The sequence below is a fragment of the Hyperolius riggenbachi genome, chromosome 5, assembly GCF_040937935.1.
Source record: "Hyperolius riggenbachi isolate aHypRig1 chromosome 5, aHypRig1.pri, whole genome shotgun sequence".
Taxonomy (NCBI): Eukaryota; Metazoa; Chordata; class Amphibia; order Anura; family Hyperoliidae; genus Hyperolius; species Hyperolius riggenbachi.
The window spans coordinates 250,336,283-250,480,461 of record NC_090650.1 but is presented as its reverse complement, the minus strand read 5'-3'; the positions used below and the strand labels follow the sequence as shown (position 1 = coordinate 250,480,461).

At 45.3% G+C, this 144,179-nt stretch overlaps 1 protein-coding gene across 1 annotated transcript; it reads right to left on the bottom strand.

Annotated features, from left to right (window-relative positions):
• Positions 1-56,057: 56,057 nt before the first annotated feature.
• ZCCHC2 (zinc finger CCHC-type containing 2) lies at positions 56,058-134,994 on the bottom strand. Its single transcript, XM_068236761.1, is given in 16 exon segments — positions 56,058-61,810; positions 68,013-68,141; positions 73,336-73,421; positions 75,170-75,222; positions 80,146-80,197; positions 80,199-80,261; positions 86,617-86,631; positions 87,679-87,733; positions 89,045-89,101; positions 90,104-90,114; positions 91,475-91,570; positions 94,076-94,185; positions 98,303-98,374; positions 103,194-103,270; positions 107,171-107,276; positions 134,271-134,994. Coding segments are annotated over 16 exon segments (3,090 nt in total). The 5' UTR covers positions 134,868-134,994; the 3' UTR covers positions 56,058-60,299.
• Positions 134,995-144,179: the final 9,185 nt, after the last annotated feature.

The window sequence follows — 144,179 nt, the reverse complement described above, 5'->3', positions numbered from 1 at the left end:
CCTGCTGCTGCTGTTGTATTTATCCTCCTGCTGTCAATGGTCCCACCGCCAGGGTCCACACTATGCATTGCCTGCTGCCAGTGCCACATGTCACTCCTTCTCCTACTGCTGCTGTTGTATTTATCCTGCTGCTGTCAGTGGTCCCACCGCCGGGGTCCACACTATGCATTGCCTGCTGCCAGTGCCACATGTCACTCCTCCTCCTTCTGCTGCTGTTGTATTTATCCTGCTGCTGTCAGTGGTCCCACCGCCGGGGTCCACACTATGCATTGCCTGCTGCCAGTGCCACATGTCACTCCTCCTCCTACTGCTGCTGTTGTATTTATCCTGCTGCTGTCAGTGGTCCCACCGCCAGGGTCCACACTATGCATTGCCTGCTGCCAGTGCCACACGTCACTCCTCCTCCTACTGCTGCTGTATTTATCCTCCTGCTGTCAGTGGTCCCACCGCCAGGGTCCACACTATGCATTGCCTGCTACCAGTGCCACACGTCACTTCTCCTCCTGTTGCTGCTGCTGTATTTATCCTCCTGCTGCTGTATTTATCCTCCTGCTGTCAGTGGTCCCACCGCCAGGGTCCACACAATGCATTGCCTGCTGCCAGTGCCACACGTCACGTTTTTAGTTTTTTTTTTTTAAGTACACCTATTTCAATGTGAATTCCCTTTAAAAAAAAACACACACAAAAAAACCCGAATTCGCGAACATGAATTTTTACCGAATTTTGAGGCGTAACCCCGGACCGAATATGAATTCGAACCGAATTTCGTGGTCGAAGGCGAATTCAAATGTCATGCGGAGGGAGCTTGCGCAGTACGCCCTGGAGGTATTGTCTTGCCCCCCTTCCAGCGTGCTGTCTGAGAGGTGCTTCAGTGCGGCCAGAGGCGTGGTCACCGAGAAGCGCTCTCGTCTGTCCACAGAGGGCGTGGACAGACTGACTGACATTTTTGAAGATTAACCAGGCCTGGATAGAAGGCACGTTCCTGGCACCTGTTGTCGGCGAAAGGAGGACATGAGGTGCCTGCCTGGGAATTACAATACATTGCCTGCTGCCTGCCATACGTGACGACTCCTCCTCCTCGCCTGCTGCATTGATTTACCTATGAATTTATTTATGTATTTATTGTATTTCTACCTGACTCCTCCTGCTGCTGCTGGCCTGCTGCATTGATTTACCTATGAATTTATTTATGTATTTATTGTATTTCTACCTGACTCCTCCTGCTTCTGCTGGCCTGCTGCATTGATTTACCTATGAATTTATTTATGTATTTATTGTATTTCTACCTGACTCGTGCTGCTGCTGGCCTGCTGCATTGATTTACCTATGAATTTATTTATGTATTTATTGTATTTCTACCTGACTCCTCCTGCTGCTGCTGGCCTGCTGCATTGATTTACCTATGAATTTATTTATGTATTTATTGTATTTCTACCTGACTCCTGCTGCTGCTGGCCTGCTGCATTGATTTGCCTATGAATTTTTTTATGTATTTATTGTATTTCTACCTAACTCCTCCTGCTGCTGCTGGCCTGCTGCATTGATTTACCTATGAATTTATTTATGTATTTATTGTATTTCTACCTGACTCCCCCTGCTGCTGCTGGCCTGCTGCATTGATTTACCTATGAATTTATTTATGCATTTATTGTATTTCTACCTGACTCCTCCTGCTGGTGCTGGCCTGCTGCATTGATTTATTTATGAATTTATGAATTGATTTATGTATTTATTGTATTTATAAAGCGGCAACATATTACACCGCGCTCATTTTCATCCTGCTGCTGTCAGTGGTCCCACCGCCAGGGTCCACACTTTGCATTGCCTGCTGCCAGTGCCACATGTCACTCCCCCTCCTACTGCTGCTTTTGTATTTATCCTCTTGCTGTCAGTGGTCCCACCGCCAGGGTCCACACTATGCATTGCCTGCTGCCAGTGCCACATGTCACTCCTCCTCCTCCTGCTGCTGTTGTATTTATCTTGCTGCTGTCAGTGGTCCCACCGCCAGGGTCCACACTATGCATTGCCTGCTGCCAGTGCCACATGTCACTCCTCCTCCTACTGCTGCTGTTGTATTTATCCTGCTGCTGTCAGTGGTCCCACCGCCAGGGTCCACACTATGCATTGCCTGCTGCCAGTGCCACACGTCACTCCTCCTCCTGCTGCTGCTGTTGTATTTATCCTCCTGCTGTCAGTGGTCCCACCGCCAGGGTCCACACTATGCATTGCCTGCTGCCAGTGCCACATGTCACTCCTCCTCCTGCTGCTGCTGTTGTATTTATCCTGCTGCTGTCAGTGGTCCCACCACCAGGGTCCACACTATACATTGCTTGCTGCCAGTGCCACACGTCACTCCTCCTCCTGCTGCTGTTGTATTTATCCTCCTGCTGTCAGTGGTCCCACCGCCAGGGTCCACACTATGCATTGCCTGCTGCCAGTGCCACACGTCACTCCTCCTCCTGCTGCTGCTGTTGTATTTATCCTGCTGCTGTCATTGGTCCCACCGCCAGGGTCCACACTATACATTGCCTGCTGCCAGTGCCACACGTCACTCCACCTCCTCCTCCTGCTGCTGTTGTATTTATCCTGCTGCTGTCAGTGGTCCCACCGCCACGGTCCACACTATGCATTGCCTGTGGCCAGTGCCACAAGTCACTCCACCTTCTCCTGCTGCTGCTGTTGTATTTATCCTCCTGCTGTCAGTGGTCCCACCGCCAGGGTCCACACTATGCATTGCCTGCTGCCAGTGCCACACGTCACTCCTCCTCCTCCTCCTGCTGCAGCTGTTGTATTTATTCTCCTGCTGCTGTCAGTGGTCCCACCACCAGGGTCCACACTTTGCATTGCCTGCTGCCAGTGCCACATGTCACTCCTCTTCCTGCTGCTGCTGTTGTATTTATCCTCCTGCTGTCAGTGGTCCCACCGCCAGGGTCCACACTATACATTGCCTGGTGACAGTGCCACACGTCACTCCTCCTGCTGCTGCTGCTGTTGTATTTATCCTCCTGCTGTCAGTGGTCCCACCGCCAGGGTCCACACTATGCATTGCCTGCTGCCAGTGCCACATGTCACTCCTTCTCCTGCTGCTGCTGTTGTATTTATCCTGCTGCTGTCAGTGGTCCCACCGCCAGGGTCCACACTATGCATTGCCTGCTGCCAGTGCCACATGTCACTCCTCTTCCTGCTACTGCTGTTGTATTTATCCTGCTGCTGTCAGTGGTCCCACCGCCAGGGTCCACACTATGCATTGCCTGCTACCAGTGCCACAAGTCACTCCACCTCTTCCTGCTGCTGCTGTTGTATTTATCCTGCTGCTGTCAGTGGTCCCACCACCAGGGTCCACACTATGCATTGCCTGCTGCCAGTGCCACACGTCACTCCTCCTCCTCCTCCTGCTGCTGCATTTATCCTGCTGCTGTCAGTGGTCCCACCGCCAGGGTCCACACTTTGCATTGCCTGCTGCCACTGCCACATGTCACTCCTCCTCCTACTGCTGCTGTTGTATTTATCCTCCTGCTGTCAGTGGTCCCACCGCCAGGGTCCACACTATACATTGCCTGCTGCCAGTGCCACACGTCACTCCTCCTCCTCCTCCTGCTGCTGCTGTTGTATTTATCCTCCTGCTGTCAGTGGTCCCACCGCCAGGGTCCACACTATGCATTGCCTGCTGCCAGTGCCACATGTCACTCCTCCTCCTGCTGCTGCTGTTGTATTTATCCTGCTGCTGTCAGTGGTCCCTGTTAGAATTTAAGTAGGCCTCAGTTACTTGGCCTGAGGTTTATGTAAAAGGCTTGTCCGCAGTGTATGTCTTTAAAATAGAATTTCTTGTGATGCAGGCCTAAGCATCTCAGTGTCTGCTTGTTATTCATGTTGTCTCAAGCAGATACTGAGAACATGTTCCTAAAAGAAGGCCATCGGCCTACTCTGACCTCAACACGTACACCACAGGAACAGTAAACATCAGCCGTATTTACTAGGGCTGCACGGTTTTTCGGTTTAAAACCGAAACCGCGGTTCATGGCAAGACGATCTGCTGATCGTCAGTACCATCGTTTTTTTCGGTCTTTTGTTTAATACTTTGCTTCTGGCCCCGCTGTGCGCGGATTGGCCAGAAGCAGTGAATATGTATGAGAGTTAATGAGCGGGGGGGGCGGATCCACTCCAGCGAGCGGCCGGGCACATACAGCATTACCAATCACTGGCTAGCATGGAATGACGGCAGCGGTAGGCGGAGCTGTATGCTCTGTACAGCTCCGCCTACCACTGCCGTCATTCCATCGCTAGCCAGTGATAGGTAATGCTGTATGATGTGCCTGGCCGCTCGCTCTAGTGGATCCGCCCCCCGCTCATTAACGCTCATACATATTCACTGCTTCTGGCCCCGCTGTGCGCGCATTGGCCAGAAGCAGTGAATATGTATGAGTGTTAATGAGCGGGGGCGGATCCACTAGAGCGAGGGGCCAGGCACATCATACAGCATTACCTATCACTGGCTAGCGATGGAATGACGGCAGTGGTAGGCGGAGCTGTACAGAGCATACAGCTCCGCCTACCGCTGCCGTCATTTAATCGCTAGCCAGTGATTGGTAATGCTGCATGTGCCCGGCCGCTTGCTGGAGTGGATCCGCCCCCCCTTCCCCGCTCATTAACTCTCATGCATATTTACTGCTTCTGGCCAATCCGCGCACAGCGGGGCCAGAAGCAAAGTATTGCGGACAGGACCGGGCAGTGCGGACCAACCTCTTCCCCCCCCAGCATTTGAAAAAAAAATCGGGGAAAAATCGAAATTGCAATTTCTGAGAGAAAAATCGCAATTTCGATTTTTCCCTAAAATCGTGCAGCCCTAGTATTTACTAAATATCCACATTCCAGTAAGTAAAGGAAAGGTGACATTAAATATTAATCGAGTGGGTGGGTATTATGACACCACGATAGGGCTCATCCAATAGTCTGGTCTAGGGGATGGCGAATATGATGTCACGTTTAACTCTTTCCTAGTCGGTATTAAACATCTAGGGGGGCGCTCAGAGCTCACTCTGCTTCATACTTTCATGCCCTCCATCTCTGACTTCTACTGGCTGGAACCCAATTATTTCTCTAAGTATGTTCATTCCTCTCTGTAATCTGATATGATGTATGCTGTACATAGGTAGTCTAGTGTAACATAGAGTAGATATAAGAATACCTGACTAACCACCACAGGGGGTTAGGCAAGAGCGGTAACGCCAAGAAACATGAAGATCTGCTTTGCTTGCTAGGATAAGATGAACTGTATCTATCTGTATATCTGTTTTCTGAATAAACTCCGTAAACATTGAAGAAGCCTGAGAAAAGTCTATCTCCTGCTTGCTGTGTGAGGAGTCATGTTTGCAAACTCCTGCTGATGAGTTTGCTGGTGCCGGAGCAAAAGGTGGTTATTACAATTGGTGCCGTGAACCCAGCTGCGCTGTCTAGCAGAAAAGGCAGGCAAGGACCGGGCCAGATGTCAGTCTGTTATCTAGTTTTCAAGATATTCCACAGCGACACAAGCAGAGTTGACGCGGACTAGAAAGGAAGCTTATCAAGAGGATAAGTGGTGTGTGGGAGGCCGCTAGAGAGGCCAACACACGGACTGCAATCCGAGTGATGATCAACGGCGAGTCATGGACCTGTTTTACTTGGATTGTGATGTACACGCAATCTAGCCGAACAAAGGATTCCATGGTGAGGTATCCCAGGCAGAGGTTTTGAGCAAGTTACCTTCGGGACCGGAGAATCCGCTGAGAGAACGCTCAGTAAACGCTCACCGAGGTCCATCGACTCGTGGAAAGAACTTGCCGTCAGCTGATCGGATTGGAAGTCGGTACAAGTCTGTAGAGCCAGGCAAGTATAGCGTTTCGTTTATTTATTTGATTTTGTAGCAGTGTTTGGGGTCTGTTATATATTGACAGTGTTTTTTTTTCTACAGCTGTGTGTTATTTTTCTGTGTTATGCTGGTAGCAGCGTACATAGTTTCGGTTTCTCTCTTTGCAGTTCTGGGCGGGGAGAGAGGCCAGCGATGTTTATTTTTCTCCCATGCTCTGTAGAGCAGATGGTGGATAGTGAGGAGAGCAGTTAGGGGGAGAAATAGGGAGGACACGTTGGTGGGAGTGCCCAGAATAGTGGGAATACTGGTTCCAGTCAATGCTATTAGTTAGTTAGTGCTATGTAATGTTTCTGTAATCTCAGCATGATTCAGTGTCATGGGTTTTATTGTTTTTTTCTTGCGGATCGCAGAGCGTAGGTTTAGTGGGACGGGGGGCCAATGCAGTGCATCCTCCCACCCCCCTCTCTACAGATTGGGGGAAGCACGGTTAAGGTTTGTGTCCGCGGATATCTGCTAACAGCTGGAAGAGTTGTTCAGTTTCTGTCACTCCGCATTCCAGGCAAAGGTTTATGATATGAGTAAAGTTTCGGTGTAGTTGTGGAGAATTCCTTCTGTTCAGGATGTTTTTTTCAGCCGTCATAAGATCAGGGTTCAGTGGGTGCATGGTTTTTTTTTTCCTCCATCTACATGTCCAAGATGATTTGCGTTTTTTTTTCTGGGAAGGAGATAGGAAATTTCACACGCTGCTGTGTCTGTTTTGCAGGTATCCGAGAAATATATATGCTGAAATGTTTAGTGTGCATACTATGCATTGTATATTCTAACAGTTTTTTTCTCCTAATTTGTATAGGATTAAGAGGTTGCTACGGGAGATTGATAGCAGCCATCTTGGCTGGCATGCCATGACTCAACAGGGCGTCGGGTTTCTGAGAAAGCCACTCCCATCTGCATGATGTATCAGGAGGGGAGGGGGCGGAAAGCGCCCTCTGATAGGCACGCCCCGATGGCAGGGGGGAGGATGTGCTGGGGGGATCCCACGTCCCATGTCACAGCTGTGCACAAGGCGCCGTGCACGGAAACAGCTGGTGGGAGGGGGGTCCAGAGTGGGGACAGTAGAGAGATTCTACTGAGTTTCTTGGCTTCCAGATGATTTCCTCAGAAGAAGTCTGGACACAGGGAGTGTCCGCATATGTGAGCCAAGCAAGTTGCAGGCTCACGGATAGGAAGTGTTTCCCAGCTAGGAAAACACGTATAAGTCAGATAGTCCCCAGGGAGTGATTTGCAAGTGCTGCGCAGATCAGGGAAGTATCTGTACTGGGTTGCTTATGGGATTATTCCTTTAAGTGAGGCACCTTAAAGTGCGGTGCAGCATGTGTTCCCCATAGAGACAGTGCATAGTTGGAGAGGGGGAAAGGAAAAGAGAGAAAGAAAGGAGTTGACCAATCCAGGTGTACTCGCGGCGACTGCAAAGTGTTTGTTTCTGGGTTTTTTTTGTATCAGGGACAGGACCAGAGATTGACAAAGATGTCATTGCTGGGCTGTTAGCGTGTTTTTCCTCGCCCACCGATTGGTCATAAATATATATATTTATATTTTTTTTCTTTCTCTTCTTTTCTCCAGCTCTGATTCAGTTTAGCACGGAACAGAACTGGAAGCAGGTCAAGGGGCACTTATAGGGATGCAGCAATTGCCATTTACAGAGTGACGGTGTATCAGTACAGTGTTTGCCATTTGACTACCTACCAAGTGGGCATTCAGGGATCTGCATACAGGCATGTGACGCTGGTATGCTTAGCCCTGCACCCTGTGTAGTTTAAGTGCAAAGTGCTCCTTCCTACAGGGAGGCAGCCATTTTTTGTAAAGTCTGGGGGTAGTGGCACGGCAAACATTGGTCAGAGGGTACAACACACAGAACTTCTAGCAGAGCTGGTATCGCGATGAAGTTCTAGATAAGTAAATGCGAAAATGAGTAAGAGCATTGCAGGCTCACCTGCAAAGCAACAACAGGTGTGGCATCCGTAATCTGTGCATGCGACGGCCGCGCATGGACAGATAGGGGGGGATGTGGAAGGAGCTGCAATGAGGTGAGAGCTTCCAAAGGTGAAGTCCGCGGGAGCATATTTTAAACAGGTAAGTACTGAGGATAGTACTGAGGTAGGGGGGTGAAGTTTAACTCCAATCTACCAAAAAGAGTAAATAGAGTTCATGAGAAACATAAAGCAACGAGATCAATTACGATATATATTGATCAATTTAAAGTGTACAGAGTACAAGCCGCAGGGCGAATCCCAAATCATTAATAAGAATTGATTTGTTTGTATTTTGATTTCAGGAGTTGGGCAATATGGAATTGAGACAGCTGCAGTGCTGGCAGCAAAGATGGAGATGTCAGTCGGATAAGCGAAAGGTTCCAGATGCCAATCTAAGTTTGGAGAAACACGAGATTCCTGAAATTGGAAAGAGACTAAAACACGAGATTCCTGAAATTGGAAAGAGACTAAAACACGAGATTTCGGAGATCGGAGAGAGACTAACAAAACTGTCTGAGCAAAGCATAATGCAAAGTGCTAATGTTTTTCTTTCCCAAGGTGGTGCTTTTATAATGAAGAGTACCGTGCTGATGGTGATCCTAGGTTGCCATTTCGTCCTAGGAGAACGAAGCGAGGACATTCTCATGTATAATAAGGGGTTAATGAGAATGCAAGGCCCAAGCATGTTAATGTTTGGTGACAAAGGTACTAATCCTTTCACACCTCCCTCCGCTTGGCACAGACGGACCATGCAGGGACGGAGGAAAAGAGCACTTGTGCCAGGAGAAATCAAATTTCATGGCACAATGTGGGTGAAAGGTCTGAAGGGTCAGGTGTGCGGGCAGTGGGAATTGAATGGCAGTGTAAATCTGCTATTGAATACCACACTCCCAGAATCGATGCACCGATCCAAAGAGTTGTTAAAAGGTACATTGCAGTACAATGGGTACATGCAAAAGGTGGAGTGTGTGATTCAGGGGTACCTTGTCTTGGTTATGCAGAGTGAGATGGTTCCAGATTGGAGAGGAACGAGCAGGAGGCGTCAATTCTCCTGCCGGAGAGACGCGGGGGACAACATCACACTCTGGAACTACCAACAGAGAGTGCCTCTCAACCAACTATACACACGTAAAGGCTGGAAAGCCTAGGGGTGGTGGTTCTCGAAACAAGAAGTAAAAATCGAGAACGAGCCACATTTCCAGGTGATAAAGAGGGTGGGGAGAGCGGTCCCGGGGGAGGGAAAGCCAACCCAGGGAACCCCATTCACATTACACGGGTCACAACAGGGGACGATATTACACAGTCCATATGCAGCCGCTTATCCTCATGCTAGTTGGGTAAGTGAAGAGGTACTCTTAATTGAAAGATTGCAGAGAGTACAGTCTTCCCAACCTCAGGTACATATTGTGCCTCAGGACATAAGTGGGGAAGAGGTCCAATCAGGACAGTTGGGGACATATTTTGTCAGGGAGATGCTTAAAGATCCTGTGCAACTGAGATTGGACAAGGGGAGGAATATTAATTTTTCTGGAGAAGGATCTTTTGCATGGCAGCTTCGAGATGTTTGGGTGAACAAATGGAAACGGTGCAACATTCCTTTAGGCACCGCCACTTCCTTAGTTCCCACCTCAACCCGTGTCTTACACCAGGACCTGAGAGGTCAACCTTTTTTGGTGCTAGACGGGGAGGTGAAACAAGTAGAGTTGTCCTCATGCGGGCAATTCTTGCAGAAGTACCTGCGTTGGCCGGGGCAAGTCAAATTTAGTGAAGAAGCCTGCGGGCTCAATAACGCAGAAGGCGAGGCTACCATTCAAAAGATCCACCCTGAAGCCCAACCGATAGTTCCGGTGGCTGAAGGAAAGGTTTGGTTTTTTAACATAAGGTCTAATGATACATTCAAGGTATATTCTCATAATTGTTCCGATAAGGGGGAGTTTCCAAGGGGAACATATTGGGTGAGCGGAGATCCCATATGGATCCAGTCATCCAGGTTTGATGACGTTGTTTCTCAAATTGTTAAGAGAACTCTAAAGTTCAAAGTTTCACGTGAAGTTCCCAGCATGAAAGATAACAAGACATGGGACAAAGGGGAACAGGTTTTGACCCAAGACGACCACATTGTGTTACAAAGGTTAAACAAAAAGTACACTAAGTTAGAGGTAAGATTTCACCATGATCCAGGTGATCTTAACGAGGTAGAACACAAAAATAAGCAGGTGAGTTCCAGTCTGACCTGGTGGAAAAGGTTTCCGGTGATGTTCCAGGGACACTCGGACTGGACCTCTGCAGTTCACAAGTTCTTCCTACACCCACTGGTCGTCTGGATGGGGATGACAACTTTAGGCATCATTATCCAGGTTAGTTTGCGTGTTAAAATTATGTAAAACAAATTAACCTGGTCCAGAGATTGGTGCCTCATAAACAATCTCATGAACCCATATTTTTAAATTAAGGGATATACAGGGTTACGGGTATAGGTTTAGTAGTACCGGTGATGGAGCTGATTGTATAAAGGCACTTTTTTAGAAGGCACTTGGCACTGCTCCATTGAGTAACAAACAAATGAGTTTCACTTTTCTGTGGTCATGCAAGTTTGTGAGTGATACGCAAGTGACGCAAATGCTGAGCATGTGGTATAGAGGGACTTAGAAGTAGGGCCTCCCCAGAGAGCCTGGTTACAGGAAGACCAAGAGGTCTTGCTCTCTCTCTTCCAGGGATAACCGCCTAGAGCAGAGAAGTTGTGTGAGCACGAACATCGAAAAGTGCAACATAAAGAAACAAAACCAGGTACTGTGGGGTTCAGAAGTGGGGATCTGCGGATCAAGCCATTTTAGGGGGGATTGTTAGAATTTAAGTAGGCCTCAGTTACTTGGCCTGAGGTTTATGTAAAAGGCTTGTCCGCAGTGTATGTCTTTAAAATAGAATTTCTTGTGATGCAGGCCTAAGCATCTCAGTGTCTGCTTGTTATTCATTTTGTCTCAAGCAGATACTGAGAACATGTTCCTAAAAGAAGGCCATCGGCCTACTCTGACCTCAACATGCACACCACAGGAACAGTAAACATCAGCCGTATTTACTAAATATCCACATTCCAGTAAGTAAAGGAAAGGTGACATTAAATATTAATCGAGTGGGTGGGTATTATGACACCACGATAGGGCTCATCCAATAGTCTGGTCTAGGGGATGGCGAATATGATGTCACGTTTAACTCTTTCCTAGTCGGTATTAAACATCTAGGGGGGCGCTCAGAGCTCACTCTGCTTCATTCTTTCATGCCCTCCATCTCTGACTTCTACTGGCTGGAACCCAATTATTTCTCTAAGTATGTTCATTCCTCTCTGTAATCTGATATGATGTATGCTGTACATAGGTAGTCTAGTGTAACATAGAGTAGATATAAGAATACCTGACTAACCACCACAGGGGGTTAGGAAAGAGCGGTAACGCCAAGAAACATGAAGATCTGCTTTGCTTGCTAGGATAAGATGAACTGTATCTATCTGTATATCTGTTTTCTGAATAAACTCCGTAAACATTGAAGAAGCCTGAGAAAAGTCTATCTCCTGCTTGCTGTGTGAGGAGTCATGTTTGCAAACTCCTGCTGATGAGTTTGCTGGTGCCGGAGCAAAAGGTGGTTATTACAGTCCCACCGCCAGGGTCCACACTATACATTGCCTGCTGCCAGTGCCACACGTCACTCCACCTCCTGCTGCTGTTGTATTTATCCTGCTGCTGTCAGTGGTCCCACCGCCAGGGTCCACACTATGCATTGCCTGCTACCAGTGCCACAAGTCACTCCACCTCCTCCTGCTGCTGCTGTTGTATTTATCCTGCTGCTGTCAGTGGACCCACCGCCAGGGTCCACACTATACATTGCCTGCTGTCACTCAGTGCCACACGTCACTCCACCTCCTCCTACTGCTGCTGTTGTATTTATCCTGCTGCTGTCAGTGGTTCCACCGCCAGGGTCCACACTATGCATTGCCTGCTGCCAGTGCCACACGTCACTCCTCCTCCTACTGCTGCTGTATTTATCCTCCTGCTGTCAGTGGTCCCACCGCCAGGGTCCACACTATGCATTGCCTGCTGCCAGTGCCACACGTCACTCCTCCTCCTGTTGCTGCTGCTGTATTTATCCTCGCGAACACGAATTTTTACCGAATTTTGAGGCGTAACCCCAAACCGAATATGAATTCGAACCGAATTTCGTGGTCGAAGGCGAATTCGAATGTCATGCGGACCCGAATACGAATGTACCCGAACCCAATTTCGGTACATCTGAGCATGCTTGCGTCTGATAAAGCCCTGCATCCATAATTGATGCGCTGCATCCAAATTTAACAGTATGTGCCAGCATTAGTGGCATACCAGCACCCAAATTTCCTTACGTATTTTTTTTTCTTTCCTGACTCCTGCTGTAAGACAGCAGGAGCCCTGAATGCCTTAAAGTGAACCTCCAGACTAAAAATCTACTCAGCAGTACTGAAAAGGCTTGGTGTTTAAGTTTCACAGCATCAGAAAGAGATGGCTGCCCCCGTGAAATCACAAACATTTGCCTGTTCTTTTAAAACCGGGTGGGTAAAAGATTATATTAACTATATATTTTAATTAACATAACTAATGTAACTTAATGACAATATGTTTGTTTAGGCTGAAGCTCAGGCCACATGCCAGGGAAAAATGGCGATGCATTTTACACCACCACAAAACCTGGTATGTGGTGACCTCTTGATCCTTCACAAAGCGAAAGATCCCCTAGGCTTCTCCTCCCTCTGAACAAGATTTAAGAGGGTTGAGGAGCCCTTGTCAGAAGCTCAGGGAGGCTTGGACCCTCTCACGCCTAAAGGTATGAGAGGGCCCCCCTGCCCCAGTTGTTATCAACTGGATTCATAAAACTAATGGTGCCCATACACGATACAATAAAAACGTTTGACTTAAATGATCGAATCGAATGAAAGTTAATAAAAACCCTTTCCCCCGTGCTGCGCTGACTATATATTATATATATTTACAGGCTTCCCCCTCTTTGTCCCCGGTGCTGCCGCCTCTAACACACCTTAGATCGGCAGCAGCGGCAGCAGAAGAAGATAGGAACCAGTCACACCAGCGCATGACAGCCGCACGGGGGACTTTACGTGCTGGACGTGACCGATGATGTCACGTCCTCCATTCAAATTCACCGCGCGGCTGCCATGCGCCGGTGTGACTGGCTCCGAGTCCGATCTCCTGCCCGCCGCTGCTGATCTGAGGTGAGTTACAGGCGGCAGCATGGGGGACAACGAGGGAGGGGGCGTCCTGGCCAATCTGAATTCACGGGTGGTTTCCCATGAAATATTACACTGAGCAGCCTGTTCATTTTTACTGACCGCCCGCTGCTTCTGCTGGTAACGTTGTGCTGTGTCTGGGGAGTGGTGACGTCACACGGGCAGATCATTGCAGTGGAGTCGAGGAAACACGTTGATAACGGCCGCGGAAAGATGTAAAAATGATCTGCGGGCAATCTGACTGCATTTTGTTGGCACATCTGCGGGCAATCTGGGTGCATTTTGTGGGCACAACTGCGGCCAATATGAGTGCATTTTGTGGGCACAACTGCGGCCAATCTGAGTGCATTTTGTGGGCACATTTGCGGGCAATCTGAGTGCATTTTGTGGGCACAACTGCGGGCAATCTGAGTGCATTTTGTGGGCACATTTGCGGGCAATCTGAGTGCATTTTGTGGGCACATCTGCGGGCAATCTGAATGCATTTTGTGGGCACAACTGCGGCCAATCTGAGTGCATTTTGTGGGCACATCTGCGGCCAATCTGACTGCATTTTGTGGGCAAATATGCAGCCAATCTGAATGTATTTTGTGGGTAAATTTGCAGCCAATCTGTGTATTTTGTGGGTAAATCTGCAGCCAATCTTTGTATTTTGTGGGTAAATCTGCAGCCAATCTGAATGTATTTTGTGGGTAAATCTGCACCCAATCTGTGTATTTTGTGGGTAAATCTGCAGCCAATCTGTGTATTTTGTGGGTAAATCTGCAGCCATTCTGATTGCAGTTTGTGGGCAGGGCAAATCTGCAGCCAATCTGTGTATTTTGTGGGTAAATCTGCAGCCAATCTGTGTATTTTGTGGGTAAATCTGCAGCCAATATGTGTATTTTGTGGGTAAATCTGCAGCCAATCTAAATGTATTTTGTGGAAAAATCTGCAGCCAATCTGAATGTATTTTGTGGGTAAATCTGCAGCCAATCTGTGTATTTTGTGGGTAAATCTGCAGCGAATCTTTGTGTATTTTGTGGGTAAATCTGCAGCCAATCTGAATGTGTTTTGTGGGTAAATCTGCAGCCAATCTGTGTATTGTGTGGGTAAATCTGCAGCCAATCTTTGTGTATTTTGTGGGTAAATCTGCAGCCAATCTGAATGTATTTTGTGGGTAAATCTGCAGCCAATCTGTGTATTTTGTGGGTAAATCTGCAGCCAATCTGTGTATTTTGTGGGTAAATCTGCAGCCAATCTGATTGCAGTTTGGGGGCAAATCTGCGGCCAACCTGAGTGCATTTTGCGGAGAATCTGCTGCCAATCTGGTTGTACTTTGTGGGGAATCTGCTATCATTCCAATAGCATTTTGTGGGGAAATCTGCTGATCTGCGGCTAGATTTTTTTTTCGGGGGGGTCTGCCGGCCCTTCACCATGTGGTCTGAAAAAAAACCGGCCCTCCATGCCCGCGAAGTTGGACAGCGCTGCCATAGAGCTATATCAATCCCTGAAGACCAAAAGTCTGAAACAGGCTGTTTACATGTGGGATTGATGTGGCTCTGTAAAATTTAAAGCTATAGGAATGCTATACACCATTCTGGATGCAAGCCTGGCTTCAGGGGCATAAAGAGATTTGCATACTCAGTAGCGGTGCATTGTGGGTAAAAACAGATGTTCACTTAAAGCTGAATTATCGCAAGTACCGTCTTAAGAAGGAAAATCACACCATGTATTTTTTTTTTTTTTTAGTAGGAAGGCTTTTCGGTCTCTAAGTCCCCTATACATTCCTAGTGGTGTGGGTCACCTCGGGCTGCTTGGATACTCTGCATAAGATCACATGCACAGTAGAACGTTGCTGCCCATGGAACTTTATTGCTGGATACAGCCGATTTGTTGCAATCCCAAATTATTGGTTTGGAGCTCTAATATTGTACCATTATTAAAGGGACTCCGAGCAGTGCAGAAACTATGGAAAGATGAATACCATTTTGAAGCTCTCTTTCTCCTCTTTCCAACGACACATTAACCGCCGCCCTACACCTTTTAGTTTTTGCTATTTTTGTGATCGAAATCACCGCCGCGATTTCGATCGCGAAAATATCGAATCCTAAAAGGCGTAGGGCGGCGGTTTATGTTTATGTGTCGTTGGAAAGAGGAGAAAGAGAGCTTCAAAATGGTATGCATCTTTCCATAGTTACTTGTATTACACAGGACAACTTTTCCCCAAAGTCGGCAGCTCCATTCAGCTGTTGACTTTGGGGAAAAGTCGTCCTGTGTAATACAAGCAACTATGGAAAGATGCATACCATTTTGAAGCTCTCTTTCTCCTCTTTCCAACGACACATAAACCACTGCCCTACGCCTTTTAGGTTTCAATATTTTCGCGATCGAAATTGCGGCGGTGATTTAGAGCGCAAAAATAGCGAAAACTAAAAGGCGTAGGGCGGCGGTTTATATATCGTTGGAAAGAGGAGAAAGAGAGCTTCAAAATGGTATGCATTTTTCCATAGATTCTGCACTGCTCGGAGTCCCTTTAATGATCCTTCATTGATTAACCTGGATGCTTCCTGATAACGCCTAGTATTAGCCGTATAAGAAAGCTGGGCGTAGAGGCCTGCGCTGGTCCAATTTTTCATACCCGCACCCGCAGACCCACTACCTGCACCCGTCCCGCAACCCGCTTTCAGGTGAATTTGATACCCACACCCAACCCGCAGCCCGCTTTTTCCTATTTTCTTCTAAAGTACACATTTAAAGCAACATTGGGGAGCTGTAAAGTAAATGAAACCTTTTAGTTATACACAAACCAAAGCCAAAGAAGTGTTTTAAAGATTTTGTTACCCTTATTCAAATCAATAAAAACCTAGAAGTAACAGTACTGCTCAAGCAACAAATAGAGCACCCACATCCCTGTCCCTGTATGCTGCTCCCCATCTACACTACATCTAGTGGAAGTGTCCTGCCACCCTGGCCACTGCAATGCACTGGGAGCCGTAGTACATTAATGTAATCACAGGAGATGTAGGCACATTAATGTACTACATCTCCCAGCATGCATTGTGGTGGCCAGGGTGACACTTCCACCGCTGCAGCTATGAGTTGCAAGGAATAGACACTGTGTCTAGGCTCATATAAATAATTTCAGATTTAAGGCATGCATATACACACACACACAATCTTGATCCTCCATGTAGTATGAGGGCCAATCAAAATTGTGTGTGAGTGCACCCAAAGTGCAGTCACTTCTGTTAGAATCTTTATTTGTTAATGATGAGCTACTACTGAATGAAGGTGCTTGGCAGATCTACCTGTGCAAAAACGTGTAGGCTTGAGAAGAAATATTGTTGTGTGCCAAAACTAACTTGTCTTGTAACGACGTGTCCAATTAGGTGGACTAGGCTTTGCGTCCTGCGGCTGTTACGACGATGAGCAAATTGAGTAGGTAATCTCTCATACTACATGAGAGATGTAAAATTGGGAGATGATTGGCCAATCCAAATTGGATGTGTATATATATACACTGTAAATTATCTTCATTACAGTAGCTCAACAGAAAAATAAACGGTAATTCATTAAGAAAATCAGGATTGCATAAGAGTACACATAGCCGGCCTTTGACCTGTGCGACCAGAGCGGTCGCACAGGGCGCCGGCTTCCAAGGGGGCGCCTAATAGCTGGTTGTCAGGAACCGGCCCGCGGCACGCCTGCGTATACGGTTCCCGACTGCGGGTTTGACCAGATTAAGCGGGGAACAGCCTTATTTAAGCTACAAACAAGGCTGCAACCCCTCAAACACTTCCCACTGCCACCACTAGCATTGCTAGACACGTCCCCTCAGCTGTCGAGGGCTCAACACGCAATCTGCGTTTTCGTATTTGGGTCAGCTTCGCGCTTAGGCCGAATACGAGAACGTCACGCACCCACACACACAGTACAGTTGTACAGTAACACAGCACAATCAGACAATGATTTGTAATGCAAGTTACACTGTCGTGCAGCAAAACCACTAACAGTCGTTCCGAACGATACTGTTAGACTTCCCACTCGGCTGTCGAGCGCAGAAGTGCCACACACACACAATGCAATTGCGATTTCATATGGTAGTGTTGCTCAAGCATACAATTAGGCACGGACTTATACACAGCTACACTGCAGTCTGTTCTAGGCTATGAGTGTTAGTTTAGTACCGCAGAAGTCAAGCTTATTAAATAATAATTTAATATTCCAGGAAAAAGTGGAACAATGCAGAACAGAATATATACAAAGATTACAAAAAACAAAGTAAAAAAGTTACCAAATTAAGAGTTACAAAGATACACACAAAAGCGATTTGCTTACCAAATACAGGAATCCAGATAGAAGAATCTTGGACTTTTGTGGACGGACACAGTTCTGGCTATGACCAGGAGCCCCTTAGCTTGGGCCGGGAGTCCAGCTGCCGCTACCGTCAGAAGAGAACTGATTTGAGGTAGCTGTCCCCTGGTTTTTATAACGAAATATTCGCCTCGAGGCTGTAAGCCTGTGTGGACGGGGGGGAGCTAGATTTAATAACATCCTCAGTCATAATTGGATTTCCAGAGATCTAACATCCACATACATGAAAAGATTTCCCTAGTCCAAGTTACAGGTGACAACCCCATTGTTGACCGTATTCCCTAGCTGATCAAAGTTAAGGATATAGTTTGCACCTCCACCAATAATTTAATTTCCTCACAATGAAATAATGTTTCTTCACCAAAAGTTGACGTGTGTTAGTCTCTTCCTGACTAGTCTTGCTTTGTGTATTGAGACAATGGGCCGTTTCCTGAGTTCAAAAAGCCTGGCAGATGATCCCATTAGCAGGACACCACTTTCAGAGGAACTGCATACAGAAACTCAAAGTACTTCATATGTCAAGACAATACCCACTTCCTTGCCCCAAGCAAAGGCAACAGCTCCCTTCTAGCAGACCTACATGGAACACAGGCAGAAAAATGAAAGAATATGTTCCTGTTATCCTTATATCATAAGCACCCCAGTATATTCCTGACACGCCCCCTCTTCCAGACGGCGCCGCCAGATGATTCTAACGAATCGTCCTGCCAAAGCCGACACTGACAGCCGGGCCTGGGGGGGTAACTCCTTAGCTCCAAGCTACAGGACTGGAAAGCTAGGTCAGGTTGCTGCAATGTGTCGTTGCCCCTGGCAACCGGACGTAACCAACCAGGGGAGTGAGGGTCAGTGACGACCGTGAATTCGCAACCATAGAGACCATGCTGCAGCTGGGGAAGGGTTCCAACAGTCGCTACACGCACTTTCTGTATAGTGGCAGGAGCTATCTCTCGGTCCCTTTGGGGAACGATTATCTGCCGGGCTGCCTTCTCCACTTCGGACAGCTCCGAGGGAATAACTTCCCAGAACCCTCTCAGCCCGCCCCTCCCAGCTGGTGACCTGCTGGCTAGCCCCCTGAGCTCTTCCAGGCTGCTGTCAAATCGCACAGCCCCAGAGAGCTCGGTGCTGCCTGTCACACATTCCAGGAAGGCTGCAGACGGAGAGGATCCTGGGCCCTCCGGGCCAGGTTCAGAACTGGATGTTGCTGACCCAGCAACATTTTCCACTTCAGTGGACAGTCCCTCTGCTGTAGACCCGCTAGCGCTGCGGGTTACCACTGCAGCTGAGGAAGCGTCCACATTACACATATCATAAACCACATCACCTTTGGTCTTAAAAACATCGGAAGGGGGAAGACCTGGCCTGGTGCCGTCTGCCCCTTCAGTGGGCAATCCATCTGCTGTAGCCCAGCGAGCCCTGCTGGTTACTCCTGCAGCCGACGGAGTGTCCACCTGACACACAGCATTATGTAGCACAACACATATGACATCAGCATTATCCGCCTTACACATATTGTCATTTGGGACATCACATAAAACATCCACCTTATCTGTATCATTACACACATTGCTACTCAGCACTTCACAAGTAGCATCAACAGTTCTTTCATCGATCGCCTCGATAGTCTGTGCGTCAAAGGACATCATCAGTTTCTGCATTCTCCGGATCAACATGTCCCACTCCAGGCCTAGGCACTGGAGAATCACTAGGGCTGGCTCCTAGCACACAGTCCATAGCCCCTGGGGGCCCACTAGCACTCCCCACTTGCACAGCATTATTAAACAGCACCTGGCAAGAGTCCTGAACTTCTGCTGGGGAACTGGGCTCCACGGGGGTTGGATTAGGCTCATACCGGGCCACTAACCGTCCCAGGTCAGTACCCAGCAAAACGTTGGTGGGGATTTTGTCAGTTACCCCAACTTCTTTCAGTCCGCTGCTGGCCCCCCAATCCAGGTGGACCAAGGCGGTGGGTATTGCTGGGGTGACACCCCCAATTCCTCTGACAGCAATCATTTTCCCGGTATGTACTGCTCTGGGTTCACAAGCTGGGGATGTATGAGAGTCACTTCTGCTCCAGTGTCTCTCAGCCCAGTGGCAACTGTACCCCCAACCGTGACAAACTGCAGATTCTCTGCATAGCCAGTGGCATTCCTGGTAGCACACAGAGCAGTTGGGACTTCACGGGGGTTTGAGGCCTCACTGGATTTTGGGGCCTCCCTCTTCCTCTCTCTGGGCAAGTCATGCTGATATGACCCACCCTGTCACATACAAAGCATTTCCGAGTGTCAGTGGTTGGTTGCCTGAATCCAGGAGACAGCGGTGCTTGCCTCCTCTGGGTGCTGGGTGACACAGGTTTAGCAATCTGTTCTCCCCTCCAGCTGGGCGTAGTAGTCCTCCGGGACTCAGGTGCTCTATGGGCCGTGTAGGAATCGGCCATTTCCGCAGCCTCATCCACTGTCTTTGGTTCTCGATCCAGCACAAACAGCCAGACCTCAACAGGACAGGTGTGTAGGAACTAGTCTTTTATCATCAGCTCATGCAGGGCATCCAAGGTTTTGACTGACAGTCCTTTTAACCATTGCTGGAAGGCAGTGCGCAGGTTGCAAGCATGATCCAGGTAACTGTCATTAGGACCTCGCTGCACTGTCCTGAAACGTTTGCGATACACCTCTGGCGTGAGGTGGTATCGCGCAATAATGGCTTTCTTAATTGCCTCAAAGTCTGTTTCTTCCTCCTGGGGGAGACTCACAAACGCCTCCAGGGCCTTGCCTCTCAGCCCTGGTGTGAGATATCTTGCCCACTGCTCACGGGGCACCCCATACTGCCGACAAGTCCTTTAAAACCCCTGTAGGAAAGTGTCTATGTCAGAGTCCTTGTCCATAGCGGGGAACTTATCCGGGGGGATTCTGTGGACTCGCTCACCTTCGCGTTCTGCGGGTCCAGCAGACCGGTTCTGCTGCTGAAGTTTAGCCAGCTCCAGCTGGTGTTGCCGTTCAGCTCTTCTCTCCTCTGCCCGGAGTCTTTCACTCTCGGCCTGGCGTCTTTCACTCTCGGCCTGGCGTCGCCGTTCAGCTCTTCCCTCCTCTGCCTGTCGGTGCAGTAGGATCAGCTTTAGGCGCAGTTCAGGATCAGCCGAGTTCAGTAGCTGTAGATCAGCTTCCAGAGATGGCATCTCCCTGCTTGGTGGATCGTCCAGGACATCGTCTCCACTCGCATTCTGTAGCGGGAGCGATTCCTCCTCTGGCGTGTCTTGAGCTGCATCCGCTGGCGTTGAAGCACGGGCTTGCTCTGCCTCATCATACTCCTCGAGCGCACGAACTAACTGCTCCTTAGTCTGGCCGCTCACCGTCTCGATGCCTTTGTGCTCACACAGGTTGAGTAGTATCTCTTTGTTTTGCCTTGCATAGCTGGATGCTTTCTGAGCCATCGTGTTGCAAAAAATAAAAAGAAAAAAGGGGGGAAGGGAAAGCAAATACCAAGTGTGTATCTTTGAACAAAAAAAAAAAACGTATATAGATTCTGCACTGAGCAGACTTCTGTAGGCTAGTTGCTTCTAGCAAGCTTCCAGCCTTTAGTACTCAGAATAGCGAGCTAAACTGTGTACTTATGTACCAAACGATCCCACCACTGCCAGCCAAATATGACAGGAACCGGCCCGCGGCACGCCTGCGTATACGGTTCCTGACTGCGGGTTTGACCAGATTAAGCGGGGAACAGCCTTATTTAAGCTACAAACAAGGCTGGAACCCCTCAAACACTTCCCACTGCCACCACTAGCGTTGCTAGACCCGTCCCCTCAGCTGTCGAGGGCTCAACACGCAATCTGCGTTTTCGTATTTGGGTCAGCTTCGCACTTAGGCCGAATACGAGAACGCCACGCACCCACACACACAGTACAGTTGTACAGTAACACAGCACAATCAGACAATGATTTGTAATGCAAGTTACACTGTCGTGCAGCAAAACCACTAACAGTCGTTCCGAACGATACTGTTAGACTTCCCACTCGGCTGTCGAGCGCAGAAGTGCCACACACACACAATGCAATTGCGATTTCATATGGTAGTGTTGCTCAAGCATACAATTAGGCACGGACTTATACACAGCTACACTGCAGTCTGTTCTAGGCTATGAGTGTTAGTTTAGTACCGCAGAAGTCAAGCTTATTAAATAATAATTTAATATTCCAGGAAAAAGTGGAACAATGCAGAACAGAATATATACAAAGATTACAAAAAACAAAGTAAAAAAAGTTACCAAATTAAGAGTTACAAAGATACACACAAAAGCGATTTGCTTACCAAATACAGGAATCCAGATAGAAGAATCTTGGACTTTTGTGGACGGACACAGTTCTGGCTATGACCAGGAGCCCCTTAGCTTGGGCCGGGAGTCCAGCTGCCGCTACCGTCAGAAGAGAACTGATTTGAGGTAGCTGTCCCCTGGTTTTTATAATGAAATATTCGCCTCGAGGCTGTAAGCCTGTGTGGTACTGGGGGCACCTATGCTTGGCAACCTATATTGAGGGCGCCTACACATGAGATCGGGGGCGTTTTTTTTTTGGGGGGGGGGCGCACTGCAGCTATAACGCGTGGTGCAAATTGTTGGTGCTGTGCTATCATTGTAAATGGGGGCGGGGGGGCAGATAACTGTCCCACTGATTGTTTTTATTGATATTCCTGAAAGGTTCTAGCCTTCATTGCTAAGTATATTCAGGATAATTCACTCTTTCCATCCATTTGTGGTTATTAATAGTATTTTTCATTATACATTACATTATACATATGTGAAGTGTCACAGAGATCTGAGCATTTGGCATGATGTGTCACAACATCAAAAAGGTTGCTAACCACTGTCCTAGGAGATATCTCAGGGGAAAAGGTGAATTGCATATAGGCCTGTGTGTGTGAGTGTGTGTGTGTGTGCGTGCATGCGTGAAGAGGGGGGCACAAAAATCAGGTTTCGCTCAGGGCGCTGTGAAACCTAAGGCCGGCACTGAGAGTACAACAAGGCTTTTAAGCAGGGAGAACAAATATACTGCATATGCACACCTACTCAGGATTTACCAATCAGAATCAAAGTTAATTGGAGCAAATTTATCACAACCAAAGGAAAATAAAAGCCAGCACACACAATTGTTTCACATTTGCAATGAATTTCCCTCCATTTTGCGTGCATTATTTTGATAAATCTGCCCCATTGTCTTGTACCTGTCTGATAATAAAATCCTGCATTTAATTATTCTTGTCATATGCAGCAAGCACATACCTGTCTGTGCTAGATGGCTGTGGATGTAGCTACACTCTGTCAGCAGATCTTGTCTTGTCACATGTAGCATGTGCTTCTCTATCTGCCATGTGCTGCTCTGCCTCCTCACTCCAGCTTTAGAGAACATGCCAGAACATTCTCTAGCTCTTGTCCTATCAAATATCCCCATTCACTAACAGACAGAGCTTTTCTATCACACCTCTTCTAACAGAGCATGCCCCAGTGATTTCTGGCCATCTATAAAAAACACATCTTAATTCTCACACTGGCATGTTCCCAGTTATATGCACCAGTATGGGGGGAGGGGAGGTCTCAGCTTGAGAGCAGGAAGGAGTCTGCTGGCAATAAAGATGCATACCTCCCAACTTTTGAAAATGCCAAAGAGGGACACTTAAGCCACGCCCCCTGTGTGGCCTTAAGCCTCACCCCTGATTTTGCAGGAGCGTGACAATGGGAGGGAGGGTGCCAGTGGGTTGGGAGAAGGGTGCCACTGGGTGGGGAGGAAGATGCCCGTGGGGGGGAGGTGGGTGCCACTGGGTGGGGAGGAGGGTGCCAGTAGGTGGGGAGGAGGGTGCCAGTAGGTGGGGAAGCAGGTGCCCGTGGATGGGGAGGAGGGTGCCATTGGGTGGAAAGGAGGGTGCCCATGGGTGGAGAGTAGGGTGTCCATGGGTGGGGAGGAGGGTGCCATTGGGAGGGAGGAAGGTGCCTGTGGGTGGAGAGTAGGGTGCACATGTCACTCCTCCTCCTGCTGCTGTTGTTGTATTTATCCTGCTGCTGTCAGTGGTCCCACCGCCAGGGTCCACACTATACATTGCCTGCTGCCAGTGCCACACGTCACTCCACCTCCTGCTGCTGTTGTATTTATCCTGCTGCTGTCAGTGCTCCCACCGCCAGGGTCCACACTATGCATTGCCTGCTACCAGTGCCACAAGTCACTCCACCTCCTCCTGCTGCTGCTGTTGTATTTATCCTGCTGCTGTCAGTGGTCCCACCACCAGGGTCCACACTATACATTGCCTGCTGTCACTCAGTGCCACACATCACTCCACCTCCTCCTGCTGCTGCTGTTGTATTTATCCTGCTGTTGTCAGTGGTCCCACCACCAGGGTCCACACTATGCATTGCCTGCTGCCAGTGCCACACGTCACTCCTCCTCCTCCTCCTGCTGCTGCATTTATCCTGCTGCTGTCAGTGGTCCCACCGCCAGGGTCCACACTATGCATTGCCTGCTGCCAGTGCCACATGTCACTCCTCCTCCTACTGCTGCTGTTGTATTTATCCTCCTGCTGTCAGTGGTCCCACCGCTAGGGTCCACACTATGCATTGCCTGCTACCAGTGCCACAAGTCACTCCACCTCCTCCTGCTGCTGCTGTTGTATTTATCCTGCTGCTGTCAGTGGTCCCACCGCCAGGGTCCACACTATACATTGCCTGCTGTCACTCAGTGCCACACGTCACTCCACCTCCTCCTGCTGCTGCTGTTGTATTTATCCTGCTGTTGTCAGTGGTCCCACCACCAGGGTCCACACTATGCATTGCCTGCTGCCTCCTCCTCCTCCTGCTGCTGCATTTATCCTGCTGCTGTCAGTGGTCCCACCGCCAGGGTCCACACTATGCATTGCCTGCTGCCAGTGCCACATGTCACTCCTCCTCCTACTGCTGCTGTTGTATTTATCCTCCTGCTGTCAGTGGTCCCATCGCCAGGGTCCACACTATGCATTGCCTGCTGCCAGTGCCACATGTCACTCCTCCTCCTACTGCTGCTGTTGTATTTATCCTGCTGCTGTCAGTGGTTCCACCGCCAGGGTCCACAGTATGCATTGCCTGCTGCCAGTGCCACATGTCACTCCTCCTCCTGCTGCTGCTGTATTTATCCTCCTGCTGTCAGTGGTCCCACCACCAGGGTCCACACTATGCATTGCCTGCTGCCAGTGCCACACGTCACTCCTCCTCCTGTTGCTGCTGCTGTATTTATCCTCGCGAACACGAATTTTTACCGAATTTTGAGGCGTAACCCCGAACCGAATATGAATTCGAACCGAATTTCGTGGTCGAAGGCGAATTCGAATGTCATGCGGACCCGAATACGAATGTACCCGAACCGAATTTTGGTACATCTGAGCATGCCTGCGTCTGATAAAGCCCTGCATCCATAATTGATGCGCTGCATCCAAATTTAACAGTATGTGCCAGCATTAGTGGCATACCAGCACCCAAATTTCCTTACGTATTTTTTTTTTCTTTCCTGACTCCTGCTGTAAGACAGCAGGAGCCCTGAACGCCTTAAAGTGAACCTCCAGACTAAAAATCTACTCAGCAGTACTGAAAAGGCTTGGTGTTTAAGTTTCCCAGCATCAGAAAGAGATGGCTGCCCCCGTGAAATCACAAACATTTGCCTGTTCTTTTAAAACCGGGTGGGTAAAAGATTATATTAACTATATATTTTAATTAACATAACTAATGTAACTTAATGACAATATGTTTGTTTAGGCTGAAGCTCAGGCCACATGCCACGAAAAAATGGCGATGCATTTTACACCACCACAAAACCTGGTATGTGGTGACCTCTGGATCCTTCACAAAGCGAAAGATCCCCTAGGCTTCTCCTCCCTCTGAACAAGATATAAGAGGGTCGAGGAGCCCTTGTCAGAAGCTCAGGGAGGCTTGGACCCTCTCACGCCTAAAGGTATGAGAGGGCCCCCCTGCCCCAGTTGTTATCAACTGGATTCATAAAACTAATGGTGCCCATACACGATACAATAAAAACGTTTGACTTAAATGATCGAATCGAATGAAAGTTAATAAAAACCCTTTCCCCCGTGCTGCGCGGACTATATATTATATATATTTACAGGCTTCCCCCTCTTTGTCCCCGGGTGCTGCCGCCTCTAACACACCTCAGATCGGCGGCGGCGGCAGCAGAAGAAGATAGGAACCAGTCACACCAGCGCATGACAGCCGCACGGGGGACTTTACGTGCTGGACGTGACCGATGATGTCACGTCCTCCATTCAACTTCACCGCGCGGCTGCCATGCGCCGGTGTGACTGGCTCCGAGTCCGATATCCTGCCCGCCGCAGCTGATCTGAGGTGAGTTACAGGCGGCAGCACGGGGGACAACGAGGGAGGGGGCGTTCTGGCCAATCTGAATTCACCGGTGGTTTCCCGTGAATTATTACACTGAGCAGCCTGTTCATTTTTACTGACCGCCCGCTGCTTCTGCTGGTAACGTTGTGCTGTGTCTGGGGAGTGGTGACGTCACACGGGCAGATCATTGCAGTGAAGTGGAGGAAACACGTTGATAACGGCCGCGGAAAGATGTAAAAATGATCTGCGGGCAATCTGACTGAATTTTGTGGGCACATCTGCGGGCAATCTGAGTGCATTTTGTGGGCACAACTGCGGCCAATCTGAGTGCATTTTGTGGGCACAACTGCGGCCAATCTGAGTGCATTTTGTGGGCACATTTGCGGGCAATCTGAGTGCATTTTGTGGGCACAACTGCAGGCAATCTGAGTGCATTTTGTGGGCACATTTGCGGGCAATCTGAGTGCATTTTGTGGGCACATCTGTGGGCAATCTGAGTGCAATTTGTGGGCACATCTGCGGGCAATCTGAATGCATTTTGTGGGCACAACTGCGGCCAATCTGAGTGCATTTTGTGGGCACATCTGCGGCCAATCTGACTGCTTTTTGTGGGCAAATCTGCAGCCAATCTGACTGCATTTTGTGGGCACATCTGCAGCCAATCTGAATGTATTTTGTGGGTAAATTTGCAGCCAATCTGTGTATTTTGTGGGTAAATCTGCAGCCAATCTTTGTATTTTGTGGGTAAATCTGCAGCCAATCTGTGTATTTTGTGGGTAAATCTTCAGCCAATCTGATTGCAGTTTGTGGGCAGGGCAAATCTGCAGCCAATCTGTGTATTTTGTGGGTAAATCTGCAGCCAATCTTTGTGTATTTTGTGGGTAAATCTGCAGCCAATCTGAATGTGTTTTGTGGGTAAATCTGCAGCCAATCTTTGTGTATTTTGTGGGTAAATCTGCAGCCAATCTTTGTGTATTTTGTGGGTAAATCTGCAGCCAATCTGAATGTATTTTGTGGGTAAATCTGCACCCAATCTGTGTATTTTGTGGGTAAATCTGCAGCCAATCTGTGTATTTTGTGGGTAAATCTGCAGCCAATCTGATTGCAGTTTGTGGGCAGGGCAAATCTGCAGCCAATCTGTGTATTTTGTGGGTAAATCTGCAGCCAATCTGTGTATTTTGTGGGTAAATCTGCAGCCAATCTGTGTATTTTGTGGGTAAATCTGCAGCCAATATGTGTATTTTGTGGGTAAATCTGCAGCCAATCTGAATGTATTTTGTGGGTAAATCTGCAGCCAATCTGAATGTATTTTGTGGGTAAATCTGCAGCCAATCTGTGTATTTTGTGGGTAAATCTGCACCCAATCTTTGTGTATTTTGTGGGTAAATCTGCAGCCAATCTGAATGTGTTTTGTGGGTAAATCTGCAGCCAATCTGTGTATTTTGTGGGTAAATCTGCAGCCAATCTTTGTGTATTTTGTGGGTAAATCTGCAGCCAATCTTTGTGTATTTTGTGGGTAAATCTGCAGCCAATCGGTGTATTTTGTGAGTAAATCTGCAGCCAATCTGATTGCAGTTTGTGGGCAAATCTGCGGCCAACCTGAGTGCATTTTGCGGAGAATCTGCTGCCAATCTGGTTGTACTTTGTGGGGAATCTGCTATCACTCCAATAGCATTTTGTGGGGAAATCTGCTGATCTGCGGCTAGATTTTTTTTTCCGGGGGGGGGGGGGGGGGGGGATTGGCGGCCAGTCCTTCACCATGTGGTCTGAAAAAAAACCGGCCCCTCCATGCCCGCGAAGTTGGACAGCACTGCCATAGAGCTATATCAATCCCTGAAGACCAAAAGTCTAAAACAGGCTGTTTACATGTGGAGTTGATGTGGCTCTGTAAAATTTAAAGCTATAGGAATGCTATACACCATTCTGGATGCAAGCCTGGCTTCAGGGGCATAAAGAGATTTGCATACTCAGTAGCAGTGCATTGTGGGTAAAAACAGATGTTCACTTAAAGCTGAATTATCGCAAGTACCTTCTTAAGAAGGAAAATCACACAATGTATTTTTTTTTTTTTTTAGTAGGAAGGCTTTTCGGTCTCTAAGTCCCCTATACATTCCTAGTGGTGTGGGTCACCTCGGGCTGCTTGGATACTCTGCATAAGATCACATGCACAGTAGAACGTTGCTGCCCATGGAACTTTATTGCTGGATACGCCGATTTGTTGCAATCCCAAATTATTGGTTTGGAGCTCACCGCCGCGATTTCGATCGCGAAAATGTCGAATCCTAAGAGGCGTAGGGCGGCGGTTTATGTGTCGTTGGAAAGAGGAGAAAGAGAGCTTCACAATGGTATGCATCTTTCCATAGTTACTTGTATTACACAGGACAACTTTTCCCTAAAGTCGGCAGCTCCATTCAGCTGTTGACTTTGGGGAAAAGTCGTCCTGTGTAATACAAGCAACTATGGAAAGATGCATACCATTTTGAAGCTCTCTTTCTCCTCTTTCCAACGACACATAAACCACTGCCCTACGCCTTTTAGGTTTCAATATTTTTGCGATCGAAATTGCGGCGGTGATTTAGAGCGCAAAAATAGCGAAAACTAAAAGGCGTAGGGCGGCGGTTTATATATCGTTGGAAAGAGGAGAAAGAGAGCTTCAAAATGGTATGCATTTTTCCATAGATTCTGCACTGCTCGGAGTCCCTTTAATGATCCTTCATTGATTAACCTGGATGCTTCCTGAGAGTGTGTTCAATATACCATAACGCCTAGTATTAGCCGTATAAGAAAGCTGGGAGTAGAGGCCTGCGCTGGTCCAATTTTTCATACCCGCACCCGCAGACCCACTACCTGCACCCGTCCCGCAACCCGCTTTCAGGTGAATTTGATACCCACACCCAACCCGCAGCCCGCTTTTTCCTATTTTCTTCTAAAGTACACATTTAAAGCAACATTGGGGAGCTGTAAAGTAAATGAAACCTTTTAGTTATACACAAACCAAAGCCAAAGAAGTGTTTTAAAGATTTTGTTACCCTTATTCAAATCAATAAAAACCTAGAAGTAACAGTACTGCTCAAGCAACAAATAGAGCACCCACATCCCTGTCCCTGTATGCTGCTCCCCATCTACACTACATCTAGTGGAAGTGTCCTGCCACCCTGGCCACTGCAATGCACTGGGAGCCGTAGTACATTAATGTAATCACAGGAGATGTAGGCACATTAATGTACTACATCTCCCAGCATGCATTGTGGTGGCCAGGGTGACACTTCCACCGCTGCAGCTATGAGTTGCAAGGAATAGACACTGTGTCTAGGCTCATATAAATAATTTCAGATTTAAGGCATGCATATACACACACACACAATCTTGATCCTCCATGTAGTATGAGGGCCAATCAAAATTGTGTGTGAGTGCACCCAAAGTGCAGTCACTTCTGTTAGAATCTTTATTTGTTAATGATGAGCTACTACTGAATGAAGGTGCTTGGCAGATCTACCTGTGCAAAAACGTGTAGGCTTGAGAAGAAATATTGTTGTGTGCCAAAACTAACTTGTCTTGTAACGACGTGTCCAATTAGGTGGACTAGGCTTTGCGTCCTGCGGCTGTTACGACGATGAGCAAATTGAGTAGGTAATCTCTCATACTACATGAGAGATGTAAAATTGGGAGATGATTGGCCAATCCAAATTGGATGTGTATATATACACTGTAAATTATCTTCATTACAGTAGCTCAACAGAAAAATAAACGGTAATTCATTAAGAAAATCAGGATTGCATAAGAGTACACATAGCCGGCCTTTGACCTGTGCGACCAGAGCGGTCGCACAGAGCGCCGGCTTCCAAGGGGGCGCCTAATAGCTGGTTGTCAGGAACCGGCCCGCGGCACGCCTGCGTATACGGTTCCCGACTGCGGGTTTGACCAGATTAAGCGGGGAACAGCCTTATTTAAGCTACAAACAAGGCTGGAACCCCTCAAACACTTCCCACTGCCACCACTAGCGTTGCTAGACACGTCCCCTCAGCTGTCGAGGGCTCAACACGCAATCTGCGTTTTCGTATTTGGGTCAGCTTCGCGCTTAGGCCGAATACGAGAACGCCACGCACCCACACACACAGTACAGTTGTACAGTAACACAGCACAATCAGACAATGATTTGTAATGCAAGTTACACTGTCGTGCAGCAAAACCACTAACAGTCGTTCCGAACGATACTGTTAGACTTCCCACTCGGCTGTCTACCGCAGAAGTGCCACACACACACAATGCAATTGCGATTTCATATGGTAGTGTTCCTCAAGCATACAATTAGGCACGGACTTATACACAGCTACACTGCAGTCTGTTCTAGGCTATGAGTGTTAGTTTAGTACCGCAGAAGTCAAGCTTATTAAATAATAATTTAATATTCCAGGAAAAAGTGGAACAATGCAGAACAGAATATATACAAAGATTACAAAAAACAAAGTAAAAAAGTTACCAAATTAAGAGTTACAAACGTACACACAAAAGCGATTTGCTTACCAAATACAGGAATCCAGATAGAAGAATCTTGGACTTTTGTGGACGGACACAGTTCTGGCTATGACCAGGAGCCCCTTAGCTTGGGCCGGGAGTCCAGCTGCCGCTACCGTCAGAAGAGAACTGATTTGAGGTAGCTGTCCCCTGGTTTTTATAATGAAATATTCGCCTCGAGGCTGTAAGCCTGGGTGGTACTGGGGGCACCTATGCTTGGCAACCTATATTGAGGGCACCTACACATGAGATCGGGGGCGTTTTTTTTTGGGGGGGTGCGCACTGCAGCTATAACGCGTGGTGCAAATTGTTGGTGCTGTGCTATCATTGTAAATGGGGGGGGGGGGGGGGGGGCAGATAACTGTCCCACTGATTGTTTTTATTGATATTCCTGAAAGGTTCTAGCCTTCATTGCTAAGTATATTCAGGATAATTCACTCTTTCCATCCATTTGTGGTTATTAATAGTATTTTTCCTATTATACATATGTGAAGTGTCACAGAGATCTGAGCATTTGGCATGATGTGTCACAACATCAAAAAGGTTGCTAACCACTGTCCTAGGAGATATCTCAGGGGAAAAGGTGAATTGCATATAGGCCTGTGTGTGTGAGTGCGTGTGTGTGTGCGTGCATGCGTGAAGGGGAGGGCACAAAAATCAGGTTTCGCTCAGGGCGCTGTGAAACCTAAGGCCGGCCCTGAGAGTACAACAAGGCTTTTAAGCAGGGAGAACAAATATACTGTATATGTACACCTACTCAGGATTTACCAATCAGAATCAAAGTTAATTGGAGCAAATTTATCACAACCAAAGGAAAATAAAAACCAGCACACACAATTGTTTCACATTTGCAATGAATTTCCCTCCATTTTGCGTGCATTATTTTGATAAATCTGCCCCATTGTCTTGTACCTGTCTGATAATAAAATCCTGCATTTAATTATTCTTGTCATATGCAGCAAGCACATACCTGTCTGTGCTAGATGGCTGTGGATGTAGCTACACTCTGTCAGCAGATCTTGTCTTGTCACATGTAGCATGTGCTTCTCTATCTGCCATGTGCTGCTCTGCCTCCTCACTCCAGCTTTAGAGAACATGCCAGAACATTCTCTAGCTCTTGTCCTATCAAATATCCCCATTCACTAACAGACAGAGCTTTTCTATCACACCTCTTCTAACAGAGCATGCCCCAGTGATTTCTGGCCATCTATAAAAAACACATCTTAATTCTCACACTGGCATGTTCCCAGTTATATGCACCAGTATGGGGGGAGGGGAGGTCTCAGCTTGAGAGCAGGAAGGAGTCTGCTGGCAATAAAGATGCATACCTCCCAACTTTTGAAAATGCCAAAGAGGGACACTTAAGCCACGCCCCCTGTGCGGCCTTAAGCCTCACCCCTGATTTTGCAGGAGCGTGACAATGGGAGGGAGGGTGCCAGTGGGTTGGGAGAAGGGTGCCACTGGGTGGGGAGGAAGGTGCCCGTGGGGGGGAGGTGGGTGCCACTGGGTGGGGAGGAGGGTGCCAGTAGGTGGGGAGGAGGGTGCCAGTAGGTGGGGAGGAAGGTGCCCGTGGATGGGGAGGAGGGTGCCATTGGGTGGAAAGGAGGGTGCCCATGGGTGGAGAGTAGGGTGTCCATGGGTGGGGAGGAGGGTGCCATTGGGTGGGAGGAAGGTGCCTGTGGGTGGAGAGTAGGGTGCACATGGGTGGGAGGAAGATGCCTGTGGGTGGAGAGTAGGGTGCACATGGGTGGGGTGGAGGGTGCCACTAGGTGGAAAATAGGGTGCCAATGGGTGGGGAGAAGGATGCATCTGGGTTGGGAGTAGGGTGCCCATGGGTGCGGAGGAGGGTGCCACTGGGTGGAGAGTAGGGTGCCACTTAAGGTGGGGAGGAGGGTGCATCTGGGTGGGGAGGAGGGTGCCACTTTGGGTGGGTAGGGTGGGGAGGAGGGTGCCACTTTGGGTGGGGAGGAGGGTGCATCTGGGTGGGGAGGAGGGTGCCACTTTGGGTGGGGAGGAGGGTGCATCTGGGTGGGGAGGAGTGTGCCACTTTGGGTGGGTAGGGTGGGGAGGAGGGTTCATCTGGGGGGGAGGAGGGTGCCACTTTGGGTGGGTAGGGTGGGGAGGAGGGTGGCACTTTGGGTGGGTAGGGTGGGGAGGAGGGTGCATCTGGGTGGGGAGGAGGGTGCCACTTTGGGTGGGGAGGAGGGTGCCACTTTGGGTGGGGAGGAGGGTGCCTGGGCAGAGATGAGGCAAAAAAAAATCGATGCTCCAGCCACGCAATGCGGGGCGTGGGGGCTGCATCATTCCCCCCTCCCTCCCTCCGGCTCTCTGAAGCTGCCTACTGTGTGTGCCCCCCCAGATGCACAGTTTGCGCAGCGGTGGTCACATACCTGTATATGCATTCGTACGGAAGCCGGCTCTTCTCTTCTAGTTCCTGTTTCCTATGATGTCATAGGAAACAGGAAGTAGAATGAAGCCGGCCTCCGTACGAGTGCATAGGTATGATGACCACCGCTGCACAAACTGTGCATCCGGGGGGGGCACACACAGTAGGCAGCTTCAGAGAGCCGGAGGGAGGGAGGGGGGAATGATGCAGCCCCCGTGCCCTGCATTGCGCGGCTGGAGGATCTATTTTTTTTCAGTCACCTCTGAGGCTCTGCCTACCCCGGGACTTCGGGGGGTGGCAACGGGATAGCGGGAGGGGCCGCTTTCATTAAATTACCTAACTTTTGCTACATTTGGCCAGAGACGGCCAGAAAACACATTAATCTTCCGAGGGAAACATTCCTTTTCTAACATTGGCCGCAGCGCAGCGGCCAGTTCGCACATTGGCCGGCCAGAACGCGAAGTGGCCACACTTCGGGTTCTGGCCGTAACATGTATAAAACTTTCATCTGTCTCAGGTTTACTTTAAATTAAACAGTAGTACTATACTCTACATATGCACACCCCACAGAGCTGCAGGGAATCCACTGAGAATGTTGTGCACATTGAACACCGAGGTGTTGCCCATCACCCATAAACCTGGTTCAGATTGTACATGAAGAATGTGTAATGGAGGAAGAATAGCCTCATTCTCCTGCTGAGTACCTGCACATCACTCTTACATGTACCCACAGTTACATTGCCTAGGGCCTGATAAATGTTCTATGTTTCTGTCTTCTACAAGTACTCTTACCAAGGACTAGTTTTAGGCCTCATTCACATGATCCCATCCATTGACCGTGAATGGGTCAGCTCTGCGCTTGAGAACAGAATGCATGCAGCAGTACGCAAGCGCATCATAGCGCATCGTACTGCTGGACAGCACATTAGATGTGAACGGCAGAAGGGCTGTCTATACCCTTCTGCCTTTCTTGCATGTTGCCATGTCATACACGCTTCCAAATGTGCACGGAAGCATGTATGATGTGAACGAGGCCCAAGTCTATGACTAAAAAGCATTAGAGGCAGAAGATTAGCTGGATTGCCAGGTAACTGGTATTGTTTTAAAGGGAATAAATATGGCAGCCTCCATGTCCCTCTCAGTTCAGTTGTCTTTTAAAATTCCTAAACATTGGCAGTTAAGAGATGCAGTTCATGTTACATGCTTTCAATCAACAAGATTGTAATATGCAAATTAGAGGAGTCAGAGTATTTTTGAACCGACTCTACAGCCCTGGTTTCTGCCCATAATTATGGTTTATAGTCCACATAAAAAAAAAACCTCCATTTTTTTTTAATAATGTGTTTTTCAAAACACTGCTGCATTTCTCAAAAACACATGTAAAACGCACATGATTATTTAAATGGAGACACAGAGGACTTCATTTTTACATGTATTGATTACATAAATATGATACTGTCTTTTATACCAGTGGTTCTCAACACGTGGTTCGCATACCCCCACAGTCGGGGGTACGCATCGCAATCAGCTGTGCTGGCTTCAGTGGCATAGGGATAGCAGGCATAGTGAGCTCGGAGCCACAAGGAAGCCTGTCAGTCCTAGCTGCATGTGTACTTTTATTTTTTGTGTAACTTTTTTTCTGAAGTGCAGCCACTAGGCTGCAATTTCCATAAGTAAAAAAAAGATTGTTATAGAGGCAGGCAGACATGTGGACGGGACTATTACACCTTCCGCCTCTCTGAGATCTGTGTACCCAGCCGATAATTAGTTTATAGTTCCAGCTGGGAACAGAATAACACTGCACAGAACATCGCTCTGCCCCATCCCCTCCACAGCAGATTCTGGATGGAATTGCAGAATGCGAAGGGGAATACAGCCAGAGAGGGAGAGTCTCATTACTGGGAGAGGCCCCTCCCCCCCAGTGCACAGCATTGGGTAGAGCTGCTGCACCAGCCCGCGTGGTTTGAATTAGCCAGGAGAGATATGTCTCTGCTCCAGAAGGTAGTATACCTCCTCCACGGACTGCAATTGTCTGCAGGTATTCTGATATCTCTCCCACATTTCTCAGTCCCTTCTGTCAGCCTGTCCCGCAGACACTGTCTTTCTCCCTCCCCTCTGTGCACACACTGTCCTGTCTCCCTCTCCCAGCACTGGGCTGAGCCTACACCAGCTGTCAGCTCTTCTCGTGTAGTTCACCCATCTCCACTCTTTTGCACACTTTTTATCCTTCGTCCCTCTTTGTATTTATAGCTTGCACTAGCAGGTTGTGCAGTTTATTGTAATCCTGGTTTATGGTGATAGCATTTGCACTCTATTTAGAATCAGAATCAGTTTTATTTCGCCAAGCATGACTGGGTCAAGCCCGGAATTGGTTTTGGCACAATGAAGCAATACATAGAAAGAAAGGCAGGAAACATTAGAATGACAGTAGTATCTCATACTCAAGTATAAGCATACACGAATATACAATCAATATACAATCAACAATTAGATATACACAGCCAAAGTCTGCCGCTCCTATGTAGGTGGTAGGGCGCTGATAGAGGGTGGTAGAATGTTAAGGGAGTTCAGGAGTAGAGTTGGGCCGAACGGTTCGCCTGCGAACGGTTCCATGCGAACTTCCGTGGTTCGCGTTTGCGTCCCGCAGGCGAACTTTTGCGGAAGTTCGGTTCGCCCCATAATGCACCATGAGGGTCAACTTTGACCCTCTACATCACAGTCAGCAGGCCCAGTGTAGCCAATTAGGCTACACTAGCCCCTGGAGCGCCACCCCCCTTATATAAGGCAGGCAGCGGCAGCCATTACGGTCACTCGTGTGCCACTGCCTGCCTGCATTAGTGAGAGTAGGGCGAGCTGCTGCACTGTCTCTCATAGGGAAAGATTAGTTAGGCTTAGCTTGTCCCTGACTGCATACCTGTTCTGTGAACCCACCACTGCATACCTGTTCTGTGAACCCACCACTGCATACCTGTTCTGTGAACCCACCACTGCATACCTGTTCTGTGAACCCACCACTGCATACCTGTACTGTGAACCCACCACTGCATACCTGTTCAGTGAACCCACCACTGCATACCTGTTCTGTGAACCCACCACTGCATACCTGTTCTGTGAACCCACCACTGCATACCTGTTCAGTGAACCTGCCACTGCATACCTGTACTGTTCAGTGAACCTGCCACTGCATACCTGTTCTGTTCAGTGAACCCGCCACTGTATACCTGTTCTGTTCAGTGAACCCGCCACTGTATACCTGTTCTGTTCAGTGAACCCGCCACTGCATACCTGTTCTGTTCAGTGAACCCGCCACTGTATACCTGTTCTGTTCAGTGAACCCGCCACTGTATACCTGTTCTGTTCAGTGAACCCGCCACTGCATACCTGTTCTGTTCAGTGAACCCGCCACTGTATACCTGTCGTGTTTAGTGAACCCACCACTGTATACCTGTTCTGTTCAGTGAACCCGCCACTGCATACCTGTTCTGTTCAGTGAACCCGCCACTGCATACCTGTTCTGTTCAGTGAACAGTTTGGTGTGTCAGTGTGAAGCAGTACCTTAATTACATTACCTGATTGATGTATACACATGCAAGATGTTTTAAAGCCCTTTAGGCCTGTCATTTAGCATTCAATATGATTTCTGCCCTTAAAACGCTGCTTTGCGTCAAATCCAGATTTTTCCCGGGGACTTTTGGCGTGTATCCCACTCCGCCATGTCCCCCTCCAGGTGTTAGACCCCTTGAAACATCTTTTCCATCACTTTTGTGGCCAGCATAATTTTTTTTTTTCAAAGTTCGCATCCCCATTGAAGTCTATTGCGGTTCGCGAACTTTAACGCGAACCGAACCTTCCGCGGAAGTTCGCGAACCCGGTTCGCGAACCTAAAATCGGAGGTTCGGCCCAACTCTATTCAGGAGGCTAACGGCCATCGGGAAGAAAGAGTTCTTATGTCTGGTGGTCTTGGTGGGGATGGCCCGAAGTCTCCGACCCAGTGGAAGTGGGGTGAAAAAACAGTGGCCTGGGTGAGAGAGGTCACTTGCAATCCTCAGTGCCCTGGCTTGCAGTCTTGTGTTATACAGGTGGTCAAGTGGGGGCAGAGGTCTCCCAATGATCCTCTCCGCCGACCTAATGATCCTCTGTAGTTTGTGCCTGTCGCTGGCGGTGGCTCCCACATACCAGACCAAGATGGCGGAGCAGAGGATCGATTCAATGGTGGCAGTGTAAAAGCATGTTAGAATCTCCTGAGCCATGCTGAACTTCCGCCGTTGGCAGAGGAAGAAGAGTCTCTGCTGGGCTTTCCGTTGGGTTGACGTAATATTGGCTCTCCAACTGAGATCGCTGGAGATGGTAGTGCCCAGCAGGCGAGCACAGGGCACTCTGGCCACCTCGGTGCCATCGATGTAGATGGGAGGTGGGGTAGGTGCCGACTTCCTAAAGTCAATTATAAGTTTGACGGTTTTGGCCGTGTTGAGCACCAGACTGTTCTCTTTCCACCAGTGGCATAGTCTTTCCACCTGCTGCTGGTACTCCCGGATGTTGTCCTTGGTGACGAGGCCAACAATGGCGGTGTCATCCACAAATTTTATGACTTTGACAGAGTCTGCCGTGGATCTGCAATCATTTGTGTAAAGGGAGAAGAGCAGCAGGGACAGGACGCAGCCCTGGGGTTCCCCTGTGTTTGTTATCTCTACCCGTGAGTAGATGTCCCCCAGCCTGACAACTTGTGATCTGTTAGAAAGAAAGTCGGTGATCCATAGCCGTAGGGTGGAGTGGACCCCCAGTGTGGTCAGGACATTCTGGAGGGTGCGTGGGCATATAGTGTTAAATGCCGAGCTGAAGTCTAGTAGCAGTACTCTGGCATAAGCATCCCTCCTGTCTAGATGGTTGTAGATGTATTCCAGACAGATTTTTAGAGCATCATCAGTGGACCTATTTGCCCTGTAGGCGAACTGGAGTGGGTCTAGTAGGGGCAAGGTGGATAGCTTGAGGGTGGATAAGACCACTCTCTCTAGGGACTTCATGATGACGGACGTCAGTGCTACAGGCCTGTAGTTGTTGAGGTCAGAGATGCAATGTTTCTTAGGGACTGGAATGATGGTGGACCTCTTGAAGCAGGCCGGGACTCTGCCCTCTGTCAGGGACCTGCTGAAGATGGCAGATAGGATGGGGGCAAGTTGCTCCGAACAGGTTTTGAGGCAGCCTGGGGACACGCTGTCAGGTCCCGAGGCTTTCCTGGCATTTAGTGTGGACAGGAGGTGCCGAATGTCTGCCTCCCTCACTTCCAGAGAGAGTGAGTCCTCACTTGGGACGCTATGCGCGGTAGAATTTGCTTAGTTCTTCAGCTAATTCGGGGCTGGGTGTAGCATGTTGCGGGGGAGGCTTGTAGTTGGTGGCAGCCTTAAGCCCTTGCCATACGGCTCGTGAGTTGTTCGAGCGCAGGTTCTGCTTCATCCTCTCAGCAAACTCCTTCTTTGCGGCTGTCAGCTCTCGCTTCAGAGCATTCCTCGCCTTCCTGAATTCCTCCTGGTTTCCAGCCTTGTGAGCCGCCTCCTTACGTTTCCGCAGTAGCCGTAGCTTGTTGGAGAACCACGGTTTGTTTTCCTGGACCAAACATGGCGGCATACCTATGGGTATAGGCTCCGCCCCCGAACCCTGATAGGACAGCTCACTAATAAAACTTTAGAACCCACCCCCTCCAGCCATTCTTTTTTTCTGTCCTCGAACGGACATGTTCACTATATTTTTTCTCTTTTTTTCTTTTATTTATTTGTTTCTTAGTTTTTTCTTTTTCTCTTAGGTATACCTTTAAAAGTACCTGTGCAGGGGTTTTTGCGGGTTCAGTCTCTCCCGCAGCGTGCAGCTCAAAGTCCTTAAATAGGACATAGGAGCGCCCTCTCTCCCAACGTGTAGCTGGAGAATCTCTCCCATGAGTCACGCCGCCGCTATCTCCATTGACCAGGCGCACCTAGGGTGTATTGACGAAGGAGAGGAAGCAGGAAGAGAAAATCTCGCGTATCGCGAGATTTCGGGCGGCAGCGCTGATTGGCCGGGGAGGACGCATCTGGTGTCATGACGTCACCAGGAAGCTAAAGGAGCGTTGGTGGACTCCATTTGCCGGCATGTGCAGCGGTGGGTAGCGTTCTATGCGCTGGGACCACTCGTTTGCTGCCAGGCAACTACTATTGGCTTGGATTTGTGGAGTACCAGTGCCAGGTGGAGCATTGACGAGGGAATCCTCTTCTGGATCAGGTATGAGATGACACCATGAGATGTTGAAGATGTCAGTATATATTGTGTGCGTGCTAATGTAGCCTATGCTTATTTCTCTTAAACAGAGATGGAAGCTAGTGGGCAAGTGGTGGAGATAGAGGAGGAGGTGGTTGAAGACAGGTAACAAGCTGCTAAATGCAGCTTTCTCTGTTCTCCTCACCTAGGGTGTATTGGTTTCCCCTGCACAGGGTTCCCCTGGTCTTTAAAAGAGTGCTGTTTTTTTCCGTCCTACTGGAACGGATATTTCTTTGAGTGGAACATATCTTACTCTTATGTCTCCACTGTCCGGGGGAAGGAGGAAGTGCTCAGATTCAGGAGCAGCGGTCCTCTTCTATCAAATCGAATGCCCGCCCAAGATCAAAGGAGAGAAGGGCTAAGTCTGCATCTAAGAGGAGAGACTCATATGAGAGAGGAGACAAGTCTGCATCTCGGAGGAGATCCTCAAGGGACTATCATCATAGAAGTCAATCCCATAGCAGAAGTCCTAGGAGGCATTATGGGGATTCAAAGAGACGATCTCCCAGACGTCAGTCTAGAAGGTCCAGATCTGCACACAGACAGGACAAGAGGAGACGTTCACCGTCTTATTATGCATATAGACATGATCCTCAGAGGGACTATTATGGTTACAGGTCCCCAAGAGGGCCTCGCAGGGTATGGACTATGTCTCCTGAGTCTGACGGAGTTACTCCGTTTCAAAGGCCTGGGCAAGCTGAATGTTGGTCATGTACAAAACCAGCATTACCAGATAAGAAGGTCTGTGAGGCATGTTTTCTGGAACTAGGCCGGGAAAAGGCGTCTGATAACCAGCAAGTGCTAGCTTTTATTCAGCAGGCGGTTCAGGAAACCTTTCAGAATATGGCCTCTCAGCTTCCAGGTTCTTCTGCAGCTGCTCAGGTTCTAGCAGCCGATGTAACTCCCCAGGCAGATGCACCACCTATTGGCTTTGATTTTTCTCTTGTTCCAGCATTTCTTACAGCCATAAAATCGGCAATAGACTGGCAGGAAGAAGACAGCGCTTCGCAAGAGCAGGATAAATATTATCCGCACTTGGATCAGAAGCCGCAGGTTTTTCCTTTAACCCTCTGGGCGATACAATAAGATCGCCCAGGAGGGGGCGCAGCAATTTTTTTTTAATTTTTAAATCATGTAGTGAGCCCTGGGCTCGCTACATGATAGCCACTGCCCAGCGGCATCCCCCCACCCACTCCGATCGCCTTCGGCGATCAGAGTAAGCAGGAAATCCCGTTCAGAACGGGATTTCCTGCTGGGCTTCTCCGGTCGCCATGGCGACCGGGCGGGATGACGTCACCGAGGTCATGGACGTCAGAGGGAGTCTCGATCCACCCCTCAGCGCTGCCTGGCACTGATTGGCCAGGCTGCGCAAGGGGTCAGGGAGGGGGGGGGGGCTGTGCGGCACGGCGGCGAGTGGCGGATCGGCGGTGAGCGGCGGCGATCGGAAGTTACACGCAGCTAGCAAAGTGCTAGCTGCGTGTAACAAAAAAAAAATTATGCAAATCGGCCCACCAGGGCCTGAGAACTCCTCCTGCGCGACATACCCCGAGCTCAGCTCGGGATTATCGCTCAGGAGGTTATTGAAGGTCATAAAAGATGTGGTGTTGAATGAATGGAGCAAGGTGGAGCAAAAACCTTCCTTAAACAATAGGTTTTCAAAGCTGTATCCGTTGGGGCAGGAAGACTTGAAGTTATTCGATTCAGCTCCCATCGTAGATGCGTCTGTTGCACGCCTAGCGAAGCATGTGACTCTGCCATTAGAGAACGCCATAGCCTTCAAGGATCCACTAGAGAGAAAGATGGACGTAGACATCAAGAAGGCCTTCCTGGCGGCAGGAGCAGCCTGTAGGCCTGCGGTGGCATTAACATCTCTAGCGAAAGCCACGAAAGTATGGGTAGAAAACATTGAGACGGCCCTGAACAACGGCACAGACAAACAGGAGATAATTAAAGCCCTAGACGAGTTAAAGTTATCTGGAGACTTTATGGGAGAGGCTGCTATTGATGTTATTAGATCATCTGCTAGAGCAATGCTGTGGAACATCACTACTAAGAGAGCTTTATGGTTGAAACCATGGGCAGCTGATCAAGCGTCTAAATCAAATTGGTGCAAGATTCCCTTTGATGGAACTCATCTCTTTGGACCTCAGATGGACTCGGCTATTTCCAAGGTGACGGGGAAAGTCGGGTCTAATCCCACAGGATAAAAGACAACCGTCTTCTAGAAGAAACTTTTCTAACAGATATCAACAAGCAAAATCTTATAGGCCAGGGAGGCAGTTTGGAAGAAACTGGAAGGGTACCCAGTCTTCCTTCCTGAAGGGGAACAAGTCCAAGATCTCTTCTGATTCCCAACAAGGCCAGAAGCGGTTTTGATGGGACATCCACTCAGGGTCATCCAGTGGGGGCCAGGCTTCAGCTCTTCTGGAGGTCTTGGGTGGAAAATATCAAAGATCCTTGGGTAATAAGGACACTAAGGAGGGTACACTTCTGGAAATTCAGCAGAAGGCCTCCACAGAACAGGTTTGTGACCACAAGAATGCCTCCAGGAAGAAACAAGTCGTCTTCTCTAATGGAGTATGTTCAGTCCCTGAGGAAGGAGCAGGCAATTATTCCAGTTCCAAGCAGGAAACGCTTCGCTGGAATTTACTCACCTCTTTTTCTGGTTCCAAAGGCGTCAGGAGGATGGAGGCCAGTCCTAGACTTAAAGTTTCTGAACAACTATATAAAGACCAGACACTTCAAAATGGAATCCCTCCAGTCTATTATACCAATGGTGGCCGTAGGCGACTGGATGTCCACTATAGACCTTTCAGATGCCTACCTGCACATACCTATAAGAGAAGATTACCAAAGGTTCCTCAGATTTTGTGTAGAAGGGAAGCATTACCAGTTCAGATGTCTGCCTTTTGGGCTGTCAACAGCACCAAGGACCTTCACAAAGGTTCTCCTACCCGCAATAGCATGGATGAGAATCCAGGGCTTACAAGTATACCACTATCTGGACGATATCCTGTTGGTACACCAGAACAAGGAGAGGTTGGTTCTACATCAGAAGCGGCTGCTGGAATTCCTACAATGCCTAGGATGCAGTAATCAACTTCAGGAAAAGTCAGCTCATACCCTCTCAGGACATGGTATTCCTGGGGGCGAGATTCCTAATCCTCAGGAACCAAGTGTGTCTGCCAGACCAGAAACTGTCATTGATACAACAGAAGGTATACAGGGCATTGTCAGCATCCCACCTATCGGCAAGAGAATGCTTGAGTCTGTTGGGAACACTATCCTCCACGATTCCAATGGTAAAGTGGGCTCATTGGCATTTGAGGGAGTTCCAGTGCTTCTTTCTGAAAAAGTGGAACAAGGTGTCCCTTCTCCAGCCATTCAGGTTGCCATCGGAAGTAAAGAGGTTACTTCTGTGGTGGACCAGAAAAGTGAAATCTTCAGATACAGCCGGAAGTTCCAGTAGTAGTCACGACCGATGCAAGTTTAGACGGTTGGGGAGCCCATTGTGGAGAATTCCAGTGTCAGAACAGATGGGATTCAAGACAAATAGGGGTACCTTCGAATCTCCTTGTGACTCAGAGCGGCTTTCCTGGCGTTAAAAGCCTTTCGGCACCTGATCTACACAAAATCGGTGTTATTGCAAATAGACAATATAACGGCATTAGCGCACATCAGGAGACAGGGGGGAACAAGAAGTTTTTCCCTGCTGAGGGAGACGGAGCGTCTGATGTTATGGGCACAGAAAAATCTAGCCAACCTGTCTGCATCTTATCTTCCAGGGGAGAAGAATGTCTTAGCGGATCGCCTAAGCAGACGTTTCGTGGATCCCCACGAATGGTCTTTGGACAAGAAGGTGTTCCTTCAAATAACCAAGAAGTGGGGCGAGCCTCAAATAGACCTATGGGCATCATTTCAGAAAAGGAAAGTGGAGAAGTTCTTCTCACGCTACCAGCATGCAGCTGCAGTGGGAATAGATTGTCTGGTTCAGAGGTGGAACTTCACCCTGGGTTATGCATTTCCACACTTTCCCCTAATTCCCAGGTTCCTCCAGAGGCTTTACAAGGAATCTTGCATGATCATCGCTATTCTGCCATACTGGCCGAGGAGATCATGGTTTGCCCTGGCAGTATTAATGAGTGTGGAAGAACCGATGACACTACCAACATCTCACAACCTCTTATCACAGGGGAATCTACTCCATCCGGGGGTAGACAAGCTGAGTTTAACGGCATGGAAACTGAAAGGGAAAGGTATTTAGCCCTAGGCTGCTCTAGCGGAGTGGTAGACACACTCCTGAAGGCAAGGAAGACTTCAACCAACTCGACCTATTATAGGATCTGGGAAAGATTCGCAGCATTTGCCTTTGAAAAAGGATTTAGCGTTTTATCTCCGGAAGTGCAGCACATATTAGACTTTCTGCATCAGGAGTGGAAAAGGGGCTAAGTGTATCGGCAATAAAAGTTCAGGTGTCAGCACTATCAGCTCTGACAGGAAATCGTTGGGCAACGCATTCTTTGGTGATACAGTTAATTCAGGCAGTATTCAAAATGAGGCCCTCAAGGAAGCCGTTCTTCCCCAAATGGGACCTGTCATTAGTGCTGGTGGTTCTCTCATCACCTCCGTTTTATCCATTGGAAAATGTCTTTTTGGAAAACCTGCTATTAACCTCCTTGCAGGTCTAAAAAATCCGGCAAGGAGGCAGCGCCGCACTTTTTTTTTTTTTTTAAATCATGTAGCGAGCCAAGGGCTCGCTACATGATAGCCGCTGAGCGGCGGCATCCCCCTACCTACTCCGATCGCCTTCGGCGATCAGAGTATGCAAGAAATCCCGTTGAGAACGGGATTTCTTGCAGGGCTTCCCCGGTCGCCATGGCGACCGGGCGGGATGACGTCACCGACGTCATGGACGTCGTGACGTCAGAGGGAACCCCGATCCGCCCCTTAGCGCTGCCTGGCACTGATTGGCCAGGCTGCGCAGGGGTCTGGGGCGGGGGGGGCGGCTCGGCGCGGCGGGTAGCGGCGAATCGGCGGCGATCGCAAGTTACAAGCAGCTAGCAAAGTGCTAGCTGCTTGTAACAAAAAAAAAATTATGCAAATCGGCCCAGCGGGGCCTGAGAAATCCTCCTGCGCAGTTACCCCGAACTGTGTTCGGGATAACCGGCAAGGAGGTTAAAAACAGTCTTCCTGACAGCAATAGCTTCCAGAAAGAGGGTCTCAGATCTACAAGCTTTGGGCTGTTCAAGCAACTTATTCGAATTTTTCCCAGACAAGAGTGGTCATCAGGCCTGTGCTGCAGTTTATTCCCAAAGTGTCTTCCTCATTTCATGTCAATCAAGAGTTGGTCTTGACTAATTTCCTTTCAGAAGGAATATGTCACCCTCTGGACGTAGGTCAATCTATCAGGGCCTTCCTAAATGCCTCTGCATCTTTCCGGAATTCAGATCGCCTGTTTATAAATTATCAGGGTCCTAGGAAAGGTAGAGAGGTGTCAGCAAGAACCATTTCCTCCTGGTTGGTTAAGATCATAAAAAAATGCTATACCTTGAAGGGTTTACCAGTGCCTAGTGAAATACATGCACAGTCGACCAGGGGCATGTCAGCCTCCTGGGCGTGTTTTTCTAAAGTGTCTGTTGAATCGATTTGTAAAGCGGCCAGTTGGTCATCTGTACATACTTTCATGAATCATTATCATGTTGATCCTGCTTCTCTAACTCCAGTTGATTTTGGGAGAGCAGTTCTTGCAGTGTAAATAAATTCTGTACTTTGCAGAAGTCCCTCCCTCTTGTGTGATTTGTTATATCCCATAGGTATGCCGCCATGTTTGGTCCAGGAAATCGGAAAATTGTATACTTACCTTCCGTAATTTTCCTTTCCTGGATCAAACGATGGCGGCATACGAATGCCTCCATCTTGTCCATTCGAGGACTGATTTTCACCAGAATGGCTGGAGGGGGTGGGTTCTAAAGTTTTATTAGTGAGCTGTCCTATCAGGGTTCGGGGGCGGAGCCTATACCCATAGGTATGCCGCCATCGTTTGATCCAGGAAAGGAAAATTACGGAAGGTAAGTATACAATTTTCCGATATTTGGGTAGACCTTGAAGGTTTTGGTTGGGACGCAGGAGGCCTCGCAGAAGCTGATGTAAGAGGTGACTTTGTCCGCCCACTCGTCCAGGTCTGGAGCTGCCAGGGATTTATGACTATAGTATGCATTTATTGTCACTCAATTGCAGTATTCCTATTAATTTAACATATCTTTCTGTTTGATCGCTGGATTACCTGCCTTGCATTTATTTATTAGATGCTCCTACATATTGCATACTCCCCCTCCCCTCATCTGCTTACCTCTCACCTCCTCTGCCTAAAGTCTGGTAAACTCCATGCAATTTCCTGTCAAATTTCATTTCTATCTATCTCTTAATAAGCACGCACTATGCTGCAGTAGTGCAGCGTAGCGTGCGCTAGTAACATACGCGCGCTCCTCTCCTTTTAACTTTCGCCCGCTACGCTCGTCCTGGGGGTACTTGGCTGGAACTGAATTGCAATGGGTGTGTCAGAATTCTAGCGGTTTTATTTATGCAGGAAAAGCTGTCATATGTATGTTTTAAGTTTTAATGTTCTATGCAAAATTTCATTGTAAACTGTAAAGTTAGAGTACTTTTTTTAAATATTGCTCGCTGACATCTCAGCATATTCCAAGCAGTGAATCTCATAATTGGATTATTCTAGTTACAAAAAGCCAGAACATTCTAGTTTGTGTTAGTGCGTGGCCTTGACATTTTGAAAAGAGGCTTTTGTGTAAAGACTGGGATCAAGTTAAACTCGCATTACTGCAGTAATTATATATGCACATTTTCTTAATTATTAAAGAGGAGCTGTTAGGTATAGGGTCTCAGAGAAAATAAACACATATATCAGTAGCTAAAGATTGGCTGTACTTACATTACATATGCATTTCACTGTCCACGTTTGGATTTCACAGAATTTGTATATAGTATATGCAGAGATAGATGCTCCTGACAGCTCATGGCAGGCTCCATGTTTGTGAAGCCAAATGTGTCGTCATGTCCTGCCTGCTTCTGATCACAGATAAGCTGGTTCTTGAACAACACGGTGTGCAGTGAATATTAATGAGCCATGTGGCTAGGAACAATAGCTGACTCCTGCAGTGAAACTCTGCCCCGAGATTTATCAGTGTTTCGCGATGGACTGATTAGAAGCTCCTGTACCGTCTCATTAGCAGCCGAGGGGAGGGCCCCAGAATGCTTTGCAGTTTAGCTGCGGCTTGCGTCTTTTATGGGTCTATAACAGACTAAGATAAGCACACATCAAAGGTAACTGAAATGTTTATCTTCACTAATGGCTTTTGAGCTTCCTTCTAAACTGTTTAACACAGGAGAATAGAGGTTTAAATTAGCTTCTGCAGCCTGACAGTTACTCTTTAAACATAGATATTAGTAATCTAAATATGAGAAATATGAATAATCAATACAGTCCTTCTAAAGAAAGAAAGTTATTGTTAAACCCTATATAATAGAATTTAATACTTTGCAGAATCCAGCTTATTAAAATATATTTCAGTGAAAGTTTCAAAATACATTAGCCGTTTTCCACAAAGTTGTTTAGACTATAATTGTTCTTTGGAATGTTAATAAGTTCCAAGGTTTTTGTATTGTCCCGTATTTAGGACAAATGATACCACCTGGCAGTTTTATAGTCTTATAAATAATATTATTAATATTGCTTGTTTATGATGAGATAGTGACATCTTGCGATTGAAATTATATATTTACTAGCTGGACGCCCGGCGTTGCCCAGGTATGTATTTGGCTAGTGTTGGCTCTGCCCACTTTTCCTGACCCTAACACACAATTACTTAATGACCAAGTATGTGAGCTTTGCGGTCTTTGGCATCAATAATTTGCAAAGAAATAAAATTAATCTGATTGGATGTGGCTCCACCCCTTTTCTGAATTTGAACCCCAATCACCCAATGGCCAACTGTACCAGGTACAGGTGATTAACAGTTCAAGAATGGCAGCAATTAAATATTCCCCTTGAAAATCAATAGGTGAATTTTGATTGGCTTTTGTAGGCTCCACCCACTTCTCTGAATATTAATCCCAGTCACCCAGTGACCAATTGTGCAAAGTTTGAGAACCCTACCATTAAAAGTGTAAGAATTGCTGCAGTTTACATTTTCTCAGTGAAATTTGCATTTGTCTCCGCCTACTGATGACCCGGCATTGCCCGATTATGTATTTTGCAGGTGCTGGCTGCGCCCACTTTTCCTAACCCTAACACACAATTAATCAATTACTCAATGACCAAGTTTGTGAGCTTTGCGGTCTTTGGCATCAATAATTTGCAAAGAAATAAAATTAATCTGATTGGATGTGGCTCCACCCCTTTTCTGAATTTGAACCCCAATCACCCAATGGCCAACTGTACCAGGTACAGGTGATTAACAGTTCAAGAATGGCAGCAATTAAATATTCCCCTTGAAAATCAATAGGTGAATTTTGATTGGCTTTTGTAGGCTCCACCCACTTCTCTGAATATTAATCCCAGTCACCCAGTGACCAATTGTGCAAAGTTTGAGAACCCTACCATTAAAAGTGTAAGAATTGCTGCAGTTTACATTTTCTCAGTGAAATTTGCATTTGTCTCCGCCTACTGATGACCCGGCATTGCCCGATTATGTATTTTGCAGGTGCTGGCTGCGCCCACTTTTCCTAACCCTAACACACAATTAATCAATTACTCAATGACCAAGTTTGTGAGCTTTGCGGTCTTTGGCATCAATAACCTGCATTAAAATGAAACAAATCATATTGGCTGTGTGGCTCCACCCTGTTTTATGAATGTAAACCCCAGTCACGCAATGATCAACTGTACCAAGTTTGAGGCTTGTGCCATTAACAGTGCAAGCATGGCAGCAATGAAATATTCCCCTGGAATATCAATAGGTAATTTTTGATTGCCTTTTCTGTGGCTCCACCCCCTTTCTGAAATTGAACCCTAGTCACCCAATGATCAACTGTACCAGGTGTGAGGCTTGTGCCATTAACAGTGCAAGAATGGCAACAATGTAAATATTCCCCTTGAAAATCAATAGGTTAATTTTGATTGGCTTTTATAGACTCCACCCACTTTTCTGAATATTAACCCCAGTCACCCAGTAACCAACTGTGCAAAGTTTGAGAACCCTACCATTAACAGTGTAAGAATGGCTGCTGTTTACATTTTCCCAGTAAAATTTGTATTTGTCTCCACCCACTTATGACCCAGCGTTGCCCACTTATGTATTTGGCTGGTGTTGGCTGTGCCCACTTTTCTAACCCTAACGCACAATTAATCAATTACCGAGTTTGTGAGCTTTGCGGTGTTTGGCATCAATAATTTGCATTGGAATGAAACAAATCTAATTGGCTGTGGCTCCACCCCCTTTCTGAAATTGAACCCTAGTCACCCAATGATCAACTGTACCAGGTTTGAGGCTTGTGCCATTAACAGTGCAAGAATGGCAGCAATGTAAATATTCCCCTTGAAAATCAATGTTAACCACTTTACCCCCGCGCGTACGGATTTCTCCGCCCCTTTTTCCATCCTTTCACCCCCAGGGACGGAGAAATCCGTACTTTGCGCACTCCCGCCGCTGTCCGCGTTCCCGCTCGTAAACACGCCGCCCGCCACTAGTAAACACGCCGCCGCCCGCTCGCCCAGAGATCAACGAACGGGAAAATCCATTCCCGTTCGTTGATCTAAGCCCCGCAATGACCTGCTGCCGCTCGGCTGAGCAGCGCGATCATTGTGAAAAAATAACAAAGTCCCAGCCTCTTTCTACTTCCTGCAAGAGTCCGGAAGGACGCTTGCAGGTAGCATGAAACAAATTTGTAATGTTGCCATCTTGTGGCCAAATAGTAAAACTACACCCTAACCATTTTCTACACACAAATAAACTTGTTTTACACAAAAAATTAACTCCTTACCTCCCACACTCCCCAATTATTATTTTTTTGTAATTAAAAAAAAAATAAAAAATTTACAATAAAAAAAAAAAACATAAATAGTTACCTTAGGGACTGAACTTTTTAAATATTTATGTCAAGAGGGTATAACACTGTTACTTTATAAACTATTGGCTTATAATTAGGGATGGACGCAAAACTGAAAAAAATGCCCCTTTATTTCCAACTAAAATATTGGCGGCAAACATTGTGATAGGGACATAATTTAAACGGTTTTATAACCGGGATAAATAGGCATATACATTTAATGGGTTTTAATTACAGTAGCATGCATTATTTAAAAACTATAAAGGGCGAAAACTGAAAAATAATAAATTTTTTCCCACATTTTTTCCTATTTTCCCATTAAAACACATTTAGAATAAAATTATTCTTGGCATAATGTCCCACCTAAAGAAAGCCTAATTGGTGGCGAAAAAAACAAGATATAGTTCATTTCATTGCGATAAGTAATGATAAAATTATAGACGAATGAATGGAAGGAGCGCTGAAAGGTGAAAATTGCTCTGGTGGTCAAGGGGTAAAACCCCTCAGTTGGGAAGTGGTTAATTTTGATTGGCTTTTATAGACTCCACCCACCTTTCTGAATATTAATCCCAGTCACCCAACGACCAACTGTGCAAAAGTTTGAGAACCTTGCCATTAACAGTGTAAGAATGGCTGCTGTTTACATTTTCCAGTGAAATTTGTATTTGACTCCGCCCCCTTTTTGGTTATGGAAATAAAAAGTATCCTATACTTTATTCCAGGTAATGTACTATGTGTGTGCCAAATTTCATTCAAATCCGTTAAGCCATTTTTGCGTGACCGAGTAACAAACATGCAAACATCCGAACTTTACCATTTATTATATTAGTAGGATTCATAAGAAAGGCAAATATATAAAACATTATTTTATATTAAAATTTAATATTATATAATTCTTAAAACAATTAATCATAAGAAATAATTGCATAAGCTTTATATTTAAATGAGTATATTAGTAGCCCTGAATACTTCAATAAGTTTTAAATTGCTGAAGGCTCTTACAGGTCTGTGTACAGTGTTATAGTGTCAACCTGACCAATCTTATGTCTGGGAAAGTACCGAGACATTCCAAAAACTAAATTAGCAGAAGGGGATATTATCAGAAATGCGTCATGAATGACATTGTTTAGTCTCAATGTCTGGGGCAGCCAGCAGACAAGATGGCTGGTGACGTCCATTTTTAATTAATTGCGTCAGAAATGACCCTATATCAAATGTCAAGCACTCCAAATGACGTTAATTCCCACAATATAAGGTCATTATTTATAAATAATATTATGACTTAGGTAATCAAAACATGATAAAGCATTGACGCACGAAGTTTTAGCCAATCAGAACCTGGGATTCAGGGAAATTCCAGATTAGGCAGCCATATTGCTTCCTATCCCTATAAAAGTAGGGGCTGATAGCTCATAGTTTGCAGAAGCCCAACAATCTCCTGAGAAGTCACAAGAGGCAGAAGCTACCTGCCCACAAGTGGTTCTAGATGCTGAAGAGATGACAGAGACGAGGTAATATGCTTAATATTCTGGTGATTTACTTTATTAATTCTTCAGCATTAAGTTTTGTTAAGATGTTAGCAAGAAGTTTTTTTTAGAATCTATTTTTTTATGCTATTTCTTTAAGAAGATTACTACAAATTTTACACAGCTATTATATACACAACTATTGATACAGATGAGACTATTTTTAATCTTATTCTACATAACACAACTGTTATATTCTTTTTTTTTTTTTTGAATGTACTTAGAAGATTGATGATCGCTTGGCTCTAAAACCTTGATGAGATGGAATACTGTTAGAAGGAAACGCTACTTGGAACTGTTCATATTTTGTATAAATGCTGTATGATAAGAAAATACAATTTTTTATATAAAGTCTTATACTGAGTGATCTGATTCATTTCAAGGTATACCGTCAATCTATAATTACTGTTACAGAGGGTTCAGACCCCACTATGCCAGATTTATATGATAGCAACGCTTTAAGGGCTGGTCCTTTACTGAGTTAGCAATCATGAAAAAGGAAAGAACCGCTCAGGTTTTTGACAGGGGGTACTTGGAACAAAAAAGTTGAGAACCCTGTTTTATACCACTGAAGGGAAACTATTAAAAAAACCGGAAATACACCAAAAATGAATGTAAAACACAAATGCATACAAAAATGTAGAAATGCAAAACGCAGAAAAACCATGGTTTCCGGTACTGCTTAGTTTTTCTAGCCTCAAAAACAAGAAATAATCACAGTGGTCACCATGTGTGTGAGTAACAATATGAAGAACTACCACCCAAACTCTGTAGAGTTACTTATTCTGCTTCTCTTTTGCACTGTAGCTGCATCTTCCACCATCCCTTAAAGAACCTGCATATAGCGATAAACAAGAAGACCTTTTGCTTACTACCCTGCAATAATAAGGGGCTGGGCAGCAGAGAGATACAACTGGAAGATAGAGATGCTGGAAGTGGAGCCACCATCACCCTCCTAATACTGCCATTCACTCCAACTTCTGCTATATTGCCGTCTAGCAACATGCTCAGCTACAACTTTTTTTTCAGCAAAATGACATCCCTCCCCACTAAGACCATGGGGCCAAGAACACATCCCTGTCAGTACAGTATGCACATAACCAGAGATGGTACAATACATGTGTTATACACAACTTTTACAAGATACTAGGTAAATCCAGTAGTGGTTTGACAAGCCTTGAGGGGTCCCCCTACTGCATTGGTGGTATAAACCAAAGTAGGAGTTTCATTCATCTCTTTCACATGAGCCTCCTTCCTTTCTCCTAAACCCTCTGCATCTACACTGTCAGCAGTGTACCTCCCTTGTACAGCACAGTCATGGTTTAGGTAAAATTATCTGCTTAGGAGCTTGCAGGCACATAGCCCAAGAGCTGCTGAGGGCTCTGCACAAGCAGGCTGACAAGGTGCCAAAATTTCTCCAGTTCCATCAAGGCAAGGTTATGTGTGAAAATCGAGACAATGGCCTCAATTCACTAAACTTATCCAACGTTTGCTAATTTACCTCATGGGTAAAATCTAATTTTGAATTCACTAAGGTGTTATAGATTTATTGAATGTTTTATTGATAAAACATTCAAGAAATATATAACACCTTAGTGAATTCAAAATTAGATTTTACCCATGAGGTAAATTATCAAACGTTTGATAAAGTGTTTGATAAAGTTTAGTGAATTGAGACCAATTTCCTGGCAGCGCTTCTCCTCAGACAACTGATATGGGTACATTGGCTGGTCCACACAATGAACCTGGTAAGTTAAAACTTCCTTGCCAACTATCAAGGTTCACAGTCATTACTGGATGTCTGGAAAGTATGCTCTCATTGTACAAGCTCTTGCATTGTGACTGCACTCCATTGATGGACAAGCTGCAACAATTACCTGAGGGCCCTTTCACACCAGAGGCTAGTTTTGGCGTTTTACAGCCAAGACCATAGTTGGCGTTTTCCAAGGTAAAATAAAAGTCTATAGACTTTCATTTTATCTTTCACACCTAAAGCAGCTTTTTTGGGCGTTGCGTTTTGAAGCTTCCCGGAGCTTTTTCAGGGCTGTTTACAGCCGAAGTTGGCTGTTGGCGTTTCAATGATAGTCAATGGAAACGCCAACTTCAGCGTTTTCAAAGCATTTTACAGCTGACTTTTTCACTTATTTTTATAGAAAAAAAAAAAAAGACGTTTTCATATGAGCTGTAGAACGCTTTGAAAACGCTATGTATTGGCATTAAGCAAAAGGCTGTTTCAGCCTTTTCTACTGCAGCCTCTAGTGTGAAATGTGTACTGTCACTTTAGGCAGGAATGCAGCTTTACATATGCTCTGTGATAACTTTCTTCATTCACAAAGGTTGGCTGTAGCTCTAGGATGTGTGAGGTTTACGCCATTTATGTCTCTTGGAGGCAGTAATACAAGTTGTCACTAGTGATCAGTTGGTGACACTATTCCTGTTGTCTGCATGCTGCACAGATGCTCATTGAGATCAGGAAGAGGAAGTAATAGGGATGGTGAATGAGATGCAAATACTGGCTTAAAATCAACAGGAAGTGCATTTTATTGCCTCCATTCATAACCTTTATCCAGATGAATTGGATTAGATAATGTTTCACTTACCTCAAAGTTCGAACACACACACACGTAAATGAGAATCAGGGGGAGCTAATGTTTTACAATGACCAATCACTAACTAAATATGTTAACTTCTAAAGTAAGATTGCATAATAAAATAAGCATTTTTATTCTGTTATATTTAGTAAAAGTTAATTTTTAAAGAAGAATGTTACTAAGTGTACCTTAATGATTAAAATGGCTTATATTTTACAATATTCATTTATAAATAATTTAGTCATTATGTGCCCATTGGAAAATCTTTCCTTACCCAGATTTACCTTCTTAAATTTATCACAGATCTCTACCACTGGCAAGAAGCAGTACTGGAAAATGTTAATTTCTTGTGTGTTTTCAAAGTCAGCGTAACACCTGTTCTCCCAAAATGCTCTGGAACAGAAGGCTGCAGAACTAAATGGCCTAGGCCGGTAAACACCATTTGAAGTGTTTCTGATCCTGAAACCAGGATAGTTCATGTAAAATTAGAACTCACCGAATAATGTCACTATGGTGCTTCTTTTAGGTGATATTTACAAGAACTGAACTTCAGCCTAAACATACTGTCATTAAGTTACATAAGTTATGTTAATTAAAATAGATAGGTAATATAATCTCTAAAGGCTCGTACACGTCTGATGAAAGGCAACGACGGGCGGATCACTCAGAAACAGCCTTATCAGTCCACCGACAGACTGTACACACGCTGTACTATCTGCTGAAAACCCACCAAGCGGGAGGTGACGACGCATCCGTCGTTGCCTTTCATCAGACGTGTGTATGAGCCTTTAGCCGCCCTGTTTTAAAAGAACAGGCAAATGTTTGATTTCATGAGGGCAGCCATCTTTTTGGTTGAAAGGAAGTGACAGGGAGCATGAGACACAGTTCCAATTGCCCTGTGTGCTGATCACCCCTCCCAGTTGCTAGGCAACGTGAACAACAGAAAATCCCATCATGCTTTGCACAGCATCAGGGAAAAAGCCCAGGCAGTTTTCTTTGATGGGTGGAGCTTAGCTAAAAATGAAGCTAAAAAGTTCTAATGCTGTGAAACTGTTAAAGAAACACCAAGCCTTTTCAGTTCTGCTGAGTAGATTTTTAGTCCAGAGGTTTACTTTAAGTTTCCTGATGTCTGGCATATTCACTAACCGCGAACTAAAGTAGTTTAGTATAGTTGTCATAGGATATGAAGGTGGGGGTGCAGCAACCAGTGTCACAAGTTGAATCTGTTATAAAAAGTACTAGAAACACTTTGGGTTGAAATATTAGCAATGGTAAAAAGGGATCTCTGAAGACATTGCGTTATTTTGCAAAAAGAAAAAAAAATCCCTTTAGGGTAATACCTTTTTTTTTTTTTTTTTTTAAAGGTGTACTATGTTACCAGGTTTACAATTTCTTGTATGGCGGTAGATAGCTGTTCCACATTAGTATTTGGCTTCTTGCTCTTTGGAATGATTTGTTTTGTTAAAGCAGGGATGTCAAACCAGTCCTTCGAGGGCTGAGGTCCTCACACATGTTTGACACAGCTCAAATGAATTGATGGGTCTGAATCAGGATAGGTGTGGTCCATCAGGTAGAACATATTCCTCTCTTTCTCAGTCCATCCTAAACACTGGCATGGATCTGGCCCTCCAGGCCTGGAGTTCGACACCTGTGTGTTAAAGAGACTGTACCAAAAAAACAAAAAAAAGCCCCTAGGGTTACTCATATTGGGGGGGGATGCTGCAAGCCTCTGGAGCCTATGGAGTCTTCCCTCATCCTCTTCCGTCCCACAGTGGTCTCGCTGCAGCCCTCGCAATGCACAGCCGATAATTTGTCAGACTGTGCAATATTTACCTTTCCCTGTTCCAGCGGGGGCATGGTTGAGACTCTCCGCTCGGAAATAGTCGATTTCAGTTGGGTCCGCTCTACTGCGAAGGAGACTTGCGCCTGCGCAGTAGAGCAGACCTAACTGGGATCAGCTATTTCCACCTATTTCCGAGCTGAGAGCTCTGCGCTGGAGCCGGGAAGGTAAGTATTTACATCCCAGCCGTTCAAGGAGCTGTATCGCCGCCACCATTGGATGGAGGAGGACGGGGGAAGCCTCAATAGGATCCAGAGGCTTACCCCTCCCAAGCTGACTTTTTATCAATATTTGTTTTATTTTCTAGTATTTTTACTTACTTTTTTTTTTAATCTCTCTCTCCCTCCCTCCCTCCCTCAGCCAGCCAGCGGGATCGGCTGTCATAGGCTTCAGCCTTTGACAGCCGATCACTGTCATGTCTCCCGGGGGGGGGGGGGGGGGGGGGGGGACAGCAGTGTCACACGGCTGTCTCCAGTACAGTGCTGCCTTAGACCGCAGTGCTGTACGGCAATAAAAGACGGCAGTTTCGTCTAACAGTCTCTGAGCAGCGAGGGCAGGGAGACTGAAGGCGGGGCGGAGCTCCACCTACCAAGCAGAGATCCTGCAAAACTTGCCCACAGGACGTTACGCCAATCGGCATTAGGCGGTCCTGGAGCTGCCGCCGCGTCCACGCCAAGCGGCGTGACGCGGTCGGCAAGTAGTTAAAGCATGTGGGGACAGGGATTTCAAGACCATATGTGGAATACGGACCCTGAGTGTGAGGAAATTGCACTTTATCATGTGATTTTATATATGTTGGCAACTTGTTAGGTTTAAAGCAAAATTTAATTTATAATTTAAGTACTCTTTAAGGTTTGCTTCAAAGCCCCATTCTAGGCAGAGATGTTTTCCTAGGTCTGTGTAGGCATTTTTAACCGTTTACAAACTCCAAGTCAAAACCTTCTAGCATAACATGACACAGATAGTTCAGCATTTGGAAATAAACAGCCAACAACATGCTTTCCTGTTTTTTTATTGCTGTTAATTCAAGGAAATAGGTTTGCATAAAATTCAGTCTTTTCTAGAAATATAAGTAACCTTTCCAGTACATAATTGAAATATCAAAGAATATGGTAAACAAAAATAAAAGGAAGGTAACATCTCACTCTCACAGTAGAGTATAGTAAAATGTGTTGTTGCTCCTTTCTGCTTTGCTGCTTACTCTAACCAAAGAGGAGGGGTCTTGTGCTACCTTCATCATGTTCAATCATATTCAAAAATACTCAGATCAAATAAAATATCTATAAGATTTTCTTCCTCTTAAATTAAAGCTTTTTTAAATGACATTTTTAAAGTCAGCCACACATTTTGCCACCCTAAAACATCATATTTGGATGCTGTATAAAAATTCTAGCTGGGGAGGACAAAAAAAGTGGCTTCGATCAAGATATTAATATAGATTTGTTTCAAGTTTTGAAATGTATGAAGCAACAATGTCTTAGGATTTGACATAGTTTTCTTCTTTATGGCCTTTGTCACGGTATCTGCATACATCTTATAAGCTGTAGGTTCTGTAGAAGAATACATTTAAGACCTACAAAATAAAAACGCAAATGAAGAAATGACATTCTCCCAGCAAATAGAGGTTTGAGGAATGCACACAAGGGAAAAATAGTAATAAAATGCTGGTAAATGGCTGCTGTTTGACACAAAATACACATTTATCTCATAGATAACCTCAGTGCACAAGGGTATGTCAAGCATTGCCTGGAAACAAGAAATCGTAGTGCATATATTGGCGTCTAAAATATATATATAACCTGTAAAACAGCAGCATTCATCTTATGACATGACACTGACAAAAGGACAAGGCCAGACAGGAATCTTTGCATGCTGATATTTTCTTAAATGAGCACCACAACATGTGTCTTCCTATTAAAGTTGAAATCCAACAACAGCTAAGCATCCAGTTAAAATACAACCACAAATTGCCTTTGCTAGAAGAATTCTTCCCACAGTGCCATGATTAAAGGGGACCTAAACTGAGAAGGATATGGATTTTTCCTTTTAAAGTAATACCAGTTCCCTTACTCTCCTGCTGATCCTGTGTCTCTAATACTTTTAGCCACAGCCCCTGAACAAGCATGCAGATCAGGCGCTCTGACTGAAGTGAGACTGGATTACCTGCATGCTTATTTCAGGTTGGTGATTCAGCCACTGCTGCAGCCAGAGATCAGCAGGAAAGCCAAGCAACTGGTATTGTTCAAAAGGAAACATCCATATCCCTCTCAGTTAAGTTCCCATTAATGCTCATTGCTATAGCATAGCTAGTTCTGTGACCTCATTTTCCTCTACTGCAGGTAACTGGACAATGAAGGTCATCATTCTATGTTCTATCCTCCCCCTTTAAAGTCTGTGTCTCACTTAAGGTGGCCACACACACACCATACAATTTTTTAAATATCTGTTCAATTTAAGAATTGCAATCAATTTTTCTGACTGATTGTAACATTTCAAATATGACCAATGTACCACACACTTATGTACAATTTTTCCCCAATTATGATAATGATTGGAAACTGACAAAATTACTAGGGTGTGTATATTAATAAAATTGACAAACACATACCATACAATCTTTAAAGAGATTGAAGAAAAATATCTGGCATTCGAGATCGATAAAATTCGAAGAAAACGGGAAATCCGATCAGTTTTTTCAGTCGAATGAAAGAAAAAAAAAAGCTTTCGATATTTTCGGGAAATCTGATCATATTTATCGAATAGCCATAAAAACTGATCATTTTATTATATCGTGTGTGGCCACCTTTAGTAAGGGATTTGAAATTTTACTATATAAAATGACAGATTTTGAGTACAAATACTATCAGTGTTTAATAAATATTTGCAATGATAAACAGAAACCTGGATTAAAGGAAGTCTGAATTTCTTAAAGGGTACCAAAAGATAAAATGACAGAGCCCACCATGACAGGCTACGTCTGAATGAGAGGGGGTTTGATCGCTCAGCCTCCCTCTGAGAATAAGCCCTGATTTTTTTTTCTTCAAAATTGACGCCGAGGCTCTGGCCACCCCCATCTGCTTTGCTGCTGCCCGTCCCCAGCTCAGCAGCCGCTGTCCAATTGATGGCTGCCAAAATGGGGGTGGGCTGTAGCAGCACAGGTGGAGGTTTCCGAAGAGCTTCGTCAGTCTTCAGAAACATGGCTGTGACTGAACTATTGAGAAGGGGGCGGAGCATCACCTGTGACTCAAAGACGTCGGGACAGGTAATTAACCCCAAGACCCCCATCCATCCTCATTAAGAAGCAGCCTATCATTGACAGGCTTTTTTTTTTTAGCTTTGATCTGAAATCTGCTTTACCACTAGCATGGAGGTATAAGGGAAAAGCTGTACCGTACCCACAGGAGTGGACATCTTAACACTTTATGGGAAAACAACCTAAGTGGTATTAGCCAGACACACACTAAACTGCTGTCACACTGTTTACACTAATAGAAGATATGCATGTTGTAGTTTTCAATTTAAATAACTGGAGCATAAAAACACCATCTGACATCATCCTTAATGACCACAAAAATAATCTGATTTTCACATTATGAGATACACTCAGTGGTAGATCTTAAAAACAAAACCGTTAAATAGAAACTCTTCTACCTCTTGCTAAATAGCAAGGATAGAGTTCAAAACAAAACAACTGAAACCTCTCATACTTAAATACTGTAATAAGTCTTGAGCATTAAATAAATTAGGCTTGGCTATGTCCTGCAGAAGCACCGCTGTGATCTGCTACATCAATAACCCAAAGCTGACTGCACAGACAGAACAAGTCTGTCTAAATTCAACAGCAGTCAGATAAGCTTAAAGAACACCTATAACATAGGTTATTTTTTTTCTAGAAAACAAAAATACTTAACAACCAATGTTCAAACTGTTGCAGTTAACATAACAGCAGATGCAAAGGGACACTCTGCATCAACAGGATAATGTGTTACAAGATGTCTTCCAAGTCATCATCTGAACTAGAAGTTTAGATGTTTCTTTTAACCTTAACTGTTTAGACTTGGAGGTATTAGTACTTGCTTTTTTGTTATAGGCATGGTATATTCTAAGAAATACATAAAACACAGAGAAGGGTGAAGACTGGCATCTTCAGAAGACATAAGATTTGGAAATTTGTCCTCATCTTTCTTACCATTAGCACACAACAGAAAGCTCCCGTGGTTTCTTTGAACCTACAGCGGAGAGTTTTACACAACCATACACTGTGCACCGAACAGGGTGCACAGCCGATGCAAAAAGGATGAATCACAAAACTAGGTGAAACATCAGAACATTTACATTTGAGCAGAACAAAATGGTTCCTCTTCATCTCTGTTTCTGCCATACCAACCATCCGGATCCAGCCATCCCAGACAAATAACACTGCCACTCCTCTTCATGTAAGGCTGGCCTGGTTTTGCAGGCATCCTGTGTACAACTTCCTTACAGTTCAATGTACACAAGTAATGGCACAGTAATGCACTCTGTTTCATCTTCAAGCAGTGGTAAATGGTTTAAGTCCTTAACCCATCATGAAAAGGAAAGAGAAGCTTCCATAGGGCAACTTTATAAGTTGGTTCAATGTACATTTAATTATAAATTTATTTTGTGTGTACTGGTGTCAGTCAGCAGAATCCAAAGACTCATGAGAGGGATTAAGGAGAGGTGCATACCTCAGCCTGAAAGTGCCTAAAACAGGAAAGAGAACTTCTGAGTCAATGCTTACAAATTAGAAAAAGCTTAACAAAAAGTATTGTAACGGGACAAAGAAGCACAAAATTAAAAAGGCACTTTGTCAAAGGGTGACTGAGCATCACTCATCTGCTAGAATATTACAAAAGCCCCATAAAATCAGGTTTAAACATAATATACTGCTTACTTTTTATGAGGGGGTAGAGTTCCACACCCCAATTATTCTCTTCATTTCTTCATTTGGCTACACAAGCCATATTCTATAAATTTGCAATACAACAGACACAGACATGGAGTTACAGAGGCACAGGAGTTTCAATTAGACACAAAAGTGCAAAACAACAAACATAGGGGCTTTGCCAGCATCACTTCTGTATCAAATCATTGGTGACAATGATTCTTTAGAATGCTCTGCACCATTGTGGCTGGCAAAGTGGGATAGCAGAACACTCACACAAACACGCATCCAAATCACCAAATCATCATGTGAGACAGCAGAAGGGATAGACAAGAACATTTAGAAAAAAGTCCTCTGGGAACTATCACGGTTACCTTGTTGATTGGCATCCATAGGTGGCTGTTTACAGTCCTGTGCATAATGACCAGTTATCCCACAGTTAAAACAGGAGATATTGCCGTTTTTCTTAGTCACTGATCCATTAGCATTGCCTACTACATTGGTGGCCGAGTAAAACGGGTAAAATCTAGTAAACCCCGTTACTTGCTGTATGCCATAGTTGCCCTGACCAGCAAGCACAGGGTCATGCATTAGTCCATTGTTATAGGGTGGCTGAGGCAAGAAGACTGGAAAATGTGTTCCGTTGCTCTGGTGTGCTTGGTTGAGGTAGGTGCTATTACACATTGATGGAATATTAAAGGAAAATGGAACTCGAGTGTACATCGGTCCAGTGATTGGATTAGGATAATAGTAACTGCCCATAGGCACTGCACAACTGCATCGACGTCCACAAGACCCACATGCTCCAGGTCCCATTTGCTGTGGTGGCAAAAGCGTCCCACTTGTGCTAGTATTACCAACTGCAGCACTAATGAAAGAAGTGCTATCGCTCTGTGCAGTACTGTGGGTTAATGCAGGGCTTGGACTTGGTGCAGGCCCTGGACTATGGGTGGGAACAGTAAGAGGAACAGCAGTTTGTACCTGGCCTATACTATTATTAGCTGGCTGGGGAGTGGCAGGTGTAGCCGCATTCAGCACACCGGTATTTTGGGCAGGTAAAACTCCACTGGGAAGAGTTGGTCCAGATAGAGGGTATGGAACAGTTGAAGCTGTGGATGGCAAATTAGCCCCTGGAAGAACCAACTTTATATTGGTAGCTGGAGATCCGATCCCCGCATTTCCATCTAGATGAGACACAGCCTGATTAAGACTTGCTACTTGTGAAACAGGTTTATTCAGTGGATCTGAAGCAGTCACAGAAGAAGCTACAAAGCCCCCTTGGTTGTGAATTGTTATAAAACCAGCACCAGCAGACCCTAAGCCCAAATTAGTCTGTGTTGATCCGTTGATAGTACAAGCATCTGCTGGTCCCTGAGTAGGAACTTTTAGCCTATGAACTGGCATTTGCAAACCAGGGCTGCTGGGTGAGCAGTTTCTTGGAAGAAAAGTAGAAGGGACAGACAATGGGCAAGTCAGCATATCAACACATTTTTCAGATTCTCCCAAGGCAGAAGCTACAGTGGGAACACCAATTCCTATGGAACTCTGGTGAAAAACCTCCCGTACAGGAGGTACAGAAACTGGGCTGACTAGCATTCCAAGGGTCTTTCCTTCTGTGGAAAGTGGATGTGGAGGACCTGGATCTAGCTTCTCTACATTAGGTGGCATCATACAGTGCAGTGTGGGGAGGAGAGAAAACTGGGGGAAATTGGGATTGTTCAAGGACTCAAAAGTACTGTCTTCATTGTTGGTGATGTGATCAGGCAGCTTGGTAGTGGATGCGTTTACTGTACCAAAAGTTGAGAAAGCAGGAACATGTTTGCCAGAGTCCTCAGAGTTACTGTCTGTATCTGTTAAGAAACAAAAAAACAATTAGACTGAAAAAACAAACAAACGGTGAGATCTGGCAAATACAAACATTTCACTTTCTATCATGTAAAAAAAAATTTCAAACCAATATTCAAATCGATAAAATTGTTACGAAACATGCAGTCCTGGGACATATTGTTCTAAACTGAAGCCACTTTTCATTCAGAGTAGTATGTGCACAGTAGATTACTGCACAGAAAAAGAAAGATTCTCAACCTCTCACAGAAGCTTCTAAAATGAGTGTAAATGCTGCCATACGCTGGTCGATTGCCACCAGATCGACCAACAGATAGATCCCTCTCTGATCGAATCTGATCACAGAGGGATCAATTGGCTGCCGATACACTGCACGCAGATTTTGAATTAATTTCAGCATGAAATGGATTCACGGCCTGTGGAGCTGCCGCCTGCTCGCCACCCCCATTTAGTCTCTGCCGGCACGAGTCCCCGGGTCCGTGCTGTCCCATTCTCCGGCTGGTCTTCTCAGTCACCTCTTCACTTCCTGTCCTGTGACAAGCGAAAGTTGAAACAGTAGAGGGCGCTCTATTGTTTGAACGTCCCCTTCTCACAGGACGGGACAGGAAATGAAGAGGAGACAGGGAAGAAGTACAGTCAGAGAAAGGGACAGCACGGACCTGGGGACTCGCGCCAGCGGGACAGGTGAGATTATTGCTGCGTTGGTTGATGCCGAATTGAAACGCCGCACTCCCGACCCGCTGACGATCGAGCAAAATTTTCCACCTGGACAGAACGACTGAATAGATTTCGGATGGAAATCGGTCAACATTTTCGTTAATGATTTTACAGCAGATTCGATCACAGTGATCAAATCTGCTTTATGTCAGCGGGAAATCGAGGTAGTGTATGGGTATCTTAAAGGAGGTTGCTATGCATCATCTTATTCACGCTCTGTAAAATAAAAATGATAGAAAGCCAATTACTAACCGACCGATACGTTTGTTCTACAGAAGTTCTCTCAGAGAAGCATGTGAAAGATTTAATCAGGTGATTAACAAGTCTTTGATTGGCTTGTCACGACCATGTGATCATGTCTCACTTCAGATTCCTGTCCTAGTCTACATGGGAAGCAGAACTAAGATATAATCATGATCATCATTGCCAGCAAATTAGACTCAAAAATCAATCACATGATCATATTAACTATATATTGCTCCTTGCATTTTTGCAAAGGAGAGTTTCTGTGGCATAAACTGATCAATTCTGAGAACAAGTGCAAGCTATGACACAGAAGGAATAGAGAAACCTCACCGACCAAGTTTAACATCTAATCTTCATTCCTTTAAAAGTTGATGTCATATATGACAAGATTGAGCTCAGGTTTATCAAGTCTCAGATTAAACACCTTTGTGTCAAGTAACAGGGAGGCTTACCAGGGTATAGTAATCGGAATTATATAGTTGTGTGTAGGTAGATCTGTAAAGGGAAACTTTATCCTCGCCCCGTGTCACATAAAGCAACATATTAGCCAACCTTGAGGATTGTCCAGGCCAGCAAGTCTTTCAGCAGCAGATCCACAAGTCTCCAGACGGAGAGCGGCTCAGATGAAAGCAAGTACAAAGACAAGCAGAGCAGCTAAGTCTAGACTGCTTTAACCACTTTCCTACTACAGGGTCTTTTCCCCTTCTGTACCAGAGCAATTCAACGCAGGCATCTCATTGATGCTGGCGATCATTCACACGGGGACTTAGATTAGTGAATGGGAATCCAAGATTAATGGGAACTGCATTCCCATTCATTCATCTCCCCGCGTGAGAGCGAGCAGCGGCCATCCGCCGCAATAGATGAATATCTACGCCGGTGTGCAGGAACTGAAGTCCTGCGGGGTGTAGATATACTATCCTCACGGCAGAAAGCGGTTAAGGTGTAATTTATGCAAAAAGAAGTTAAAATTGTGTTAAAAAAAAAAAAATAGGGCCCATGCAATTGAGTACCCCAGGATAAATTACCTCGACTACTGTAAGGAGATTCTAGTGGTATTATCCTGGGGTACTTAATTGTGTAGATCCCCATACCAGAGTTCTATTTCTACCCAATTTTTATAAGTTTATGTGGAAATTTCACATTAAAGCAGTCTAATGCTTTTGTTTGTCCATTTGCTTTCATCTGAGCCGCTCTCAGTCTGGAGGCTTGTGGATCTGCTGCTGAAAGGTTCACTGTTCTGTAGCCACAATCCCTGATGTTGGGCTAATACATTGCTTCATGTGACACAGGGCACAGAATCCTGTACAGATCTACCTGCATACAACCATATAAATCAGATTGATATGCCTTGGTAAGCCTCCCTGTTACTAGATATATTCGCATCAGTCAGCAGCGATGGGCTCACGAGTAGTCATGAGTCCCTAAGGACAAATTGGTGATTTAAATGAGGCTTAATTGCCTCATTTAAATCACCTCAGCTGTGCGGCTGGATGACAAGGGATTAGTTACCTTCTGGCTTGAAGGAGGAAATGCACGTAGTATCGGACGCGATAGGACACGTGCAAGCTGTTTGGAGCGAAGGGAGGACGACGGACTAATGGGTAACTAACCCCTTGTCATCCAGCCACACAGCTGAGGCAATTAAGCCCTAATCTAAATCACCAATTTGAGTCCTTAGGGACTCATGACTACTCGTGACCCCATTACTGTCGGTCAGTCCTCTGAATTTGGGCGCAAAGCTGTTTACTCTCAAAGACTTATTAAACCTGAACTGAATTTTTTCATATATAACTTGTTTTGACTTTTGGGACGAGTCTACATTCATCAGCGGTTACTAACAGATTCTGTTGGCTGGCGTCTATTCCTTTTTGTTTTATATGGATGTCATGAAGGAGTTTGGCTTCAATGGTCTGTGTCATTCATCAACAAGCATTCAGTGCTGGAGGTCTGAGTCAGTGACTTAAAGAGACACTGAAGCGAAAAAAAAATGATGATATTATGATTTGTATGTGTAGCACAGCTAAGAAATAAAACATTAAGATCAGATACATCAGTGTAATTGTTTCCAGTACAGGAAGAGTTGAGAAACTCCAGTTATCTCTATGCAAACAAGCCATTAAGCTCTCCGACTAAGTTAGTCGTGGAGAGGGCTGTTATCTGACTTTTATTATCTCAACTGTTCCTGGACTATTTACTTTTCCTCTGCTAGAGGAGAGGTCATTACTTCACAGACTGCTCTGAAAGGGCCCCTTTCCACTAGCAATCGCTAGCGTTCACGCTGAACGCTAGCGATTGCTGAATCGCAATTAGCGGCGATTCCCCGACGTTCGCGGCCGCGATTTTGCTATGCTATGCACTGCATAGCAAAATCGCGGCAAAAGTCGCTCCGCGGCGCGATCGCGATCAAGTAAAAAACGAATCACGGTAGTGGAAATGACCTACCGCGATTCCTATGTTAAAAAGCAAACCGTAGCGATTGTAAAATCGCTAGCGGTTTGCGTTTTTGCGATTCAGCCAGCGCAAACGCGCTGGTGGAAAAGGGCCCAAAGACTCATTTTGAATGCTGAGTGTTGTGTAATCTGCACATATTATAGAATGATGCAATGTTAGAAAAAACACTATATACCTGAAAAATAAAAGTATGAGAATATTTTCTTTGCTGCTAATCTTCTAGTAATTATTCATAGTACACAACCAATTCACTAGATCATATTTTTTTTTTCGCTTCAGTGTCTCTTTAAAGGACACCCGGGGCGAAAATAAAGTAATGAAAACACAATTGTATCCATCTTCCTTCTACTAAAAATGACTAAGATATTCCACGGTTTTATTTTATGTTTAAATCTAATTTTTAAGTTTTAGATGTTTTATTGTTTTTGCTCAATGACACATTCATTGAAGTATGCCAGAGCGAAAAAGTATTAACTAATGACCCGTTTTATATCTCTTGCCTGCTCTCAGAAGCCATTTTCGGCTAGGAAAGTGTTTTATAGTTGAAATATATTCTCAGTGAGGGTCTCACTGTAGTCACTTCCTGTTTGAGTCAGCCACTTACATACCTGATATTTAACTCTTTCAACCTTCACAGCACCTGAAATCCTAAACGAACAACAGAGTACCCTCTATATGAGGGGACTGTAAATAAAACTTAACTTTTAATAATAATTTATAAAATCCACTAACTGCTTTCATAACAAATACATACTCTGTGTCAATAACTGAGCTAGGGGTACATTATAAGTACAACAATGTGATCACAATCACACCCCTTCAGCTCAGCGATATAAAGTATATTACACAATACCCCCCACCACCAAATATATATAGGCTGGCTGGATAGTTTAATGGTTAAGGGCTCTTCCTCTGACACAGGAGACCTGGGTTCGAATCTCGGCTCTGCCTGTTCAGTAAGCCAGCACCTATTCAGTAGGAGACCTTGGGCAAGACTTCCTACTGCCTATAGAGCATGTCCTAGTGGCTGCAGCTCTGGTGCTTTGAGTCCGCCAGGAGAAAAGCGCGATATAAATTTTCTGTGTTTGTTTCTTTCTCTGTTGTTTCTTTAACTCTTTCAGGCAGAGAAAGAAGAGAAGGAACACAGCATAGTTATTTGTGTACTAGGCACTGTCTATCTCATCAGGTCACATCGGGTATCCTTTAACAGGCTTATAAAGCAAAAAACAAAACAAAAAAAAAACAAACATTTAGGTAGCATATTTGAAAATGATGTCAGCTATAACACCTTTCATCACTTCATGCTCTCACTTCTGGTTGCTTTTAACATTCATTTCCAGCTATACATGATCTACCTTTTAGGTAGGGCTCCATACATCAAGTGTGTTTTTATGATGGTGCTTCAGCGTGGGGCTGGACAGCAACCTGTCCAGGCAATCTGGCCTGAAACAGCAGACTGTCGCTGGGACACAGCCCCTCACTTTTTGCTGTAACCTTTTAATCAATTAAAATAAAAAGAGCTTTTACACTAAAAGAGCTATAAATCTTTGGAGGTGCTCATCCACTCAGAGGATTGCACACAACACAACTGAGGGGGTACCGAAAGACAGCTAGCACAAAAAAGTGCAATGGTTTGACTTTGATAAAAAATTGTGATCACATGGGCACTTATGGGTAAACTATTTTTGTTAAATCATTTTTTTTCCTGGTAAAGATTACAACACCCATGGACAGTGAAAGCTGCTAATTTTTCTTGTGCTCACAAAGCATGTACCATAGTGGAGGCCGGGAACTTATCGTAAATCCAACTCTCACAAATAAAGAAAGGAATTCAATATTAAAGCAATCCTGGAGTTTAAAATAAAACAAAAAAGTTAGATACAGTGCATCCAGAAAGTATTCACAGCACATCACCTTTTCTCTGTTTTTTATTTAATAAATTTGCTAAAACCTCAAGTAAACTTTTTTCACATGGTCATTCAGTGGTGTATGTGGAATTCTTAGGAAAAAATGAATTTAATCCATTTTGAAACAAGGCTGTAACAAACTGTGGAAAAAGTAATGCGCTGTGGATACCTTCTGGAAGCACTGTATCTCAGTAGTAAGAAACCTCTGGATTTTGTGGCCTTATGCAGCCGCACTGGGCATGAGCAAGTACACTTTGCGCATGCCCAGTAGAATGAAGTGCTCCTGTATGAATTTTTTCCTCCATGCACAAGGTTTCTCTTTACTGGGCATGCATGGACTTTACTTGTGCAGCCCAGTCTAGGTGTGCTTATCCATGGTCCCAGAAGAAACCTATTGGTCTCACTAAGTTGAATATGTATAGAGGGACCACGCCTGGAACAGCAGGCTGTAGGAGGTTCCAAGCAGCCTCTGGACCAGCCAGAGATTCTCACTACTGAGGTAGGGGAATTTATTCTTTTTCAGTTCAGGATTACACATGAATGAAATCTGTAACCCAGCCAACTTGTGCTTTTCTTAATGTTCAATAAGTAGTGTATAATGCAAGCAGCCCTCTTACAGATTAGTACCTCTAAGCAAAGCTGCTGCAAGCATCTTCAGAAGGTTCAAGGGGTCACGTTAGGATCACATTAGAATTAGTGGGTGCCACTGTTTTAGGTTGCTTAATATAAACAAGAAAATTGTAGAAAACTTGTTTTCAATATTTTCTCTCAAATGTGCAATACTTCAATATCTCCATATCCAGTCACTGCTCAAATATGAATACACTAATATTACACCGAATTCAGTTGCCTCATTAATAGAAGCTATCCTGTTGGTGCCAACCTCTGTCCTTCTCTTCTTCACTTTCAAAGCTCTCCCTCCTGTTATGGCGGGGGCTAGGTGGGGAACTGTAACTCTCAGAAGAGGTATCTCCACACGTTTCATGCCCTGACCCAACTTCCCGTGTTGGATCTAAAAATAAGAGACAAAGAAATGTTCTAACAAACATTTTTGCCCAAGCAGCTATCACCTGATTTACAGTTAACTAAATTCAAATAACTTAGTCATCTGGATCTGCAAGGAAGAACACAGTAAATCATTTAAAGGAAAACTAAAGCAAGAGGAAAATGCAGGCTACCATATTTATTTCCTTTTAATCAATAGCAGTTGCCTGGCTATCCTGCTGATCCACTGGCACTTATGCCTAGTACACACAATGCAATTTTCCATCTTTCAATTTTTTAATCTATTTCCAGCAGGTCCAATCTGATTTACGATAATTTATCTATTTTGTATAGAAGTAATCGGGGAGTAGAAAAAAAATAAAATAAATCAAAATCGATCAAAAAGATAACCTTAGATCAGATGTACGAGGCATAATACATTTTAGACACAGACCCTGAACAAGCATATGCTGATCAGGTGTTACTGACATTGTCAGATCTCACAAGATTAGCTGCATGCTTGTTCCTGCAGCCAAATAGATAGGCAGCCAAATAGATCAGCTGGGCTGCCAGGCAACTGTGACTGTTTAAAAGGCAATAAATGTAGCAGCCTCCATATTCCAGTTGTCCTTTAAGAAAAAAGGAATAATACAGCAAAATACTACAACTAACACCTGCAACTTAAAGGACAACTATAGTGAAAAGGGTATGGAGGCTGCCATATTTATTTCCTTTAACCTTCCTGGCAGCGTCGCAGGAGGTTTTCTTCGGCCCTGCTCGGCGGATTTTCTTAATTTTTTTTTTTTTTGCTGGACGCAGCTAGCACTTTGCTAGCTGCGCCAGCACCGCCGCCCCGCGCCCGATCGCCGCTATCCGTTGCGGCCCCCCACGTGCGCTGCCTGGCCAATCAGTGCCAGGCAGCGCCGAGGGGTGGATCGGGACTCCCAATGACGTCACTGACGTCATCCCGCCCCGTCGCCATGGCGACGGGGGAAGCCCTTCAGGAAATCCCGTTCTTTGAACGGGATTTCCTGATCGGAGATCGCAGAAGGCGATCAAAGCGGGCCGCTGAGCAGTGGCTACATGATTTAACAAAAAAAAAAAAAAAAAACTGCCGCGCTGCCTCCTGGCGGAATTTTTCATACCGCCAGGAGGGTTAAGCAATATCAGTTCCCTGGCAGTCCTGCTGATCCTGTGCTTCTACTGGTTTTAGCCATAGCCCCTGAACAAGCATGCAGCAGATCAGGTATTTGACATTTTTGTCAGATCTGACCAGTTTAGCTGCATGCTTGTTCCTGGTGTGATTGAGACACTACTGCAGCCAAATAGACCAGCAGGCCTGCCAGGCAACTGGTATTGTTTAAATTGAACCTAAACTGAGAAGGATATGGATTTTTTCCTATTAAAATAATACCAGTTGCCTGACTCTCTTGCTAATCATGGGTCTCTAATACTTTTAGCCACAGTCCCTCAACAAGCATGCAGATCAGGTGCTCTGACTGAAATCAGACTGGATTAGCTACATGCCTGTTTCAGGTGTGAGATCCAGATACTACTGCAGCAAAATTGATCAGCAGGAGAGTCAGGCGACTGGTATTGTTTAAAAGGAAATATCCATATCCCTCTCAGTTTAGGTTCCCTTTAACTGGAAAAAATATGGCATCCTCCATATACCTCTCACTACAGTTGTCCTTTAAAGGAAAGCTGATATAGTACACAGTGCAGTATTTATACTTACCTGGGGTTCCCTCTAGCCCCTTGTGGTCATTGGGCTCCCTCGCCATCCTCCCTGATCACTTAGTTGTCCCCTCCAGTAGTAGTGGCCAGTCGTGCTCTTCTACGCATCTGCCACCCAGCTGCACATGCCCCATCGCGCTCCCGTAGTCCGGTGCATCCTGCGCCTGCACAATAGTACACACAGGTGCAGAACGCTTATGGCCACAGGAGTGCAACAGGGGCTCGCACGGGGAGGCATGTGCAGAAGAGCACGATTGTTCGTGAAGGGCTAAATTACCTGAAACAACCACAGGACAACAGAGCAGCTGGGAAGGACGGGGAAAGAGCAAACTGACTACACGGGGCTGGAGGAAAACCAACGTAAGTAAAATTACTGCATTATGCAGCGCCTCAGGTACACTTTAAAACAAACTCCATAGCTAAAAAAGATCTAGAAAAAAAGTAATGCAAACACATCACAACTTATCTACAAATGTCATTTTAGTATTACAGGAAAATTGACAGAACAAGGAAAGATATGAGGCAATCATCACCACCTAAAAGTGAGGACTACAGGTTTCAACCTAATGGTTGAAACCTGCAGCTTTTGCAACTTACAGCGCCTGAAGCCTGTGTGCATCATCATGTGCCAGATATTCATTTCCACTGATCTAACAATTGTGAAGAGATGGGCATCCCACAGGAATAAGGGATGAATATCCAATCCAGACTTATTCAGACAAATAGGGAATTGATCTAATGAATATGGGTAAGTTCAGGCAGCACTGGCAAAAAGCTCAGGGGTGGCAGGTAATCAGGCGTGTTGGAAAGCCTTGTCCAATCCCCTTTGTTCCCCCCCACCCCTTAATGGTCTGCAAGTGCTGCCTCTTGTTTAACCCTCTTAGTACCAGCCCCTTAGACCAGTCTTTTTGCTGGATTTTGAACTGGGATCACCTTGATTGGCTCCCAAGGATCACAGTGCCAGGAGCCAATGAAGCCTGCTCCTGAAAAGCATATAGGACTCAGCTGTCATTAGGACAGCTGAGCGAGTGGACTGCAGCGACACCTAAGAGGCGAGAGCTATGGGACCGTGCGGTGGTGAGTAACAACCTTTGAAGTGGGTGCAGCGCATGGAGTACACTACACGTTCTGGCTACAGCATTATAGTGTGAACTGACCCTATTAAAATAATGAAAATGAAGCTTCATTTCCAAGTACATTCACTTTGCTTACACATCTTAAGCATCAAACTCCTAAAATGTCAGTGTTACTAAGGCCCTGACTTTCAGACCCCCTGAACATTACTCACTGGGGTAGGTGGGAAGCAGAAATCTGCAGGTTTATCTCATAAAAAAAGGGAAAATCACATTAGATGTGAACCAGTCTAATAACATAGGTTGTCAAGTTTAAAGCAAACCTGAAGCTGGGGGGAGGGCGAGTAAGTTAAGATTCTTAGCTGGAAGGCTCTTGATGGTCCAGTGACTTCCCAGATCAAAGCCAACTGTTCCTCCAACCTAGGGTTTCTTATCTTCTGGCCACGCTCCTGGCAGTAAAGAAGGGCATCCAACAAATTTTGTTGCAGGTTTACAGGACACTGTACAGGAGCGGTGGGCTGCAGGAGAATCCAGGTAGCTCCTGGACCATCCAGAGACACACTACTAGTAAGGCAAGTATGTAACTCACTACAGGTTTCCTTAACTGTGTTTAAGCCAGAAGGAAACTGCACAATGCATCTAGTGGAAATAAACACTAAAAGTGGCGATGAGTAGGACCTCTGTGGTTCACACTCACTCCTCTGGAGCATTTCGCTTTCTGTCAAGATTAAACTTCAGAGATTTTTTTTTTTTGATTTTTTTTTTTAATTGTGAGGATTTTTCTGATTTTTTTGATGACTAAAATGGCCCTTTCATGTTTTCACATACAGAGGTCAACTCATATTTGTGACACGAACTGCAATATTCATGGCAAAGCAAGTGTCACTGTTAAGATATGCGAAGATACTAATTAACTGGAATAGGGGAAAAGGTTAATCCAGACACATCTACAGCTGGATAATCACAAACCTCAATCATGTTTCTCCTAGAGGACAACTTCTCTCCCATGCCCAAGTTTAGGTCCTCATTAAATCCTTTTTATTAAATTCAATTCTATCTCTTCAAAGTTGCATTTATTTCTGTGATGGACTATTACACAATGAAAAGGGTTGTCTTGAAAATCTCCTAAATACATGGTATACTGAAGTCTTCTGCTGGGTACACACAATGCAATTTCCAGCCAGACAGGCAGCAATCGAGCGATTATTTTCAACATTTCCGATCGGCTCCCGAAAGATAAATTGAGCAATTTTGCACACTTCTAATTGGAAAATCAATTTATCGATCGGGTGCACTTTGGACATGTACACACGATGCAACTTCCCATCCGATCACCCGTCGATCAGGCGGGAAATTGTATTGTGTGTACCCGGCATTAATGTTACCATGTCTTTCCAGTGTGGCGTTTAGTTTAGGCTCCTACTTTGAACACTGCTCCCCACAACTCACCAGTTAAATAGAAATAGTGAAGTGACAGTGTTCCCTCTATATCTGGTTTACTTAGGACCATTAAAATGTGTTCCAGATTTCCAGATCAAAGTCACACAATGCATGCAGACGTTCCCTAATAAAGGCCCATGCATGCACAGCATGTGTTTAGACTACCAATTGCCGAGAAATGTGGAGTGCCAGATACGCAAATGATTCCTCCTTGCTCGCTCCACTGAAAGCTGCTCCTTATATAACCGACACTTCCAATAAGTGTGTACTGTTCCATGGAGGGGAAGGAAGGATGTCAGAGCAACACAACTGACATAATTCCAGGGAGAAGGGCTAGTTGACCAAAAAATAAATAAATAATTAATTGCCCCCACAGAGGGAAAATACGCCTTGGGTGTATTGTGTGGTCTTTAAAAAAAGACAACTTGAGGGTTATGGAGGCTGCCATATTTATTCCATTTTAAGCACTACCAGTTGCCTGGCTGTTCTGCTGATCCTCTGCCTCTGCCTCTAACACTATTAGCCACAGACCCTAAACAAATATTTAGACTATCTAAATGACAGATTAGCTGCATGCTTGTTTCTGGTGTAATTCAGACACTGCCACAGCCAAATAGACCAGCAGGGCTGCCAGGCAACTGGTACTGCGTAAAAGGAGATAAATATGGCAGCCTCCACATATCCCTCTCACTTCAGGTGTCTTAAGGATCACTGTCAAAAAAAGGGGACAAAAAAGTTAAACATATTCAGTCCTTCAATTGTGTTGAGTAAAAATGTGCTGTTTACTTCACATAGATTGCCCCTAATGTTTAGGGATCTGGCACCGAAAAAACAAGTGCATTTTTTATAGTGGTCCTTTAAAGTATGTGTATTTTTTTTTAACAGTAGTGACATTTAGTGGAAGTTAGCTGTAAAGTAGCTCTGTTATACTTTACTGAAAACAACAATATACATTGTACACTTGGCACTCACCCTTCACAGAAGACATCCGTAAATTTGGAGACGGTTTAACACCATTTGTTTTGCATGTTGATCGACCATCAGCCTTCTGATTATGTCTGTTAAAAAAAACAAAAACCATAAGATATTTTTAGAAGCCATATATTGACTTACTGTATCATTTAAATACATTTTCAAAGCCATTTACACAAGACTGCTTTATTAGACAAATTACTGTATCACACATAGGGCCTGATTCACAAAGCAGTGATAACTCAGTTATCACGCCTAAAAGACTTTAGGCGTGATAACCTTTGCACTAGCAGAGTTATCACCGCTTTGTGCTGCTGATCGCGCGAAGCTAACGCACAGGCGCGCGCGCAAAGTCCCATAGGGCTTAATGGGCGCTGCGCGCGCCTGCGTGATTGCGCGCGGGAGCTACGCGTGAGTTACTTGTGATCACGCCTAAACTAAGTTTAGGCGTGATAAAGGGCTTTTCACAGGCGTGCAAAGTGTTTGCACCGCTTTGTGAATCAGGCCCATAGTGTGCACAATAAAGGCATGCTTGAAAAAAAAAAAGTTAGACTCAGAAACATATGCACAGTTTATGACTGGCAAAGCAGACAAGAGTATTTCATTTATCACCTAGCTTCACTACGATATACTGTATATCAGCTTCATGCATTACAAATGAAGAAAGCTGGAGAAAAAAAAATGAATAAGCATTGCTATCAAAATAAAAAACAAACAGAAGTAAAAGGTCAATGAGGTTAATATCTACTTAGGTTCTCTATCTCTTTCTCAGAGATAGCATCAGTTAGGGCCCTTTTCCACTATGAAACGCGATTCCAATCGCGATCGCAATCGCGTTTCAATTTCCACCATGCGATTGAGCTACTATACTCATAGTCCAGCTCAATCGCATACAAAACGCGTCAGGACGACGATTGCGCTTTGACCAAAATCGCATCGCAATCGGATCGCACTAATGGAAATTGCTGCTGCAGTTTCCATTAGTTTAATGTACCTTGCGATTTGCGATCAGAAGCAAATCGCAAATCGCAGGCTAGTGGAAAAAGGCCCTAAGGGCCAGTTCACAATACAAGAGCTTTTCTGAGTGCTTTGCGATTTTAAAAGCTTTTGCTAATGTAATCCCATGTGTGTGTCCACAGTGGAGCAATGCGATTTTGTAAAAATCCCCCATAGCATTGCATTAGTATGAGCTTTTAAAATCACTAGTGCTTAAAAAGCTCTTGCAGTGTCAGCCCTAATTCCTTTTTGTGCCTGCAAGGACTTTAGTAACTCAGTATACTTGGCAAGCATAAACAATGCAAGGTCAACCTTAGAACAGTGGTGTGAAAAAGTACTAGCACCTTACTTTTTTTTTTTTTTTTTTACACAAATGATGTTTAACCACTCCATGCCATACAGTGAAGGGTTAAAAAGTGTGCACATGTGCTCCCGAGGCACGTGTGCACTTGGCAGAATGGACGTTTATTTTGCATGAAGTGGTTAATGAAAATGTACTGCCACTCGTAATCATGTAGTTTTAGTTCTAGTTTTCTACCATAAATTGACTCTATATACTACAAGCTTCATGTATCTGCTTTAAAGCATACCTAAATGGACAAGTGATATGATGTGATAAAACACAGTACTACTAAGAAATATAGTCTGAAGTCCCTTTCTATTTTCAGGATTTGCAAGTGTTAAAAAATTAGTGTGGTCATCTATGTAAATCCACCATTGGAGGAGAAAATCTAATACAGTCATGTCCAGAAAAGTAAATAGAAGGAAAAAACGCCACCAACTGGCTGAGAAAAGGCTGCCAAAGACAATGTGACAAAATATAAATAGCAGTTATTACCGTTCTAGGTTCTCCCGGCTCATCGAGTAGAAGATTCGTTTATCCATTGTGCGCTGCTGATGAAACAAAACTCTGATCAGGAAATTGAAGTCTTAACTCAGAAGTTCTACTAATTAAAACATGCAGTTAGGCCTGTTGCTAATAAAGCAAGAAAAAAAAAAAAAAGGAAGAATTTGCAAATTCAACAAAATCAATGAGAGTTTAATTTGGGGATAGGAAAAATACATCAGATAAAGCATTCCAAAAGAACAGATTTTATAAACATTAAAGTGGATCAGAGACCAAGTTAGGATGTCTGCGTTTTTGTGCTGGTGGACATATTTTGGGGGCATTAAACCCTTTAAATAGCTTTTTTAAAATATATTTCCAAATGAAAACCTTATAAAAATACAAAGCCACGCCCCCCCCCCTTGCGCATTTAACGCCACAGCGTTCGGTCCTGAGATGCAAAGGGTCATGGGACCTAATTATAGGGAGGAGGAGGCGGCTTTGACAGAGGGAGCAGCGATTAAAGTCTGGAGCTGCTGAACTCACACAATACTATCGTGAGCAGCACAGCGGTGATTCTAGGGGGAGTGACACCCGGACACAGTGTAGTGAGGATGCAGGGAGGGGGGTCCAACCTCATTTCTCCATCACTCACTATGGACCCCCCTCCTGTCAGAGCGCAGCGTGTAGTCTCCATCAGCACTGCTCCCATCCCTCCCTCACCATGCCCCCCCCCCCCCTCCTCTGCGTGCGTGTGTGTGTATGTATCAGAGCACAGCGTGTAATTGATAAACAGTCTCTTATCAGCTCTGTTCCGCTGCTCCTAGACTTTCCCTCTGTGTTGAATCCGTGCAGGCAGAAATTATGGTACACCGTCCAGCCAGCAGACAGCCGCTCTCTGCCTTCTCTCCCTGCATGTCTGTGTAAACACGCGACATGCAGAGAATAGGAAGTGGTGAGAGCAGCCGGCTGCTGGCTGGACGGTGTATCATAATTTCTGCCTGCACAGATTCAACACAGAGGGAACGTCCAGCTGCAGCCCCCCCCCCCCCCCCCCCCCCCCGACTATCCCTCCAGTTTTTATTGCTCCCCATCCAGAATTCTCACCCCCCACCCTGATTGAACCTTTCCTCACCGTCACCACTTTACCACTCTCTCCCATCACCTTCAGCATGTTGCAGGAATTTCTCATCTACTCTCCCCCCCCCCCCCCGCTGACCCCCTCTCTGCCACCTGTCACCTTTCTGCCATCCTCCCCTCCCTTTGCGGGGCCCTCTCTGCCACCTTCTCCTCCTGTCACCCCTATACCCCCCCCCCCCCCCCTCCTGTCTCTTCTTTGCCATTCTCCCCTGCTGACACCACCAGCTCACACTGAGCATGCACGGAATTTCAGAGGCAAGGGGAGGAGAGGGGCGTGGCGTTATCACAGGTTGAGGTGTGGAGATGCATAGCTAATTACCTGTGTAATGATTACAAGCCTAACATGGACCCCTCATTGTATCACAGGAAGAAATCATATTGTTTAAGCTGTATGCAGCTAGATTTACTGTGTAAAGCCTCATCTACACACGTAGATGAGACTGCGATCCGACGGCTCGATTAGCCGCCGGACCGCCTCTTCCGCGTCCCCGCTCGCGGCGCCGCATTCGATTCCTCGCTCGTCCCCGCCGGTGCCGCTTATCTTCCGCTCGATTCCCTGCCATTGTCCCCTCGCGGGGAGCGAGCAGGGAATCGGCGGAAGCAAGATCCGTCCTGTCGGATCTTATCAATTGAGCCGCATCAGCGGCTCGATTGATGAGGAGGATCGGAGCCGCATCTACGCATGTAGATGCGGCTTAAACCATCTAAACTTTAGATAAGATATAAAGACAAGTTACTTGTTATAGTTAGTTTTTCACCTCGGATCCACTTTAAGGACAACTGAAATGAGAAGTATATGGAGGTCGACATTTATTTCCTTTTAAACAATACCGGTTGCCTGGCAGCCCTGCACTATTTGGCTGCAAAAGTGTTTCAAATCACACCAGAAACAACCATACAGCTAATCTTTAAAAGTATTAGAGGCAGAGGATTAGCAGGACAATCAGGCTTAAAGTGAACCTGGTTGACTAGTGCTAATTTATACTTACCTGGGGGCTCCCTCCAGCCCCATAAGTACCGTGGCCTCCCTTGCTGCCCACCTCGACCCCTCCATTACGCCTCCATGACTCTTAGTAATTCGTGGCCTTCTGCGCAAGTACGGCTTGACCGCCCAACCCACATTGCGCTCGTCCCCTGGAGCATTCTGTGCCTGCGTAGTAGTACAAGCGCAGGCGTGGCCGAGCATGCACAGAAGCAATCGACTGCCGACGACTGACCTGATTACCGACAGTCATTGCGCCAGAACGGAGGGGCTGAAGAAGACTGGCAAGGGAAGCCACGGTGCTTATGGGGCTGGAGGAAGCCCCAGGTAAGTCTAAATTAGCACTACTGTACCATGTCTGGTACACTTTAAAAAGAAAATAAATATGGCATTCTCCACATTCCTCTCACTTCAGTTGTCCTTTAACCACTTCAGCTTTCAGTCGTTTTTCACCTTATGCATCTGAGAAATTTTTACCTCCCATTCATTCGCCAATAACTTTATCACTACTTATCACAATGAATTGATCTATATCTTATTTTTTTTCAGCCATCAATTAGGCTTTCTTTGGGTGCTACATTCTGCTAAGAATTATTTTTTTCTAAATGCATTTTAACAGGAATTTTAAGTTTTCAGCCATTATAGCTTTAAAATAATACATGCTACCATAATTAAAACCCACGTATTTTATTTGCCCATTTGTCCCGGTTATTACACCATTCAAATTAAGTCCCTATCACAATGTATGGCACCAATATTTTATTTGGAAATTAAGGTGCATTTTTTTAGTTTTGCGTCCATCACTATTTACAAGCTTATAATTTAAAAAATGTTAGTTGTATACCCTCTTCACATGCATATTAAAAAAAAAGTTCAGACCCTTAGGTAATTATTTGTTTTGTTTTTTTTGTTTTTTTAAAAATTGTACATTTTTTTTTTTTTTAAGTTAAAAATTTTATTTGGGTATTTTTTTGGGTGTGGAAGGTAGACAGTTCATTTTAAATCTAATTTTATTGTGTCTTTTTGTAATAAAAATGTATGTGCATCTAGTTTTACTATTTGGCCACAAGATGGCCACAGTGAGATTTTTTTTTTCTATCAGGTGAGCGAGGACGCTTGCTCAAAGGAACTACAAGAAGGACGTGATTTTTTTTTTTTCCAGAAGGACCAAGGCTTCTGAAAAGAAGCCATTGGGTTTTTCTACCGGGGACTTAGATCAATGAATGAGAGCAATGTTCCCATTCATTGATCTCTGGGCTACCGGGGGAGGGGGGAATGGAGGGTGGCACGGAGAACGCGAACAGCAGCAGCCTTTTGGACGTGAAAGTCACGTCCAAAAGGCGAAAATGGTTAAATAAAAGGCATTGGAATTTTTTTTTTTTTTTTTTAAATAAATCCCCCATTATTTATAAACCCATCATTTCCACCTCCCCTATGGTTACCAAAATAAAACACATGTTAAAAAAAAACAAAAAACCCAAAATGACAGCATTTAAAAAAAATGCTTAAATTGTTTCCTTAGGGACACAGCTTTTTTTAATAAGTATGTCATGAGGGTATACTACTGTTAAGTTTAGAAATCAGTGCATGTAATATAATATAAAGAAACTAAGAACGGAAGAAACATACCTTTATTTCTGAATAAGATAGTATCACCATACATTGTACTAAGAACATAATTGTTCGGGGACAAATTGAAAATAAAATTATTTTTATCTACAGTACCATAATTTTAAAACTATAATGGCTGAAAACTGAGAAATTATTGTTTTCATTTTCTTTTCTAAGTATTCTCTTTAAAATGCACATAAAATAATTCTTAGCAAAAAGTACCACCCAAAGAAGGCCTGATTGTGGGCAAAAAAACCAATACATAGATAATTTTGCTGTGATACGTAGCAATAAAGTTACTGGCGAATGAATAGGTGGTGAGTCATGTAAATATTTGCTGTGGTTTTTAAAGGTGAAATAACCTGTGGTAGTGAAGTGGTTTAAAGTTGCATCTATAAGTAAATGGTGCTGGATTCCAGGAGAAGAGATATTTGTTTTTTGCTAGGTCTGTGGCACAGAAGAGGGCTTCCACTCATGATACAACTATTGCCAGTCTTGCAATTCCTAGAAATCCAGGCTTGACTATTTCATTTTCTGACTTGTATCTATCAGCTCCCTTTCATGTTCTGCACTACACAATCCTGAATCAAATAAGTGAAATTCAACAACAGAAAAAAAAAATCTATATACTGTATACATAAAAATTGGACATGTGTGTATGTGTGTGTGCGCACACGCATATGTGCCGCCAACACTTGAAAATGCTTTGACCAACTTCTACTAAGCTTGGTACCCAGATCCATTATGTTCTAGTGGTCTCATTAAACGTTGTTATAACCAGGATGAATAAGTAAATACATTTTGTGAGTTAAACTTATAGTTAGCACAGTTTATTGTAAAGATATAATGGATGTAAATGGAGAAATAGTGTGTTTTTCTGTTTTTTTCCCCTTTAAAATGCATTGAAAATAAGGTAATTACTAAACAAAATTATCACACACTAATTTGTCCTGAAATAAACAATATACAGATCATTTAGGTGTGATTAGTAGTAATGAAGTTATTGGCGAATGAATGGGAGCAGTGCTTATATGTGAACATTTGTTTGGTCCGGAAGTGGTTAAATGGTAACATTTAAAACTATTTCCACAATACTTATGCCAAGAACACCACAGCGCACAAACTTTACATGCACTCACTTCCACATCATCTTTTGGTGTCGGGCAGATTTGATCTTTCACAAAATAGATGTGAAGTAAAGTTTAGTATAACAGAACAGAATTAAGCTTCTGGTGCTGGGAATTGTTGCTCTTACCTGGTGACCTACATTTGCGTAGTGCTGTTGATGTACAGGATCCAAGCAGTTCCTTCCTCCAAACCGTTCCATTTTGTTCAGCTTTTGAGAGGTTAACAGCATCAATGGATGAGCTTCTTCACAGCAAGAAAACTGTTGAAAGAGAAAAAATTCTAAATCAGGAATCATTTTCGAAGACAACTTATACGCTCAAAAATAAATCTGTCCAAACAGTACAGCAAGTGTACAAACCAAAGATCCCCAAATTTTTACTTTGTGATCTACAGCTACACCCATCCCTAGCTTTAATAAGAAAGTGTGTAGGAGTGATGAAAGAGATAGACGGAGCTGCAGTTATGACTTAAAACTCCCGGAGGAAGCCTCTGTAGTCTTTGGGCATCTCTTGGGCTGAAGGAATAGAAAAAAAAAAAATGCCACAGAATGCACAATAGCGGATTCTCAGCTTAGTTTTCCAAGGAGTTCTCCGAGGAGTGCCCGAATTTAAAAGAATACACTTACCTGGGGCTTCTTCCAGCTCACCATAGGTGACAAGGTCACGCAGCGTCGTCCTGGCTCTTCTCGTTCAGCCTCCCACCCCCCCCCCCCCCCGTTATCCGCGTCATCCAGGCCTGATGTCGGCCTGCTGTTCCTGGTTGACGCAATGCGTCATCACGGCGGCCGGTGTGAAAGGTCTGCGCATGCACGGAAAACCCGCACATGCGCAGACCTGTCACACTGGCCGCCGTGATGACGCATTGAGTCAATAACCAGCAGGCCGACATCAGGCCCCGGGGTGTCGCCGGGTGACACGAACAGGGGGCCCGGCAGGGGCTGAACGAGAAGAGCCAGGAGGACGCCGCGGGACCTCACCGCCTACGGTGAGCTGGAAGAAGCCCTAGGTAAATAGTTACATAGTTATTTTGGTTGAAAAAAAGACATACGTCCATCCAGTTCAACCAGTACAAAGTACAACTCCAGGCTGCACCACTCACATATCCCTGTTGATCCAGAGGAAGGCGAAAGACAACTTTACTTACGGTAACGTCTTTTCCGGTAGTCAGGAGGGACAGCACCCCTGGATGAGACTTGTCTCCCTCCCCACCGTGGACAGGAACTGCAAAAGAACAAATTTGCATAAGCAACAGGCAGCCTGCTATATAAGCCACTTACTTTGCTGCTATACCTCAGTTAATATAAAAGATAATACGGACACTAAAATGCTTATACAAACCTCTGATGCTCCACCCAAAAAGGGCGGGTTGTAGGGGTGCTGTCCTCCTGACTACCGGAAAAGACGTTACCGTAAGTAAAGTTGTCTTTCCCGGATCGTCACTTCGGACAGCACCCCTGGATGAGACGATATACTAGAGATCAGGTTTAGGGCGGGACCACTGCTTGCAGAACCTTCCTTCCAAAGGATAAATCTGTGCTTGCAGATACATTGAGTCGATAATGTTTTACAAAGGTGTTATGACTTGACCATGTTGCAGCTCTGCATATCTGCTCAATGAAGGCCCCTGCCCTCTCTGCCCATGAAGTAGAAATGCCTCTCGTAGAATGAGCTCTGACCGAGGATGTTAATGTCTTCCCCTGCACCTGGTATGCTGCTACAATTGCCTGTTTGATCCAGCGCGCTAAGGTTGTCTTGGAAGCTCTATTTCCTTTTGTCTTCCCAGCAAATAGGACAAACATTGCGTCTGACTTTCTCCAAGAATTAGACCTTTCCAAATACTGTAATAGACCTTCTTACATCCAGTAGATGTAGTCTCTTCTCTTTATCATTTGTTGGATTTTCACAAAATGATGGGATATATATTTCTTGGTTCCTGTGGAAAGAAGAAACAACTTTCGGTAGAAATGCTGCGTCCGGACGTAATGTTACTCTATCCTCTGAAATAACACAGTACGGCTCTTTTATGGATAGCGCTTGTAGCTCTCCTATCCTTCTTGCTGTAGTAATAGCTATAAGAAATATGGTCTTTAATGTCAGGAATTTGTCCGATACCTGAGATAAAGGTTCAAATGGAGACTCACATAATCCCTGTAATACCACATTAAGATCCCAAGCAGGTATTCTTGATCTTACAGATGGCTTTAGTCTCTTTAACGCCTGAAAAAAACGGATAATATAGTCTTCCTGTGCTAATTTTCTTTCCAGAAACACACTTAATGCTGAAACCTGAACCTTCAGAGTACTAATACTGAGGCCCTTCTTATAGCCACACTGTAAGAATTCCAAAACTGATCTAAGTGATCTATTGTTGAAAGATCTGTTAGTGCACCAGTCATTAAAGACTCTCCATGCCTTCTGGTAAATTACTCTAGTTACCTTCTTTCTACTATTGAGCAATGTCTCTGCAAGACCATCTGAGAACCCCTTGGATTTCAGTATTACCCACTCAGGTTCCAGGCTGATAGGTGAAGTAGACTCAGATCTGGATGCAACACTGGGCCCTGCGATAACAAGTCCTGCATCAGCGGTAGGACTATTGGCTCTGATATCGCTAGAGATTGAAGTAATGTGAACCAAGGACGTTTGGGCCACAATGGGCTTTGTCCTGAATGATCTTCTTCAATACTCTTGAAAGTAATGGAATTGGCGGAAAGGCATACATCATCATGTTGCCCCAACTTATCGAGAACGCATCCACTGCCCAAGGAGAATCCTCCTGATACAGGGGCACAAAATCTTTGACATTTTGAGTTCTTTTTCCTGGCGAATAGATCCAGTTCTGGACATCCCCATTGAGAACTTATCATCTGAAAAGCCCTTGGGTTGAGTGACCATTCGTTCTGGTCTAACTTCTCCCTGCTTAGATAATCCGCCACCTGGTTTGATGTCCCCTTTAGATGACGTGCCTGTGACGATCTGACATTGTTCTCTGACCAAAACATAATTTTTGATGTTTGCTTCCATAACATCTGACTCTTCGTGCCTTCCTGTCTGTTTAAAAAGGCTACTACCGCTCTGTTGTCGGATTTTATCATCACATGCGTTCCTTTGATCTGATCCCTGAAGTGTAACAGTGCCCTCCATACTGCTTCTAGCTCTCTGCTGTTCGATGACCTTGAGCTCATCTGTGAACTCGATGCTGCCACCAAAGCAGGGATACTTTTATGTTGTGAGGGATAGGGATCCTCTTGTCCAATACCGTAAGGCTCCTGTTCCATGATCTGAGTATCCATAACTGCAGAACCCTTGCGTGGAATTGTCCCCACTGTACTGCGGGAAATGAGGCTGTTAGAAGCCCGAGTATTGCCATTGCTCTTCTCAGTGATATTGTCTTTGCATTCTGAAAGGAAAAAATAGCGTTTAGAATTGCAGTAATTTTTCTATCAGGCATGAAGATCTTCTCTTTCCTAGTATCAATGTTAAAACCTAGAAATTCTATGACCTGGGATGGAATTAAGGAGGACTTCTCCCAATTAATGAGCCAACCCAACTGCTGAAGATAATCTAACGTAGATTCTGTCTGCAATCTTACCCCTTCTGCTGAAGGTCCCCAAATCAGAAAATCATCTAAATATCCGAGGATATTGACTCCCTTTAATCTAAGGTCAGCTAGAACTTCAGACATGACCTTGGTAAACAGCCAAGGGGCAGATGAGAGTCCAAAAGGAAGAGCAATAAACTGAAAATGTCTTACCTCTTCCTCCATGTGGACTGCAAATCTTAGATACTGTTGAGATGACGGATGGATGGGTAGGTGAAGGTATGCATCCTTGAGATCTAGGGAGGCAAGAAATCGTTTTTCTGCAAGAGATGAATCACAGATTTTATATTGTCCATCCTGAACTTTCTGTATTTTACATTTAGATTTAAGCTCTTCAGGTTCAGAATGAACCGGTAAGATCCCTGCGGCTTTTTCACCAGAAACACTGTAGAATAGAACCCTTTTTCTCTCTGACAACTTGGGACATATCTTATTACCCCCCTTGTCTAGTAGGGATAGGACCTCGTTCTGTAATGCCTGACACCTTGTTTGGTCTTGTGGTTGGGGAGTAATGCAAAACCTCAGAGGAGGATGCTGATTGAATTCGATCCGGTATCCCTCTGATACAATCTTTAGCAGCCACTGACTTGTAAACCGAGGCTGCCATTCCTCTAAAAAATTTGCAACCCTCCCCCCCCACTGGAATTCTGGCGTCATTGCTTATCCTGCCTTTTGGCCGGATTAAAGTTGGGTTTTGATTTCTGTGGTCTGTATGGAGCCCAACGCTTACCCTTGGAGGACTTGGAGTCCTGCTCTGACCTGTTAGGGGGACGAAATGGCCGCTTATACTGGAATGGTCTTTTCTTCTCTGGAAAATTTTTCTTTCTATCTGAAGTTCTATCTAGTGTATCATCCAACTTGGATCCAAACAGAAGCCCACCTTCACATGGTATTCCGCACAATTTAGATTTTGAGGCATTATCACCACTCCAAGTTTTAACCCATATGCCTCTTCTAGCTGAGTTAACCAAGGCAGTTGTTCTAGCCGTAAGCTTAACAGTGTCATCCGATGCATCCACCATATAATTGGAGGCATTTAAAACCTTAGGAAAGTCATTAAGAATTTCGTCTCGAGGAACCCAGAAGCAATTTTATCTTGCATTTCTATTAGCCATGATCTTAATGATCTGCTCACTGCAGTGGAGGCTACTGTGGGGTTTAAAAGTCAAGGAAGAGGATTCCCATGCTCAACGCAGAAGGTTGTCCATCTTTTTGTCAATTGGGTCTTTCAGACTACCAAAGTCTTCAAATAATAAATCCGTTTTCTTTGACACCCTTGAAAAAGATGGGTCCAACCTAGGCGGAGGGCCCCAAAATCCCTGGTCCTCCGGAGAGAAAGGATAACGATTGGATAAGGATCTAGGCCAAAGGCTCGCTTCTCAGGGTTATCCCATTCCTTCTTAATCATACCCTTTAGGGTGGAATGAACTGGGATAAACTGAGGCTGGGGATCCGCCAAAGTTTTGTACATCTCATCCAAAGGTGTCAAAGACTTTTTCTCTGTCTTGATACCCATTGTATCATACATAGCCCCCAATAAATCTTTCATTAAATCAGTTGAGAAAGCAAATTTTGATTTGTCAACATTAGAGACCTCCTCTTCCATATCTGATGGCTGATCTAACTCAGAAATCTCTCCCTCAGATAATTCAGAACCTTCTATTTCACTCTCTCTTCTACGCTTAGATCCGGAGGGACCCGGCTGGGGCAAATTCAGAACAGGGGATGCCGGAACAACAACTGTAGGCACTGAATCCATATTTCCACTAGTTCCTGGAACATCAGAAGGAACTATAGACTGTGAAGCAATGGCAGAGTCTTTAATCTCTTTAATTGCTGAAGACATCTCAGATCTCATCCAGCCCATTAAATCTTTAAATATGACAGGTGATTCATCCTTAACAACCTTCTCTGTACAATTCTGACATAACTTCTTAGAGGATGATGAAGAAAAACGATTGTTACAAATTGCACACTTCTTCTCAGACCTGCTTGACCCATGCTGACCGGATTGAGCAGCAGATTTGTCAGTTTTATCACTTTTATCAGATTTGTCCGACTTGTCATGTTTTTTAGGCTACAAAAAAACCCAAACAAGGAACAAATATTACTAGAGGTTCCATAGTAAATAATAATAACAAGCAGGAGTATTTCAGATACCACATCTACTTGCCAGAGAGGGGTCTTGTCCAGACTTAGCAGACTGCAAAGGAGCTGAACCTGAAGCGTCCTCCATGACTTCCAGTAACATCTGAGTCATGGACTCACCTCCAAATAAATACCTCTAACAGACCCAGCTGATAACACTTAATGCCGCCCCTGCCGCATAAATTATGCAAATCAGCTCACATACCTTAAATAATCAGCCTAGGCTGATTCCCTCTCACCGCCGCGGGCCCTGCCGCCTGATTGGCCCGGCGTCTTGATGTAATTACAATCAGCTGTTCCGCTGATTCACCTTTCTCCGCCGCGGCCCCTGCCGCTCTGCAGACCTCAGATCACGCGGGACGCCAGCGCGTGACTACTTCCGGGTAAAGCGGAAGTGACCTCTTCATGCGCGCGCCTGCGTGCATAACACCGCTGCCTTCCTTGGAGAAGCCTCCCATTCGCTGCAGGACTCCCCACTGATCACTGCTCAGCTCTAATGGGAGTCCTGCTACACGCTGCCCCCTGCCGACTGACATGGATGGCACCCTGGAGACCTCTCCCTCCGTTCCGTCCGGGACAGGAAACTATACTGAGGTATAGCAGCAAAGTAAGTGGCTTATATAGCAGGCTGCCTGTTGCTTATGCAAATTTGTTCTTTTGCAGTTCCTGTCCACGGTGGGGAGGGAGACAAGTCTCATCCAGGGGTGCTGTCCGAGTGACGATCCGGGAAAAAAAACCTTTTAAATTCGGGCACTCCTTGGAGTCCCTTTAAGAATCAAAGAGTTAGAAGTAATGCTTGAATCATAATTCTGTCAACTCACTAATCATACAATTTTATGGGCCTTTTCACAGTACTGCATGGTAACTGATCTCGTTATTCTAACTCGCTGCAGACAGGCTTTGTATTAAAAGTGTATGTCCAGTCTACATTACAGTAGACACACACACACACACACACACACACACACACACACACACACACACACACACACACACACACACACACACACACACACACACACACACACACACACACACACTTATACAGCTGACCACTCAAAGATGAATGTTACAGAGCAGCCAAATGCTTTGTATGAAAGCTAAACTGGACAACACAACACATTAAACTATTAAAGCTGAAAATCAGAAAAAGCAAGATAAAAATAAGGCAAACAGTAATGTTATGCAATGAAAAGCAGCAGGATAAACAGCAGGTATAGGTTTTACCCATTTGTAACAACTGTAAGGACTCAGCCACACTATAAGCACTTTTCTGAGCGCTTGAGATTGATTAGCACTTTCTGAAAAAGCGCTCCCATTCACTTACATTAAAATTGCAGTAAAAAAAAAAAAAAAAAAAAAAAAAGCTGTGATGTTTTGCATACGCAATAATAGCGATTTTTCCGCACTAATCAATCACAAGCGCTCAGAAAAGCACTTATTGGCCTAGTGCACACCAGAGCGTTTCGGCTGCGGTTTGCGATCCGCTTGCGGGTGCGGATCCGCTTGGGCAATGTATTTCAATGGGCTGGTGCACACCAGAGCGGGAGGCGTTTTGCAGAAACGCATACTCCCGGGCTGCTGCAGATTTTGGATTGCGGATGCGTTTCTGCCTCAATGTTAAGTATAGGAAAAACGCAAACCGCTCTGAAAAACGGCACTTCAGAGCGGTTTGCCAGGCGTTTTTTGTTACAGTAGCTGTTCAGTAACAGCTTTACTGTAAAAATACATGAAATCTATTACATCAAAAACGCTTCCCAAAACCGCAAAATGCTAGCTGAAACGCTACAGAAAAAGAAGAAAAAAGCGTTTCAAGATCTGCTAGCATTTTGCAGATCTGCTAGCGTTTTTTGGTGTGCACCAGGCCATAGTGTGGCTGAGCCCTAAGACATAATGTGGGAATGAAACTTACTTTGTAACTGGACCCTTTCCAGGTTTCTTGTGTCCAGACGTGTGGTGCAAACCATCTTAAAGAAAGAAAAATTAAACATATTAACGCCAGTGAAAATAACGTAATGAACAAAAGTGCTAACAATAATTATGTATAAATGATTTAGTCAGTGTTTGCCCATTGTAAAATCTTTCCTCTCCCTGAAAATTCTTGCTACAAGCTGAAAGTAGTATGCAATATAGTAGAAACCATTGGGCTACAAGGCAGCCTCCTCCTCTCCTCCAACTCTGGCTGCCTGCTCATCCAAAAAACTAACACCATGTGAACAGGCCCTTTACGCTTTCTATGGAGATTTCACAAAGATAAGACTTTAGCAACAATAATTAAAAAAAAAACTTTATTTTATAAATTAAAATTTTCAACTGCCAGCAAGCAAAACATATTTAAAAATTTACTCAACTCAAGTTTGATATTACTTATCTACGTTACCACTTGATAGATGCTGAAAATGTTTTATGTAGACAGGATAAGAAAGCCCAGGAAAAAAGTACTGAATCCTTTGTCCACGATTCAGAGGATCAGCACTGAGGCCTGGAACCCACTAGGAATCAATGCAGGGCTTTAAAAAATCGCCGCAGCACTGTGTGCAGCGATTCCTAGTGAGATGGCGATTCCCCGGCGCTTGGAAGTGCTGTACAGTAAACTTCAGAGCTGTGACTGATTATTTTTTTTTTTTTTTTTTTTAGTAAAACTTGTTACACTCAACCTGCGTCCTTCAGTCTGTAGCGCCACCCCCTAAAGGAAGAGGTCATAGGTGCTTCTCTATTTAAAAGTTTTATTTAAATGCGATCGCTTGTGTAGCCCCAAGGGCTACATAATCGCTTTGATAAGCTATTTAGGCAGCGCTTATATGCTTTGCATTGGCCGCTAATGCGCTCAAAATGCTGCATGTCCTGCGTTTACCCCTAATCACACTAATGGTTCCCTCTCACTCACTTACATTGGCTTTGCGTTTTTGGGAATCGTGGGTGATCCCAAAACGCTGCCAAAAACACTATAGTACAGTGATGGCCAACCTTGGCACTCCAGCTGTGGTGGAACTACAAGTCCCATGGGGCATTGCAATACTCTGACAGCTTTAAGCATAACTCGGGGAGGCAGAGGCACGATGGGATTTGTAGTTGTCACAGCTGGAGTGCAAAGGTTAGCCATCACTGTACTAGGGTGTTTTTGGCAGCTTTTAGGATCGCCCGTAAGTCAGGGGTTTTTTTATCTTTTCTATTAAACTGAAGTAGTCAGCAGTGGTGACCTTCCTCTCTCACTTCAGGCTTAGGCAAATGACTTTGTAATGGAGGAGTAGAAGCAGATTTCTCACCAGGTATCTCACCTTCATCTTGGCTAGAAGTCTCTGAACTGTCTTCTGACGTTTTACAAAACTTTAAGCCTGTACCTGAAAGGAAACAAATAATGAACACCGACATCAAACCTATTAACATTTTTTGGTAAAGCGTCCCAAAGATCAGGGCTGTGGAGCTGGTACACAAGTCCTTTGTTTATGTCACCTCAGAGTGCGCTTGGTTTGTAATGTACCAACTTTTCATGTTGACTGAAATAATGCAATATACAAAGTCATTTGTGCACAACATTCTCAGAGGATCACAGCTCATCTGCAGGGAACGTATATGCAGAATACAGAATTGCAGTACAATCCTGTGTAATTTATAGAAACACTAAGCCCAAATGTAATATTGTAGGATAATTTAATGAGCCAAGTCAGTTCTAACAGATAATAGTTACATGTTTACATTCAACTGACCCTGTGTAAACATATTTACAGTTCAGATAAAAATGAAAACACTTTATAAAAAGCACAAAGAAACCTAAAGAAACCCTTATGGACTGACGTCACAGCTCTGGCAGAGAACAAACTATAATACAGTAGAGTTTGCATGGGCGTATTATGGACCCTCCCCCAAAGCTGTCTAAGTGGAGTATTGCCATAATAACCCGATTTAGATTTACTCACAACGAAAAATCAGGGTGGGTAAGCTAAGGAATTAAATGCACGACCCTGGACCTCACTATAAATGGCTCAGATCACATAGGCTTCTAGCATGTACGTGCCACATTCCACAATGAATATGCAAAAACTCTTTATCAAGGAAAAAAAAAAAAAAAAGTAGCTTTTCATTAAAGTTTACTTAATACCCATCTGACTTACTTGCCTTTGAGAATAAGTTAGCAGGGTGGAGGTATTTATAGGTAAGAAAGACAAATACTGATATGGGATATCCAGATAGCTCTCATGGTGACCCAGAACCACTAGGAAAGTATACGGGAGTGTAAAGGATTTCTGAGGTGCATGTCCAGGCACAGTATGCCCTCGATCATGTGGGCACGGTCGCACGTGATGGGTTGGTGATCCTTCAGAGGCCGCCAGCATGACCCAGAAGAAGACTGGGGGTGCACATTAAACTGAATACTATGCACACTCAAACTGAATAATCTGCTGTGGCTTCTCCTTGATTGAACAGTCAGTGCTGTGACAGTGGCCAGCCTGAAGGAAGTGGTGTACTTCCCAGTCATGTCTGACAAAACAGAGGAGAGAGCAGCAAGAAAACGGCAAACTTTGGGAAGGAAACTTAGCTTCTAAAACCTTTCCATGAATCCTGGGTTCCATTAGGACAGCACATCAACTCTGTACAGCTTGGCAAGACAAGAGATGAAAAAGATGTAGAGAGTACATGAAAAAAAGCTTCTCACCAATCTGGCTACTGTGAAGGGGGCCGTACTGGAGAGGGGATTATACGTGAGTCAATCACTTTTTCCTGGTTTCTGAGGGAAAAGTGGGTACCTCGGCTTATATGTGAGTATAGTCAGTAATTGGGGCACCAGCAAAAGACGGAGACCAAATGACATTAAACCACAGTGCAATTAGGCTGCCAGCAATAGCTGGAAGCCGAATTGCATCTTACCTTCACTGTACAGCGCCTTGGAATGGGGAATAGTAATTAACGCTGCCGGGAGCAGTTTTTCGGATTCACCCTGCGCTCTAATTTCCCAGCCCCCTTTTGACACGTATGCCTAGCGACGGGGGCAGCACTTTGCTATGATAAGGCATGGTACATCTGTGTGAACCCCCCTCCGCCATTAGTACCGGCAAACGTCCTGTGCAATGCCTGAACATGCCAAAATCACTGGCTTTTCATGCATCAGGTCCCATATGGCTTAGAAGGGAGGGCTGAATATAAACATCTTGAAAAATACAAAAATGGGTATTTGGCATATGTATTTAAAAGTCCGTTATCCATCTTATGGCTGTAATTACCAACATGCAGTCTTGAGACACCTAATGGAAACCTGCTCCAGGGGTTCAAAAGGAGGTTCAGTCAGCGCATTGAGTACTAAGGGCATCTAGGGGGTAATGGACAACAACATGGGCAATCCATACATTTTTTTCAGAACTATCAATCCCTATATGATCAGCTTTTAAAAGAAAAAAGTTAACAGGTTTATGATTGCATATTAGTACGGGTGATATGCGAGTGGATTACACCCCCCCCCCCCCCAAAAAAAAATGATAACTGAAATGGGAATGTCTGCTAAACACACATCTTGTGCTAGTATTAGTGCTCTCTTCTGTCTTGGATTTAGTTTCATATTACCTGTTGCTACATTAAAAACACTGAGACTTCACATGTTCAGTGTACTAGTCATCAATTCCAAAACAGATCATCTCCTGGGACTGGCAGAGCAAAGAGAAGATACACTAACTACTTCACATTTCTAAACAAACATCTGTTATTGCTTTATTTACTTACTGGGATGGTCAGATTCAGCGAGGACATTATGGAAGAATTTGTACACCCTTTGATTTTGTAGAAGAGCCTGGGACGGAGACGAAAATATTCGCCTGAAACAAACAACCGCAATTATTTTTTGAGAAAAGTAACATTAGCTAGATTTAAAGTGGACTTAAATACTAGTAGCTATAAAAGTTCCATTTTGACTTGCACTATTATACTGAAGAGGTGTATAGCTCTATCAACAAGCAGTAATAAATACAGTATACCGCAACTTCCCCATTATCCAGAATTCAGACCTCTTTTGGGAGGCTTTCTGAGGGTACTGGCAGGCTTTCATATACTTACTGAGCCTCCAGTGATGGCTAGCAGTCTCCCTTTATATGCCAGCGGGCTGCTAGCAGCTTCAGGCATATATGTACGGAAGATGGAGTGTCACATGACCCGATGCGGGTCAGGCTGACACTCTGGCTTCCGTGCATTGGGGAAGCCGGAAAGCCACTCCAAGCCGCAGTGAGATAGAAGGAGACTGCCAGACATCGCTGGAGCCTGGATAAGTATTTCAGAGGGGAGGTGTGTGCTATTTCGGCCGGCTCAAGCAACCGGCAAACACATGTATCTGCCATTAGGCAATCGCCGCCGGTGCTGGATAGCGGGGACTTTGCTGTAAAAGCAACAAGATTAAAATAATGCAACTAAATTTAGAACACTAACCCATACATGAGTGAAGTGAAACACAGCAGAAGTGATGAAAGAGACAAAAATGGTATGGTTGTGAAAAGGGGGGGGGGGGGGGGGGGGGAGCTAGTGCAATATATGAAGGTTACACAACTGGTGGAAGGGGGCAGAGTGTTTTGGGGTAGGTAAAGGTCAGAAGATGAAAAACATGAGTGGTGGGGGAATAGGTGGGAGTCGGGAGAGGTAGCTGTGGTGGAATGACAGATGACAAGTGTGTAGGTAGGCAATGTGGGTGTCAGAAAATGTGACTCCTTAGGGAAACAGTTGGGTTACGATATACAATGTTTTTAATAGATAAGACATTATATATCCAATCCATTTAAAATAACGGCATTTAAAGTGAAACTTATGTGAAAATAAATGGACGACAAATAATTGTATCTATCCTACTTCTAAAAAAGGACTTTTAGATATCACATAGTTTTATGTTCTGTTTAAAGCCCAATCTACACAATACGATTACGATTCTATTTACGATCCAATTAAATCCGACATGTCCGATCGGGATTCGATTCAATTCGCCATTGCAAAACAATGGCAAATTGAATCGAATCCCGATTGGACATGTCGGATTTAATCGTATCGTAAATAGAATCGTAATCGAATTACACAAAGAATCATATCGTGTAGATGGTGCTTAAAACAAAAAAAACTAAAAAAAAAAAAAAAAAAAAAAAGGTAGATTTATGGTTTTGTCTCAGCTCAATGAAACTGTCTGTCCCCTATCTCTGAATCCTAAAATATGTGGACTATTGACCTTTTTTATCTATCCCCCACTCTCAGAAGTCCATTTCTCTGCCAGGAAAGCTGTAATTCCTTATCAGTGAAGGAGGTTATAGTCTCACTAGGTCCCAACTGGAGAAAATCAGGCATGTATACAGAGGATTGTGACCCCCAACCCGCAAGTGATCCGTCGGTTGCATCAACTCACCCTCACCCTCCCACGATGGCTGATCCCATTGTGAAAGCCGCTACCCTGCCTGCCTGGGAGCACACCGAGGGACCTAAGACTACGTCGAGCTGAAAAAAGCCCCAGGTAAGTAAAAGCCAACTTTTTCCTTCGTCTCAGGTTCACTTTAAAATGTTAAAGGACCATTTAAGCGAGAGGGATATGGAGACTGCCATATTTATTTCCTTTTAAGCAATACCAGTTGCCTGGTTATCCTGCTGATTCTCTGCTTCTAATACTTTTAGCCATAGACCCTGAACAAGCATGCAGCAGATCAGGTGTCTCTGACATTGTCAGATCTGACAAGATTAGCAGCATGCTTGTTTCTGGTGTTATTCAGACACTACTGCAGCCAAATAGATCTGCCAGGCAACCGGTACGGTTTAAAAAAAAAAGCCATCCTCCATATTCGTCTCACTTCAGTTGTACTTTAAGGTAGTAAATTAATTAGGCTTTTTTTGTATATTAGTCATTTAGTTTTTTAAGATAGACTATAATCCTGCCTCTCTTCCAGACTGTATCCTACCAAATAAAAGCCTTGGGACCTCTGCCCATAAACTGCATCCGTATCAGGCACAGACGTGGACGTGTGATGACTGACATGGTCGTGCGCAGACGCTGCTTCTAGCACCTGTTTTCGAAACGGGCCTAATTGCCTAGTGAGGCTAATAAAGCCATAAAGTTTGAATTTGGTGAAAAATGCAACTGTCAACAAGATGTTCACAGCGGGGTCTGGAATAGTGTATAAACTACATTAGTGGACATGCTTACCATGGACATTTGGTCACTATGGATTTATATTTACTAAGCAGCAGTAAAACAACAACAATGCAGAGCTAGTCCAGAAAACCCGTAGGTGCCTCAAACAAAACAAATAAAAGAAACACAAAAAAGGGGGGGGCGATGTAAAATATGAAGACAAACTTACCGCACTATGGGTTCCAGGTCTGAATACTGATGGTCCTCTTTCCTTTTCCCCAGCTGTAAGGCATCTATTATAGTCTTATCAATGTGTTCATTGGCTAACTCCTTTGGAAGCTGTTCAAAATATTACAGAAAATTATGAATATATTTATGATGCTATTAGAAACTGACATAATGCAAATTTAGTACCCAGCTTGTTAGAGGACAAATAACGCAAACAATTGAAGAAACGCACACAGAAGTGAGATTTTTCATAGAAAGAAGAAAAGGCCTGAGAGTGCACAGATATGCATAGAAGAGGGAAGAGCCAAGGCAAAGCCAAAACATGATTTTTGTGTTAACATGCCAAATAGTATTCTGTTCTCTGTTAACAGTTACCAGACCGAACTCGCAATCAGTACCGTCATCAACATCTAGTCGGCAAAACTGACAGGACTCAGCAAATACCCATTCTCAAGAACTGGATAGGTATAACAAAGAACTGTGTTGCACTAGCACAAGAATTGATCTACTTTATACACTATAAACACAGTAGCCAATTTAGACTGCTGAGGGAAGAAAAGTGCTTTCAATGGCCTGCAACAAACATGTTTTGCTGCAGCTTATTAGTCTGGTCGCAGAATTGTACCAGCGTGGATAAGGCCTATTTCACACAAATGGCTTAGTCAGGTTTTAGCATGACTCATCCAGTTACTAAGAAACTGAGAACCAAACAACTAGCATACACCACCTAATATGTAACCAAATAAGTGTGTCTACATGAGCACTTATTCTGTGGCAATATGGTGTTTGTCAACTGCGCAACTCATGCACAGTCGATCCCCCCCAATTTTTTTTTTAAGGCAGCACATGTGCCAGTGAATCAGGTTAACAGCTTAAATATACTGCAGGGTGTCTACCAAATACATGTTTTTTGGTTACCAAGTGGTTGATAGGCATTTGGTAAGAAAGGCTTTTACAGGAAATAGTCTCACATTTTTCCCTGTGAAGCAAGGAAGTGATTCAATTGACCTTGACCCAGAACTGCTTTTTAACTGTCAGAACACCGTGGAGTGCATCCAACAAGTGTTTGGCAAATACTGACACATGCCTACAGAGCACTACAAAATCATGGGCAGGCAGTTTACACAGCTGTGTGCAGAAGCTGCACTGGTTTAAAGAGACACTGAAGCGGAAACAAATTATGATATAATGAATTGGTTGTGTAGTACGGATAATTAATAGAACATTAGTAGCAAAGAAAATATTCTCATATTTTTATTTTCAGTTACTGTATATACTCACGTATAAGCCTCATTTTTCAGCATAAAAAATGTGCTGAAAAGTTACCCCTTTGGCTTATATGCGAGTGAGTGGAGCAAAACAGATGGCGGAGTAGGTTTTTATAATGGCAGAGGAGCGTAAGGATTGTACACTAGTGATCCTGCTCTTACAAGCTTGCGCCCTGCTGTGTCCGTGCTCCTCAGCCCCTGCAACATGATCTGCAGAGTGCGCTGCTTAAGACTACCTGTGTCCCCTGGCCTGTGGAGCGTAGCGTGAAAGCAACATGTCAGCGGTGCAATGGTCGGGGATTCTCCCTGTGTGGAGATCACTGTGTCTCATATCTATGATGCTATCTAGTGGCTTCTTCAGACACAGCTGTATGATCCTGGGACACATCTGGCTATGGTGAGGGGGCTGACTTGAACTGGGTGCACATCTGTCTGCTAGGGAGGGGGCTATGCTGGCGGAGTGGACTTATACACGAGTCAATCACTTTTTCCTGGTTTCTGAGGGAAAAGTGGGTACCTCGGCTTGTACACGAGTATATAAAGGTATATAGTTTTTTTTTTATAACATTGCATCATTTTCTTATATTTGCAGTTTACACACTACTCAGCATTCTCAATTATTTTACAGAGCAGACTAGTAAACTCTTGAACCCTTCTCTGCAGAGAAAAAGAAAATATATTGACAGACACCTGACAACTGGAAACATTGACTTGTGTCTCTGCTCCTAATGCTTTATTTCTTAGCTGTACTACATATACAAATCATTAGATCATACTTTTTTTTCGCTTTTAGTGTCTCAGGTGATCAGCTGAAGTGGTTGATGGGGACTAACAACACTTCCATAGTGTGAGTGAGTACCAGGTGCAGTCATCAGCCAATCCAGCCATGCCATCAAAGCAGATCAAGAATGTCAATAACACGAAATACCATTATTTAAAATGGGCCCATAGTAAGACAGATAGGGAGGCTGCCATATTTATTTATTTTTAAACAATGCAAAAGGTCTTCGTAGTCCTGCTGATTGAGAAGTATCCGAGTCACAAACCTGAAACAAGCATGCAGCCACTGTAGTCAGACTTAGATAAAGTATCTGATCTGCATACATGTGCTGATTCAGTGGTTTAAAGCATCAGAATCAAAGGATTAGCAGGACAGCCAGATAATTCACATTGTTAAAAAGGGGGGGGGGGGGGGGGAAATGTCAGACTCCCATTTCTTAATTCAGGATGAAACAAAGTTGTAAGTTTGTGGTTAAAATTGTAATACCATTGGCTATTGTGAGATTGCAGTGTTTCCGGAGGAGCTATCCTTAAATTCATCCTTGCATGTACAAGAAACAATTATTTAAAATAATCCTCCAGACCCCCAGTGTCTGCTCCGCCTATGGACAAGGTGGGAAGCGGGTGCAGCAGACCGTATTTTTTGAACCATAAGACGCACTTTTTCTCCCCCAAAATGGGGGGGAGATATGTGCCTGCGTCTTATGGTCCAAATGTTACCCAGCACCAGGTGTCCTTCCACTGGAAATCCCCGCGGTAATGTGCCCCCCCCCCCCCCCCGCATCCCGCCCCCCTTGTCGTCCTCTATTCTGTCCCTGTGATTGTTCCATCCCTCTGTCCTCATCTATTTTGTCCCTGCTGCTGTCCCGACCCCCTCTGACTCTATGTCCTGTGTGGAGTGTGCAAGTGGCTCACTGCTGCAGCCTAGTGGTGGTGAGCGGTGAGCCTCCAGGGAAAAGCGTGGTTGTTCGTGCACGCCGAGGACATATCCATCCCTTCACTTCTGATGTAAAAGATCCGGGCTTACCGCTGCAGGCTAGGGATGATCAGCGGTAAGCCTATGGGGAAAAGCCGCGTGGGTGTCTGTGCACGCTGCCTAATGTTTTTCTACCGTCACTTCCGCCTTGATGTAAGCGGAAGTGATGGTAGAAAACATTAGGCAGCGTGCACGGACACCCACGCGGCTTTTCCCCATAGGCTTACCGCTGATCATCTTTAGCCTGCAGCGGTAAGCCCGGATCTTTTACGTCAGCAGAAGGGATGGATATGTCCACAGCGTGCACGGACACCCACGCGGCTTTTCCCTGGAGGCTGACCATCACTAGGCTGCAGCGGTAAGCCACTTGCACACTCCACACAGGACATAGAGTCAGAGGGGGTCGGGATAGTCAGGGACAAAATAGATGAGGACAGAGGGATGGGACACAAGGGACAAGATAGATGAGGACAGGGGGAAATGGGCACAGAATAGAGGAGGTCAGGACAGCAGCAGGATACATGGGGTCAAGATAGAAGAGGACAGGGGGGTAGGACACAGGGACAAGATAGAGGAGGACAGGACAGCTGCAGAACACAGGGGACATGATAGAGGAGGATGGGATGGGGCAGCAGCGTGGACACAGGGGGATAAACAAGAACATAAGGGGGACAGAGGATGACACAAGGAAGACACTAAAGGTACAAATGGGGCACAGGAACACAAGAGGTATATTGGGAAACATAATTGGGGAGGGGAGAAGATCCACAAGACGCCCTTGTACCATAGATGCACCATGTTTAGTATTTTTTTTTCCCCCTGGTTTTTGTTCTCTAAACCCAGGTGCGTCTTATGGTCCGAAAAATATGGTAAATGCCATTTTTGTTAACTGCCTTCAAATATATAGTCATCCTTCAAATATCTGTTAATCAGCAAAACAGCCATAAAATAAAACAAGACAAGACACAGAACATTTAAATCAGGCTTTTCTCCTGTCAGACTCAAAGCTGCAGCCACTAGGACGCGCTCTATAGGCAGTAGCAGTGTTAGGGAGTCTTGCCCAAGGTCTCCTACTGAATAGGTGCAGGCTTACTGAACAGGAAGAGCTGAGATTCGAACCCTGATATCCTGTGTCAGAGGCAGTGCCCTTATCCAGTACACTATCCAGCCACTGATTACAAACTTGAAAGGGACAAAATCATACCGTCAACAGAAACTCCACCAATTCTAGATAAGACTTTGTCACAGATGTTTTGGATTTATCGGACCAAGTCACCTAAAACAAGAGGAAAAGAGAAATGACTAAGATGCAGAAGTTTTTTTTTTTCTACACTTAGGGCTAGTTCACACTAGAGCTTTTCTAAGTGCTTTGTGATTTTAAAAGCTCTTGCTAATGTAATGCTATGTGTGTGTTCTCACCTGAGCGATGTGTTTTTATAAAGATCCCCCATAGCATTGCATTAACAAGACTGCATGTAAAAGACAGCTTCAGGTGAGTTTAATCTGTCTGGAAGCAATTACTAACATGCCCTGGATGGGATACGGAGTGGAGCCTTCCTGCTGGTCCTCTCCATCCCTTTTCCATAGGACAGTACATGCTGCTCAGCTGAGCCAAATGTCACAGGACGATTAGCAGACCATCACCCAGAAGGACGGTGTCAGACAACTCAATCTTATGTCTGAAGCATTAGTGGAAATCCTCCAAAAAGGTACAACTGTTTTTGCAGTTTAAAGAAAGACCTGACACAAAATGCTAATACCCATTACATATAGTGCTTATAAATGTTTTACACCAAAATCAGTCTAACTACTGTATATGGTTTCTGTTATAATTTAAGTAGGCCTCAGTTATTTGGACTGAGTTAGTCAAAAAGGCTTGGAGTGCAGATCGACCATTTAAGGGGATTTTCTCTGAGAGAGAAAATCTGCAGTTCTGTCAGCAGAACATACCAAGAAGCTGTTCTAGTACAAGGCCGCCGGTCTCCCTGACCTGCGCATGTACCGCCACTAGAACAATAAACATCAGCCATGTTATGTAAATATCCACATTCCTGCATATAGGTCAGAAGCCTCATTGATTATTAATCAAGTAGGTGTGTATGATGACACCACGAGTGGGTCCACCAATAGTCTGATCTAGGGGGTGGCGAAGATGATGTCATATTTAACTATTTCCTAGTCAGTATTAAAGGCTGAGGGAGCTATGGGAGCTCATTCTGCTCTTTACTTTCGCAATAGCTCGCAAGGCTGACTGGGACCTCTAATGCTGGGAATACACGGTTCGTTTTTGCCTTCGTTTAAACCTTCGTTTCGATTGTGCCTTTTGTCCTTTTCGATCCCGAAATAATCGGTCATACGGTTAATATCACCACCCACGGTTTCGTTTTTTTTTTCGATTCTGATGGTTTCGTTTTTCCAATGATCGAAGGCTGCAAAGAAACGAAAATCCCTTTTTACAGGGACGGACTAGCATAAACGAATATATAATCGATCTGAACAGCCATCAAGCCTACCAATGGCTCGATTAGATGGATAAAGAGAGATAATATCAAACATGTTCGATCACTAGTCGTTCGTTTTTGGGGTCTATTAATCGAAACTATAATGAGATTATGACTATTTTCACATACGTTTTCAACACTCGATTCGTTTACCGAACGAATCGAAGGTTTAAACGAAGGCAAAAACGAACCGTGTATTCCCAGCATAAGTATGTGCTTCCTTTCTGTAATCTGATATAATGTCTGCTGTACATAGGTAGTCTAGATGTAACATAGAGTAGATACAAGAAGACCTGGGTACCTTCAGCAGGAAGGTACTCACGCAGCTGTAACGCAACATGGAAGTCTGCTTTGCCAGGAGATGATAAACTGTATCTATCTGTATTTCTGTTACTTGAATAAATAACGTAAACATTGAAGAAGCCTGAGGAAGTCTATCTCCTACTTGCTGTGTGGAGAGTCAAGTGATCTCACAGTCTGTGAGACGTAACTGTAAGAAGTTACTGGTGTCGAAGCAAGGTGATATAGAAGCAGGTTCTAACAGTTTCTGGGTGTGATGCTCAAACTCAAGCTATACTGTATAAGTATAGAAAAAAGGTGAAGCGCTCAACAGCAGATCCACGTATCTGAAACAGTGTGGCTAATAATTAGCAATAGTCTCTCTATAACCATATATCACAACAGAACTATCTCATTCCATACAATAGTACAGTACTATAGGATATAAATGCACAGCATTAGTAAAAGGAGAGATCATCAACCTGCGAAGAGAAGCACAATATATTTTACATAACAAAAAGTCCTGAAAGTCCACCTAGACCAGGAGAAAAAAAAACTCCAATGAAATTAATGGTTTGCACTATATCCACACAAACAGTCCCATACACATCATAGAGTCCATAATCATTCTGCTGGATTCTTGATCCCATTTTCTGTTTCAATCACTCTAATAGATCAGCTGAAATACTCTTACCATCAGATATGGCTGATTGTATCGCAGATCAGCAGACAGGGCAATAAATGTACCTGTAGTTCCTTGGACTCAAAACACCTTTCTCCCTAGGTAGTACTCAGAAAGACAGGGACAACATAGCGTAATCCAATTTCAGAAGAAACACCATGCCACCATTAGTGCTCCCAGCGTGACTTCAAACATGTGCAACACCACAGTGGTATATGGAAGAAATGCATGCTCACCGATTACACTGGCTGATCCTGTGTCGACCAGCTATAATCGCTTGCTTGTATAATAAATCCTCAGAGAACAGCCAGACCTTTAAAACTCAAGAGACAAAAGCTCTCATAGCATAATTCCGTTTTTAATATTAAAATAACACAAAGTATTGCAGTCACATGTATTCATAAAATCAATGCGCATATAAAAGATTTTAGGACGTCCTCACCGCCGCCTTGTGCATTCAGCGTCTCCATACTCTGCGTCTGAGGCCCCGCCCCTACCGGTTTCGTCATATGACGCATCAGGGGCCCCTGATGAGTCATGACGAAACCGGTAGGGCGGGGCCTCAGGTGCGGAGTGTGGAGACGCTGAATGCACAAGGTGGCGGTGAGGACGTCCTAAAAACTTTTATATGCGCATTGATTTTATGAATACATGTGACTGCAATACTTTGTGTTATTTTAATATTAAAAACGGAATGGTGCTCAAGGTGTGATAGTAGTAAGGCGTACTGTAGAGGAGCGCACAAGCCACTTATTTGTATTATACTGTATAAGTAATGCACATGGAACAATAATAAAGAACAGGACTTTTAGAACATAGGACGGGCTCTTCTGCGCTCCAAGGCCCGGAACTTCTGCGTCCCACGCCGGCGCTCTGACGTCATCGGACGTCCTCCGTGCTCTACTGCGCATGCGCAGTAGTTCTGCGCATGCGCAGTAGAGCCCGGAGGACGTCCGATGACGTCAGAGCGCCGGCGTGGGACGCAGAAGTTCCGGGCCTTGGAGCGCAGAAGAGCCCGACCTGGCAGCCGGCCTGGCCAGGTCGGGCGCGCCACCGGAGACCACCGGGAGCCTGCGGAGCGGCGGCGAGGGCACCTCCTGCCTGCCACGGGCTGGAGGAAGCCCCAGGTAAGTGGAATTTGATTTTTCTTTTTTACCCACCCTCCCTGAACCTTCCCTTTAACTAAAGGTGGGTACACACATCAGATAAAAGTCTTTGGAAAATGAAAGATCACAGACCAATTTTACCCCCTTCCATGTAATATGAGAGAGCCATACTCTACACAGTCTATTCTATTAAGCTGAACTCCCCATCAGATAAAAATCTTTGCAAGATGCTGCACACACAGATGTTGTACACATGCAAAAGATCAGTTCCTGCAAAAGATCAGTTCCTGAAAAATGCATTCACAGTCTATGATATCTGCAGATCTCATACACACCTTGTTTAACGGACATTCATCTGCAGATCAGACATCATCTGCAGATCTGAAGATCCATCCTGGTGGATCTGATCTGCAGATGAATGTCAGTTAAACAAAGTGTGTATAAGATCTGCAGATATAGACTATAGCTACATCTACACGTGCAGATGACGTGCCGATGTTACTTATCAATCGAGCCGCTGATGCGGCTTGATTGATAAGATCCGACAGGTCGGATCTTGCCACCGCCGATTCCCTGCAAGGAGACAATGGCAGGGAATCGAGCGGAAGATAAGCGGCGCCGGCAGGGAATCGAATCCAGTGCACGTGTGGGCGAGCGGGGACATGGCGGGTACGCGCGAGGATGCGGTAGAGGCGATCTGGCAGCTAATCGAGCCGCTGGATCGCCTCGTGTAGATGAGGCTTAGGAATGGATTTTGTAGGAATGGATCTTTTGCAGGAACTGATCTTTTGCAGATATTGATCTTTTGCATGTGTACAGCATCTGTGTGTATATAGCATCTTGCAAAGATTTTTATCCGATGGGGAGTTCAGCTCAATAGAATAGACTGTGTAGAGTATGGCTCTCATATTACATGGAAGGGGTAAAATTGGTCTGAGCGCTTTCATTTTCCAAAGACTTATCTGATGTGTGTACCCACCTTTAAGATCTATGTTTTGCATTCAGCTGGGTCTATTCTGTGATTGGGACTAGTCCTCGTGTGTATCCAGGCAGCTTTGGTCCCATGTGCATTGAACAGTTACTTCTTCCACTGGCAAGGTGCAAGTTGCACTATTCAGTTGGATGGATTTGTATGTAGTTGTGCAGTCTGGGTAGCATCAATACTTCAAAGTGTGGACTGCAATCTCACTGTTACCTTCCAGTGTGCGCTGGGACTCATATCTCTGAGTATTCCCACGGCCGCAAGCAATCTATGCCTGCGCAGAACTCTCCCGAGCAACGGGAGCATGAGTGCTGCTGGGCTGCGCATGCGCAGTACTCCCTGACTGGCAGAATTACTGGACCACCTAGCGGAGGATCCAGGCAGCCTGGGAAGACATTGAAGTATCAATCAGTCTGAAGGGGGCTGGAGGAATCCCCAGGTATGTATAATTCTTATTTTTATGGTCTCAGGTTTCCTTTAATAAATAAGGCCCTTAAGTTTAAAGAAAAGAATAAGTGGGAAAACACTATAAGCCATCAACTTACCTCAAAAGTGTATTCAGAGTTCTTGTCAGCTCTCCTCCGTTGAATGTGTTTAAAATTGATGTTCTCAATATGAACTGCTGTAAACAGAAGAGAACAGTAAAAATGATTACTGATCTCTATTACCATTCTGGCTACTGAGTGAAGAAGAAAAAAAAAAAAAAAAAAACGCCCAAATAGGCCTTCGGCCATTTCAAATTTCAAGCACTGGAGCTACAATTTACAGGAGTCTGCCACTTTCTGTCAAGTACATAATCTACAGGGTGGGCCATTTATATGGATACACCTTAATAAAATGGGAATGGTTGGGAATATTAACTTCCTCTTTGTAGCACATTAGTATATGTGAGGGGGGAAAACTTTTCAAGAAGGGTGGTGACCATGGCGGCCATTTTGAAGTTGGCCATTTTGAATCCAACTTTTGTTTTTTCAATAGGAAGAGGGTCATATGACATCAAACTTATTGGGAATTTCACAATAAAAAACAATGGTGTGCTTGGTTTTAACCTAACTTTATTCTTTCATGAGTTATTTACAAGTTTCTGACCACTTATAAAATGTGTTCAATGTGCTGCCCATTGTGTTGGATTGTCAATGCAACCCTTCTCCCACTCTTCACACACTGATCGCAACACCGCAGGAAAAATGCTAGCGCGCTTCAAAATGGCCACCATGGTCACCACCCATCTTGAAAAGTCCCATCCCCCCCCCCCCCCCCTCACATATACTAATGTGCCACAAACAGGAAGTTAATATCACCAACAATTCCCATTTTATTAAGATGTATCCATATACAGTGATGTGAAAAACTATTTGCCCCCTTCCTGATTTCTTATTCTTTTGCATGTTTGTCACACTTAAATGTTTCTGCTCATCAAAAACCGTTAACTATTAGTCAAAGATAACATAATTGAACACAAAATGCAGTTTTAAATGATGGTTTTTATTATTTAGTGAGAAAAAAAAATCCAAATCTACATGGCCCTGTGTGAAAAAGTGATTGCCCCCCTTGTTAAAAAAATAACTGGTTTATCACACCTGAGTTCAATTTCTGTAGTCACCCCCAGGCCTGATTACTGCCACACCTGTTTCAATCAAGAAATCACTTAAATAGGAGCTATCTGACACAGAGAAGTAGACCAAAAGCACCTCAAAAGCTAGACATCATGCCAAGATCCAAAGAAATTCAGGAACAAATGAGAGCCAAAGTAATTGAGATCTACCAGGCTGGTAAAGGTTATAAAGCCATGTCTAAAGCTGTGGGACTCCAGCGAACCACAGTGAGAGCCATTATCCACAAATGGCAAAAACATGGAACAGTGATGAACCTTCCCAGGAGTGGCCGGCCGACCAAAATTACCCCAAGAGCGCAGAGAAAACTCATCCGAGAGGCCACAAAAGACCACAGGACAACATCTAAAGAACTGCAGGCCTCACTTGCCTCAATTAAGGTCAGTGTTCACTACTCCACCATAAGAAAGAGACTGGGCAAAAACGGCCTGCATGGCAGATATCCAAGGCGCAAACCACTTTTAAGCAAAAAGAACATTAAGGCTCGTCTCAATTTTGCTAAAAAAAACCATCTCAATGATTTCCAAGACTTTTGGGAAAATACCTCGTGGACCGACGAGACAAAAGTTGAACTTTTTGGAAGGTGAGTGTCCCGTTACATCTGGCGTAGAAGTAACACAGCATTTCAGCAAATGATCATCATACCAACAGTAAAATACGGTGGTTGTAGTGTGATGGTCTGGGGTTGTTTTGCTGCTTCAGGACCTGGAAGGCTTGCTGTGATAGAAGGAACCATGAATTCTACTGTCTACCAAAAAATCCTGAAGGAGAATGTCCGGCCATCTGTTCGTCAACTCAAGCTGAAGCGATCTTGGGTGCTGCAGCAGGACAATGACCCAAAACACACCAGCAAATCCACCTCTGAATGGCTGAAGAAAAACAAAATGAAGACTTTGGAGTGGCCTAGTCAAAGTCCTGACCTGAATCCTATTGACATGATGTGGCATGACCTTAAAAAGGCGGTTCATGCTACAAACCCTAAAAGCTGAATTACAACAATTCTGCAAAGATGAGTGGGCCAAAATTCCTCCAGAGCGCTGTAAAAGACTCGTTGCAAGTTATCACAAACGCTTGATTGCAGTTATTGCTGCTAAGGGTGGTCCAACCAGTTATTAGGTTCAGGGGGCAATTTCTTTTTCACACAGGGCCATGTAGGTTTTGAGTTTTTTTCTCACTAAATAAAAACCATCATTTAAAACTGCATTTTGTGTTCAATTATGTTATCTTTGACTAATAGTTAATGGTTTTTGATGAGCAGAAACATTTAAGTGTGACAAACCTGCAAAAGAATAAGAAATCAGGAAGGGGGCAAATAGTTTTTCCCATCACGGTAAATGGCCCACCCTGTATTGTCTATTAAAATGGTTAACTGATAGGGGCTCCTAGCTCTCAAGCATTTTACTCAGACAAAGCATATCGTTCTGAAGAAACAAGCAGAGATCCTCGAAATGGATTCTTTTTTCTTTAAAGCTGTCAAAAAAAACAAACAACAAAAAAAAAAAAACAAACTAACTTTACCTCACTCCTTCCTTTTGAGGTAAGAAGCCTTTCTATTTTGGATTATCCATATACCATTTTTTTGTTGGGCACCTCTTGTTGGACATGTAAAAGGGAAAGAGGCGCCCTGATGTAATAAAAGCATCTAAAATCAGCTTAAAATCGAAAAGTGATATGAGGTAGCTTACTTTTCGATTTTAAGCTACCTCATATCACTTTTCGATTTTAAGCTGATTTTAGATGCTTTTATTACATCAGGGCGCCTCTTTCCCTTTTACGTGCTAAGTATACCCCCGAACACATCCTGTCCGAGGGGAGGTGGCAGACCACCAGTGGAGTCCCCACAGTGGACTCTGTCCCCTTTTTTCCACTAAGAGAGCGACCATCCTTCCGGTTCTGGCTAGGACCACCCCGAGTGGAGTCGGGTTTATTGTCTCCACCTGCTTCCTGTGGTTGGTTGCCCCAAGCAACCTCCCTTTGTGAGTAGTGCTTTTAATTTATTTTCTTTTATTGTGGTCATTGACATATTGCACTACTGGGCTCCCGTTTTTTGTCTCCTGTGACTTTTTCTACAGGGTGTTCATCCACCCCTACTACAATTGTCTTGTTGGACATGGTCCTACATAGGACTGGCAGGGTTAAGAGTTTCGGACAAGTTTCTCTCGAGTTGGGACTTTAACCTCCCTGGCGGTAAGCCCGAGCTGAGCTCGGGCTATGCCGCGCAGGGTGAGATCTTCAAACTGTAAAGTGCTGTACGCGCAGCTAGCACTTTGCTAGCCGCGCGTACAGCTTGATCTCCGCCGCTCTGCGGCGATCGCCCGCACGCAGCAGCGCAAGAGCCCCCCCCCCGCCAGAGCCCTGCGCTGCCCGGACCAATGAGTTCCGGGCAGCGTTATGGGCTGGATCGGAGACGTCTGACGTCAGGACGTCAGCTGACGTCCATGACGTCATTCCGATCGTCGCCATGGCGACAGGAGAAGCCAAACAGGGGATCGCGTTATATACGCGTTCCCCTGTTTGCTATTGTTGCTGGCGACGATCGAACTAGAGGGACACATGCGCCCTCTAGTGGAGTTTCATGTAGCTACCACTCTGGTAGCTTTACATGAAACATAAATTTTTTTTTTTTTTAAAAATTGGATTTCTGCAATTTTTGCAGAAAAAAATTAACCGCCAAGGAGGTTAAACAATATAAAACTGGGGTATTCTAAAACCCCTGTTTAGGAGTAGGAGGGTAGATTGAATTGTTTATCTTCTCAGTATATTTTCTATTCAAGTTTGCTTTATGTGGGTACAGGGGAAGCAAACAATTAGTGACATGGATTCCTAACTTTGGCACTAACCCTTAAATAATTCACACATTTACTATGACTCTTGTAGAGGAAACTCACTGAATGTCAGCATACACATACCTTCCGGTTGAAGACTGTGTGGCGCAGAATTGATTCCATTCTGGGTACCTACACTACCGTCCACAATGCGTTTCTCACGGTTTGGCAAATACTCGTGCTTATTCCCCTACAAAGAAATTGGAATAAAGTACATTATTTATATAGCACATAACATAAACACTCCTTAAATAGTCTGAGATGAAGGGGTGTAAAAGTTTTATACATACCGCTTCCTTCAGCTTCCTGATTTTTCCAGTAGAAGCCCCGTTAGCTGTGCCAGTCAGAGGGGGGTGGGGGTATACTGTGCATGCATGGCTGCCCTGCTCCAGTCGCCTAGAGCGATCTGCGCATGAGCAGTACTACAGCTCAGGCGCACAATGCTTTCAGCTGCAGGAGCGTGCCCAGGTGGACTGCGCCAACTGGCGAAGCCAACGGGGCTTCTACTGGACAATCCAGGAGACAGGAGGAAGCCACAGGTATGTATAAAACTTTATATTCCCTTTCATCTTTAAAGGACAACTGAAGTGAAAAGACTATGGAGGCTTACATGTTTATTTCCTTTTAAACAATATCAGTTGCCTGGCAGCCCTGCTGGTCAGTTTAGCTGCAGAAGTATCTGAATGACACCAGAAATAAGCGTGCAGCTAATCTGTCAGATCTGTCAAGGTCAGAAATACCTGATCTGCTGCATGCTTGTTCAGGGTCTATGGCTAAAAGTATTATGGTGCCCATACACGATACAATAAAACGTTTGATTTTCCCATTTATTCGATCTAAATGATCGAATCAAATTAAAGTTTATCCCGGTTTTTTTGAGAAAAATTTGATCAGACATGCTGGAAAAATCTTTATATTTATAATCTAATATGCGAGTATGTATGTTGAAACTGAGAGCGGAGAGTGAGGAGTAAACAAAGCACACAGAGCCTGCAGGGGGCAGTGCATAACTTGTATTCATTACAACAGAGGCAGCCCATGCCTCTCTGAGTGGACAAAGCTTGACAAAGAAAATAAGATTAGATACATTACAGAGACAGTGCAACTAGAAAAGGCTGCAGTAATCCAGACCACAATAGAACAGGTATAGGAACTTATAGGATAGAAGAAATAAGGCTGAAAATTTTGTTACAGAGTCTCTTTAAAAGGAAATAAACATGGCAGCCTCCATATACCGCTCTCTTCAGTTGTCCTTTAAAACGCCACTTTAAGATTATAATATTTCACCTTATGGTAATTTAAGAGAATCAGTTCTTCATGCATTTGCCTTTTAAATTTTATAAAGAAAAAACCTAGACCATAAAAAAAACACATCACAGTGGACAATGTATTGAAACAAGAGAAATGTGTATATGGAATTCTCATTTAAAAATGCCACCATCCTAAAATAAAGAGATCTGTCATATCAACCACTTTGATTGAATTACACAAGCCGTTTAGGCAATGCTTAAAGTCACCTTGTAAAGAGAAACAAGTATGCATATTTCCCTTTAAGGCAATAACAGCAGTCTCCCTGATCTGACATTCCTTTTCCTAGATTACACTGCTTCCACTACTGCCTTTGAACATATCACCACTTTCCCTACCATCGCACCGAGTACATCTATTCCCCCTACCATGCACTGAGGGCTGATTAACACTCAGCACAAAATCACGATCACAATTTTGCATTGTAAAATTACTGCGTTTGATTCCCGTTCAATAGATAAATCACAAACTCTACAGCAAGAATGATCCCATAGGGATACATTTGTTACATCGCTTTGCCGATCACTGGTGATCAGGTTCCTCCTCCAGAGCCTCCGAACTGTCTGTGCCTGGACCCCAGCCAAGAGTTTTTGCTAAATCCACTCCGTAAAGTCTGTCCTAGATGCATACTTATACTATTGGCCAAGATTTTTGGTAGCGATACAAATCTGTTTTGCAAATAATCTTTTCTATAGTATACTGAATTCCAAACTCACTTTTCAATTCATTTTCCTCTACAGTATTACATATTCATGTACGATATGGACCATGTCTACGTATGACAGGCAATACCTCTGCGTGTGATGTGCACAACATCCTCCCTGGAAAGAGTATATATGTAGAATATAGTAGTACTATGTAACCATAATTAAAGCGGACACAAACCAAAAACATTTTTTTTTAATTCAAAATATTTAGTTGCACCCCTCTGACACATACAAAGATAAATAAACACTCCTTCAAGCCTTTGAGCATTTCAGTGCATGCTTTTTTTACCCTTCTCTTTTCATAACTAGGGTTATACAGGTGGCAGCCATTACTTCTGAGCTTAGTAGGAGGTTTTAGATCATGAGTGTGTTTGTCCTCAGCTACCCTCCCTCCTTGTCTATGTGAAATCTCACACAAGCCGAGATAACCTCCCCTGCGACTTCATCAGTAGCAGCCTGTGCTTTGTTTTTGTTTTTTATCTCCTCCACCAGTCTGCCGGATTCTGTCCTGGCAATATGAAAGGAAGGGAGGGGTTCCGCCAATAAATGTAAAATATTTTATATTTGTCATCATGCAGCTGAAAAAGGCTGCTATTTATTATTATTATAATTTAGAAAATAGATTTTACTTCTGAAATCTTGCATTTTTAATTTGGGTCCACTTTTAGGCCCCATTCACACTTGCGTTTTGCCTTGCAAACGGACCGGATCCTGATCGGATCAGGACCTGATCCTGATCGGAACCGTACGCATCAGGCATGCATCAGGCTGCCATCAGGATCCGTGGGCAAAAAAATAGCGAAATTAAATAAAAAAATGTTGGGGTCAGCAGAAGGTGCACCTGTAGAATCAGGTTCCTCCGCTGTAGGCCTCACCTCCACCTCCGACATTCTGCCAAAACAGCTCCAGCACGTCTGTCACTGCTGCTCCACTCCACATATGCTGGGCCCATGTGTCCCCATCCGAAATGGCCGCTTGGATACGCATAGGAAGTGGGGTAGAATGTCAGGTTTTTGTAGGCAGTGTGTTCTGTGTCTTCCGTTCCCCATTGGTTTCTGTGTGCCTGATGGTGCTTGTCAGGCTCCGGTCAGGATGCGTGGGCCGGAGATCCGGACCCAAAAAATAGCGCATGTTGGAAAAGAGTCCGGATCCGATCCGGTACGTACGGAACGGACGCGTGTGAACGTCCGCATAGACATTACATTGCTATGCGGAACGTACGTTCCGTTTGTACAGTATGCGTTCCGGATCCGATCAGGAAAATCCTGATAGCGAACGCTAATGTGAACCGAGCCCAAGGGTCCTTCCACACCGAGTCCATTTCATTGCGACAGCAAATATCACTGCATTGCAACAACAATATTCCTATGGGGCATTACACAGAGTGTGGTGCAGCAGGTTCCTACATACAGGGAGTGCAGAATTATTAGGCAAGTTGTATTTTTGAGGAATAATTTTATTATTGAACAACAACGTTCTCAATGAACCCAAAAAGCTCATTTATATCAAAGCGGAATATTTTTGAGAGTAGTTTTTAGTTTTAGCTATTTTAGGGGGATATCTGTGTGTGCAGGTGACTATTACTGTGCATAATTATTAGGCAACTTAACAAAAAACAAATATATATGCATTTCAATTATTTATTTTTACCAGTGAAACCAATATAACATCTCAACATTCACAAATATACATTTCTGACATTCAAAAAACAAAACAAAAACAAATCAGTGACCAATATAGCCACCTTTCTTTGCAAGGACACTCAAAAGCCTGACATCCATGGATTCTGTCAGTGTTTTGATCTGTTCACCATCACCCACAGCCTCCCAGACAATGTTCAGAGAGGTGTACTGTTTTCCCTCCTTGTAAATCTCACATTTTATGATAGACCACAGGTTCTCAATGGGGTTCAGATCTGGTGAACAAGGAGGCCATGTCATTTGTTTTTATTCTTTTATACCCTTTCTTGCCACGCTGTGGAGTACTTGGACGCGTGTGATGGAGCATTGTCCTGCATGAAAATCATGTTTTTCTTGAAGGATGCAGACTTCTTCCTGTACCACTGCTTGAAGAAGGTGCCTTCCAGAAACTGGCAGTAGGACTGGGAGTTGAGCTTTACTCCATCCTCAACCCGAAAAGGCCCCACAAGCTCATCTTTGATGATACCAGCCCAAACCAGTACTCCACCTCCACCTTGCTGGCGTCTGAGTCGGACTGGAGCTCTCTGCCCTTTACCAATCCAGCTACGGGCCCATCCATCTTGCCCATCTTCAGTCCATAAAACCTTAGAAAAAAAATCAGTCTTGAGATATTTATTGGCCCAGTCTTGACATTTCAGCTTGTGTGTCTTGTTCAGTGGTGGTCGTCTTTCAGCCTTTCTTACCTTGGCCATGTCTGAGTATTGCACACTTTGTGCTTTTGGGCACTCCAGTGATGTTGCAGCTCTAAAATATGGCCAAACTGGTGGCAAGTGGCATCTTGGCAGCTGCACGCTTGACTTTTCTCAGTTCATGGGCAGTTATTTTGCTCCTTGGTTTTTCCACACGCTTCTTGCGACCCTGTTGACTTTTTTTGAATGAAACGCTTGATTGTTCGATGATCACGCTTCAGAAGCTTTGCAATTTTAAGAGTGCTGCATCCCTCTGCAAGATATCTCACTATTTTTGACTTTTCTGAGCATGTCAAGTCCTTCTTTTGACCCATTTTGCCAAAGGAAAGGAAGTTGCCTAATAATTATGCACACCTGATATAGGGTGTTGATGTCATTAGACCACACCCCTTCTCATTACAGAGATGCACATCACCTAATATGCTTAATTGGTAGTAGGCTTTTGAGCATATACAGTTTGGAGTAAGAAACATGCATAAAGAGTATGATGTGGTCAAAATACTCATTTGCCTAATAATTCTGCACTCCCTGTAGTAACGCACAGCAAGCTGTGTGCTAACTGAGTAGAGAATGCATATTCAAGAGCATATACTTTCCTTGTACTGCATGCCTCACTTTATAGTCACATTGGAGCGGTAATGCAGGGTTCATCTTTTTGGCTAAATTGCATTGCGATCTTATTACTACACAAAGGATTCAGTGTGGAAGGGCCCTAAATTGTAGACTCTACCCCCAAATTTAATAATATTTCAAATTAATTAATTTCATGAGCGACATGAGTTTGGGGGAATTGGGCCTGAAGCTGACAATAGTTACTCCCATACAGGGCTGTGGAGTTGGAGTTGATGAGTCGGAGTAATTTTTGGGTACCCGGAGTCGGGTGAAAATGCACCGACTCCGAATGAATTTAAACTGTAATTAAAATAGAAAATATGATAAAATGTTCTATTTCTCAGATATAGTCATCATAAATTAATAACATATCCAGTAATAACTCTGCTTAGTCTTCAAAAATGAAATAAACCAGTAAAAAATACATATCTGATTGCGACTGTATATATGATGTGTACACAGGAATCTTTTATATAAACTAAACAACATCTATGCTGTAAGAATAAAGCCTGATGTGTAGCTGTGTCACTAATAGAGATGGTCAATAAGATGGAAATAATTTTGCGTTTATGCAAAATGTGTGCACTCCCTTTGCTCCGTTTTTTATTACAAAATCCACTTTAATATATCAGCCCTACCTAAACCGCCGCAACCCTGCTGCTCTAATCTAACTAAATCCTCCCAAACTCCCCGGAGGGCAATCTGGGCAGCGCTTCCGTGAGAGGCAGAGCTATGAGCCGCAGCTCTGCCTCTCAGCGTGTCAGCCCGGATCACCGCCTCTCCCCCGCCCCTCTCAGTCTTACTGAGAGGGGCGGGGAGAGGCGGAGATCCGCCACTGACAGACACGTGTGAGGCAGGGCTGCAGCTCATAGCTCTGCCTCACACGGAAGAGTAGAGGGCAGCAAAATCCACGACCAAAAAAGTCATGGATTTTGCAGGGGAGAGGGAGGACGAGTTAGGGGGGGATTTAGATAGATTACAGCTGCGGGGATGCAGTGGTTTAGGTAGGGCTAATATGTTAAAGAGGATTTTGTTATAAAAAAAAAAAATGGATTTTTAAGAGACTTCAGTGTCTCTTTAAAATTTGGTTTGGTGACTACGAATGAAAGGGTACCTGGGACGGATGAAAAGAAAAGTTTTAAAACATACCTGGGGCTTCTTCCAGCCCCCTTCAGGCTAATCCAGTCGCTGTCCTCCACCACCACCTGGATCTTCTGCTACGAGTCCCGGTAATTCAGCCACTCAGCGCAGTCCGGCCGCGTGCCGCTCCCACAACCCGGAACATTCTGCATCTCCGCAATAGTGCTGCGCAGGTTTAGTAAAATCCCAGCGGCGGAGTGCGTGCATGCGCACTACGCCTGACTCGCTCAAGTACCTGGACCCATAGCAGAAGATCCAGGTGGTGGAGGAGGACAGATAAGAAGGTAAAGCTTGGGCTACTTTTGTCAACAAGGAATGCAAATTTTTTTTTACAGTTTATACAAAACAGACAGAGCGATTCTCAAAGAATAATACATAACAACCCATTATTGCCAACAATTCTCCGGCTAGAAGGAGCACGCCGGGCTCAGATTAACTACGGGCACAAGCTGCTGCTGGAGCGATCAGCTGACCAAAGCTCCGCCCACCGACGCGGTTTGAACCGCTCAGGTTCTTCTTCAGAGTGTGGTTAACTCATGACGTATCGCCCTTTTCACTGCCTTCGCCACGCCTACCTTCCGTTCACAGTGATTCTTGAGAGGAGGTGGCTGTACGCGCTAAATTAGCCTATCTCTGCATGCTCTAACGAGCCAGTCCACTACGGCAGCTTCAGCAGCAATACAGGCAAGCAAAAAGACCATATGCATCGCAGCAACCTGAAGTAGCAGCAAGGATTCACTGAAAGAGTTCAACGTAGGTCACAAATTTATCAGCTTTTTTTAGTTTTTTAGTTCATATCAGGATTTTATTCCATGTGTTTTCAATCATATGGACCACTCATGTTCTGTCCAAAAAAGGTGTGTATAGATCCTAAATATCCACAGGATGACTCCACACTGTCCATATCAGTAGCCAGCTGTTTGGAACCTATACACACACATACAATCAGTACATAGGTAATCCCATCGTATGGTGCTAAATCGCAGGGGCACAGAGGAGGACAGCGAGGGACTGATTAGCCTGAAGGGGGCTGGAGGAAGCCCCAGGTATGTATAAAACTTTAATTTCATCTGTCTCAGGTTTACTTTGTTACACAGGAGTACTATACTCTACATATGCACTCCCCACAGAGCTGCAGGGAATCCACTGAGAATGTTGTGCACATTGAACACAGAGGTGTTGTCTATCACCCATAAACCTGGTTCAGATTGTGCATGAAGAATGTGTAATAGAGAAAGAATTGCCTCATTCTCCCGCAGAGTACCGGCACATCACTCTTACATGTACCCACAGTTACATTGCCTAGGGCCTGATAGATGTTCTTTGTTCCTGTCTTCTACAAGTACTCTTACCAAGGACTAGTTTTAGTCTATGACTAAAAGTATTAGAGGCAGAAGATCAGCTGGCTAGCCAGGTAACTGGTATTGTTTAAAAGGGAATAAATATGGCAGCCTCCATATCCCTCTTACTTCAGTTGTCTTTTAAAATTCCTAAGCATTGGCAGTTAAGAGATGCATTTCATGTTACATACTTTCAATCAACAAAATTGTAATATGCAAATTAGAGGAGTCGGTGGAATCCTAACCTGAGGAGTCGGAGGATTTTTGTACTGACTCCACACCACTGCTCCCATAGACTTATAATGGCGATTGGCCGGGACCTGGAGAGGTAGGTTACTATACCCGAATGGACTATACCTGGGATTACTGTAACAAGATTATACTGTAAAATGATGCAACAAGGTCAGTTTGCATAATAGCTCAGCTGGACATCGAACAAGTGACAACTACGCACTGGGCTTTATTCTTACAGAAAAAATATTATTTCTTATACATAGGACGCCATTGCAGACGGCAACTTGAGCAAGGATACACGTTCCCAGGGCTGCGCAGCACAGGGGCCTGCCAACACAATCTGCAACTGAAACTGAGCTGCAGCAGGAGAACGGAGGATCGTAGAGGACCGGCACGGGCACAGGGCAGCTGCAGGGGGCTGATAGAAGCCCTAGGTAAATTAAACTGTTTTTCCAATTAAGTATCCCTTTAAGGAAGCAGGGCTGTGGAGTCGTTACAAAAATCCTCCGACTCTGATTCCTCGACTCCGACATATTACAATCTTGTTGATTGAAAGTATGTAAAATAAAATGCATCTCTTAACTGTAAATGCTTAGGAATTTTAAAATACAACTGAAGTGAGAGGGATATGGAGGCTGACATATTTATTCCCTTTTAAACAATTCCAGTTACCGGACTAGCCGGTGGATCTTCTGCCTCTAATACTTTTAGTCAGATTAAAACTAGTCCTGGGTAAGAGAACTTGTAGAAGACAGAAACATAGAACATCTATCAGGCCCTAGGACATGTGACTGCGGGTACATGTAAGAGTGATGCGTAGGTACTCTGCAGGGGAATGAGGCAATTCTTCCTCTATTACACATTCTTCATGCACAATCTGAACCAGGTTTATGGGTGATAGACAACACCTTTGTATTCAATGTGCACAACATTCTCAGTGGATTCCCTGCAGCTCTGGTGAGTGCATATGTAGAGTATAGTACTACTGTGTAACAAAGTAAACCTGATTCTGGGAATACACAGGTTGATTCTGGCACTTGATTCTGCACCCGATCGTTTTTGCCGCTCGATTCTTTTATCTTCCATTCGTTTTTCTTATCTTTTTTCATTGTCTTCAATGCAAAATCGAGCTAGAAGGAAATTGGACATGTCGGAAATTATCTATCGAGCCATCTAAATGACTCAGAATCGAGCCGTGTATTCCCAGCATGAGAGACAGAGGAAATTAAAAAAAAGTATTATACATACCTGGGGCTTCCTCCAGCCCCTTTCACGCCAATCAGTTCCTCGCTGTCCTCCTCAGGGCTGTGGAGCCGGAGCAATTTTGGGTGCCTGGAGTCGGGGAAAAAAATGCACTGACTCCTAATGAATTTAAACTGTAATTAAAATAGAAAATATGATGAAATGTTCTATTTCTCAGATAATAGTCATCATAAATAATTCCTATACACAGTAATAGCTGTGCTTAGTCCACAAAAATGAAATAAACCAATCAAAATTAGTTACTTGTGCTGCTTTAATAAAGCAGTCCCCATATTTTTAAAGTTAGTTATACATATCTGATTGTGACTGACTGTATATGTGATGTGTACACAGGAATAACATCTATGCTGCAAGAATAAAGCCTGATATGTAGCCAGGTCACTAATAGAGATGGTCAAGGAGATGAAAAATTTAGAGATTAGAGATTATATTCCTCTGTACACCTCATAAAAATACAGTCACAATCAGATATGTATATCTGACTTTAAAATACGGGGTCTGCTTTATTGAAGCAGCACAAGTAACCATGTTTTGATTGGTTTATTTCATTTTTGTGGACTAAACACAGCTAATAACTGTATATATAAATTATTTATGATGACTTATTTGAAAAATAGAAAATGTTATCATATTTTCTATTTAATTACAGTTTAAATTCATTAGGAGTCTGTGCATTTTTTCCTGACTCCAGGTAGCCAAAAATTGCTCCGACTCCGCAGCCCCGTAAGGAAGCCGCAGGTATGGGGGCCAAGTATGAGAGATACCTGAGATGTACACGTTCACTCTAATGCCAGGCACAAACCATGCCATTTCACGTCAGATCGATGGGTAGAATGGATAAATTTCCATCAGGCCCGATCTGACTTCCAATTACTTCTGTAACAAAATCGAATAGAAAAATTATTGGAAATCAGATCAGACCTGGCAGAAATTATCTATTTGATGGGAAATTACATGGTGCAGGCATAAAAATTACGAAAAGAAAAAGGAACAGTGCCCATATCCATGCAGGAATGGCACTGTACATACACATTTATGTCTTGACCCATCAGTTCAGGTACACTTTAAAGAGAATCTGTATTGTTAAAAATCGCACACAAGTAAACATACCAGTGCATTAGGGGACAACTCCTATTCCCCTCTGTCACAATTTCGCCGCTCCCCGCTGCATTAAAAGTGGTTAAAAACAGTTTTAAAAAGTCTGTTTATAAACAAACAAAATGGCCACCAAAACAGGAAGTAGGTTGATGTACAGTATGTCCACACATAGAAAATACATCCATACACAAGCAGGCTGTATACAGCCTTCCTTTTGAATCTCAAGCGATCATTTGTGTGTTTCTTTCCCCCTTCAGCTCTCATCCACTGAAGCGTCAGGCTGTTTCTTACTGCAGAGTGCAGACAGCTCTGCCCGTATGTAATTCATCAGTATGTGAAAGCCCAGCCAGCTCAAAGGACGATTTATCCAGCTTGTTAAAGATAATAGAGCAGAGAGAAGCTGCCCTAATCTAAATAATAGGGATGGGACGAATCCACAATTTCTTCGAATCTGAATCTAAAAAGGTTCTCGAATATCTCGAACCTTTCGAATCCCGAATCCTGCGCATAAGAATTGTTCGATCCATGGTATAGTTGCCCGCAGTATAGGTAGCTAGGTAAAGGTGTCTTCAGTATAGCTACCAAGGTATAGGGGCCTTCACTATAGGTTGCAGGGCATAGGGGCCTTCACTATAGGTTGCAGGGCATAGGGGCCTTCAGTACAGGCGGCAGGGCATAGGGGCCTTCAGTACAGGCGGCAGGGCATAGGGGCCTTCAGTACAGGCGGCAGGGCATAGGGGCCTTCAGTACAGGCGGCAGGGCATAGGGGCCTTCAGTACAGGCGGCAGGGCATAGGGGCCTTCAGTACAGGCGGCAGGGCATAGGGGCCTTCAGTACAGGCGGCAGGGCATAGGGGCCTTCAGTACAGGCGGCAGGGCATAGGGGCCTTCAGTACAGGCGGCAGGGCATAGGGGCCTTCAGTACAGGCGGCAGGGCATAGGGGCCTTCAGTACAGGCGGCAGGGCATAGGGGCCTTCAGTACAGGCGGCAGGGCATAGGGGCCTTCAGTACAGGCGGCAGGGCATAGGGGCCTTCAGTACAGGCGGCAGGGCATAGGGGCCTTCAGTACAGGCGGCAGGGCATAGGGGCCTTCAGTACAGGCGGCAGGGCATAGGGGCCTTCAGTACAGGCGGCAGGGCATAGGGGCCTTCAGTACAGGCGGCAGGGCATAGGGGCCTTCAGTACAGGCGGCAGGGCATAGGGGCCTTCAGTACAGGCGGCAGGGCATAGGGGCCTTCAGTACAGGCGGCAGGGCATAGGGGCCTTCAGTACAGGCGGCAGGGCATAGGGGCCTTCAGTACAGGCGGCAGGGCATAGGGGCCTTCAGTACAGGCGGCAGGGCATAGGGGCCTTCAGTACAGGCGGCAGGGCATAGGGGCCTTCAGTACAGGCGGCAGGGCATAGGGGCCTTCAGTACAGGCGGCAGGGCATAGGGGCCTTCAGTACAGGCGGCAGGGCATAGGGGCCTTCAGTACAGGCGGCAGGGCATAGGGGCCTTCAGTACAGGCGGCAGGGCATAGGGGCCTTCAGTACAGGCGGCAGGGCATAGGGGCCTTCAGTACAGGCGGCAGGGCATAGGGGCCTTCAGTACAGGCGGCAGGGCATAGGGGCCTTCAGTACAGGCGGCAGGGCATAGCGGCCTTCAGTACAGGCGGCAGGGCATAGGGGCCTTCAGTACAGGCGGCAGGGCATAGGGGCCTTCAGTACAGGCAGCAGGGCATAGGGGCCTTCAGTACAGGCAGCAGGGCATAGGGGCCTTCAGTACAGGCAGCAGGGCATAGGGGCCTTCAGTACAGGCAGCAGGGCATAGGGGCCTTCAGTACAGGCAGCAGGGCATAGGGGCCTTCAGTACAGGCAGCAGGGCATAGGGGCCTTCAGTACAGGCAGCAGGGCATAGGGGCCTTCAGTACAGGCAGCAGGGCATAGGGGCCTTCAGTACAGGCAGCAGGGCATAGGGGCCTTCAGTACAGGCAGCAGGGCATAGGGGCCTTCAGTACAGGCAGCAGGGCATAGGGGCCTTCAGTACAGGCAGCAGGGCATAGGGGCCTTCAGTACAGGCAGCAGGGCATAGGGGCCTTCAGTACAGGCAGCAGGGCATAGGGGCCTTCAGTACAGGCAGCAGGGCATAGGGGCCTTCAGTACAGGCAGCAGGGCATAGGGGCCTTCAGTACAGGCAGCAGGGCATAGGGGCCTTCAGTACAGGCAGCAGGGCATAGGGGCCTTCAGTACAGGCAGCAGGGCATAGGGGCCTTCAGTACAGGCAGCAGGGCATAGGGGCCTTCAGTACAGGCAGCAGGGCATAGGGGCCTTCAGTACAGGCAGCAGGGCATAGGGGCCTTCAGTACAGGCAGCAGGGCATAGGGGCCTTCAGTACAGGCAGCAGGGCATAGGGGCCTTCAGTACAGGCAGCAGGGCATAGGGGCCTTCAGTACAGGCAGCAGGGTATAGGGGCCTTCAGTACAGGCAGCAGGGCATAGGGGCCTTCAGTACAGGCAGCAGGGCATAGGGGCCTTCAGTACAGGCAGCAGGGCATAGGGGCCTTCAGTATAGGCAGCAGGGTATAGGGGCCTTCAGTATAGGCAGCAGGGTATAGGGGCCTTCAGTATAGGCAGCAGGGTATAGGGGCCTTCAGTATAGGCAGCAGGGTATAGGGGCCTTCAGTATAGGCAGCAGGGTATAGGGGCCTTCAGTATAGGTAGCAGGATATAGGGGCCTTCAGTATAGGTAGCAGGCTATGGGGGGCTTCAGTATGGGAGGCTTCAGTACAGTGAGCAGGCTATGGGGGGCTTCAGTACAGTGAGCAGGCTATAGGGGGGCTTCAGTACAGTGAGCAGGCTATGGGGGGGCTTCAGTACAGTGAGCAGGCTATGGGGGCTTCAGTACAGTGAGCAGGCTATGGGGGGCTTCAGTACAGTGAGCAGGCTATGGGGGGCTTCAGCACAGTGAGCAGGCTATGGGGGGCTTCAGCACAGTGAGCAGGCTATGGGGGGCTTCAGCACAGTGAGCAGGCTATGGGGGGCTTCAGTATGGGGGGCTTCAGTATAGTTAGCAGGCTATGGGGGGCTTCAGTATAGTTAGCAGGCTATGGGGGGCTTCAGTTTAGTTAGCAGGCTATGGGGGGCTTCAGTATAGTTAGCAGGCTATGGGGGGCTTCAGTATGGGGGGCTTCAGTATAGGTATCAGGCTATGGGGTTGCTTTAGTATAGGTAGCAGGCTATGGGGTTGCTTTAGTATAGGTAGCAGGCTATGGGGTTTGCTTTAGTATAGGTAGCAGGCTATGGGGTTTGCTTTAGTATAGGTAGCAGGCTATGGGGTTGCTTTAGTATAGGTAGCAGGCTATGGGGTTGCTTTAGTATAGGTAGCAGGCTATGGGGTTGCTTTAGTATAGGTAGCAGGCTATGAGGGGCTGCAGTATAATAGCTGGATAGCAGTGGCACATACCCTCCTCCCTCCCCCCGCAGCCTCCTCCACTCGTCCCCCTGCATAAATAAGGAGAAGCAGCCTCTCACCTCCAGCATCAGCGTGGAGCCCGGAGCAGCAGACTTCTCCCTTCACTTCCTAGTTCCCCCTAGTGGCCACTGGACCGGCTCTTACTGATGACGCGTAGTAAGAGCCGATCACTAGGGGGAATAAGGAAGCGTGCATGAGGTCTGCCGCTCCGGGCTCCACGCTGGAGGTGAGAGGCTGCTTCCTCTTATTTATGCGGCGGGCGAGCGGAGGAGGCTGCGGGGGGAGGGAGGAGGACAATTGAACGTGTGCAGCGGCGGATGCGCGGCAATGCAGCGTCGGGATTCGGCGATCAGAAAATGGCGTCGGGATTAGAGTCCACGAATCTTGAATATTTCCTAATATTCGAGGGATTCGCCGTCCCATCCCTACTAAATAACACACAGGCAGTGTGCATAGAGGGGCCAGGAGGGGGGAGATGCATCACAGAACCACAACACTGAAGAACTTGGCAGCCTTCCAGACACAGGGCGACAAGTCCGACAGGGGAGAGATAAGCTGATTTATTACAGAGATGGTAATAGAAGAAAGTGCTGCAGTAAGCCAGAGCACATTAGAACAGGTATAGGAACTTGTAGGATGGTAGAAAATAGGATTCAATTTTTGTTACGGAGTCTCTTTAAGCCTCATATTCATGCTAGAGGGTTATCAGCTGAGGCAGCCGGTCAGAGCAGTATCTGCCAAGAAGCTAGTGTCATAACACACAAGATTGCACTTGAAGCTTTTTTTTTTTTTTTTTCTTATATATACACTTTGCCAGGCAATAAGAATACAGTACTGACCAGTATAGGAGCATGGTAACAGCTCACTAGCTATCCATTTCCTAGCATTCTGCACCTGCTGGATACATTCCCGCCCCACTTCCTAGCTGTACACTGTCTGCTTCTAATATTAACCAATCAACTACAGACTCCTGCAGGAGACAGCTAACAAGAAGCACAGGCTTTAAAGTGTGTTGGGAGCCCACCTAGCGTATGCAGAAAACAAAGATGAGGCCATATTTAACTTAGAGTACCCTGTGACAGCTTTAGAGTCACCCATGCCATTTTGTAGGACGGGGAATGCTTAACCACTTGAGGACCAGAGGTTTATACAATTCAGCACTTCGCATGTTTAACGGTTTATTGCTCAGTCATACAACTTAGCACCCAAATGAATTTTACCGCCTCTTCTACCCACTAATACAGCTTTGTTTTGGTGGTCTCTGATTGCTGCTGAGATTTAAAAAAAAATAAAAATATTCCCCCCCTCCCCCAAATTAGCCCTAGATTATGTTACATACACTACACATACATAGGCATATGCCTATGTTAGGGATCAGGTTGTGAGCCGCTAGGAGGGACTGTTAAGTGACAAGGCACTCCTCTGCACAGCACTGCACTAGATCAAAACACTGTACACACGCTTTTTATCATTTAAAATGTTAGCAGCCTGCCATCTCTGATAATGGGCTGGCAGGCTGATCGCAGCGGCCCACGTGTTTACTGCAGGGAACACGCGCTCGTTCCCTGCAAATCTCGCTCCACACATGGACGACGCCAATTGGCGTGACGGAAGAACTAGGAAGCCACTCTGCGGTCCCCGATCGGTCGCAGAGATTACAAATGCCCCTTTTGTGACAATTATTTTCAAGTCCTTTTAGAAAAATCTTATTTATGTTACTATTCCATTAGTTTCACTGGGGAACATTCTTCACTTCCTTTCACAGAATGGAGAAAAAAGTAATAAAGCACAAAGCCCAAAATAAACAGCATGTTCCTGTGTATTATGTCAGAGTAGGATTCCCTATCCTCAGACACCTGGAATGCAGGAAAACTCTGGCAAAGCCTAGCCAGGCAAGTCAGCTGCAGATGTTACAGCAAATCTCCTTTACAGCCGCTCTGCTAGTCTAGAACAGCATTTACAAGGTTTTTTACACAACTGACAGACAAGTCACATCCCCAGGGGGTGAAAATAGCACAAACAGCATGCGAAAAAAACATAGGGAAAGAACTACCTAAAGCTATGTACACCCTTCACATCATTGTCACCCAAAACACTCACTAGACACAGTTCTTAAAGAAAACCTGAGCTGAAAATTAAAAGTCAAAATAAGCATACACAAGTTATACTTACCTTCCATGTAGTCTACTCCTCAGTGTCTTTCTCCTATCCCGCGTCCTGTTTGTTCACTGTGATCAAGGGAATTTTCCGTCCTCCATTTTGAAAATGGCCATTACCCATAACAGCTTTCTGGTCAGCACACAGTTAAACTGTAACATCACCCACTTGAGCCATAGGGAAACATGGATATTACCTGGTACATCAGTTTTCCTCTCAGCTATAACTGACAGCAACTGGCATTTTACTGACAGCAACTGATATATTTCAGATCTGACAAAATATTGTCAGAACTGGAAGGGATTATTGTCAGAAGAAAATGGTGAGCTTCTGAGAGGAACTGATGGCAAGGTAACTATGTAATGTTCATTTAAAGTTACCTCGTGTGTTTATTTTAAATATTTTTACTCAGTACAGGTTCTCTTTAAGGAAGTTTAATAACACTGTATAGAGCAGTAATGGCTAACCTTTCAGAGGCCGAGTGCCCAAACTGCGACCCAATATCGACTTGTTTATCACTGAGTGCAAATGGGGGGGGGGGGGCATAAGAAAGCAGTGTTTCCGCCATGATGTGGTGAAACGTGTGCAGAAACTGTGTGATGCTATTAGTATACCCGCCGTAACCCCAAAGCAGCAAATATAGCCAACTATGACCATTTAATAATAAATGCAGCAACAGTTACCCCAGACACCACAAAATAAACGCAATGTATGCAACATTTTAGCACAAAATAACGCAGTGGGCCACATTTCAGCAGAAAATAACACAGTGGGCCACATTTCAGCAGAAAATAAACACAGTGGGCCACATTTCACCTGCAAAAAAAAAACAAAAACAAAAAGAAAAAAAAAAAAAAAAAAAAAGAATGTACTCACGTGGCAGAAGTCTCCTTTCCCAGCCGGCCTCTGGCACGCAACTCCCCGGACGATCCTCCTGCATATCTCCCGCGCTTGCACTGAATGCAATAGCAGGGCTACGGGAAGATGACGCCTGAAGCCCTGTACTGGAGACACAAATAGTCTCCAGTACAGGGTTTCGGACGCCATCTTCCTGTAGTCCTGCTCTGCCTCCGGGGAGACTCCGGGCTGGAGCGGGGCTGCGAGCTATGAACTGGCGTGGCGTCTAGTAGACGCTGCGGCCAGTTCATGCAGTTCATAGCGCAGCAGCGTTGGCGTGCCAGCAGAGTCGGCTACGCGTGCAAATTCTGGAACGCGTGCCATAGGTTCGCCAAAACTGGTATAGAGAGACACTCCTCAGCTCCCGTGCCCAGTTCTGTTCTATTTTGGGGCAGAGCGGGCTGAGAAGAGAAATGGTGGGCAGGGAGAGTAAGGTTTGATCCGCCTTTCTCAACGCTACAGAAAATATACCGGATCGGGGTGTTTTCTGCTAAAGTGGGAGCAGAACCCAATAGAATAACAGCATCAGACATCAGTGAATCCAGCAGGAAAGATCTTCAGTCACCTTGTCAGCTATGTTGGAGGACACCTCAAGTCACATTAGATTCCCCCCTACACTTTCTCAAGACTATGGCCCAGTGCACACCAAAAACCTCTAGCAGATCCACTAAACACTAGAGGTTTTTGAAGCAGGTTTTCAAAGTGATTCTAGGCATGTTAGGGCCTATTCACACTTGAAGCTCAAACGCTAGCGCTTTTCAAAGTGCTAGGGCAATAAAATTCTATGGTCCCGTTCTCATTTGGGCAATATGCGCTAATCGCCGCAAATCGCCCAAAAATGCTAAACGCAAACGCGTACCCTGCACCATTTTCTGGCGATCGTGTTTGTGCTATAGAAGCGCAAAACACGATCGATTAAAAAAAATAAATAAATAAATCGCTAAGTGTGAATAGTGATTTTTTTGGGGGCGTTAAAATCGCCAAAAAACGACAGAGCAAAACGCTAGCGTTTTGCGATCGGCAAGTGTGAATGGGCCCTTAGAGAGGTTTTCTAAACATGCCTAGCGTTTTTTTGAGCGTTTTTGTGTAGCAGATGTCATTTTGTTACAGTAAAGCTGTTACTGAACAGCTTCTGTAACAAAAACTCCTGAAAAAACGCTCTGATCTAGCGTTTTTCAGAGCGGTTTTCCACTTTTCTATACTTTAACATTGAGGCAGAAACGCCTCTGAAATCTAAAAAATGCTGCAATCCCCGAGGTTGCGTTTGTGGAAAAAAGAACCCACTCTGGTGTGCACAAGCCCATTGAAATACATTAGCCAAGCATTTTTCTATCCCCAAGCGTTTTTAAAAACGCTACAGAACCGCTCTGGTGTGCACCAGCTCTCTCACTAACAATTATCTTGTGCTAGGAAAATCTAGTGTGTGTACACAGCATAACCATTTTGAATTTAAAGTGCAATCTTACCGGGGCCACAGACCTCCCCTGCCATCAGCGCAGCAGCCACGCATGCACAGTAAGAAAAAGCTGCTCCTGCACGAGTGGCTCTGTGCTACTGCACATGCTCGGCCGTAGTGATGGCAGAGGAAATGCACGGCTCCACATGGGAACACAATGGACGCTGAGGGAATCCTCAATAGGATCCTGAGGCTTCCCTCTTGAGGTAATTATCTGATTTTTATTTTTGAACCTGAGCTTTAGTATTGCATTGCTAGTCTACAGGCCAACCACACGTTATGTTGATGAGGAACGAATGGCTTCAAGCATCAGGGGTAAAAAGGAGTACAATGCACTCGGCTGAGATGAATAAACAATTTGGATCTCTTTGTGACACATCAGGGCCATTCTAAACATACTAGTTTTAAAGCAGACATGGCCCAGACTGGCCATCTTGCGGAGTTCCAACAGTACATGTTTTGCAGGTAACCACACAATCACAGGTGAGGTAATTAGTGTCTCAGTAGAGCTGATTAACTACCTCTGTGGATTTATACAAAACATGCATGGTTGGTGGTCCTCGAAGACAGGGTTGGGAAACACTGCTCTAGCGCATGTGTCACAATCTGGCCTGCAGTCCCATCAAAAATTTGGTCTGCAAATGGTTTCCGCACTTATATTTGGCCAGTGAGCACCTGAGCGTAAAGCTTATATGGCTAAACACTGAAACCTTGAAGCCACATGGTGAGGGGAGAGGGGCCACCAGGCACCAGGGAACTGTATAGGGGAGAAAGGATGGCCACTAGACAATGTGGAACTGTCTGAGGGAGGGAAGGGGGGCCACTAGACACCAGAATTACTTTATTTCGCCAAGTACAGCAAGAGCTGTAATCGGAATTGTTTGTGGTACACATGGCATAGGCATAATTAGTATAATACAGACAGACGCACAACACGTACACTTGAAATGCAGTAGTCAGTTCGTATCAGCCATTTCACTGCTATTTAAAAAACACAGGTAAATAATAATAATAATGATAAAAATGATAAATAATAAAGATGCAGGTAGTGGCCTCAAGTCAATTTTGATGAGCCCAGACAGGCAGCGGCAGGAACTGGCTGACCAACCCAGCTAGAGTACGCTGGTCTGCGAGCCAGATAGGGGGAGGTTGGAGTTCAGAAGCCGAACAGCTTGGGGGAAGAAGGTGTTCTTCCGCCTGGTGGTTTTGGAAGGTATAGCCCTATAACGACGGCCCAACGGGAGGAGCTTAAAGAGGAACTGTAACGTGAAAACGTCCCCTGGGGGGTACTTACCTCGGGTGGGGGAAGCCTCAGGATCCTAATGAGGCTTCCCACGCCGTCCTCCGTCCCTCGGGGGTCTCGCTGTAGCCCTCCGTACAGCGGTGACGTCATTATTTACCTTCCCGGCTCCAGCGCAGGCGCTCTGACGGCTGTCGGCTCCGAAGTAGGGAGTCTCTTTAAAGTAGTGGCTGCCAGGGTGAGCGGGGTCACGTGAGATCATGGTGGCCCTCTTCATCATCCTATTTGAGTGGAGGAGATGATCCTCTCCGCGTCCGTTATGACTCTCTGCAGTTTGTGTTTGTCGCTGGCCGTTGCACCAGCATACCAGACAATGACTGAGGAGCAGAGGCTGGATTCTATGGTGGAAGTATAGAAACTGGTCAGCAGCTCCCTGGGCATGCCAAATCTCTTCAGTTGGCACAGGAAGAACAGCCTCTGCTGAGATTTCTTCTGGATTTTGGTGGTATTCTGCTCCCACTTCAGATTGTTTGTTAGCGTCGTGCCGAGGAACCGCACAGATGTCACCCTAGAAACTTCGGTTCCCCCAATGAGGACAGGTGGGAGGGTTTCTCCTGAAATCAGCGACTAGCTCGACAGTCTTTGCTGCGTTGAGGACTAGGTTGTTGTCCTTGCACCAGTTACATATTCTCTCTACTTCGCTGCGGTACTCCGACTTCCCGTTACTAACAATAAGGAGCTGTATGGGGGGGGGGGGGGCACAAGAAGAAACCAGGTAACTATAGGGGAGGGGTAACCACTGGACATTGAGGTTAGCCCACGGCTTGGTCCCAGTTTTCAATTTCAGCACACTGTATTTTTTAGTTTGACACCCCTGCGTCTAGTGTGTGTTGGAGGCACTATTTGCACCTTATGTAATACAGCAATTTTGACATTTCTCCTATGCTTTTAATTTAGCAATAATACACAAGACACTCGGACATTATTTTCCCACAATTATTTTGATTTATAAGAAATAACTTAGAGTGCATCCCTGCTACCTATGCTAAAATCAGAAACTATGCTCAGTGAGTATACAGGATCTTCTCAAAAAATTAGCATATTGTGATAAAGTTCATTCTTTTCTGTAATGTACTGATAAACATTAGACTTTCATATATTTTAGATTCATTACACACAACTGAAGTAGTTCACGCCTTTTATGGTTTTTCTTATTGATGATTTTGGCATACAGCTCATGAAAACCCAAATTTCCGATCTCAAAAAATTAGCACATTTTATCTGACCAATAAAAGAAAAGCGTTTTTAAAACAAAAAAAAGTCAACCTTTAAAGAGAGTCTGAAGCGAGAATAGATCTCGCTTCAGACCTCATAGCTAGCAGGGGCACGTGTACCCCTGCTAAAATGCCGCTATCCCGCGGCTTAACGGGGGTCCCTGTCCCCCCAAATCCCCTCCGTAATGCGGGGGAGTGCTTCCTGGTTGGGGCAGGGCTAACCGCCGCAGCCCTGCCCCACGCGCGTCTGTCAGACGCGTATCTCCGCCTCTCTCAGTCTTCCTTCACTGAGAGGGGCGGGGGAGAGGCGGCGATTCGCGTCTGAGGCAGCCGTTAGCCCTGCCTCTAGGAAGGGCTAATCTACGACCAACTTGCGACCAAGATTTGTGGGGGGTGGGTTGGGGGGTCAGGGACCCTCGTACAGCCGCGGGATAGCGGCGTTTTAGCAGGGGCATACATGCCCCTGCTATGTATGAGAGCTGAAGCGAGATTTAGGCTCGCTTCAGTGTCTCTTTAAATAATTATGTTCAGTTATGCACTCAATACTTGGTCAGGAATCCTTTTGCAGAAATAACTGTTTCAATGCGGCGTGGCATGGAGGCAATCAGCCTGTGGCACTGCTCAGGTGTTATGGAGGCCCAGGAACCTTCGATAGCGGCCTTAAAGAGAGTCTGAAGCGAGAATAAATCTCGCTTCAGACCTCATAGTTAGCAGGGGCATGTGTGCCCCTGCTAAAACGCCGCTATCCCGTGGCTTAACGGGGGTCCCTGATCTCCCAAATCCCCTCGGTGCAGCGGGGGAGCGCTTCCTGGTTGGGGCAGGGCTAACCGCCGCAGGTCTGTCAGACGCGTATCTCCACCTCTCCCCCGCCCCTCAGTCTTCCTTCACTGAGAGGGGCGGGGGAGAGGCAGCGATGCACGTCTGATAGACGCGACTGGAGGCAGGGCTGCAGCCGTTAGCCCTGCCTCCAGGAAGAAGAAATTTCACGACCAACTTGCGGCCAACTATTGTGGGGGTGGGTTTGGGGGTGAAGGGACCACCGTTAAGCCGCAGGATAGCAGCGTTTTAGCAGGGGCACACATGCCCCTGCTAAGTATGAGCTCTGAAACGAGATTTATTCTCGCTTCAGAGTCTCTTTAAGCTCATCCAGAGTGTTGGGTCTTGCGTCTCAACTTTCTCTTCACACTATCCCACAGATTCTCTATGGGGTTCAGGTCAGGAGAGTTGGCAGGTCAATTGAGCACAGTAATACCATGGTCAGTAAACCATTTACCAGTGGTTTTGGCACTGTAAGCAGGTGTCAGGTCATGCTGAAAAATGAAATCTTCATCTCCATAAAGCTTTTCAGCAGATGGAAGAATGAAGTGCTCCAAAATCTCCTGATAGCTAGCTGCATTGACCCTGCCCTTGATAAAACACAGTGGACCAACTCCAGCAGCTGACATGGCACCCCAGACCATCACTGACTGTGGGTACTTGACACTGGACTTCAGGCATTTTGGCATCTCCCTCTCCCCAGTCTTCCTCCAGACTCTGGCACCTTGATTTCCGAATGACATGTAAAAGTTACTTTCATCCGAAAAAAGTACGTTGAACCACTGAGCAACAGTCCAGTGCTGCTTCTCTGTAGCCCAGGTCAGGTGCTTCTGCCGCTGTTTCTGGTTCAAAAGTGGGTTCATGCTTCCATCTGCTGAAAAGTTTTATGGAGATGAAGATTTCACTTTTCAGCTCGACCTGGCACCTGCTCACAGTGCCAAAACCACTGGTAAATGGTTTACTGACCATGGTATTACTGTGCTCAATTGGCCTGCCAACTCTCCTGACCTGAACCCCAGAGAATCTGTGGGATATTGTGAAGAGAAAGTGGAGAGACGCAAGACCCAACACTCTGGATGAGCTTAAAGAGAACCAGAGACGAAGCATCCTCATGTATTTTATTACATTTATCAGTGGGAACATGACAGTAAACACCTACCCTGCTTTTAGTTTTATTCTTCTCAGTCTAATCTATCTGTTATCAACTGTGATAAGAATCCACCGACTATTCAGTCGAGGTTTGACCTGGAATCATTATAGCTCAGTCACTCTTCTGTGAAGTCTTTTCAAGCCCAAGCCTTCCCCCTCCTGGCTCAAATTTCATGCTTTACATACTGAGAGCTGTGAGGATATGGGAGGGGCTGATGCTGCAGGAAAAATCTCTGTCTAACAGACAAGTGTGGCTGTGTGATCTGTGTGCTCTGTGTGTGCAGCCTGTCATTATTATCTACTGTATGCAGTTTCATTACTATGAGAGACACTTCCTACAGGCAGCCACAAAGCATACCAGAATAATAAAGTTGAAAACACACAGATGAAAGCCTACAGCAGCCCTTCTTGTCTATAGTCTCATATAGCCTATACAGCACATCCAGAACACCTCATAACCTGGAACAGAAGGAATATGAACCGGCGGCCATATTGGATATTTCCTGGAGGAATAATGGATAAAAAGCACTCAAAAAGGCACACCAGAGTGGCGAAATTATCGGGTAGAGCATTGGCACACCAGAGTGGCGAAATTATCGGGTAGAACATTTATTCTTTACAAGCTATCAACTGATATGTTTATTTTGTGTGAATCGTTCATCTCTGGTTCCCTTTAAGGCTGCCATCGAAGCATCCTGGGCCTCCATAACACCTGAGCAGTGCCACAGGCTGATTGCCTCCATGCCACGCCGCATTGAAGCAGTCATTTCTGCAAAAGGATTCCCGACCAAGTATTGAGTGCATAACTGAACATAATTATTTAAAGGTTGACTTTTTTGTTTTAAAAACACTTTTCTTTTATTGGTCAGATGAAATATGCTAATTTTTTGAGATAGGAAATTTGGGCTTTCATGAGCTGTATGCCAAAATCCTCAAGAAGAAAAACAATAAAAGGCTTGAACTACTTCAGTTGTGTGTAATGAATCTAAAATATATGAAAGTCTAATGTTTATCAGTACGTTACAGAAAATAATGAACTTTATCACAATATGCTAATTTTTTTAGAAGATCCTGTACATTAATCTGCCAATCAGGTAGCTAATGGCTTTTCATTCCCTTTATAAAACAAGACTTAAAAGGGAAGGTTCAGGGAGGGTGGTTAAAAAATAAAAATCAATTTCCACTTACCTGGGGCTTCCTCCAGCCCGTGGCAGGCAGGAGGTGCCCTCGCCGCCGCTCCGCAGGCTCACGGTGGTCTCCGGTGGCCGACCCGACCTGGCCAGGCCGGCTGCCAGGTCGGGCTCTTCTGCGCTCCAAAGCCCGGCACTTCTGCGTCCCACGCCGGCGCGCTGACGTCATCGGACGTCCTCCGGGCTGTACTGTGCAGGCGCAGTAGTTCTGCGCCTGCGCAGTACAGCCCGGCGGACGTCCGATGACGTCAGCGCGCCAGCGTGGGACGCAGAAGTGCCGGGCCTTGGAGCGCAAAAGAGCCCGACCTGGCAGCCGGCCTGGCCAGGTCGGCCACCGGGAGCCTGCGGAGCGGCGGCGAGGGCACCTCCTGCCTGCCACGGGCTGGAGGAAGTCCCAGGTAAGTGGAAATTGATTTTTATTTTTTAGCCACCCTCCCTGAACCTTCCCTTTAAAGGACTTCCGAGGCCAAATAGGTAATCTAGTAGTTGTGCACAGGCGCAGTATGCACCAGATGACGTGGACATGCAGGCACTTGCAGAACAGCCGACCCCACCAGCGGGTCGCTATCATTGCACGCAGCCAGCGGGGACACTGGAGAGGATTGGGGCTGTGGAGAGGGACTGAGACGGCTGCAACGGGCTAGATGAAGCCCCAGGTGAGTAAAAAAATAGATTACCTATTTGGGCTCGGAAGTCTTTAAAAAAAAAAAAAATGCTTTAACTTCTAGGAGTTAAAGCATTAAAACTCAAACGAGTGCGAGTCTTTGGACCCTTTTACACAAAGCACTTTGATTCGATTTTCTACGCGCATACATTTTTCTAATCGCAAGGTCAACATGATACAGTAATAGGAGTGCCATGTACAGAGTGGTGCAATCCATTTTTGGCCTAGTAGTGCATTCTGCAGATAGCTTGTGTTTTGATTGGGTTAAATGAATGGAAGGCCATGCAAATCCCATGGCAAATGCAGTGCTACTTTTTATTTCCACGCCGGCAGACACAATCACACCCACCAATCACACATGAACATTGCAGCGAAAAACGCACTCAACAAAATGTGAAAATCACGATGGCAGCACACCACTATAGCAATTTTCAGTGTGGAAGGGCTCTCTTCCACTAAAGCTAGCAGGTGTAGAAAATGTGACATTTGCAAAACAGAATTGGTGCCAGTCTAGTTTAGGATACCCAGTGGGAAACTTTATAGGGAACAGTCCTCGAAAAGTGGGAATAGTTTACTACAGCCTATATGAAATATTAAGGTTCGAGAGGGTGCTGTCCACCCAGTCACGTTAGCTGAATTTCCCTATGAGGTTTCCTAAACTAGACTAGTGCCACAGTATTAATGCAACCCAAATCAACTGCATTTTATTGGTCAAGTCTAATGCTACGTACACACATGCGACAACGATCGTTCGTTGAGAACGACGAACGAACTTTTAATTGATGAAAGAACGACCTAAGTAAAGTTAGTTTTAAAAGGTGTGTAATGATCTGATCGTTAGAACTAACGTTACATCACGTAAAGCAACTATTGCGCCTGCGCATAAAAATGAGAAGTTTCACGGAGAAATTGTGAAATGCGCATGTCAAGCCTAGTACGAACGACCGTTTCCAATGATGTACTACTTTTGCAAACGATCGTCGTTGGTTAAAATCCGCCGAGACAGAACTTTCTTTTGTAGCGATTTGGCTCGTTCATCGTTTGCCTTAATAGTCGGTGGTTCGTTTTTTGTAACGATCGTCGTTGGTAAAGATCGGGGAACGATCGTTACAAACGACTATAGTCGCATGTGTTTACGCACCTTAAAAGACACTGACAGATGGCAATCTTAATTGTCTCAGTCTGATTAGTCCTGTAAGCTTGTAGGGAAGTTTCAGCTGATAGCAAAGCAAGATAACCTGCCTTGTAGAGAAGTAATCTTCATATCAACTTGGCAGTTTCTCTTAAGGGGCCCATACACTGGTCGATTTCAGTCATCGATTGATAGATTTGGTAGAATCTATTTCTGATGGATTCTATAGAATCAATTGATCAATTTGTGGCCGATTTTGATCAATTTTGATGGATTTGATCTATCTGACAGGATGGAAAATCTAGGTTAATCTGCTGCTGATAGCAGATCCATGGTCCATAGAGTTGCATTAGATCTAATGCTGGGAATACACAGCTTGATTCTGAGTCATTTAGATGGCTCGATAGATAATTTCCGACACGTCCGATCGTTTCGCCGCTCAATTCTGCATTGCGGACAATGGAAAAAGATAAGAAAAACAAGCAGAAAAGAGAATCGCCTGCAGAATTGATCGAGCAGAAGAATCGAGCGGCAAAATGGAGCCGGGTATGCCCAGCATAATGGTCCAATAATGCTTTTAGATAGATTTCTATTAGATCTATCCAATAAAACTCCAAAATCTATTGGAAATCTGTTACTAGTGTGTGGCACACATCAGATAGATTCCTGTCAGATTCAACTTGACAGGCATGTGACAGAAATCTGATGGTCGAATCTGCTGCAAATCTGTAAGTGTATGGCCACCTTTACTTTACAACAAGCTGAGCCACACTTTTCAAGGCTAACCACACTTTTTCTGATAAATTTTCAGATCACTTTTTTAATGCAAATCGATCAGAAAAATGTCAGAAAATCAGATTGGACCTGTCGGAAATGATCTATTCGTCCCATCTATCGGATGGGAAATTGCATGGTGTGTACCAGGCTTTAGGCTATCTTCACATTATAAATTGTCCACGCTATCGCAAGCACTGAGAAATTTGAGAGTTTTGTCAGCGCTTTTCCCTGCACCTTCCATTGAGCCAAAGCGTTTAGAAAATGGTACAGGCAACGCTTTTGAAAGCGGATCACAATCGAACCGCTCATTTGAACACTCTCATAGGGAATCACTGCACAAGCGCTTTTAGGGCGATTCCTAAAATCGCCACAAACTTATTGATTGATGCCAAATAGTTGATCAGTGGTTTTAAATCTGATTATCCTCATACAAAGTTTGTCCCGCCCCAGGTGAACATTACGTCAAATGGAAACTACTCAAAAGGTGGTCATCGGTGTCACCTGTACAGTTTTATGCATTGTCACTCGACATCTCTACTGTCAAAGCCAGGATCTGCTAATCAATTAACAGCTGGTTAATTAACGTGCAGCTAAAGGCTTTTATCGGGTTAAATGTACTTCTCTCCTAGAATCAGTGGAGACCTTCGGGTTATGGGAATTTGTACAGCAGAAATACCTATCACAGCTATTAGCACGTGTGCGAAGCAGAGCTCAGCGGGAGAGGCTGCAAGTATGGCAGTGCAAAGGTTAACCGGCGCTCCTTCTGCAGAGCCTGCCGGTTACATGACCCGGGCTGCTGGCTCATAAGTGGGCGTGCTCGGTGTGAATATCGGATGATGATGGATTGCTATGGGTGCCAGGGCCACATTCTCCCCCCTACACCCCGATTACCTCAGAGCGGCCATTCGTGCATACGGCCCCCCGCAGCTGCTGCAGACGCTCCCGCAGGGTGACCCTCTGATGGAAGGAGAAGGCCGGGTGCAGAGATGCCATAGTGAAGAGTAGCAGCAGCTCCTCATCCTCCCGGCCCCCCGGCAGTCGCTCTATCCCCATGGCTGGCAGCAACAGGAGGCGATAGAGGCGGGCGGCCACCTCCCGGTTCTCCGAGCTGAGCAGCGCCAGGTAGATGATCAGCTTGGAGCGGCTGCTCCGGTCGCTGAGGTCCCCCAGGAAGTGCTGGAGCCCCGGCTCTCCGGCCAGCCCGTTCGCTCTGGTCTCGCAGTCCCGCAGATAGTGGCAGTCCTTGCGGGCCAGCTCCTCCAGACATGAGCCGAGGAAGCGCAGCTCCAGCGGGTTACACAAGTCCAGCAAGCCGCACGCAAACTCCAGTCTCTGCGCTGGGCCCAGCGACTGTGCGAACCACTCATAGACCGCTTCGCGCTGCACAGGGGCCGGGCGAGAGCTGCACATCCCGGCTGCCCGCTCCTCGTCATCAGAGATCCTGTGCTTACTCCTCTGGGGTAGCTTCATCTTCAGCATTATCGGCATCCGAAGCGTCAGGCCCGCACAGCAGCTGCCATGGCCCGGCAATATTCCAGCAGCGGGCGCTGGGCGTGTGATGGGAGGATCTAGAACCGACTTCCAGAACGCTCCGCTCGTTCTCTTTCCCCGGGTTCCACAGCTCAAGCTGTGACGTAGCAGCTCAGGAGCGTCAGGGCCAGTCAGCTCGGGAAGCCCTGCTGTGTGATTGGCTATTGGTGGGATCCCCGCCACCCCTCCCTGAGCAGAACGACGTCTTTCCGTACTCCAGCCTGGTGGCGACATTTAAAGCGTATTCTACAGAGCGACGAGCAAGACTACAGACAGACTAAATACCGATTTTATAGAGTATTCAGAATATAGAGTGACTTTATGCCTGGGGCAGGAAAAAATTGGAGCGTGTGCGTTCAGTCATCAATGGGTTTAACTTGTTGAATGAAGTGTGCTAGGTTGCACTGGGCATCTGCTCCACATATAGAGCTTTTTGCATTGTAGGTGTCTTAGGCCCCGTTCACATCTAAAATTGCAAATTTGCGGGAGTGATTTTTCCCATGATTAGCGCGGAAAAATCACTGGACACGTAGCGGTTATGGTGCGATCGCGATTAGCGGTGCTATACATGCTAATCGCAATCACGAATCGCCGGCAAACCGCTGCATGTAACACGTTTGCGGTTATCGCTAACCGCAAATGCAGCAGTGAGAACACTGCCATGTGTTACATGCTGCAGCGAATTTTAAAAAACCGCTAACCGTTTGCCTTAAATGGGAATCGCGCAATTCCCGCTCAAGTGTGAATGGGCCCTTAAGGCCCATACACACGTTGGATTTTTGCGAACGACCCGTCGTTTGAACGCTACGTCGTTCGCACGTCAAATCCGGCGTGTGTACAGACTATCGTTCGGGGGTTATAAGACTGGTTTTAACCAGTCTTATCACCCGAACGATAGTCTGTACACACGCCGGATTTGACGTGCTAACGACGGATCGTTCACAAAAATCCAACGTGTTTATGGGCCTTTAGGCTACATACACACTTGAGATAAAAGTCTTTGGAAAAGGCAAGATCACAGACCAATTTTACCCCGTTCCATGTAGTATGAGAGCATACTCTACACAGTCTATTCTATTGAGCTGAACTCCCCATCAGATAAAAATGTTTGCAAGATGCTGCACACAAAGATGCTGTACACATTCAAAAGATCAGTATCTGCAAAGGATCTGTTCCTGCAAAAGATCAATTCTTGCAAAATGCATTCATAGTCTATGACAGCCTTTCTCAACCTTTTTACCTTGGAGGAACCCTGTAAATAACTTTTGAATCTCAAGGAACCCCTGAAAACAATTTTTTGGTCTCGAGGAACCCCTACATTTATTTTTCAGGAGGCATGGTCTTTAAGTAGGTTAGGCTGCTAATTTCACTATCTCCTATTACACTGCCACTCATTATACTGTCTCCTGACCCCCCAATTTAGGCCCGGTTCACATTAGCGGTGGCCGTCCGGAATCGCCGTGCCGGAGCCGGACCGCTTGCAGAACGGACGGAACGGACGCACGGCAATAGCAATTAAAGCCTATACGTCCGTTCACATGCGTCCGTTCTGCCGGACCGGATCCGGACCGGATCCGGACTCCGGCGTCCGTTCCAACATGCGCTATTTTTTGGTCCGGCTCCTCCGGCAGCCGTATCCGGAGCGGAGCCGGACTGCACCATCCGGCCAATACAAAGCAATGAGAGCCGGTAAGCGCACAACACACTGGCTACAAAAACCGGACGTTCTACCCCACTTCCTATGCATTTTGGATGGGGACCACATGGGCCCAGCGTTCAAAGAGTGGGGCAACAGCGATTTCATGCTGGAGCTCGTTTGGCAGCAACATGTCTGATGTCTGATAACGAGGAGGCGAACAACAGGAAGGAGAGAATTCCCAGGTTTACGAGTAAAAAATGCCTGGATCCATGGTCCCAACTGCAGTCTCTGTATCCACGGATGGTCTCCACACGTCCACCTGTCTCCAACAATGACCCCAGACCCTTCTGCTGACCTCCCAGACCCCAGGTATTTACAGGATGGTATCTCCTTAAGAAACCGGATCCGGACCGCAACCGTGTTCACACCGCACGGAAACCGGATGCAAATGGACCGGATCCGGATAGGAACCGTACGGATCAGGTCCGGTCCGGCTCCGGTGCGGTCCGGACATCCGGTGCGGTTTTGACAAAACCGCAAGTGTGAACGGGGCCTTAGTGCTTCTTGTTACAGTACCACCTATTATAGTGTGCTCTATTATACTTCCCCCACAATGGGGTAAAATGCCAAGGAACCCCTGTAGAGTCCTCAAGGAACCCTGGGGTTCCAGGGAACCCTGGTTGAGAAAGCCTGGTCTATGATATCTGCAGATCCTCATACACACCTTGTTTAACAAACATTCATCTGCAGATCAGATCCACCAGGATGGATCTTCAGATCTGCAGATGATTGTCAGATATGCAGATGAATGTCTGTTAAACAAGGTGTGTATGGGGATCTGCAGATATCATAGACTATGAATGCATTTTGCAAGAACAGATCTTTTTCAGGAACTGATCTTTTGCAGATACTGATCTGTTGCATGTGTGCAGCATCTTTGTGTGCAGAATCTTGCAAAGATTTTTATCTTATGGGGAGTTCAGCTCAATAGAATAGACTGTGTAGACTGGAGTATGGCTCTCATACTACATGGAATGGGGGTAAAATTGGTCTGTGATCTTGCCTTTTCCAAAGACTTTTATCTCAAGTGTGTATGTAGCCTAAGGGCCCTTTTCCACTTGCAATCGCTAGCGTTCACGCTGAACGCTAGCGATTGCTGAATCGCAATTACCGGCGATTCCCCGACGTTCGCCGCCGCGATTTTGCTATGCTATGCACTGCATAGCAAAATCGCGGCAAATATCACTCCGCCGCGCGTTCGCGTTCCTGACAAAAACGAATCGCGGTAGTGGAAATGACCTACCGCGATTCCTATGTTAAAAAGCAAACCGTAGCGATTGTAAAATCGCTAGCGGTTTGCGTTTTTGCGATTCAGCCAGCGCAAACGCGCTGGTGGAAAAGGGCCCTTACAGACATTCATCTGCATATCTGACAATCATCTGAAGATCCATCCTGGTGAATCTGATATGCAGATGAATGTCTGTTAAACAAGGTGTGTATGAGATCTGAAGATATCATAGACTATGAATGCATTTTGCAGGAACAGATCTTTTGCAGGAACAGATCTTTTGCAGATACTGATCTGTTGAATGTGTACAGCATCTTTGGGCTCTATTCATAAACCGTTACTGCAAGTTTTCCGCTCAAAACAGCGGACTTTCCTGACCATTTAGCAAAGTAAGCATTCATAAAAGCTGTTCCCGCATGACAATCTACAATCCCCCAGCAGAGCGAGAAATTTCCGCCTTCTGCAGTGTTTTTCTAGATTTATCTAGAAAAAAGTAACAAAATGGCCATTCATAAATATTAGAGGAAGCGGTATGTGGACGGGAAATACCGCTTCCTCAAAGCCTGCGGATTACATACAAGTGAATGGGACAGACCTCCCAGAGAGAGCAGTGCACAGAGGGACTCTGCCAGCGTAAGTGTTTCCGCATGCCTTCCGAAAGCTTACCGCCAGCCTTCAGCGGGAGATCTCCGCCCTTGCATCGCAGCTGCCAACATTTTTATGAATGACCACCCAGAAGTCTAAAATACCGCTGCGGTATTTTCCCTCCAGGAGTTTTTTCGCCACAATTTTTTTTATGAATAGAGCCCTTTGAGTGCAGCATTTTGCAAAGATTTTTATCTGATAGGGAGTTCAGCTCAATAGAATAGGCTGTGCAGGTATGGCTCTCATACTACATGAAAGGGGGTAAAATTGGTCTGTGATCTTGCCTTTTCCAAAGACTTTTATCTCAAGTGTGTATGTAGCATTAGTCTCAGTGGGAGGGTGGGGCTTCATACCAATATATAGCTATAGGAAGTGTTTCTGATGCTGAAACCAGGATATTCAATGTAAAAGTGGGTGAAAAGTGAATAAGATACTGCATTCTACTATATGTCATTACAGATCCTCTTTAATAAGTCTAGCTAACATTCAGTCCTGTGTATACAATGGTCCATATAGGCCAGTGTAAGGCTAATAAATATGAAATGCAGGACATCTTAAGACCCAGTTCTATTTACAACCGTCAAAGCAAAATTCAAAAAGTCAATTTCAGGATTTTTTTCCCCTTCCTTTTTCCCCTATTATGCCCATATCACCTTCAGCACAGTGGCATAGTGAATAGCGCTCTTACCTTGCAGTTCGGAGCTCCATGCTATCTACATGGACTTTGTATGTTCCCCCTGTTTCTGCATGGGTGTCCTCTGGGCACTCCAGTTTCCTTGCATATCCCAAAAATACAGGGAGTGCAGAATTATTAGGCAAATGAGTATTTTGACCACATCATCCTCTTTATGCATGTTGTCTTACTCCAAGCTGTATAGGCTCGAAAGCCTACTACCAATTAAGCATATTAGGTGATGTGCATCTCTGTAATGAGAAGGGGTGTGGTCTAATGACATCAACACCCTATATCAGGTGTGCATAATTATTAGGCAACTTCCTTTCCTTTGGCAAAATGGGTCAAAAGAAGGACTTGACAGGCTCAGAAAAGTCAAAAATAGTGAGATATCTTGCAGAGGGATGCAGCACTCTTAAAATTGCAAAGCTTCTGAAGCGTGATCATCGAACAATCAAGCGTTTCATTCAAAATAGTCAACAGGGTCACAAGAAGCGTGTGGAAAAACCAAGGCGCAAAATAACTGCCCATGAACTGAGAAAAGTCAAGCGTGCAGCTGCCAAGATGCCACTTGCCACCAGTTTGGCCATATTTCAAAGCTGCAACATCACTGGAGTGCCCAAAAGCACAAGGTGTGCAATACTCAGAGGCATGGCCAAGGTAAGAAAGGCTGAAAGACGACCACCACTGAACAAGACACACAAGCTGAAACGTCAAGACTGGGCCAAGAAATATCTCAAGACTGATTTTTCTAAGGTTTTATGGACTGATGAAATGAGAGTGAGTCTTGATGGGCCAGATGGATGGGCCCGTGGCTGGATTGGTAAAGGGCAGAGAGCTTCAGTCCGACTCAGACGCCAGCAAGGTGGAGGTGGAGTACTGGTTTGGGCTGGTATCCTCAAAGATGAGCTTGTGGGGCCTTTTCGGGTTGAGGATGGAGTCAAGCTTAACTCCCAGTCCTACTGCCAGTTTCTGGAAGACACCTTCTTCAAGCATTGGTACAGGAAGAAGTCTGCATCCTTTAAGAAAAAACATGATTTTCATGCAGGACAATGCTCCATCACACGCGTCCATGTACTCCACAGCGTGGCTGGCAAGAAAGGGTATAAAAGAAGGAAAACTAATGACATGGCCTCCTTGTTCACCTGATCTGAACCCCATTGAGAACCTGTGGTCCATCATAAAATGTGAGATTTACAAGGAGGGAAAACAGTACACCTCTCTGAACAGTGTCTGGGAGGCTGTGGTCGCTGCTGCACGCAATGTTGATGGTGAACAGATCAAAACACTGACAGAATCCATGGATGGCAGGCTTTTGAGTGTCCTTGCAAAGAAAGGTGGCTATATTGGTCACTGATTTGTTTTTGTTTTGTTTTTGAATGTCAGAAATGTATATTTGTGAATGTTGAGATGTTATATTGGTTTCTCTGGTAAAAATAAATAATTGAAATGGGTATATATTTGTTTTTTGTTAAGTTGCCTTATAATTATGCACAGTAATAGTCACCTGCACACACAGATATCCCCTAAAATAGCTAAAACTAAAAACAAACTAAAAACTACTCTCAAAAATATTCAGCTTTGATATTAATGAGTTTTTTTGGTTCATTGAGAACATGGTTGTTGTTCAATAATAAAATTATTCCTCAAAAATACAATTTGTCTAATAATTCTGCACTCCCTGTATACAGTTAACTGGCCTCCCCTTATATTGGCCCTATACATTAAACATATGATGATAGTGGGATTTAGATTGTAAGTCCCTTTGGAGGACAGTGACAAAACTATATACTGCGGATAAGCTTTACCACTTCACCCCACACACATACACTTTTGGCCTAAAAATTAGGCCAAAAGCTATGATCCGTCCATTAGCTGACACCACCCCTCCCGATGTGGCATAGTATCCCCCACCTTGTGGCAAAGCACTTGAAAAAGTGCTTTGTATAGCGATTTCCCAAGCTCTATTCTATAAGAAATACATTGTATTTATTCATTTCCGGGTGAAAGAGTTCACTTCCTGACTGATGTCAGGAAGTGAAAAAACGAATCACTCTGCAAAAGCGCTTAGAAAAACTCTTTTCTAAGCGCAGGTAAAAGAGGTTAAAAAACTCTTAAATCCATCAGCAATAGTGCTGGCTGGCGATTTATAATGTGAACAAGGCCTCAAACAACACAATGAGCTCTATTCACAATGGGCAGGTCGGTAAAATCAGGGCTGGTCCTAGTAACCATGGGGCCCCGGGGCAGAATAAATCCGGTACCCCCCCACATAGACACCCCCCCCCCAACCAAAAAAGCGGCATTCAGGGTCTTTTTTGGCAACAAATTTCCCTCCTGGGCTCCAGAGCTGGCTGCTGACCCTCCTTCCCGATTACCACCCAACTTAAAGGGACACTGTAGGGGGGGTCAGGGGAAAATGAGTTGAAGTTTCCCGGGGCTTCTAATGGTCCCCCACAGACATCCTGTGCCCGTGCAGCCACTCACCGATGCTCTGCATTGCCCGCTGATGGCACCAGGAGTGTATAGCACAAGCCCAGTATGGTCTGTGCCTGCGCAGTACACTCCTGGTGACATCAGGGTAAACAAGGACACGGCAACACAGGCGCAGTGGTTTTCAGACTTTAAAGTCTGAAATTCCAGAAGTGAACTGGAGGCGGGGCCGGAGCATCGGTGAGTGGCTGCACGGGCACAGGATGCCTGCGGGCGACCATTAGAAGCCCCGGGTAAGTTCAACTCATTTTCCCCTGACCCCCCCCCCCCCCTACAGTGTCCCTTTAACTGCAGAGTCTTTGGCACTGTAGTGTCTCACCTACCCTCCAGCACAGGTGAGACGCTGCTCTGCCAAATACTCTGCAGAGGCCCCAGGGAGCAACAGTTAAGATGGGATATAGATGCCTTGGGGGCCCCTACATGCTCTGGGGCAATTGCCTCTATGGTAGCGCCGGCCTTGGGTAAAATCATTTTGGTCGTTAAAATACCTTATTCTGTATTTTACACTTTTTTTTTCCAAATTCACTAACGTTTTCCCGCATGAGGCAAAAGTTATGTAATTTACCGAATAAACATGCCTCAATTCACTAAGCCCTGCTCGTTAAGATGGTAAGAGTCACTTAGCAGGTCAGCGGGCTGGCGGGGAGCTGTGCGTCTGGTCTGACTCTGAGGTTTTCTGTCCAATGCACCTTGTCATCCCTTTAGATGTGTTGCAGCCACCAGGGGGAGCTCTTCTGTATGCTAGAATACAGATTTAGACCTCCAAAGGGATGCAGAAAAGCCCTCAGAATTGTCAGCTTCCTCTGCTTTACAGTAAAAGACCCACCTGATACCCCTTCCCATTGAATCACAGTGAGAAGCAGGCTGTGTGTCTCTCTCTATCGGCTGCCTGGCTCTCTCCAAAGGCTGTCTGTCAAATCCACCACACAGAGACAGCATGGGGAGAGCCAGTTGTCGGCTGCTGTGAGCTGGAGAAAAATACCAAACACTTTTGCCCTGTAAATTAAATGCGGAAATCTTTGTGAATTGACATTTTCTGAGGTAATTACCGTACAAGTCGGTAATTTATCTCACTAGTCGGGAACTCTGATTTTCTGTGCGGTGATAGGTTTAGTGAATTGTAATTTGGGAAGGTGATTTGTAAAATCAGCTGTTTCCAGCATTACCAAATGCGGTAATGCTTTGTGAATAAAGCCCAATGTAACTTCACACTTCTGTGAAATCAAACTGCTCACCTAGGTAGTAACACTGATTGACAGTTTCACATGCTGTTGTGCAAATGGAATAGAAAACAGGAAGAAATTATAGGCAATTAGCAAGACATTCCCAATAAAGGAGTGGTTCTGCAGGTGGAGACCACTTCTCAGTTCCTATGCTTTCTGGGTGATGTTTTGGTCATTTTTGAATGCTGGCGGTGCTTTAACTGTAGTGGTAGCATGAGATGGAGTCTACAACCCTGCAGCAGGACCGCTACCTCAGCCTTTGTGCAAGGAGGAACAGGAGGAGCACTGCTAGAGCTCTGCAAAATCACCTCCACAAATGTGCATGTGTCTGCTCAAATGGTCAGATACAGACTCCATTAGGGTGGTATGAGGGCCCAACCTCCACAGGTTGGGGTTGTGCTTACAGCCCAACACCATGCAGCATGTTTGGCATTTGCCAGAGACTGCCCTGGCGCCCTGTGCTCTTCACGGATGAAAGCAGTTTCACACTGCGCACATGTGACAGAGTCCGGAGACGGCATGGAGAACGTTCTACTGCCTGCAACATCCTCCAGCATGACTGGTTTGGCAGTGGGTCAGTAATGGTGTGGAGTGGCATCTCTTTGGGGGCCACACAGCCCTCCATGTGCTCGCCAGAGGTAGTCTGACTGTCATTAGGTACCGAGATGAGATCCTCAGACCCCTTGTGAGACTGTGCGGTTGGCCCTGTGTCCCTCACAATGCTAGACCTCATGTGCATGGAGTGTGTCAGCAGTTCCTGCAGGACGAAGGCATTGATGCTATGGACTGGCCCGCCCATTCACCAGACCTGAATCCAATTGAGCACACAGAGGACAACATGGCCCATATGCAATTACAGTGGTTTACAAAAGTATTCAGCCCCCTAGAAGATTTCCACATTTTGTCATATTATTGCCACAAACATGAATCCATTTTTTGGGAATTCCACGTGAAAGACCAATACAAAGTGGTGTACACGTGAGAAGTGGAACGAAAATCAAGGCAGTAATATGACAAAATGTGGAAAACTTCAAGGGGGCCGAATACTTTTTTCGCCTGAGTTATCTCCTATCAGATAATTTTCATCTTCTCTTTAAACTAAATTTTCAGCAGTTTACAAGTGAAAAAGTACCCAAAAGTTGGTGAAAAGGTACTATAACATTTATTTTGAGTGTTTTTTTTTTACTTGCTGGTGGCTTGAAGAGAGACTGAAGCCTCGCAAAAATGCAGTTTTTACTACACAGTCCCTATTAGTATTAATGCCCTACCTGAAAGGCTGCATCCCCGCGGCTTAACACTCACTTAACCC